Source organism: Amborella trichopoda, chromosome 9, assembly GCF_054954075.1.
Source record: "Amborella trichopoda isolate Santa Cruz 75 chromosome 9, AtrichopodaSantaCruz75HAP2 v2.0, whole genome shotgun sequence".
Classification (NCBI taxonomy): domain Eukaryota; kingdom Viridiplantae; phylum Streptophyta; class Magnoliopsida; order Amborellales; family Amborellaceae; genus Amborella; species Amborella trichopoda.
Genome location: NC_142344.1, coordinates 30,970,106 through 31,114,284, shown reverse-complemented (window position 1 = coordinate 31,114,284; position 144,179 = coordinate 30,970,106). Strand labels below are relative to the sequence as shown.

The window sequence follows — 144,179 nt, the reverse complement described above, 5'->3', positions numbered from 1 at the left end:
TAGGCCCCCATGTATTTTTTATAAATATTTTAAAATTGAACAAAACAAACTTTAAAACATTAGAAATTTGTAAATTAATAACTTCATTTCTATAAGTCCATAAATAATAAACAAAGTATCAAATGACTTATAAAAATTCCAACTGTAGACTACAGACTACACTTGCTTTATCAAACCGACCCAGTGTTTCCCATGACCCACAGTCTAAGCAGAGGCTCATTAGCGGGTCACCAAAGTCTGGCCAATGAGCCAAGAGGTCACAATCCCAGTCTGTGGATTACAGGTCCTCTCTTAAAGACAAGTCAAGGTCACCACAACCTAATGCGTCCACAGCTCTATGGCGTATAGGGGTATCTCTCTAGTACATGCATACGCTTCACCCAAAGGTAGATAACTGGTTTTTCCGAACGATCTATCAATTTGTATGTTGTGTGATGGAACATGGATGAGGATTTGGCCCCTGTCTCTATGGGCCTACCGTCACACACAAGGGTCACACAGTCCTTTGGCTCACTCATCCAAGCATAAACTCCGACCTCATCAAGGGCTAACCCAAAACCCTTCTCGATTTATTTTTTATGCCTAGGTACCTTGGGTTTTCATCCGACTGGCCTAAATCGTCAAGCACAGTCCGGTAGCAGCAAACATCATTTTCTCAGTATGATCCTCGAGGGACCACACTCCCACTAAGTTTATGTTCCACTATAATAGATGTTTTTATTACGCACTCATAAGGCCTTTAAGGGCCACATAAACCCAACATCTCCCACTTGGCCTTTGAAGATCTTACATTCTCTCTTCCTCACTTTTTCTCATCTCTATGTGTCTCACATGTCTTACAAAAATATTAGGGACAACTCCCTTAGTTAGAGGGTCTGCAATCATCAAATATGTAGATATGTAGCTGATCTCAATCTCTTTCAATCTCACCTCATTTATCAAGTGATAGAAATATCGCTTGATATGCTTGTAATTCTTGTGAAACCGAGGCTCCTTAGAGACACAAATAGCCGCCGTGTTGTAGTAGAAAATTCGCATTGCCTCACAATGTACAGGATGAAAATTAGGTTTATTAAGAAAATTTTTAATCCACACAGCCTCCTTGGCTGTTAGACAGCATGCCACATACTCGGATTCTATGGTGGACAATACCATAGTATATTGTTTATTTGACTTCTAAGAAACTGCACCCCCTCCAAGCATAAACACATACCCAGATGTAGACTTCATATCATCTGGATCCTTGAAATAGCTTGCATCTGAATATCCCTCTATTGTTATTTTAGTTTCCCCTTTATATGTGAGCACATAGTTCATGGTCTTTTTTAAATATCTGAGAATTCTTTTAACTACTTTCCAATGCTCATCTCCTGGATTGGTTTAGAAATGGCTCACCAGACTCATGACGAAGGACAAGTCAGGTCTTGTTTCCATCATGACGTACATAAGGGAACCAACTATGCTCATGTACGACACTCTCTCCATGGCTCTTATATCCATGTCTTCGGTAGGATACATTTTATTTTCATCTCTCCGTGGCTCTTATATCCATGTGGCTCCTGTACGGAACTCTCTCCATAGTTAATTAACTTGAACACAAAGCAACAAGAGAAGGTATCCAAGGATGGGGTGTGCCACACATGTATGGCATGTGGGGCCCTCCCCACCTAATACCCACATGGTGGGCCCATGTACACTATGAGCCCCCGCGTATTTTTTATAAATATTTTAAAATTAAACAAAACGAATTTTAAAATATTATAACTTTGTAAATTAATAACTTCATTTCTATAAGTCCAAAAATAATAAATAAAGTATCAAATGACTTGTAAAAATTTCAATAATAAATCTAAAATAATTTAATAATAAAATGAACACAATTAAGTTAATTCGATGGGAAGTGGATCTATATGGTTTAAAAATTTTATCAACGATCACGAGGTACTCGACCTTCAACTGTAGACTAAAGACCACACTTGCTTTATCAAACCGATCCAGTGTTTCCTATGATCCACAGTCCAAGCAGGGGCTCATTAGCGAGTCACCAAATTTTAGCCAATGAGCCAAGGGGTCGCAATTTCAGTCTATGGATTACACGTCCTCCCTTAGAGATAAGTAATAGTCACCATGACCTGATGCGCTCACAACTCTATGGCGTATAGGGGTATCTCTCTCGCACATGCATACGCTTCACCCAAAGATGGATAATTGGCTTTTCCAAACGATCTATCGATATGCAGGCCGTGTGATGAAATATGGATGAGGATTTGGCCCCGCCTCTGTAGGCCTACCATCACATACAAGGGTCATACAGTCTCTAGGCTCGCTCATCCAAGCATAAGCTTCGACCTCATCAAGGGCTACCCCAAAAACGTTCTCGGTTTATTCTTTATGCCTAAGTACCTTGGGTTTTCCAACCGACTGTCCTAGATCGTCAAGCACAGTCTGGTATCAGTAAACATCATTTACTTAGTATAGTCCCCGAGGGACTACATTCCCATTGAGTTTATGTTCCACTATAATAAATATTTTTTATTACACACTCATAACGTCTTTAAGGGCCACAAAACCCAACATCTCCCACTTGGCCTTTGAAGGCTATTCTCTCATCCCCATCTCTTACACATGTCTTACAAAAACATTAGAGACAACTCCCTTAGTCAAAGGATCTGCAATTATCAAATCTGTAGATATGTAGCTGATCTCGATCTCTTTTAATCTCACCTCATTTCTCATGTGATAGAAGTATCGCTTAATATTCTTGGAATTCTTGTGAAATTGAGGCTCCTTAGAGATACTAATATCCTCTTGCAATATGTTGCCTGGGAAAGTTGGATAGTTCTCTCTTTTCTATTTTTTATTATCTTGATGTCCAACACATAGAAGCTTCTCCAAGATCGTTCATATCGAAGTGTTATGCAAGGAATGTTTTCGTCTCTACTACTAGGGCAACCATGCTACTAATAATTAAAATATCATCCACATACAAGGAAATAACGACTACATCACTCCCATTGATTCTTTGATAGATACAATAATCCTCATCATTCATAGAGAACTCCACGAGGGCTAGGGTCTCTTGAAATTTTATGTACCATTGACGCGATGTTTGATTTAGACTATAGAGAAATTTGTTAAGCTTACACACTAGGTTTCCGTTTCCTTTCTCCTCAAATCCCTCGGGTTGATTCATATAGATTTCTTCTTCCAAATCTCCATTTAGGAAAGCTTTTTTTACATCCATTTGATGAACCTCAAAATCAAAATGGGCTTCTATGGGCAATTAGATTCTTATAGATGGAAATTTGGCCATTGGGAAAAATGACTCAACATAATGTATCGCTTGTTTTTGGGTGAATCCCTTGGCAACTAGCCTAGCTTTCTATTTTTTTATTTTCCCTGTCGAGTTTAACTTCTTCTTGAAGATCCACTTACATCCTATAGCCTTACGGTTCCGAGGTAGTGACACTAATTCCCAAACATGGTTTTGGTTTTTGAAAACATATTTGTCTTTCATGGCTTCTACCTGATAGTCCTTTTCGGGACAAGTCAAGGCTTCATGACAAGATTTAGCTTCAAAATTTGGATCATCACCAATCCTATCAAAGTGATCCCCCTGGTAGATAAAGTGTACAAAGTATTGAGGTGGTCTACTAGTTCGGTTGCTTCGTCTTCGTTCAGGTTCAGGTTCAAGTTCATTTCGATTGGAGGGTTCGGGTTCAAGCTCAAGTCTATTTGAAGTTTCGGGTTCGAGTTCTCGAAGAACATCCTTGTTTCTTGTCTCCTCAAAGATGTTGACTTGTTTGTAACTCAATCTTGCTTCAAAGAATTCTTCCACAAAGAAGTGAGCATCATTGCTTTTAATGACCGCCCTGGTTTCAAGGTTGTAGAATCGATACCCCTTACTATGGTCAGGGTAGCCAATGAAAATGGTTTTTACATATTTGGGTTGAAGTTTTGTCCTATTTTGGTATAGGCTTAGGAGATGGGTTAAGCAACCCCAAACTTTTAGATGATCAAGGAAGGGAACACGACAGGTAAATATTTTGTGAGGAGTAAGTGTGGCCACTTTTGTGGGAGTCCGATTAAGGATATAACATGTCGTCAATACGGCTTCTCTCCAAAATTCTAGGGAGAGAATAACGTGCCTTATCATACTCATTATTAATTCAACCAAGGTCCTATTTCGTCTCTCGGCTATACCGTTTTGTTCGGAAGTATAAGACATTGTGTATTGATGGATGATTTTGTCTTTGATACAAAGGATTTTGAAAAGTTTAGATTAATAGTCCCTCCCTCTATCGGTTCTAAGAATTTGACTTTGATATTCAAGTTAGTTTGGTTTTCTACCTCGGCTTTATATTCTTTAAACTTTTCTAAAGCTTCGGACTTTGTGTGTATTAGATACACAAGGCATATTGTGAAATGTCATTTATAAAGGTGATGAAATATCTTTTGCGGCTGTTGGTAGCCACATTCATAGGACATAAATGTCACTATGAATGATTTCTAAGACGTTAGAAGCTCTTTTTACCCCGGTGGTATTTTTTCTTGTTAATTTTCCTTACATATATGACTCACATATTTTTGATAAATCTTCCTCATAATTTTGAAGGATACTGTCCTTTTTCAATCTTTTCATTCTTTTGTAAATAATGTGTCCTAATCTCTTCATTCTTTTGTAAATAATGTGTCCTAGTCTCTTATGCCATAGGGGTAGCATTGAAACCACTAGGGGACAAGACATAAGCAACGTTCTCTTCCATTCCAATAGTAAATAAACCATCCATAAGATGCCCAGTTATAACAACATTATCGTCCTTCTTGACTGACACATTCTCTCCAATGAAAGCGGTCACAAAACCCGCTTGAGCCATTTTGGGAACCGAAACCAAGCACTGCCTCATATCAAGAGCATAAAGCGCTCTCTTTAGGATTCAGACGCTCTCACTCTTCAATTTAAGCTCAAAATCCCTAACTCCATGTACGTCGGTTTTTGGTTCCCTCCCATGTAGATGTGTTGCTCACCGGACCTCACAGGAGTAAAAGATCGGAAGCCATCTTTGGTGTTCGTAACATGAGTTGTAGCTCCCAAGTCAAGACACCAAGAAGCTCCCTTGAGATCGTCTAGCAACATCTCAAAGACCATAAAGCAAGTTCTTTGTTGGTTCCACCAAATTTATTTGACCGACAATACTTGGCTATGTGGCCCACCTTCTTGAAAATAAAGCAAGCCCTGGTCTCTCTCTTTCCTCCTTTATTTCAAAAATCTCTCTTCTTATCATCCTCTCTCTTTCTAAAATTGTTTTATCCCTTTCCTTTTTTTAGTTTAAAAGAGGGTTGAGATTTTACCATTTGTATGGCCTCCTTTCGAGTTGGTGTCGATGTCGATTCATTTTTTGTATTCCTCCTTTCTTCTTCGCCTTTGATGGTCATGATGAGGTCCTCCACCTTCGGGGCCTTTCGTCGAGCGGATAGAGAAGACACGACCGTTTCCCATTAGTTAGGAAGTAAATTCATGAGATGAATCACTTGCATTCAAAAGGTTTCATGTCGATGTCTTCCATCTCTCGGACTAGTGCACAAAAGGTATGCACATGATCCGAGAATTTTGTTCCCTCGGCCATCTTTAACTTATTGTATATCTTCATAGCCATGGCTTGTTTCATGAGAGAAGGATCCATATACTCCCTCTCAAGCCTATCATAGATTCAACTTGTGGTGAAAATTGACTCATACTCGAAAACATATGAGTCGGTCATAGCACACAAAAGGATGTGCTTACATCTGAAGTTTTTGCGTTTCCAAGTAACAGACTCATCTTTGATTGCTTGAGATGAGTCGACACTTGGACGATGGGGACGATGCTCATAGAGCATCTCATGCTAGTGTTACTCATAAAGGAGACAGCCCATATTTCTTTTCCAAGAGGCATAAAGGAGACAACCCATATTTCTATATTCCCAAGCTAGATCTGGACTCATATTAAGTGAAAAGACTCCTAATGGAAATAAGTAATTATAGCTTTGATACTAATGAAAGAAAGACTAATGTGAAATTGACAGGGGATATATATTTTTTATTTTTATTATTTTGTCACCATTTTTTTTTTCTTTTAGCAAAGATCATTTACAAGTAGTCTTATTATAATATACTCTTGCTTCAAAGAAATTAAAACTAGCAAACCTACGATCTTAAAAACCTTGATGCCACTAAACCAATTTTCTTCAAATAAAGAAAATAACAGCAATTCTTAGGCTTGGAAATATAAAGACAATATAATTAATTATGACCTGAAACAAAAAGAGATTACCTGAGATTACCTCTACCAGACTTGTTACACTGAGTCACCACCATTCGATGGCGTGGGATCAACGATCAACCTTCAATCTCAACCAGGAAAGCAAGTTTAAGTCAACCATCTAATGGAACTTTTGAACTCCTCTTGATCACAAATCTCAAATTTAGGTATAACCATGAAACCTAAGTTAAGAGAGATAACATCTACTTACTTCTACCCAACCCTTAGTATCAAGATAACATAATATGAGAGATAGATATGAATACCAACTAGGCTGGGCATGCCCCTTAGATCGACTTAAAGAGAGAGAGAGAGAGAGAGAGAGAGAGAGAGAGAGAGAGAGAAAGAGAGAGAGAGAGAGAGAGAGAAGGAGAGAGATGATCTAAGAGGTGGAATGTGCCCCTTATTAAATTCTAAAGAGAGAAAAAAAATATTTAGAGAGAGAAAAGAGATTTAGGTATAGAGATTTATAGGCATGGGGTCATCTATTTATAGTGCAAAGGATTAGGGTTTCTTAGGGTTCCATCTTCTTGAAAAATTGAATATGTATCATTGATCTTGGGTGACTTGTAAGATGAGAGATTTGAGTCATCCATTCCATATATCGGCCATCAAGATCCTATGGAAGATGCTATAACCTTTATCCCCCATTTTTTAAACTATTTTTCCATCAATAGAAATTAAATAAATTTTTGCCAATCATAATAAAGTGGTTACCAAAATTATGCACAAGCCTTTTCGTTCTTTCCAAAAATCTATTCAAAGCTTCCTCAAGGCAAGGGCTTTTTAAAACATCACAAAGCTTTTTCTTCAAGCCAAAGCTTGATCCAACAAATAAGGAAAGTCCTAAGAGTGGGGTGTGGCACCTAAGATGGCACTCATGGGCCCCGCCCACAATGCAATGATGGGCCCATATAACTTATTGGTCCTATATATATGATTTTTAGAAGTTCATTAAAATCCAATTTGACTAATTAAATCAATCTAAAATCAATATCTAATGTTTTATAAATTCAAATTTGATAAATAAAATATCCAAAGATCTAGAAAAATTCAAATAACAATTCTAAAAATCATATATCATTAAAAAACATAATTAAATTCATTAGACGGGAAAATGATCCATATGGTCTAAGAATTAAATAAATAAACATTGATTCACTCCACCTTCAATTGTGAACTACGGTCCACATTTTCTTTCTCAAACCGACTCAGTGTTGCCCAAGATCTATAGTCCATGCTGGGGCTCATTAGTAAGTCACCAAAGTCTAGTTAATGGGCAACAGGTCGTAATCCTAATTAATGGATTTCAAGTTTTCCCCTAGAGATGTATCAAGGTCGCCTAGACCTGATGCGACCACAACTCATATGACGCATAGGGGTTAATGTCGTATTTACATAAGGTTCATCCTGAAAGGTGGTTTACTCAATCGAAACGACTATCATATATGCATGCCGTGTAATGGAACGCAGATGAGGCTTTGGCTGTAATGACTCTAAATTTTTGTGACTGAAAAACCATAATAATAATAACAATAACAACAACAACAACAACAACAACAACCCTAAATTTTTAGGACTGAATAATAATAATGATAATAATAATAACAACAACAACAACAACAACAACAACAATAATAAAATAATAAAACAATAAATAAAAATATTATAAAACACCTAAACATTGATAATTCATTGTAATATGAATGCACCGTAGGACCACCCCAAAATTTACTTTTCACGTTCATTTTAATTAAATTAAGATTATTAAATACAAAGTGATGTGTCACTATGAGATGATAATGTATCATTATAAAGTGATGATGTGTCTTGATGTGTCATTATAAAGTGGTGATGTGTCATGAGGTGGCAAATATATAAATGAGGAAAAAGGACACATATTTGACATGTGTCAAATGAAGATTGACCCTCTCACTTATAAATACCCCTCATTGAGTCATAATTAATTCATCATAAGTGAGTCATCTATCTCATCTCAAACGTAGGTTACACTTCTCTCTCTCATAAACGATTATCTTACAAATTATTTTTCTCTCTCTTCCATGATTATTCTTATAATGATTGGTCTTCTCTCTCCTCTCAAATATAAGATTTTCATTCTATCTCTCTGTTTCTCTCTCATGATATCTTCATAATGATAGCCTCATTAGCCTTTCATTTTCTCTCATAATATTAGTAAAATGATATCTTTATATTGATAGCCTCATTAGCTGTTCATTATCACTCTCTTTCTCTCTCGTAATATTTGTAAAATGATACCTTCATAATGCCTCATTAGCTTTTCATGCTCTCTCTTTCCCTCTCATAATATTAGTAAAATGATATCTTCATAATGATAGCCTCATTTTTTCTTCTTCTCATAAGAATAATCCTCTTATAGAATTTAATGTTTTCTCTCTCTCTCTTCAACGAATTTCATTCTCTCTCTCTCCCCCTTTCATATTATTAGTATTATAATAGTGTTATTATTCTCTTAATTATAATAATTTCATAAAAAAGATATATTAAATTCACGGTGATGTGATAAACGAACTCTATGGTATCCATATGATATAATTTATTATATATATACTTGAGTGATGTATATTAATGCTACACCATATTCATATAAATTTGGATACCATATTCATATAATTAATGTCATATGGATATTATATCACTTATATAATGAGGACTGATTACTGTAACAAACCCCATCGATCTATATTATAGTATTCACATATCTCACCTATATCTTACATCATATATATATATATATATATATATATATATATATATATATATATATATATATATGTCACTTATTCATTATGGATAAAAATGTTATGTAATATCACATTGTTACACATTAATAATCCAAATTTGGATTATACCATACAATTTTAATTTTTCTTTAATGTTATCATACTATATATTTTTAATATGATTATTATATCTATAAGTATAATATTCTTATAAAAATAATTATATCTTTCCCCCTCATAACAGTTCATCTCTCTTATAGGCATATAATATTTCTCTCTCTGTCTCTCTTATAAGAACATATTTTTATGCTCATTCTCCCCATATAAACTCATTTGGTCTCTTTTTCCCATACATTTAGCTGAACGTCATTAATCTCAATCTTACTGTAACGACAGTAGCAATATATCCATCTCATGACATATAAAAGTAAGTGATCTCATTTTCTTGTAAAATAGTTATATAAATTGGTATCTTCTGCATTTAATTGTAATATTTCCATCTTTTATTATGAATTTTAGATACTATAAATTTTATGCATAAGAGACCTTATTTTCTTGTAAAACAGTTATTTGAAAATTTGTATTATTGTCTATGAATTTTAGACGATATGAGTTTTACGTGTTCTTGAAACATGATTATTTGAAATTTTGTATCTCTGCATTCAATATATTTGTAATGTTTCTGTCTATTATTAATAATTATAGATAGTTGAAAATTTAATATTTGATACTAGATTTCCATAAAGAGCTCTTCTGTTGTTAATAGACTGCCGATCATGTTAAATTTCAAGAATGTCTCTCAGAACTACTACCTTTTTGAAATTATTGCCAAAAATGTTTGACTGGTTATTTATAGGAATGTCTATGAAAGTGATTGCTTTAAAATGCTTCATGTGAATTCATGTTAATGATTTCAATAATATTTTGAACATACAATACTGTTGCTTGTTGATGTTTAAAGAGTTTCAAAGGTACTTTAAATATAAAAGTGGACTCATCCGGTACACCAGTAAGATATCAGTGGATCTATCCAATACACCGATAGGGATTAAGTAGATTCATCCGATATGCCGGTGAGTTATAAGTGGACCTATCAGGTATGTCTCATCCAGTACACTAGTGGGATATGAGTGGACATGCAGGGATTAAGTGGGCCCATTCAAGACACTGGTGGGGTATATAAGTAACCTACTTGGGATGCCAGTAGGGTACTTTGTGAAATCTTTTGAAATTTACAATTCCGTTAAAAGATTTAAATATTCACTTCCTTATATTATTTCAATATGCATGTGAAATCTTTTGGATTTTGTTAAAATTTGTAATTCTGAATTCGGAACAATTCTCCATGTATACTCTTCATCATATTGTTTCAATAATTCTTTTAGAAAATATTACATTTTCCAACTGTGATTTTAAGGTTTGTGATGATCACTTACTGAGTAGCCAAAGTCATCAAACTCTTATGAACTATTTTCAAAGTAATTACAGCCTTACTGTTTGAATGTACAGCAGGAGTAGCCATGAAGAAGTTTGAAGTCATGTTAAATTCGTCTTTGTAATTTTTGTTCTAGCAAAATTGTATAGATGTTCATGTTAATATAAGTTGTGAATAGGCCTTGTACAAATTTGAATATTTCTTAATGAAAAAATTAGTTTTTATACAATATATAATAGAAATTATGAATTTGTTCTATCTATAGTTTAAGAATAGACTGTCACACCTCAGGAATATTAGTGTTATGAAACTTGGGGTGTGACAATTTTGGTATCAGAGCAATAGGTTTTGATTTCCTAGGAAATTTAAATAAGTCATCCTTATTATATGAACAGACAATTACGATGTCAAGATCCCATATGACTGGAGCTAGCATGAAAGGAATTCATAGTCTTAGAGAATATGGTTACTCTTATGTAGCATCAGTTGGAGAATAATAATCCTCCTAGGCAGTCAACTACATGAAATAATAGGTGCATTATAGAACAGTTTAAGAAATTAAATCCACCTGCCTTTAAAGGTGCTTCAAATCCACTAGAAGCTGAGGTATGGATTATACAATTGGAGAAAATATTTTAAGTAATGGAAGGTCCTGACGATAAGACAGTTACCTTGGCAGTTTTTATGTTGGAAGGTGAAGCAGAACATTGATGGCAGATGGAAAAAAGATTGTTGGTCCTAGAAAACAAACCCTTGACTTGATAAGCATTTCGAGAAATATTCAATGAAAAGTACTTCCCAGATTTTATTCGAGATCAGAAAGAGATAGAATTTCTAGAATTAGTCCAAGAGAATAGGACAATAGCATAGTATGAGGCCAAGTTTATTGAATTGGTCAGGTTTGCCCCACATATGGTCACCGATACGGTAAGAAAGGTGAAAAAATTCGAAAGAGGCCGTAGACCAGCCCTCAGAGGAGGAGTATCCGCCATAAAATTATGAACTTATGTCGAAATAGTAGATCGAGCCCAAATTGTTGAAAGGGACTACAAAGATTACCAATAGAGAAAAAACCAGAGAAGTCAGGTTAGACCCACACCATATAATCAATAACAATCATAAATGGAAAACAAAAGGCGGCGTCATTTCAAAGTCCGTCGGAACTTTGTAAAAAATGTGGGAAAAATCATAAGTTAACACCCTGTTATTGGGAGACTGGAGCCTGTTTTAAATGTGAAAAATTGGGGCACAAAATCAAAGAGTGTCTTAGCATGCAGATGCAGCAACATTCAAAGCATGGTGAGGCAGCTAAGAAACCTCAAATGCAGGGAAGAGTATTTGCAATCATCCAACAAGATGCCCAAGCCTCAAAATCGGTGATCCAAGGTACTCTTAATATCTTTCAAAATATAGCTCATGTTTTGATTGATCCTGGATGTACTCATTCATTTGTATCACCACACTTTACATGCCACTTAAAAGTAAAACCAGAACAATTGTAATACATTTTAGAGGTAGCCGCACCTATGGGGAATTTAGTTGTTACCAATCTAGAATACAAATCTTGTGTAATAATAATAGAAGAAAAAAAACTTTTGGTAGATTTAATACTTTTAGAAATTCAAGATTTTGATGTAATATTAAGCATGGATTGGCTCTCTTTCTACCATGCAAGTGTTAATTGTTACAAGAAAATGATTACCTTTTGCATTTTGAATCAACCAGTATTTTACCCAGATGGTGTCAAGGAGGCCTCCCCACCATACTTAATCTCCTCCATTCAAGCTAATCGCCTGCTTCAAAAAGGGTGTTAAGGCTTTCATGCCTATGTTAAAGAAGATAGAAAAGAAAAGATAAACTTGGACGACATTCCAGTTGTTCGAGAATTTCTTGATGTGTTCTTTGAGGAATTGCCAAGATTACCACCTAACAGTGAAATTGAATTCTCCATTGAGTTGCTTACCGGGGACAGCCCCAATCTCTAAAGCCCCTTACCAAATGGCACATGTGGAACTTAAGGAACTTAAACAACAGCTGCAAAAATTATTCGATAAAGGTTTTATCAAACCCAGTATGTCACCTTGGGGTATTATTAGTTAAAAAGAAAGATGGGTCCATTAGGTTATATATTGATTATAGACAACTAAACCAGGTGAATGTGAAAAAAAAATATCCACTTCCTAGAATTGATGATCTATTTGATCAATTACAAGGATCACAAATATTTTCAAAAATTGATCTCAGATCTGGATATCATCAGCGTAAGATTAGAAATGATGATGTTTGTAAAGCAACTTTCAGAACAAGATATGGACATTATGAATTCTTAGTCATGCATTTTGGATTAACTAATGCACCAGTTGTATTTATGAATTTGATGAATCGAATCTTCAAGCCCTTTTTGGATAAGTTTATTGTAGTATTTGTTGATGATATTCTAATTTATTCCAAGGATCGGGAGGAGCATGAGCAACATATAAGAATGGTATTACAAATACTAAGAGAAAAGGAATTTATGCCAAATTGAGTAAATGTGATTTTTAACTAGAACAAGTGACATTTTTAGAACATGTGATATCAAAGGACAGTTTATCTGTTGATCCTTCAAAAGTTGAAACTGTGATTAATTGGAAGCAACCAAGTAATGTGACTGAAGTCCGAAGCTTTTGGGATTGATAGGATATCACAAAAGATTTGTAGAAGGAATCTCGCGAATTGCGACTCCATTAACGCGATTGACACAGAAAAATATCAAATTTGAATGGATAAAGGAATGTAAGGAGAGTTTTCAAGAATTAAAAGCGCAATTGATTTCAACACCTATTTTAACTATTCCTATGGGAAGTGGGGAATTTGTGATCTATAGTGATGCCTCACGTAAAGGCTTAGGCTGTATATTAGTACAAAATGGGAAGGTAGTGGCATATGCATCCAAACAGTTGAAAGAATATGAGAAGAAATACCCAATTCATGACTTGGAACTGGCTGCAATAGTATTTTCATTAAAGATTTGGAGGCATTATCTGTATGGTGAACAATTTGAGATATATACATATCATAAGAGCTTGAAACATCTCTTTTCCCAGAAAGATATACATATGCGGTAGGTAAGATGGATGGATTTCCTACAAGACTATGATTGTACAATTCATTACCAAATGGGTAAGGCTAATGTTGTACAGATGCTCTAAGTAGGAAATCTGCAGGAGTTCTAGCCCATCTGATGATTAAAGAGTGGCAACTATTGAAAAAAATCAAAGATTGGAACTTAGATTTTCATTTAAAGGATTCTGACACTATTGTTGCTAGTTTAAGTGTAAAACCAACTCTTATATAGAGAATTAAAAAGGCACAATTAAATGACACTCAGATGGTACTAATTATTGGAATAAGTAACCAAGAGATCAAGGCCATATTTTGGAATCCAGCAAGATTGTATATTAAGATTCTGAGGGAGACTTTGTACTCCAAATGATGAAGATTTAAAAAGGGAGATCTTGAATGAAGCTCAACGATCTCGATAAATTGTGCATCCCGGTAGTAATAAAATGTATCAGAACCTACGAAGCCATTATTGGTGTAACAATATGAAAAAATAGATTGCTGAATTTGTGTCTAGGTGCTTGGCGTGCCAAAAAATTAAGGCGGAACACCAAAAACCCATAGGTATGTTACAGCTCTTACCCATTCTTGAATGGAAATGGGAACACATAATTATCGATTTTGTTACAAGCTTACCCAAAATAAAGAATAATCACAATGCAATTTGGGTCGTTGTGGATAGACTAACCAAATCTGCTCTTTTTCTGCCCATCAAAGTAACATATTCATTAGATAAGCTGGCAAGAATATATGTTTGAGAAATTGTAATATTGCACGGGACCCAGTGACGATTGTGTCTGATAGAGATCCCCAATTTACCTCTCAATTTTGGAAGAGTTTACAGGAAACCATGGGTACCAAGGTAAATTTTAGTACAACATTTCATCCTCAAACAGATGGACAATAAAAAAGAACAGTCCAAACTTTAGAAGATATGCTTAGAGCTTGTGTGATGGATTTTAAAGGAAGTTGGGATGACCATTTGCCTCTAATCAAATTTGCCTACAATAATAGTTATCAATCCAATATTAAAATAGCAGCATATGAGGCATTGTATGGAAGGAAGAGTAGATTATCTATCTGTTGGGATGATGTAAGGGAAAGAAAATTACTAGGACCAGAGTTAGTCCAAGAAACTACCAATAAGATTAAGCTCATTCGGAATAGACTTCAAAGTGTTCAAAGTAGATAGAAAAGTTATGCAGATAAGCATATAAGGTACTTGGAATATCAGGTAGGAGAACATGTATTTTTTAAAGTATCTCCTTCCAAGGGTATAATGAGATTTGGAAAAAAATGTAAAGATAAGCCCAAGATTTATTGGACCTTTTGGATTCAAAGGATTGGAGAGATGGCATATAGAATTTCCTTGCCCCTGAAATTATCAAACTTTCATAATATTTCATGTGTCAATGTTACGAAGATATGAGCCTGACCCGTCACATATGATTAATAATGAACCTCTTCAAATTAGAGATGACTTAGCATACACTGAGCAGCCCATTCAAATTCTTGATCGGAAAGAGCAAGTGCTGAGATCCAAGGAGATACCATTGATAAAAATTTTGTGGCAACATCATTCCTTGGAAGAAGCCACTTGGGAGCGAGAAGATGAAATCAAGGAGAAATACCCTCATGTTTTTCAACAATTAGGTACGAAAATTTAGAGGACTAAATTTCCTTATGGGGAGAAGAATGTAATGACCCTAAATTTTTGGGATTGAACAACAATAATACCAACAACAATAACAACAACAACAACAACAACAACAACAACAACAACAACAACAACAATAATAACAATAAAACAATAAATAAAAATAATTTAAAACACCTAAATAGTGATAGTTCATTGTAATATGAATGCACTATGGGACCACCCTAAATTTTCCTTTTCACGTTTATTTTAATTAAATACAAAGTGATGTGTCATTATGAAGTGATAATGTGTCATTATAAAGTGATGATGTGTCATTATAAAGTGGTGATGTGTAATGAGGTGATGTAGATATAGATGAGGAAAAAAGACACATGTTTGATTTGTGTCAAATGAAGATTGACCCTCTCACTTATAAATACCCCTTATTGACCCATAATTAATCCATCATAAAATGGGTCTTCTCTCTTCTCGCAAATGTAAGCTTCTCTTCTCTCTCTCTTAGATGATTTTCTTACAAATTATTTTTCTCTCTCTTCCATGATTATTCTCATAATAATTGGTCTCCTCTCTCATCTCAAACATAAGTTTTGCATTCTATCTCTCTTTCTCTCTCATGATATCTTCATAATGATAGCCTCATTAGTTTTTCATTCTCTCTTTATTTCTCTCTCATAATATTAGTAAAATGATATCTTCATAATGCCTCATTAGCTTTTCATTCTCTCTCCCTGTCTCTCATAATATTAGTAAAATAATATCTTCATAATGATAGCTTCATTTTTTTCTTCTCCTAATAATAATACTCTTACAAAATTAATATTTTTCTCTCTCTCTCTCTCTCTCTCTCTCTCTCTCTCTCTCTCTCTCTCTCTCTCTCTCTCTCTCTCTCTATCTTCAATGAATTTCATTATCTCTCTCTTCCCCGACATAATACTAGTATTATAATAGTATCTTTATTTTTTTAATTATAATAATTTCATAAAAAAAAGTATATAAAATTCATGGTGATGTGATAAACGAACTATATGGTATCCATATAATATAATTTGTTATATATATAATTGAGTGATGTATATTAATGTCACACCATATTCATATAAATTTAGATACCATATTCATATAATTAATATCATATGGACATTATATCACTTATATAATGAGGAATGGTTACTATAACAGCCCCCATCGATCCATATTATAGTCTTCACATATCTCACCTCTATCTCAGATATTACATATATATGTCACTTATTCAGTATGGATAAAAATGATGTGTAATATCACACTGTTACACATTAATAATTCAAATTTGGACTATACCATACAATTTTAATTTGTCTTTTATGTTATCATACTATATTTTTTTGATATGATTATTATATTCATAACTATAATATTCCCATAAAAAATATTATTCCATAAAAACATTATTATTCTCTTAATAATGTTCTTATAAAAATAATTATATCTTCCTCCCCTCATAACAGTTCTTCTCTCTCTCATAGGCATATAATATTTATCTCTCTTATGTGAAAATATTTTTATGCTCATTCTCTCCATATAAACTCATTTGGTCTCTTTTTCCCATATATTTAGCTAAACGCCATTAATCCCAATATTGCTCTGGTGATAGTAGCGACATACCCATCTCGTGACATATAAAAGTAAGTGATCTCATTTTCTTGTAAAATAGTTATATAAACTGGTATCTTTTGCATGTAATTGTAATATTTCCATCTATCATAACGAATTTTAGATGCTGTAAATTTTATGTGTAAGTGACCTTATTATCCTGTAAAATGGTTATTTAAAAATTTGTAATCCAGTTTATGAATTTTAGACGCTATGAGTCTGAACATGATTATTGTAACATGTGTTCTTGTAACATGATTATTTGCAAATTTGTATCTCTGCATTCAATAAATTTGTAATGTTTCTGTCTATCATTAAGAATTATAGATAGTTGAAAATTTAATATTTGACACTAGATTTCCATAAAGAGCTCTTTTGTTGTTAATAGACTGTTAATCATGTTGAATTTCAAGAACGTTTCTCAGAACTACTACCTTTATGAAATTATTGCCAAAAATGTTGGACTGGTTATTTATAGAAATGTCGGTGAAAGCGATTACTATAAAATGCTTCATGGGAATTCATGTTAATGACTTCATGGATATTTTGAATATACTATATTGTTGTTTCCTGATATTTAAAGAGTTTCAGAGATAGTGGACTCATTCGGCACGCCGGTGTGATATAAGTGGACTTATTCGGTACGTCGGTAGGGATTAAGTAGACTCATCTGGTACACCGGTAAGGTATAAGTGGGTCGATCTGGTACACAGGTAGGGATTAAGTGGATTCATCTAGTACGCTGATGAGGTTTGAGTGGACCTGCAGGGATTAAGTGGACGTATCCAAGATGCTGGTGGGGTATATATGTAACCTACTTGGGACACCAGTAGGGTACTTTGTGAAATATTTTGGAATTTGTAATTCTGTTAAAAGATATAACTATGCATTTCCTCATATTATTTCAATATGCATGTGAAATCTTTTTTATTATGTTAAAATGTGTATTTCTGAATTCGGAACAGATCTACATGTATACTCTTCCTCATATTGTTTTAATAATTCTTTTAGAAAATAATATATTTTCCAACTGTAATTTTAAGGATTATGATGATCACTTACTGAGTAGCCAAACTCATCAAACTATTATGAACTATTTTCAGAGTAATTGTAGCCTTGAAGAAGTTTGAAGTAATGTTAAATTTGTCTTTGTAATTTTTATTCGAGCAAAATTGTATATATGTATAGACCTTCATGTTAATATAAGTTGTGAATAAACCTTATACAAATTTGAATATTTCTGAATGGAAAAATTAGTTTTGATACAATATATAGAAGAAATTTTGAATTTGTTCAATCTATAGCTTAAGAATAGACTATCACACCTCAAGAATATTAGTGTTATGAAATATTGGCCCCTGTCTCTGAAGGCCACCATCACACACAAGGGCCATACAGTCCCTCAGCTCACCCATCTGAGCATACTCCGACCTCATCGAGAGATGACCTATTAAAACCCTTATTTGATAGTTTTTTTATGCCTAAGTAATATTGGTTTTTCCCAACTGATTGGCCTAGTTCGTAATCTTAGTTCGGTATCAGAAAATATTTTTTGTTTAGTATGGTCCACGAAAGACCACACTCCCACTGAGTTCATGTTCCATTATATCAAAATGTTTATTACAAGTACTCATAAGGCCTTTAATGGCCACACTTACCCAACAGAGAGGTCATACAAATACCACAAATATGGTTTTTTAGAAGTGTGCTTTCATTGTATTGTGGGTGTGGTTTCTATCAGGTCAAAACCTTAAACAATCCAACTAAGGCGCTCCTCCAAATTTTATCATAACATGTATTTTTGGTGAAAAACATTCTTAGTATTACCTCAAAATCTATTTTCATATCTAATTATAAAATTTTAAACTAAAAAATAGTTAAAATCAAGTAGATTTATAAACGTTTGAAAATCTTGAAAATGTACGATCTAGATAATGTATTCCAAGATGCACTATTTCTAGAACTTACTTTTTTTTTCTTTTTTTTTCTATATTTATACATCTCGATGTCAAGAAGATCAATTAGAGGATTTCTCAACAATAAAACAACCTTTTCAGATGGATTTTTGAGGTCCATCTGTAATTCTACATTTTATGGTTGCAACATTATATAAACTTCTTGCTTGTATTATAATGGCATGTTGACACGATATCATTTCCCATATATAAATATGGGTGGCACCTTAAAATGTACAATTAAGGTGCACCTCAAAAGTCCTCGGGAAAATATTACCTTGAAGTTGGAAAAGCATCTAATTAATTATCTCACCATCGAGATGTATCAAAATGAAAAAAAAAAGAAAAAAAAATAAAGCGAGAAATTTCAGTCCCAAAAAGCAGTACATCTTGCAACACATTATTTGGACCTTCTAGTTTTAAGATTATTATACGTTAACAGATCGACTTGATTTGAAATAATTTTTAGTTTGAAATTTAATAATAAGATGAAAGCAGATTCTTAGTTCATTCTAAAAATTTTAGACACAAAATAGCATCTTAAAGTTTAGAGATGCGCCTTACTTTGTTAAGTGTTCCAATCTTATGCAAACCCGATCCTATCTATATATGTCGTGGGTGTTTCCACATCTGTGGCATTTTAAATTAAATATTGATGGGGCCTCACTTCGAAAATCTAGGGTGAGCAGGATACGGGGGTGTCATTAAAAGGGATGATGGCTCTTTTACTGCTGCCTTCTCCATTCCCTTGGGCATGGCTTCTAATAATTGGGCAGAATTATGTGGTTAAGAAGTAAGTGTCGATTTAGCTATTCAGTTGAATTGCTTCCCTCTCCAAATTGAAAGTGATTCCTCCTTGATGGTTCAGGTTATACAAAGTAGCTGTAAATCTGCATTGGTACTTCATACCAAGTCTGCTAATTGCAACTCCAGACTTGAGAATTATCCATGTCCATATCCCACGTTTTTTTGTGAGGCCAATATGGTGACCGATGCGCTGGCTAAACAGGCTACAATCTTCGTAGAGGCCACTATTTGGCATTTGAGGCCTCCAGACTTTTTGCACCTACCTTTCATGATGTGACGTAATTACCCTATCCTAGGGTTGTAATATAGTTCGATGTATTTTTTCTGATCTTATTAATGAAAAATGGGGAAGGGTCTTTTTCCCCTACTGACTTACCTAAAAAAAAAAAAATCCATGGGCATTATAGAGATTTGTGAAGCGTATCATATAAGCAAAATCTAGAAAATATCGTCGTTGAAAGGTTCAATGGAAATATCCTGTTGAAAATCTCAAGCATTAGTGGGCAATAAACAAAAAAAAAAAAAAAGTTGGTAAGGTCAAGGACCTGAGACAACAACTTTTATCTTTGGTTGTGAGGAAGCCCCAAGGTACGTTATGGTCACCCAAAGCAAAACCGACCTACCCAATTACCCTACAAAGTGATTTGGGGATATCAAGAAGGTACGCAAGATTCCAAAGTCATCATCCTCGTCCTCGTTGTCGTTGCTCCTAAGGTTGTCTCTTTTCCTGCTGCTAGAGCGTGCAGTCGAATTGGATGCGGCTGCTTACATAGTGGGCGATGAAGATGGTTGGACCACAAGTCGCAACTATTTGTTATGATCCGAGAAGCACAATTTCAGTGTTGGTGATACTCTTGGTACCCTCCCCCAATCCCTTCTTTATCATTCAATTCAATTCAATTTAGAACAGCGCATGGCGCCACTCATTTATCTATTTTCTTTCTTTCTTTTTCTTTGTGTCAACTTTCAAGTTTTCAGTTATGTCAAGGGGCAGCACAACACATGGGAAGTGACCCAAGACACCTATAGGTCATGCAATATGAGCATGGGTGTTTCAAAGAAGCACGACTCCAGCGCTGATCGGATTGTTCTATCAGAAGAAAAGTGCTATTAGTTTGTATGCAGCCTCAAAGGGCACTGCACTGGGGGAATGAAATTAGGACTTCAAGTGACAGCCAACAGAGCTGCCCCATCCCCATAGACTCCCCCTTCTGATGTTGGTGGTGAACAGGTGCCACCCTCAGAGACTGACGCTGTCACTCGCGCCATATCTATTGTGCTGGCTGCCAATTTTGTAGCTTGGTTCTTGTCGTCTGCGTCTGGCTAAACAAAGCAGTCACCAAACTTGAATGTAGGTATTACAAGTTTCAGCATTTACAAATTTAGTATCTAGAAGAAAAGAAGGTATTTTGCAAAGAAGGCCAACATGGTGATTGATATTCTTGCAAAGAAAACCCACATCTATTTTACAAGCCATTGTTTAAAGTTTGTGTCCGTCGGATTTTATTTCCTTTGTTTTACCTCATGATTTGTTACAGGTGCATGAGTTGTAATTGTCTTTATTTTAAAATATTAATAAAAAAACAGGTAGGGGTCTTCTAAGACTGACTTACCCAAAAATAAATAAATAAATAAATAAAAAGAGGGTATTCTATACTAGTATTTGGGGTTTCCATTAGTTTACTAGCACCTCCCAAGTCCCAACTATGGATGAGGTTTCTATAAGGCCTAGGCTTTATGAAAACAAAATCAAGCTTCGCCTCAAAATCTTTATTCGAAAAGTGCTTTTGGCGACGGATCTTTATGATGGCTCTAAAATCAATTTCCAACACCAACAATAAAATTTGAAACTTAAAAAATTGTATAGATCTTGCGGATCTATGAAAACTTATTTTTCAGGCAAAATGAACCATCTAGATAATTTGTTACAATATAAATTATTTTTAGAGTTTGAAATCCTAATTTATTTTCACAACCAATGTTCAAGTAAAGGTTTTCTAATTTGTTATGAGATATTGCTGACATGGCTTCATTGCTGACAGCCGATGGAAGCGCATCAAGAAATCCGAATGTTTTATGAGATATTGGATATAATACATTGTCATGAAAATGTACTGTAATTATTTGTTATCTGCATCACTCCAGCTGTTTTTATGTTTACAAACGATGATCTTGGTGTTTAGTTGCTAAGCTCAAAGTGGGACAAGGGGCTGCTACATGCAAGGGAAATTTATCGTTGTGAACCATTTCACATTTCACCTAATTTTAATTTAATTTCAAAAAAAATCTATCCAAATAGCCATGACCATGAGTTGGAATATTTGAAAATAGGTAAAATGTTAAGCAGTTGATAAATTAGTTAGTTGTATTTTGATTAATTTCCCATTGTAGCGTATGTTCTTTTGTAGCTTATGTTATGTTTACACACCAGTTTTCCCCTTGTCGATAAAAACATAGCTTTGGGATTGGATACGAGCCCCCTATTATTTGTCCCGCTTTGGTACTTACAAAATGCATCCACTAGAGAGATATATCTCTTGTGAGATAAGTTTCTTAGAATGTGGGCAATCCTATATAGATAAGTATTTGGATGTAAACAAAGATGCATTTTTACTGTTTTTCTCACCTTTAAGATATGGGAAATGACCTTGTGAGACCCTTCCATATCCCTATATTTAGGACCTCAAAGGATCACCATTAAATTTGGCACAGATCTCTAGAAAAGTTAAGTCTCGCACCCATGTGATAACTTTTCTAGAGATCTGTACCAAATATAATGGTGATCATTTGTTGTTCTACAAACATGGGTGTGAGAGTTTCTCATAGGATCATTACTCTTAAGATATACATCTCAGAGTTTAATTATATTTATAAGTTATATTATATCAGGTCTATTAATGCTCCTTAGGGTAATTTTTCTTGCTTTTTAAATTAATCAAGGTAGGATGGTTTTTTTTTTATATAGTTACTTAAATATATATTCTTTGATTACGACAATTATTTGATTTCATGAATAAATTATTCGACAATCTGTGATTGAGGGGAGGTTTTCCCTACTTGTTGATTAAATCATTACAGAGTAATTTGTTTCAAGGTTTTATGAGTTTATCTTATGAATATTACTTTTATTATATATTTTTAAAATTAAATGGCACATGAAAGTTACTTGTGTGGACTCTCTATTTCCCTCTCTCTCTCTGGATTTTTTATTTTCTTAATTTCAAAGATATCAAATTAGACATAACATAATTACTCGACTATGGGATGGCTATTACTCTTAGTTAAAGTCTAATATGCAAGATATCCATCAAAACATCAATCCCAATGTCACACTTAAGTGCCTAAACAAAAATCACATAAAAAACTCATCAGCGACACAATAAGAGCCTTGATACCATACACAACTAGAATACAACAACATGAAAACAAAGACATAGAAAGAATCAACAAATCCCACCAATCCACAATCCCAGAATTTAACTGAGAGATACAAAGGCATACAATGCCAACAATAAAGGAGCTCACTACCCATTTGTTATAATGGATGGTGATGAAAATACAACAATGTATGTCACCTTAACAGCAATTATGCATCCAAAATTACATAAACCAACAATGAAAACAATATCGAATGAAAGCAACAACATGAAATGAAAATACGGTACTAACTACATCATACAACATAAGGATTTAACGTGTTTCAGCCACAAATCATGACCTACATCCACATGACAACTGTACTTATTGATTTTCGTAAGATTATAATGTGAATACAAGGCCCAAAACTTCAAATTGCTACAGCTTTTTTTCACTCTAAACTGGGCCTAAAATAGGGCACCAAGAATACCCAAAAATGGGTACTCCTTAACACTTTTTCTCATTACAACAGACCTACAACAAGTATCCCATAAGACCCAACAAGGACCTCTCGTCTCTCATTTTCTCTCATTAGAAAGTAGGGCAAAAATAGTTGCCTGCAAAATCCCCAAACTTGATGAGCCTTTGTATTCTTTTTCTCTCCCTCTCTAAAATACTGAAACGAGTAGCTTTTAAAGAGCAAAGTTCCTACAACAACATAACCCTTGGATTAGTTTCAATATAAGAACTTAAAATAAGAGAGGAAAAGTCAATAAATAATAGAAACATCTGCCAATGTGGCACACATGTGATTTGGCTTCAACACATACAACAATCTTCCACTTGAAGACAAATATCAAGCCTCTAAAATAACTAGAAATGCACCATTCTCCAACCCCTTGAGGTTATGTCCCCTCCTACGCCGAAAGGCTTCTACACATCTAATTCTTCTTAGTTGAAACAATATTTGTCAATATATTAGCGAGGTTCTTCTTAGTGTGGATCTTGTCTACCTATAGATCTCTATGCTCCAGGACCAATTGAATGAAATGGTATCTGACCTTTATGTGTGTTTGTCTTGGAGTGATAAACTGCTTTTTTAGCTCGATGAATTGTACTTTGGTTATCATAATGCACAATATACTTATCTTGTTTCACCCCAATCTGGTCATGTAACCTCCCCAACCAAATTATTACCTTTGCTGCATCTGTCAATGCCACATACTCAGCTTCAGTTGATGACAAGGCAACAATATCCTACAACCTTACCATCCAGCTGATTGCACCACCACCAACTTCAAAAATATACCTAATGGTAGATCTTTTAGTGTCACAGCACCCTGCATAATCTGTATCTACATAACCAACAACCTCCAATAATGAGTTTTCAAATCACAAACATATGTTTCATGTTCCCTTCAAACAATGAAGGATCCAGTATACAACTTGCCAATGTTCCCAATTAGATTAGATATAAATTTGGAAACAACTCCCATGGCATGGGCAATATCATCTCTAATACAAACCATTGCATACATCAAACTACCCATTGTAGAAGAATAAACATTATTCATCTTAATTTTATCTACTTCATTCATTGGAGAGTCATTTTTTGGACAATTTAAAATATGCAGCTAATGGTGTAGAAACATGCTTACTGTCAATCATAATGAAAAGCTTAAGAACATAATAAATATATATTCAAATTGACTTAATTAATGCTTACCTTGTTTTCTATCTCTTTGGAAATGCTTGTCGAAAATCTTCTTGGCTGGTCCAAGAATTTTGATGGAAAAATGCTTGGACTTATCAAGCTTCAAACGTTAGTTTTCATTCAAATCATTACTAGCAACAAGAATTCCATCAATATAAAGTAATAAAACAATAAAAGCATCATATGTTGAACCTTTAGAGTATACGTAATGATCAAATTTGCATCTAGAAGTCTTCACGCTGGATAAAACTATCAACTTTCTTATATCATTGCCTATGCTTGCTTCAAAAGCTATAACCACTTTTTCAAGTTGCAAATCAAGATAGGATTGCTTTTGTCCACAAAACCTTTAGGTTGACACAAAGAAATTTTTTCTTCAAGATCACCATGCAAGAAGGCCTTTTTTATATCAAGTTATTATAGCTCTAAATTCAAATTAGCAACCAAAGATAAAGCAACTCTAAAGAAGCTATGCTTGACATTAAGAGCAAAAAATTCATTAAAATCAACACATGATTTTTTCACAAAGCCTTCATCACAAGTCTGGCCTTGTATCGCATAAAATCATTTTCCTCCCATTTAACTGCATATATCCACCTATTATTAAATGATTTCTTCCTATGTCGAAGTACCACCAACTCCATTGTATTATTTCTATGCAAAGCATCGATCTCCTCCTCCAAAGCCTTATGCCACTTTTTAGTATTAGGATAAAATTGGGTGTGTTTTTTGTCACATACGAGGCTAAATGTATTCTAATTGACGCTTGATAAAGATATCGACATGGAAAGTGTTGAACCGACACTTGATGGAGTTATAAATAAAAGCGTGAGTTTTATAACGAACGTTGGATAAGTCGTCTTAGCGGACGCTGGATGGAAAGGATATATAAGCTCAGTGAACTTGGCCTTTGAACATATATTTTGGATGATAAACATGTATCTTAGTCCTCATATAAGACTAAGTGTGTTCTAACAAATGCTTGACAGGTTGGATATGTCAAATATACAACGAAGTCGGTAAAGCACATTGGATAACTGTCTTAATAGATAGTCGATAAGATACAAGCACAGTTCTTGATAACACCTGCTCAGAAATGCCCCATGATATGCAAATATGATATGATAAGGATTTGTGATATGAAGGTCCCAATATGCCTTCAGAACCCTGACTTGTCAGTCAGCTACTATATGTTCTTACTCACGACCGATAACATATATGATAGCTCGTCAGTTAAGCCTGTAGTTGCTCCAAAATGTGGATGCATTAAAGAAATACGGAATGTTTAGACAAACATTAGACTTCAGATGGCAATCCAGATGACGTCACATTCGGGGCCAAATTCACCCATGCACTTTGTATTAGAAACCCAGGCTTTATTATTTATATTAGGTACTAAGCAACTTTAGTGGTTTAATCCTCTGTTACATTTACATCGACTTGAAGAACTAAAATAATCCAAACACCTTTGATTCTGACTTTGAACTTATACATTTGTTTCTAAAGAAGAAAATACAGACATGTTAAGGGGAAAAGATAACGTCGAGGGCATATCGATCCATATACCTATAAAAATAAGCATGGACTTGTTATCCTTAAAGTCTAGTCTTTGGAAGAGAATGGGTCTCAATGGTCGGGGCCTGGTTTTCTTGGTGAGAGAAAACCTTCCCTCAAACAACCGCGAAGGGTGTACACGCAGAACGTGTTTTAGACGTGCACGTGTACTCTTCTTTATGTGGATAGGAACCGACAATAAGATAGAATTTTTTACGAAGACGTGTTTTAGGCATTTACCTCGTCGTTTGTGGATTTGTGGATACACCTGGGCCTGCGGCCTCTTAGAACAATCACGAAGCCCTCCGTCTGTCTGTCAACGCGGTTTGGACACAAACTCTCCTCAAACTTTAATGAACTATTTCGTCTCTTTGTTTTACTTTGGGATTTGCAATGGACACTCGAACATAGCCCTCTATATTAGTTCACTCAAACAAGGATTGGCTGGCAAAGGAAGGATAAAGGGGGAAAGATGACTGAGGGCCCCCTATTTGTGTGAACACTATGGAAGTTGACAGTCAGAGTGGCTTAGAGAGTCCAAACTCTCTCAACTACCTATTCAAGATGACTCCACCCGAGTGAGCGAGGGTGAGAGCGTGTGTGTGTCTTGCGACGCAACTCCATTTTATAAAGCGGAAGTTAGAGTGGTGATTCGAGCGTTAAGACTCTCGAGACTTCTTTGTGAGATGTCAAATTGAGCGCGTGATAAATATTGGGATGTAAGAAGCAAGGAGCTGAGAGAGAGACGGGGTTGAAGGTGTTGTGGCTCTGAAGGTTATCATGCGAAGAGAGAGAGAGAGAGAGAGGCATAAAGAGAAAGACGAGACTGCAGGGCTGCTGTGGTTCTGAGTTACTGTAAAAGGCAAGAGAGAGAGAGAGAGATGCAAGCAGAGAGATGTGGTCGTAGGAGCTACGGCTCCAAACTTATCACATGAAGAGAGAGAGAGAGAGAGAGAGAGATAGAGCGAGAGAGACAGAGAGAAAGACGAGACCGTAAGGCTCCTCAGGTTTCGAGTTACTGTGCAAGGCAAGAGAGAGAGAGACACGAGCAGAGAGACGGGGTCGCTGGGGCTGCAGCTCTAAAACTTGTAATGCGAAGAAGAAGGGAGGCGTAAAGAGAAAGATGGGACCGCAGGTCTGCTGCGGTTTCGAGTTACTACATGAAGAGATAGAGAAAGAGGCGTGGAAAGAGAGATGGGGTCGCAGGTACTGTAGCTCCGAAACTTATCACACGAAGAGAGAGAGAAAGGGTGCAAAGAGAAAGACGAGAGTGTGGATCGGATGTGGGTCACAGGGGTTGACCACGGGGTAGGCTAGGGTGCCTAGGCTAAGGGTAGCTTATCTCTCTCTCCTCTCAACTGGATTCAAGAATCAAAAGCAAAGTCAAGCTAATGCCTCAATTTCATTACCGAACAATCCAGCCCGTTTTCAAATGACCTACGCTTGTTTATATAAAGGTCTCACCAAACAGGGGTAGATGCTCAAAACTAAACCTAGTTATAATTAAAAGAAATTACAATCAAATCCCGAATTTAGGAATAATGACCAAAATGCCCTTTAAACGTTTTGTGCTAATAACGAAACCATCCCTCTCTGTAGGGCCTCTTGCCATTGCCAGATTTTGGAAGTTTTTCGAGTACTTGTGGTAGTGATATAGATGATTCATCATCGTAGACTTGATGTTTGCTTGATTCTGAACATTTTGATGTCTTTTGATCATCTTGACATGAACGTTTCCTGAAGGGTACGCTCCATTGAGATAAAGGCACGTACCAAATTTCATTTTTATTAGAAATATTTTTTAATATTTGTTTTAGGTACGCTCCATTGAGATGATGGCACATACCAAATTTTATATTCATGTAATTAATATAAAAATATTAAAATTTACTCTGACACATGGGATCCTGTTCAAACGCTCAATGACTCACTTGATCTAAATTCGACAGCTAGGTGAGGGGTGAAGTATATAATAGAGAAAGTATAGAAAGCTTTCCTATTTGAAAATGTATTCAATATGAGCACTTAAATTTCCCTCCACTACTTTAACGTCATTGCATTCTTCAGTTGGCAAAAAGGGATATCTGGGGTGTGTAATTCTCTTGGTCAAACTCCCATCACTAAAAATTGAAAAAAGGAAGATCAACGGACTATATGTGTATGTGAGCGGAGGAGCAATGCAACCCAACAGTCAAATTGAGTATAGTATGTGCATTTGCATTTACCGACCCTCTTTAACTACCAAACTTTGATACTTGAAACTGATTTTTCCATTTCTCGTCGGACCCACCTATGGACTTGCCCGGTCGGCCCGACTTTGGTCAGGGTTCTGGTCTTGTTTTGGACCCCATCTGTGGGGTCTAGGTTGAGAAGTATGTACCCAATAGTCGGCTAGGGTTGGGTCTGGATGCAGCCAGGACCTAATTGATTTGGGTAAAGTCATGTCAAGTTATGTCAAGGTTGGGTTATTTTCTATATATTGTGAAATCTATGTAAAATATATTTGTTTAAAAAAATATGTTTGATACATATTCGACTGTACCTGGGTCTAGATTTGATTGGACTTAGACCCAACAAGATTGACATAGACCCAACCAAGTGTTGGTTTGAGTCCAACTTTGGATTTGTTAGGTTGGGTCTAAGTCAAGGCACAACTTTACCCTAACTAACATTGAGTCTTGTTAAAGTCCAGAAAAGAAACAAAAATAAAAAAATATGTGAAACAATCTTAAAGGCAAAAAAAAAGAAAAACCAAAAAAAATACTAAATTTAAAAAATGTATATAAACACATGAAATAAGAAAATTCTTGACGTTATAGGCTTGTAAAAAATAGAAATTTGAAAATAAAAAAGAAAAATAGAATAAGTATTTATTTATAAAAAAAATAAATTTATATAAAAGACATTTTCTTTGGGTTCCCACCCGTAGTAAGAATCGACTCAAGACATCATGTTGTAGTGCTGATAGAGAGAAAATTTATACTTATTTTTAATTTCTATTTAATTTTAAACGATGTACACTTTGATTTTAGCTTTAGGGTTTTCAGGTTTTAGGAATTCGATGGTTTTTATAATTTTTTTATTTATTTTATGAGTACTATTCATTAGTACTATTCATGAATATTGTTCAAGGATGCTCTTCATATAGGCAAAACTATCATTATAAAATTTAAATTTAAACTAGAATGTATAAGTCATTTTAATCATCGTATGGACATGTAATGTCTTTGAACATTGAATTATAATATATAAGGTATGTGGGGCCTTGAGATGGTTAATTCCATATGATTTCTAGAAATTGAAAAAGAGAAAAGTTTAGGCTTTTGGAACCCTAGCTTGGGGTATGGAGAAGAAACATGTAGTTTCTTCGACTTGCGCTTATGTTTAGCTTAGTTTCTTGCCAATTTTATTGGTCCCTCAATTTCCCTGTATCAAGTGGTATCAGAGCCCACGATCTACATGAAAATCACTGTAACAGTGTATGGACTCACTGTAGCAAGGTAGGAAGTTATTGTAGCAATGAATGAAGTTACTGTAGTATCACTTTTTAGTACCTTAGGTCAACAACAAAGAGGGGAAGTTACAGTGGGGCTTAGGTTTTCCTGATTTAGGCTAAAGTTTTGTCAAAGCAACATAGATCTTACTGATTTTAGCAATTTTGTTGATTATTTGTCTAGGATTTGTGGTTTTGGCGAGAACCCACGACAACAAGAAATGCCATAAAATGAGGGTTTTCGTAGATCCACTTTGTTATCCCATAGATGACAAAATTAAGGAACTTGAAAGGCAAGTACACCAGCTGGCACAACAGTTTGCGAACCTCAATAATGGGCAAGACGGTGATCTTTCAGTCCAAGAAGATATCAAGTACAATTTTTTTTTTTTTTTCTCCGCATAGGGAGTAGAGTGATAAGGATGATGACAAAAGACTTAGATTTGGGGAACATCACTCTAGAGTTTTTATTTGAATAATGAGATTCTTGATTTTGATATAAATTGAATTGCAATTCAACATGTTGTAAATTGAGATTCACCATCAATCTTCAATATATATCCAGATGAACAATAAGATTTCTTAAGAGATCCAATCTATGATAAAGATCAAGATGATGACAAAGACATTTAGGAAGAGGGTGAAAAATATGGAGGAAGGCAACAAGATGACTAATCCAAAGTAAAGATCTCATCAATATTGAAGATGTGGAGCATTGAAATCAGAATAATGCAGTGAAAACATAGTCAATTCAGAATCTGAAAATTGTGGTCGTGATTCTTTAATATACACATTAGGATCAGTTTCTTAAGGAATTATTTTTACCAAAACTCCGTTGAGGATGACAGGCCAGAGCATAGATGAACCTCATAGAAGGTTGAAGGGATATGGATAGCCCTAAATCCTTAGGGATAGTGGGTCACAGTAGGATGTGACCCTTACTGGGATGTTGGTGCGGAACATACCCATTGGGGGTGAAGGGGGTAGGTACGACCCCTGCGTGCATCTAACTCTACTGGCGATGCTATTGAGATACCCTTTTAGCAAAGGAGTGGAATATCTCTCGGCTGGAGCTGTGTGCATGGGCCATTTTTGGCGCCATGCACTACAGTTTTTATGGTCTTGTAGGTCGGGTCGTGGCTATGCAATTTAAAATATGCAGTTAGGACTATGCAGTTTAAGGTCGTGCAACTAGACCTCTGCTATAGTTTAAGGTCATGTAGTTTGAAACTTGCAGTTTAAGTTCGTGCAACTAAACCTTCGCTACAATTTAGAGTCAGGAAACGAGGACTATGCAATTTAAGGTCATGCGACTAGACCACTACTACAGTTTAAGGTCATATAGTTTGGACCTTGCAGTTTATGGTCGTGCAACTAGACCACCGCTACAGTTTATAGTCATGAAACGAGAACTCTATAGTTTAAGGTCATGCAACTAGACCACCTCTAAAGTTTAAGGTCATATAGTTTGGACCTTGCAGTTTAAGGTCGTGCAACTAGACCTCGATTGTACAGTTTAAGGTCATGCGACATGGACTGTGGCGTGGTGAGGGAATGTGACTCTTTGGGGAGTAGAGCTATCACCGGAGGCTGGACACTCTGAGGAGTGAGGCTGTGGTGTAGGGGATGAACTTCCTGAGAGTACAGGACGATGGTCCAGCTAAGAGCACCACGACATGTGTGTGGCACTAAGTGTAGGACGGCACATGGGGAATTAGGCCCCTTGGTGAAGCGCACGACGGTAGCTCCTGACAATACATGCGGTAATGACCTCTTGACGAGGTATGCAATGATGACCCCTTGATGAGGATTGCGACAATAGCCTTTGACGAGGTGCACGGCGATAGTCCTCTGATGGAGCGTACCTCACTGACCTTTGAATGAAGCTTGTGGCGATGACCTTTTCGAGTCTTGGGCTTGACCCGACCCGAACTGGTCTTACTGCCCTCAGGAACTAGGGTCTGGAATGTCATTTCCTATTTGTAGAGGGCAGTTTGCAGCATCGCTGGGTATAAAAGGGGGAATACCCCATTCACTATTTTACCAAAGGATAAAACAGTTTTTAGAGAGAGAGAGTAAGAGCCTTTGGCAAGAGATTTTCTGGCAGAAACGTTCCGACAAAACTTGCAAAGATAGTCCCTTAGGAGTTTTTCTGGCAAGGTTCATAAAGTACGAAGCTTCGCAGGGTGATTGCAGACACTTTTCGACAAGCACTGGGACGTTTTGAGCACGGAAGAGGGCTTCTCAAGTCCTTAGCATGATTTATAGAGGTGCCCTGATGGGGTTCGAGTGCTCCTCCAGTCGTTCTACTACTGAGGATGTCATAGAGAGTTCAGAGGGCTCTGTCAGTCCTCTAGTTACAGGAGGAGAAACAGAAGGGGCTGCATTGGGCTCACCAAAAACTCAGTGGAATTCTGGTGAGCTTTGGTGAACTGCTGAAGTGGGAAACTAGGGGGAAGGGAAAACTCGCAGGGTTGCAGGGAAGTCTTCTAGGGACTTTTGGTGGTATACGCTAACTCCAATAACCAGTAGAAGGCGGGGAATTTTCGGTGGTCGGGAGTGGATTCCCAGCAATGTGGAGAAACACCAGTAGGAACCCGAAGGGTTGTGGGACCATAACATTGTGAAGAGGGAGCGTCATGGGATGATGAACGGTGGTCCTCCGCACGCGTGGTGACAAGCCACACCGCAAGTGTTAGGCGACATGCCAAGATTTCAAGGGACACATGTGCGATGCGTGCTGACAGCTAGAGTGAGGCATTAATATGCCTTGGTGGTAAAATGACAATAGCCCTCAGTTGATTGCGAGGCAGCGATACCATCCTGGTGGTAGACGATGATAGTCCTGCCCTTGTCTACGAGACAACGATAGCACCTTCGTGGGCAGACAATAATAGTCTTGCCCTGGTTAACACAGTTTCTTCGTGGCCGCATAGCCTCCTCTTCCTTTGTTCTAATGGCTGAGTCTTCAGGGGCCATTCCAGATGTGAAGAACCTCCCGCGGGAAGGGGAGCTTGGTGCTGATGCATTCACTGGTGAGAGCTTGGTGAGAGGTAAGCCAATATGGCTCACTGAAGCCTTGTGTGAACTAAGGTGGCCTCTGAGTGTCACCTTTCTGTGCGCCCCCGTCCAGTTGGTGACTAGGGAAGATACTAATGGAAATGTGAGTAGAGAGAAGGGGGTAGGCCTTCTATATTGCCTGCACTGCAACATTGCCTCTAATGCGAGCTTACCGACTCTGGGCAAGCAGATGGTGGAAACCCCGGGCATGAAATGGTCTTCTTCCAGTCTGCAGGTATAAGGGAAACATCAGCACCTAAAGGGGTACTCCTCATGGACCATGAAAGTGCTGCAGTGTTTCAGGGATACTTTGAGACAAGCTTCATTGTCGGCTGCCCTTCAGTGTTCAACGGGCTAATATGACCGATGCTCTAACACAGTCAAAGTGTTTTTGGAGACTTGGAGCCATGTTAGCAACACATGGCTAATTGGCCATGGGGAGACAGGGATTTTGTTGGTGGACTTGTACTTTGTAGGTGGGCTGTCGCTTCTGGGTGCCATGTATGACGAGTTTATTCCTCCAAACTTCGCCATTTTTTGAGGGGAGAAGATGAGTAAAGAAGTCCCCCCGACTGGTCTTCAAGAATTATTCGTGATCTACTAGCGACCCTATGTTGAGCCCAAAAGTGGGCGAGTCACTTTCACCAAATGGGTGAGGTTTTTCTGCGACTGTTGTGTAGATGAAGTTGGTCAGTCTTCAAGAAAAGGGGAGAAGGAGCCTGTTTTCTTGTTGCAGAAGGAGAACAAGCACATCTTTTTAGCGGCCTACTTAGTGCTATTCCTATGCAAATTTTCCCTTCCAAGAGGGGCAGATGTTATTCGTCCGGGCACATTCTATGTGGCCTGTGACATGGCACGGGGAAGGAGTACGCATTGGCACAACCTGTTCTGTGCAGTATTTATCATGGCCTGGGAGCCATTTCCAAGGGAAGACCGTATAAATGGGAGGAAGGAGGGAATGATAGAGAAGAGGGAGAGGCTTTCCCAGGAGATTTCAAGACTGCTTTCCCAGTCCATTATGTGTATGGCTGGCTTGGGGCTTATTTTCCAGATTCATATCTCAGAACCCGAGAGCTGGTGGACAGTATGTGCTCATTTTTGTCAAAGATTGCCGAGCAGAGGGAAGTTTTCCATGCCCCTGACCATGCACGCAACTTGTTCTTCAATGGCCCTGGTGGCGTTCCCAGTTGGAAGTCTCATAAATCGTACATATGTGGACAAGTTGGGCCACCACCTAGATGGTAACTTTACCAGCCCAAAAGAATTGATGTTTATGTTGAGTGTGAGAAGCAGAGTTCTTGCCTATCACACTGTCCACATAGATGGACGAGCATGGGCTAGATCAAGGGTGCCCGTTCTCCATACTCTTTAAGAAGCAGCATAGCAGGGCAGCCTGCTGGAAGAAGGATGAGTTGGGCACTCTCAGGGAGATTTGGCTCTCGAGGCATATTAAAACCACTTGAGCCACATGCTTGGAGGCCACCAAGGTCAACAAGTATGTGCTGCCCCATTTTGGTAGGAAGGTACGGGTCACCAAGGCCCATGAGCACTGGTGGAGGATCACGGACAAAGGGTATTTGGACTCGAAACACCATTGGAAATGGGAGGGCAGCCGCTGGAGCCAAGATTCCAGGCAGCGGAAGATGGCAAGGACCAGTCCCTTAGGCGAAATTTTTGCCTTGAGCTTCCCACATGATTGGTGCGTGGTCAGGCGGCCTCACCAAACTATCGTGGACGAGTCCTTGCCAAGGTTTCTCAACATGGATGGAAGGAAGGCTGTAAAGTCCCGGGGCATGAGGGGCATCCGGTCCAGGATCTAAATAAGCTGATAGGGAGTCGCACTCATAGCAAGTTATCCGCCAGTTCTTCCAAGTCTGGCACCTCGAAGGGTGCTGCGCCTGAGCAAGAGAAAGGGAAGAAGAGAAAGCGGGCAGCTGCACCCGAGCAAGTAAAAGGAAATAAAAAAAAGAAAGTTGCTGGGCCCGAGCCGGTGAAGAAGAAAAAGCAAGCTGCTGAGCCCGAGCTGGCAAAAGGAAAGGAGAAAAAGCGAACAGCAAAAGCGACTCTTCGTACCCCATCCCAGAAGGTGATCAAGGCCTCGGGGTGTAAAGGGCGTAAGGTTCCGATAATTCGTGAGCCAAGAGATGGCTCCTCACCCTCTGCTACTTCGGAAGGTTGTGCGTCTCCTACCATTTCCCTGTCATCCTCCACTCTCGAGGTTTCCCCTTCTCCTTTGCCTAAGTCTTCTCCTGGCCCTTCAGAGGTTCAAGCAGGTACCTCAGAGCCTACTGCCTCCATTTAAAATGCTTCAGATCAAGAAGAGGCGTTTGTGGCTGAAGGGGAGAGCTCAGTCTTGATGGAAGTGAACGGAGCTGGTGACGCTGGTCTAGATGAGGCTGGTCTTGTCGAGGTGGTGGAGGGAGCAAGGGCCTCTGGAATTTTGACGACCGTCGTGCCTAAAAGGGAAACCCCAAGAGAGGTCATGATAATAGAAGAGGATGGAGCCCCAAAAGCTGAAGAGGAGCCACCCGAGCAATAGGGGATGGCTGCCTCGAGTGATAGATCTGCAGGGGGTACAGAATCAAGATGCCCTGAGGGATCAGCCTTGCGGGGCCATGAGGCTGTGCCTGTGACTGTAGAGGAGGCAGGCACCATGGGAGAGCTTGTTGCTGAAATGATTGCCTTGGAAGATAAGGCCGGAGAAGGAGAGGGAGGGGGTGTTGAACCTCCCGAGGTGGGGATGGCTCTAGAAGAGTGATACAGGAAGAGGTCGCTACCCCGGGAGAGGAGAGTACAGAGGTGCAACCCGATACTGAGGTAGTGGCTCCAGGCGATGAGACCAGCCTTACCCTAGCTATGGTTGTGTTGCCTACAGAGGACGAGGCGACAGTGCCAGAGCATGAAAAGATCGAGCTTGACATGGTCATGACCAGGGGCCAGAGCGAGAAAGCCGTTGTCACGGTACTATAGCAACTTGAGGTTGCTCTTGAGGAACCTGAGACCTTGGCTGTAGCTGGGGGTCCTCCTGTTATGGTTTCTCCTATTGTATTGCCCAGGCCCTCTCTCAGCGGGTTGTCAGGAGTCATTTTTGTGATGCTTCAGACAAGCCTCCAACAACTGAAGGAGTTATCTTTTGAAGAGCTTAGAGCGACGATCCAACTGTTGAGGAAGATTGCCCTAGGGAATGCGCACGAAGTCCTTCCTTATTTTGACAGCATTGTCAATGAACAGGAGGGATGGAGGGTGAAGGCCCTGTGAGAAGAAGCTACTATGCAGCGCCTGAAAAGCTCGCGGTTGCCCCCTTTGGAGTCTTCTCTTCTACACTATCGTGAATTAGTAAACACTCGATCGTAGCAACTGGATGCCATGGAATCCCAGAGATCAAGCCTTGCTGAGGAGGCCATCGCCCTCCATCGCAATGTAACAGCTCTAAGAGCGAAGATATTAGAGTCGACGCACAAGCTTGATAAGCTGGAGAAAGAGACTACGGTTTGGGAAGCGAAGGATAAAGTGCTTTTTTATAAGTGACCACCTTGATGGAGCAGAACACGGGGCTGGTAGTAGATCAGAAGAATGAGATTGAATGGGTGGGAACATCGACTGCATTGTACAGGGGAAGGATCAATGAAGCAATTGATAAATTTTGATGATGCCTTCTTTCTATTTTTATTTTTTGTTTCTTTTCTTTGTAAAGGAAAGCATCTTGTAACATCCTCTTGATTTGAGAATGAAACAATTCTTTTGACTTTTTATTCTATTTCATTGCTTCCTCCCTTTCATAGTTTGATACGAGAGAGAATAGCCTACTCCTTGCATCATTTTGTGGCAGCCTGTTGTAGCTTTAATGACCTCGAATGAGGGAGTAGTGGCTTCCTCACACCTTAGTATTTGATTCGAGAGGGGCTTATAATTCATGGTTCTGATGATTCGATGAGCCTGCTTGGTGTAAATTCTCCAGTCTAGGGGAGCTTTGGCTTCGATTCGAGGTGCATTGGTCTTGAGCTCGTCATATGTCTTAGTCTCAGGGACAAACCCCTTTAAATGCTTTGAAGCGATGTGCATGATCCCCAATTGGCTCTGAAGATTACGAACCTCGCTTCTCAGCTCTGCCCTGGGGTCTTGTTCTTGAGAGCCAGAGGGATGACTCTTGTCTGCTCATACTTCTTCAACAACCCCCGAGAAGTGTAGGATCCTCTTTTGGCTGCTGATGCTCCCCTTGTTCAAGGAGGCTAGAACCTAGAGTACCTTCCTTGGTGGTTGGTATACTAGATCTGCTTCTAGAAGAGCGATGGTGACATGCAGGACCTTTCACTGGTTTGATGTATAGGTTACCCTTAGCATTGGAAGGTCTACCTCCTAAGCTTCCACAGGCTTGAGGGTTGCTTCTAGCTCGCCATTTTGTTCTGGCGGAGTAGAAGTCGAGGGGGAAGCTTTGTCTTCAAGAGAGGATACCATGACCTCGGAGAGGTGGCAAGGTATGCTTGGGTGGATAGAAGTCAAGGGGAGGATCTTGCCCTATCTTTCCTCTTCTTTGAACATTTTCGTGATCATTCACCCCAGATCCTCAACGTTATCATGAGACAAAGGTCCTGTCTCTCTCATAGGCTTCCAGCTGTGACTTTTATGATGCTAGAAGTTATGTGAAATAGTACTTGGCATCGACATAGTGAGTCTCAGCTACAGGGAATGGTCTTTTGCCAGTACAGACCGTGTGATGCCTTTCATCTCTACTGTACTTGAAGCATTGGTGGAGTGTGGAAGGAACCAACCCCTTATCGTAAAGCTAAGGACGACCAAGCATAACGTTGTAGGAGGTATCAATGTCGATTATGTGGAATTGGGCATAACCGTTGATATCACCGATCTTGATATGAAGGCGCACTGTGCCGACTGGCTTTTCTCTTACTGGTTAAATCCTTACACAGTGATGTGGGTAGGCGTGAGGTCGTTAGACCCTAATCCCAATGGGGTGAGGATCCTTCTTGGGACCAGCTTGACTACTGACCCTCCATCTAGCATGATCCGATTGAGAGGGTAGGCGCGAAGTTCACCCTTCATGAAGAGGGGGCGATTGTGGATTGCATCCCAACTAAAGGTCGTCTTCAGAAAAAGAGATTGCTAAGAACACACTCAGGATGACTGGGTCAACTTCAATAGGTTCCACTTCAATCTCGTACACCTCTAGGTTAGAAAGAGCTTCAACCAAAGCCATACGGTAGTCTCTAGACAGTAGGAAGGCATCATAGATACTCATAAGGGCTGAAAGCTTTCTCAGGTGCCCAATCACATCGTATTTCACTTTATCCTCATTAGTCTTCTATGTTTCTGATCATATCACCAGTGTGGGCTGTAGGGTAGGCTTAGAAACAAGTTTTGGTTGAATTTTGGTTTGTGGCACTAGCTAACTTTGTTGTTCAGCTAGTGCGGTCTGGGTTGATGAGGAAGCAATAAGAGCTTGTATTAGGGATGCAAAGGTTTGAGGTTGAGGTTTGGGGAAAGTGGAGGATCAGGAAACTTGAGGGCCTTGAGCTTTTGAGGTATGGGTTGTAGCTTCTTTCCCGATCTTAGACCTATTTGCCCTGTGCAAGCTGGTTCCACCAAGATTTGCACCCTGTGGGCAGCCTCTTTGAAACATGAGCCTAAAGATGACTCGGTCTGTGGTCGGGTGATAGGGTGTTGACGGCCATCTAGAATCCAGCCGCCTGGGCTATCATCTCTCTGAGGCGCTCTTGCTACAAAGTGGTGAGGCTGGTGTCTCCAAACTCTTTGTTTAGAGTATCAAAGTCTGGGCACCGTCGAGCTGCACCTGGGGAGAAAATAGAAGAGGAGGGAGGAGAAGAAGCGTTATAATGTTCCGGGCAGCTTTTTATGTCTTCGTTAGCATTGGATGTGCTCAGGGGATATTTTAGATCTTGCCTCGAGTTCACGGTCGTGGGGTCCTTTTAGCATCATCATGCATGTTTGGGGAATCTCAAGCTGTTGGTCACTCACGGACATCCGCCTGACTGGACGAAAGGACGAGGCGAGCTGCACCTCCGATAAAGTCTTGCAAGGTCGACAGTGGAGGAAGGTGCTTGAGGGATTCTTCCTTGACTGGTGGCTAAGGAGGATGATTCCTTTGGCGGGTGTCCTAGGTGCCTTCCGTCTTCTTTGGGAACCTTGAGGGGGTGTCTGGACTGCCCTATCAGACTGGCGAGTAGCCCTTACTTGGTAGATCGTCCCACATTTCAAGGATTTTAGCCTACTTTTCCCATGGGCGACTTTCTAGGGCTGAGAGGTCGAAGGCTCGGAAGGGTCCGGCATATACTCAGGAGGGGCCAGTAGTGTGGCTTCCTTTAGAACGGGAGCAATAGCCTGGACACGTTCTGGGCGAACTGCACAAATGACGTGGCTCTGCTGGACTTTCTCTGCGACCATAGCTTCGAACCCAGAGAACTCGTTGAGTTCGTGGCCCCATACATGGTGGTATGGGAACTAGAGCTTTTTATTGCCCTGGGCAAGACGCCTTGGCTGCCTGGCAGGCCTGGAAGTGACAAGGCCTTGTTGGAGCATTGCCTTGAAGAGGGCCTGCAGAGGGTCTAGCTCAATGCTTCCTTGGGTTGGCATCAGGGGGTCTTCTTGCTCATGCAGAAGAGGGACTCAAGGGTGTCCTTCTAGGTTAACTTGAACTTCCTGACACTACTGCATCTTTTCTGCCAAGAGCTTGTGGAAGCCAGTGCATTCACTCACGTCATGGCCTCGTATCTGGTGATACATGCACCAGAAGTTCTAGATTCCTGTAGACAAAAACTTTTGCTGCCTTGCCGGCTTGGGAGTGACAAGCCCTTCTTCTAGCATTAGGGAGAAAAATGCCTGAAGGATAGGGGTGCCCTGTCGTCCTCTTGGATCGTGACTATGTGAGAAACCTCAGTTGTCCCGAATGCTCCTTTCAACTCTTCAAGCTTTATCTGCCCTTGTTGATAAGGGATTCGATCGTGTCATTGAGCTTATAGCAGTCGTAAGTGGGGTGGCATACCCTCCTGTGATAGGTGCAGTACTTCTTGTTTCCCTCTTGCCCAACCGACTCCGCAGTATTAGCCTCCGACAACTATATCATATTGTATTCTAGCAGCAGTCGAAGTAGTGTGTCCACTCTATGTTGAAGGGGTGAACCTTATTCTTGTGCTAGGCCCAATAGTCATTTCACTTAGAATTTTTAAGAGGCGGGATGCTATTGTAGGACTGCTGCTTAGCCCTCGACCGGAGATGCCTGTGCCTTGGAAAGGTCCAAGGTTTGAGGAACCACGCCTTTGGTGTCAGCCATGGTGACAGCCATGCTGATTACTTCCTTTTGGCTGCCCTGAATTTTGGAGCTAGTGTTAGAGTTGGGAGGTTGCTCACGAGGGTTGTCCTGATGCTTGAATAGTCCCTCAATACGAACTGCCTTGGTGATGATATCTGACATAGAGGGTGGATTGGATGCCTCGACATGTAGAGCGATCTCGGGAAGCATGTTCTGTATGCAAGTCTGGACCGCTTCCTTCTCGGTCATGGGAGTGGCATGGAAGGTTGCCAACTCACTCTAACGGGTGATGAACTTGTCAACCGGTACACCAGGGTCTTGCATCAGGGTGAGGAGTTCGATTGTCTCCATGTTCCTTTGGACTTCATAGAATCATTGGTAGAACAACTGCTCCATCTTTCGCCTTGTGTGTACAGAGTTGGGAGGCAGCCGAGCATACCACTAGAAGGCTGGCCCTTCGAGAGTTTCGACGAACTGGCGAAGGAGGAGTCGTCCATCAGTTGCTCTCTCTCGACAGGCCACCTGAAAGTGAGCAGTATGCCGGTCCGAAGATGTAATACCGTTGAACAGAGAGAGCTTCCCCTTTTGATAGTTCGAAGGGAAGGGTACTTGGTCTATGTACAAAGGGTACGGCTTTTGATAGAGCAGCGTCTCCTGCATGCCTGGGACCTTGTTCTTGAGGCTATGGGCCACCATAGCATGTAAGTCAGTTTGGGAGACTCTGTGGGAGGTAGCACTATCTTGGGAGGCTGATGGGGGAGTTGCCTGGGAACTGTGTCCTCACCAGGAGGGGAATCGGTAGAAAAAGGGAACCTAGAGGCCTCTAGGCATTCCATCTTTCCAAGGATGGCTTGCATCATTTCCTCGAACTTGTTCATCCGCTCCTCCTAAGCGTCGTACGGGTCATTGATCACCATAACACTGACCGTCTCTTTTGAAGGGTCAAAACCTGGCGGGTTAACAGACTGCCGAGGTTAGCAAATGGTGTGTGGAAAGTCAGTGTGGAGGGATTCAACCTACCCCGACTAGACCCGAGCCTTGTATGTTGATCTTGTGAGGACCGATTCTTGATGGTCTTAGGACCCTGACTTCTAAGTAGTGACGACCCAGCAATACTCTTGGACTCGGTCAGGCTCTGAAGTTTGGAAAGGGAAGAAGGGGTTACGAGGCAGGAGGTCATCAAAGGTGGTGGCCTCGGCTGTGGACTTCACTTCAGAACTGAGCTTAAGACCTGGATTGCCCCTCCTTCTTTAAACACGCAAGGACCATGTCTATGAGCTGGAACAGGGAGTGGGATCCAAGGATGGAAGGCAGCCTGTGTTTTTGGGTTGGAGGCTAGAGGCCTCTGTCTGACATTAGGTCGTTGCCCCAAGTTCCTTTGTGGGGCACTTGTGCATGGCTGACCCGAGGGTGGCTCAAGATGGTACTCTTAGGGAAGACCTTCGAGTACCACGGCTTGAGTTTTTTGCCTGATGTCAGGAGAGCAACAAAGAAAGGAGCTGGTTCATGGCTCTATCTGAGTTGAGGTCGAAAAGGAACCTGGCAAGACGGTGCATGTGTACCTTTAGAGTTAGCTGTCCGGGTGACCTGGGGGTGGACCCGGGCTTGATAAATGAGTCCGACCTGAGTAGGTCGAGACCCACGAGCTTGTGTCTTTGTGGGGTGAGGCAGAAGCCCACCTCTCACAGGGTGAAGTTATGTGTGCTGAGAGGGAGGACAGAGTGGTCGACCCCCATGTGCTCGAGGTGGTGTAGAGCTAGCGCTGCCCCGAGTTGTGGAAAGAAAATGCATGATGCACGCAGGGTTGGGCCCGAGAATGTCTAGCCCTGGATGTGAGCTCAAGGCAACGTGAGGGCCCCGAGGTGCGGCTCAAGTGGATGAACCATGAGCCCTTGGGTGTGTGTGAGGGCTGGAGATCTCAGGACCTTCACCTCTATGTGCTGACTCCCCAAGTGTGGAGATTCACGGTGATGAAGGAGCATAAGGGGTTGCCTTTCGGCGAACCTTAGGAGCGACGTCAACTTGCTTTCCTTACAAGAGAGTGATGGGGGAAGCCTTCTGGCATGCCTTAGCAATATGACTGGCAGTATACTTGCCAATAGCAAGGTGCGTGGCAGCAGGTGTGCTACCCATGCAAGGGACCCTGGTGGAGAGCCCGCCAGGGTGACAAATAGAGGAGGCATGGACCTTTAAGTCCCCTCTCACATCGATCCAAGTGAGAACCTGAGAGCCTGACCATGAGTCTCGACTCAAGAGGAGGGTGGGGTAGGAGGATTGAGTAGCTCGCTTCCTCGGAACTGCCACAAGTGCGGGGATAAGGAAATCCTCAACCCGGATAAACAGGTTGAACAACCCAGATGCCATAGAAATAAGGGCAGAAAGTAAAAGAGGATACTAGTCAAATAAGAGCGAACCGACAGAGGGGTAATAAGTCCCCAGTGCAGTCCCCAAGCTGGTTAGGTGCCTCGATCTAGCCTTCCGGATCTAGATGATCTGGTGGCACATACCTCGAGTTTGTGGTTAACCCAAGGTTGGAGATTGCTCGCTCAAAACCTGACTTGAGAGTAAGGGCAGGTATACCAACCGATGAGAGAGGAATTTTAGGTGGGTTCGGGGCTTACTCAGGCTGACTCATGTGGGTGCCCTCTTAGATCACGAAGAAAGCCCCCCAGTTGCTTTAGCAAGTTTGGAATCACCTCCCTTAACCTGTAATCCTCTTGTTTTCTGCACAACACTTCTATGGTTAATTTGTAAGACAAGTGGGTCAAGGAGACCCACCCTTGTCTTAGGGCAACGTACGTTCATGTGAGAGCATGATGAAATGTAAAATTTTAAATAAAGATAGAAAGAGAAGAAAAACTTGACAGAGAGGCAAAGCTAGTATAACACCCCAACAATTATCGACTCAGAGAGGTAACAAGACGGGCATGGTCCTTATGGTATGTGTGAGAGGTGGAGGCCACAGAGCCTCTACCTCTATGTGTCGAGCCTCTAGGAATAGGGACTCGTGGTGGTATAGGAATGTGGGGGGCATCTTGCGGTGACCCACAGAAGCAATGGAAAATTACTTGTCTTGTGCAGAGAGGGACTGGGCAGCCTTCCGACGTATCTCGGTACTATGACCGACAAGTGCCTTGCTGGTGGCTGGGTGCATGCTGTGTGTGGCAATAGAAGTGCTGCCAATGCAGGGTGCCTTGGCAGAGGTTCCTCCACAGCGAGGACATGGGTAGTGAGGGACATTCAAGTCCCTCCTCACAAAGATCCAGGTTAAGACTTGGGAGCTAGACAAGGGGTCTTTGCTCAAAAGTATGGTTTGGAACAAAGTTAAAGGAACTTATTCCCTAGGAACACTCGCGAATGCGGGGATAAGAAAATCCCCTATTCAGATGAATGGGTTACAGAACTCAACAACCATAAGTGATGTGTCAATATAGAATTTAAAAAGGAGAAACTAGCCAAACAAGTATGATCCTACTAAGGGGTAGTAAGTCCTCAATGGAGTTGTCAAGCTGGTTAGATGTCTTGATCTCTCCCTCCAGATCTGGATGATCAAGCGGCACGCATCTCGGGTTTCAGAGGAGATCTAGGATGTTTTGATATCGCTCTCTCGGGAACCTCGTTCGAGAACAAGGGCAGGTATTACCAACCGATGAGAGAGGAATTTAAGGTGGGTTCAGGACTTACACGGGCTAGCTTGTGTGGTCGTCCTCTTAGATCACGAAGAAAGCCTCCTAATCGTAAAACTGGTTTGGAATCGCCTCCCTTGGCTTATATTCTCATTTTTTTTGCAATCACACATACATGGCAAATGTTATAAGACAGGTGGGTCAACAGACCTTACCTTGGCTCTTTAGTGAACGTACACAAGTGTGCACATTCATAACATGAAGAGAAGAATAATAAAAGAAAGGTGGGGGAGAAGAGAACTTGACTAGGTGGGGAGATCAGCACAGTGACTAAGCTGGTAGGTAATTGGTCTGACATGGCAGTAAATGGGCTCAGTAACTCAGACCGGCTCAACAAAGTTACTATTAGATGTCAATACCAATATTGACTAGCTAGACGCGATGGTAGTCTGTCGTGGCAATAAAGCGGGCACAGTAATTCTGACACAACAACATTACGTCTAAACGACAAGGCTACCATAAGAGACTAATCTCAACCACTCTTAGTCAAAAGAAAGGATAACAAAAGGCATGGAAATCATAAAGAGAGAATAAGAAGTAAGACAATAAGAGGAGAATAGAAAGAAAGAGAGGAAGGGAAAGAAAGAAGGAGAAGAGTGTAAGGGAAGAGAGAAGGAAGGAGAGAGGAGGGAGAAGGAAGAAGAGAGGAAGGAGAAGGACACAATCGGCACCAGGCATCACCAGCTGTGTTGGAAGAAGAAGAGAAAGAATACACAATCGGTGTTAGGCATCGCCAGCTATGTTAGAAGAAGAAGAGAGAGAAGACATAATTGCTGCTAGGTATCGTCGGTTGTGTTAGAGAGAAAGGGGGCAAGAAGGACACAGTTAGCACTAGGCATCATCAGCTGCGTTTTTTTAAGAAGAGGGGAGAGAGAAAGACAGTCGGTGGTAGGCATTGCTAACTGTGTTTTAAGAAGAGCAGAGAGAGAAAGACACAGTCTGTGTTAGGCATTGCTGGCTGTGTTTTAAGAAGAGCGAAGAGAGAGACATAATGGGCACTAGGCATTGTCGGTTGTGTTATAAGAAGAGAGAGAACATGCAGTCGGTGTGAAACTTCACCGACTGGGCTAGACATAGGAGAGAGAAGGGACACAGTTGGCGTTAGGCTTCATTGATTGTGTCTAGACCGAGGATAGAGGATGGGAAGAAGAGAGAGAAAGAGATAAAGATATGAAGAAGAGAGAGAAAAAGAGATAAAGATGAGAAGACGAGAGAGAAAGAGAGATAGAGAGAAGAAGAGAGAGAAAGAGAGATAGAGAGAAAGAGAGATAGAGAAAGAGAGAGAGAGATACAGATGAGAAGAAGAGAGAGAGAGAGAGAGAAGGAGGGAAGAAGAGAGAAAGTTACCTTACCAAAAGAAACCAACCCTTTTCTTATCTCTCAACTCTCTCTCTCCAAGACGCACCCACGAGCTTACGCAAAAATGAAGTCTTTATAAAATCTTTAAGAATGAACCCAAGGGGATTTTACAATTTGACTTTACATGCTTATATAGAATTGGGCTCAAACATGGGTGGATGCCCAAAAACTACCTAGAATTGAAGATAATTACATTTTCATTGAATTAAAATAAATTCTAAAAGTGGGTGCAAAAAGACTGTTTTGCCCTTGCCTAACAACGTGTGGAATTTAAAAACAATCCCTACTGCTGCCCAATAATTTGTGTGATCTTCCATGACTGATCTGAGGTTGTTTTGATGCCCGTTTGATTGAAAGATGATTATTTTCTGGTGGGGCTCGGCATGGCGATCTATTTGATACTAACTTCAAGCCATGAATCATGTTTTTAAGCCATGATCATGAAACTTGAAATTTGCTTGAATCTTGAATACATTGGATTGATTATTTTCTTGATGTTTTTCTTATGTTTCTTCACTGAATCACACTAAGCATGCCCTCATGATCACGTTGCAACAAGTGTGGCTCGATTTCATGTCCGGATGAAGATTTTGTCGTCTTGATTTTTTTGCCAAAATCTTAAAATCGACGGTCAGAATTTACATAAGTTTTGACGCCTCCATGTGTGAAATCCAATAGTTCATCGTATGCGAAGTTCGGATCAGAGATAGCCACAGACCTCACGCACATAATGCAATTGGTTTCATGCCGTTTGGGTATGTGAGAGTCGTGATTTGACCGTCGGAGTGCGGCGTGCTGCTGCTGTATTTTTCATAATTTTCTTCACGGATCAGCAACTTCTCTCTAGTTTTTCTCCCTACTCGAGCATCATCACGGGGCGTACCATATTTTGAAACGCTCGTCTTGACGAGATGAACACGCCCACCAAATTTGAGCACGAACCGACTCGGATCGAGTGAGATATATGCCCCGAAAGTCACTACCCATGATTATAAAAACAGCCACCTTTAATGGTGTTTTGGTGCAGGGTGACCACACAGGAATAGTGTGCGACCTACCCCTTTTTGGTATTTTACTCATAACTTTGTCCTAAAGTGCCCGATTAAGCCCAAATATGACCCATAAAGGTTGCGACCTTGCCAAATCCAATGGCGATTGTCCCACAGCTATTTTACATACCAAATATATAGTTCTAGTTACGGGGTCCATTTAAGGGTGCTAGAGGTCGATTTTACCGAAATTGTTTCTTTGTGTTCATTGCCTTAGACATGTCTGATCGGGATAAAACTTAGCAGGTGGCCTTTTGGAGTACTGATGAAGATCTTGACCAATTTTGGATCCATTATGAGACTATCAAAATTTCCACTGCTTTGTAGGCTTTATGGACTTGCTTCCTCTTTATTCCACATCGGGGATCAAAGTGGTGAAAAATGTCAAACACTACCTCTTGATTCCAAAATCACAAGAATTTTGGCATCCCTACGCCTTCGAGCACGTTTACCACTCTGAGTCAACGCACGAGTGCTGGTAGTGGAAGAATGCTTCCTTTTCCTCCCTTTTGGTAAAGGAGGAGCCACCGCTTTAGAACTCCCTCATTGAGAAGTACCTGCAGCCTATTTTCTATGAGGACCACTCCCGATCAGTGCGTTCAAATCCTGAATGGGACACTTCTCATAACCTGGGACCTTTCAGCACTCACGCCACTCGAAGACAGAACTGAGTTTGTCAAAGATGCTCCTCGTTTTCTTCTTCATGGCTAAGAATTCTGGCAAAGTATCATCAGTTGCTATCTCTCGAGAAATTCCAAGAGCCTCCCAGTTCAAAGGATATCCCAGGACAAAAACCTCAGCATGAGCAGGAGTATCCACCGTCCTTCTTTGTCTGTTCTCCTAGCACCAGTTACCGTGCTCCCCTTTCCAAGGGTGATCTTCATCGCAGTATCCCTTGCTGGTGATCCTCCACTAGTTTGCATATGCCTCAGTCAACACCCTTCTGCCGAAATGAGGTATCACATATTTGCTTATTTCTATCATATCTAGACATGTAGACCATGCGGTCCGTATATGTCATACAAACTAGCACTCTCGTAAAGTCCCAAGCTCTTCCATCTTCCTTTGAAAGCCTTTCCACAGGAGATGGCCCCCAAGCCATGGTAAATATTGCACAAGACTGGTTGGGCAAGAGCATACGCACGATCTCTTACCACGTCGCAGGCTACATAGAAAGTGCCTGGACGAATGTCATCAGGCCCTCCAAGGAGCACAAATTTGCATAAAAATAAGGCCAAATATGCAGCCAAGAAGACACAACCATCGGTGGTCTCAGGTTGATACATGGGAGGTAGTCCTTTGCAAACAGCCTTCCTTTTCCTTCATGGAGTACCCTGACTACCTTCAAGATAGTCTCCATAAAAGAATTTCACCCATTCGGTGAAAATTACCCAACCATTGCTAGATTGAGCATGAAGTAATTGATAAACCTCGAAAATATTTTGAAGACTAGTAGGTGGCTCCTCTCCCCGAAGCTAGCACCATCAAAGATGACTGAATTTTGGGGCACGAATTCATCATACATGGCCCCGATCAACGGGAGACCCCCGATGAAATAAAGATCTAGCAAGGACATTCTTGCTTACCCATACCCAAAAACACAAGTGTTGCTAACATGGCTCCATGTCTCGAGCAGTACCTTGACAGTATTAGAGCATCGATCATAGTAGCTGGCCGAGCACTAAAATGCTGCCAGCAGAGAGATGCGATTCTAGGATGCTTCTGTACGACATCAACACCCTGGTGGTCCAAGAGGAGTACCCTTTCAAATATTGGTGTTCCCCTTGTACTCGAAGGCCCTTGCCCGACCATATTAGCCCCTTGTATGCACCATTTGCTTTCCGAGGGTGGGCAAGTTTTCCCCAGAATCTACGTTCCTGTGCATGCAATGGAGAAGTCCCACCCCTTCTTCGAAACTCATGTTGCCATCATTATCACTCTAGACTTCAAAATGAACTGGTTCGGTGATGAAAGTGACGCTAAGGGGCCTCTTCAGTTTGCATACAGGCACAGTTAGCCAAATGGGATTTCCCCTTACTAGAGCCTCGTCGGTAAAACCATTAGTGTCAACTTCTCCTTCCCTAAGAAGGTTCTTTATGTCGAGAATTTGGTAAGAAGCCTCAGTCATTGAAAAAGATTCAAGAGTTCACTGTTGAAGGAAAATTGTTGAGGGACTGGTTACCAGCTGGGTTTTCAGAAGCCTAGCGCCGGCTGGGTTTTCAAAAGCCCAGCGCTAGTTGGGTTCTCAGAAGCTTAGCACCGACTGCGTTTATGGAAGCTTAGCGTTGACTGTGTCTCTAAAGGCCCAGCGCTGGGGGAACCTTCAGAGGTCCAGCGCTGATTGAACACACAAAAATTAGCACCGACGGTGTTGCCTAACGCTTAGCGTCGGGTGTGTTTGCTAACATCCAACCCCGGCTGAGTTTCTAAAAGATAGTTGCCTCTCAAAATAAAATCTCTCACATGTGCTATAGATCTTGCACGTGTCACCTCGAGCTTTGTAACACTGCCTGATAGTTGTTGCCACGTCCTAGACTGACACATGTCCTCACAAGTGTGGATTCAGCGTTGTTCACCTTCTTGCAACCATTCTCAGTGACGGTGATGGTCTGTATCCCTACGCCCTTCGGTTTCTCGCCGGAATCTCTTTCCACTACTAAAAACCTCTTCAATTTTCTTCCAAACCAGAAGGAAACTCACTTGCACGTGCTGGAAAACTGCCAAAAAATAGCGAAAGTTCACTCAGTGGCCCCTCACTGCAACTTTCACCCTTTTTCCCTTCTCTATCTTGCCAAAATCACGGTCGAAATCCTGACAAACTTCTCAAAATCACGGCTAGAAGTTCCCTCTTGTCCCTGAAAACTCACTATTTCCATGGCTTAACTTCCAGATGGCTTTACAACACTCACTGCAAACTCCTACAACTTCACAAAGCCTGGCGAAATTTTTGCTTCATGTCGGAATCCTTCCTTGTTTACATGCAAGCAGCTAATTTGGTTCAAATCCCAGGTGTGCTCACTCAAGCTTTAACCCGAAACCTTCTTTTCACCATTAAAAGGTTTTTAAGTTTTTTTACTCTTCGGTGAAAAACAATGAAAATAGGATTTATATAACCGACGCTTTCCTCAAAAGCCCCTTACAAACTGGAAATTTCAGCCATGTCTAAGAATGTCAAACGTCAATGGATTGGATAGGGTCGGGCTCTGCCCCGAGGCTCGAGTAAAGTTTTACCACCGCCCATTAAAGGCCACGCAACATAGACCAGGACCGGGTCGGGCTAGGGTCATGACCCGAACATTGACCCATGTCCAGCATCGGCTGCGCTCGAAACCTAGCGCCGGCTATATTTTTTAGCAACTAAGCACCGGCCGCGTTTAAGAAATAGCATGGGATGCCTCAGCATCGGCTACGTTTTTAATAACATTAGCGACCACTGGGGCATTAATGAAAATGTTCGTTGACTTCAGCGCCGGATGCATCTGCAAAGACTCAGCGCCGCCTGAGTGTTCAAGAAGTGATCAGTGGTACGCACCCACGTGCTAAAATCGTGTGTGTTCTATTACTATTATCTCTAGTAGAATTACACCTTAACTATGACTTATTATCCCCAATGGAGTTCTACTCAGGCCACGACTTCGTATCCCTAGTAGGAGTCATACCCATTCTGCAGCTCATTGTTCCCAATGGATTTAAGGGTCATTTTTTACCTCTTCAATCCCCAGTTGGTCTGCTTCCTGCCTGGTTAACCAATTCATAAAGAGTCGAGTTGTTTTCAATAACTCTACCCTCTGAGGAGTCATACTTGCCCTTTAAACCCCAATGAAGTCAGCCTCTCAATCTGAACCTCTTGTTGGTCTTGACCGTTCTTATCCCCAGGGAGTCGAATTGCTATCTACAGACTTGTCCCCCATGCAGCTTCACCCGCATGGTGACCCATAATCTAGGTTCGTGCTGCATGACCTTAAACTGCACAGCCTTGGTTTAGGTGCACGACCCTAAACTGCATGGTCAAAACTATATGACCTTAAACTGTAGCGGAGGTTTACTTGCATGACTTTAAACTGCATGGTCCAAGCTCCAGGACTTTAAATAAAAAAACCACCGTCCAAGTTGCAGGACTTTAAACCGTATTGTCCGAGCTATATGACTTTAAACCATAGTGCACGTCCAGGCCGCATGACGTTAAACTGCTTTGCACAGGTCCAAGAGGAATAACCTTAAACTTGGCCCCATATATGCACACACACCCTTTACGTGCACTTTCACGCGTGTCTTCCCTAACCGACTAGTTCATGTGCACACACCACCTCCATCACTTCCCCATGGAGTCCATCTTTCCTTCACTATCATAATCAATCATCCCCTAATGAGTTTCACCCATGCTCACTAAACGGCGAGCCATCTTGCCGCTCGTACTCATAGTCAGTTAGTGGGTCACCACTTTCGACCTACCGTCCATACATTATTCACCCCATACAGGTAGCCTTGTGCCTTCTTCCCCAAGTGAGACAAAATCACCACCATACTCAATCCATGGCCTCCATAAGACTGCCATCCATTGCCACCATGGTCCAGCTGTATGACCTTAACGCATGACGTTAAACTGTTTCGCATAGGTCTTGGAGGCATGACCCTAAACACACCTTCACAAAAAAAAAACATTAAATAATAAGAACGGGCATGGTGTTTACCTGGACAAGGGAACGCCATGAGTAAAAATGATGGACAGACATGGTCACGAAACAATGAGTAAGAGAGTTCCGTGAAAATAAAAACCCGGGCACGGTGAAAACCCAAAAGGGCTTCGTCAGTAAAAATGGAAGAAAAGGGTGGACATGGCCGAAAGGTCATGGGTAAAAGAGCCCCAAATACAAGGAAGTTGGTGAAAACCGTCTCTACGACACCACTTCCCAAGTTTAAGTGAAAATCCTCAAATGACGCTTGGACTAATAAACAGGTTGATGCAGCACTCGCCCCTGCAAGCGGCTTCAGCCTGCATTCAAAAGAAAAATCTCTGGTGTCACAATGCCAGGACCCAAAAATACGAGCCTCAAGGAAAGATTCTGAGAGCCTGAGTTCATTTACAAGAAGGACTCGTTGACCAAAAGATTCACCAAGAATGCAAGACAAGTTTAATAAAGAAGAGCATCATTCTCACAAGGTCATGAACACCTCCAAAATGTTGCTGACGCCCCAAGAAAGCTAAGTCAACCATGACTTTGGAGCAAGAATCAGGATTGAAGCCTCTCTCAAAAGGAAGAGAGGGATCATGATTGTTATTGCTTCACAGTAGTGGGTAGGGGTTATACCCAAAGCTGGTCACCTCGATAAACTGAGGTACCCTACTCGCCAAAGAACAACTGGTGCACAAAGCAGATGAAGCCGATAGAAGGCCCTTCAGCACACCATTCACGAATTCCTCGAAACTTGGATCAACACCAGAGTTTACAAACAAACCTAGACCAAATGGGAACAATGCCCATTAGCATGGCACTCAATTACTAGAAGGGCTTGATTCTAAGCAACGAGGTCCATACAAAATCCTCAGCTGTTAGAATCACAATTAGTCCCTTTAGGGTTAGGACTTCGACAGAATCCCTCAAAAAAGTCTCTTCTCCCCCTAAAGTCTCAACACACGGACCAGCGAACAATGCATCCCTACGTCTAAGCATCCTAGTTACAGCATTATGTAAATCTCCTCGGTGTTCACATGGTACTGTGGCAAGGAAGAAAAAAGTAATAAAGCAAAAGGAAATTTTCTGAATGTTATCCTTTTTGCTTCCCCGAGAAGCACAACATTCGGTGGGACAAGCTGTTTGAACACATTTTTAGCACCTTGGTCCCTTATGAAGAATAAAGAGGAAGCCAGTCAATAAAGCCTAACAAAACACTGGAAACATTGACAGTTTCATAATTGCCCCAGAATTAGTCAATATCTTCACAAGCACTCCAAAAGGTCACCTGCCAAGTTTCGTCGCTTTCTAACATGTCTAAGGAAGTCAACATAGAGGAACGGTTTCAAAAAATTGGCCTAACACCCTGAAATGGATCTTTATAACTAGAACTACATTTTTGATGCGTCAAATCACTGTCGGAGCACCACCATTGAATCCGACACGGTTACAAACCCTTACGAGTTAAGTTTCAGCTTAATCGGACATTCCAGGACAAAGTTATGAGCAAAACATTGAAACAGGAGGAGCCACGCACTATTCTTGTGTGGTCACCCTGCACCAAGACACCATTAAAGGCGGTTGTTTTCACAGTCATGAGTAGTGACTTTCAGTGCCCATATTTCACTTTTCTCTTGTTGAATCACGCTCAAATTTTGTGAGCATGTTCGTCTTGTCGAGACGAGTGTTTTGATATGTGGTACACCCCGTGATGATGTCTGAGCAGGGAGAAAAGCTAGAGAGAATTTGTCGATTCGTGAAGAAGTGACTTTAATTCCGGCCACCTGATTTTCAGATTCCGACCAAAACCCAAAAGTTACAAAATCATCGTTCGAGCCCTATATCGCGTCCTGTTGGTTGTCACATGATCATGACGGCATGCACAGTGCACTATGATGAAAAAATAAAGGAAAAACCTCAAGGAATGACAGCACCATCAATCCAAAGTTTTCAAAGTTCATGCAAATTTCAAGTCTCATGATCGTGGCTTACAAACACAATCCATGGCTTGAAATTGGTATCAAATCGATCGTCATGCCGAGCCCTACAAGAAAACGATCATCTTTCGATCAAACGGGCATCAGAGCAACCCTCGATAAGGTAATTTTCTCTCTCCTCCTCTTTTCTCTCATCGCTTTCTCTCTTCTCCTCTTTTTTCTCTTTCTCTCTCCTCCTCTTTTTTCTCATCTTTATCTTTCTTTCTCTCTCCTCCTCTTTTCTCTCTTCCTCTCCTCCTATTTTCTCTCTCATCTCTATCTCTCTTTCTCTCTCTTCTTCTTTGACTATCTCTCTCTTGCTTTTCTCTTCTTTCTCCCTCGTCTTAATCTCTTTCTCTCTCTTCCTTCTCTGGTCTATCACGTCTCTGTTCTTCTTTCTTTCCTCCATTCATTCATGGCATACCTCTTGCCTGGTGTTATGTCTTCTTGTTTCTGAGACATAGGCAGTGGGTTAGGTCTTAGCCTGAATGGTGGGCCGAGTCTTTGTTAAAATCCCTTCTCTCTCCTATCCTATATGGCAGAAGTCCATCACCATCTGTGCACTCAATATCCTCTCTCTTCTGACTCAGACGACGAAACCTTAACGCTGCCTGAGTTTTCTCCTTTCTTCTGTCCCATACAATGAAACCTTAGTGTCGCCTGAGTTTTCTCATTTCTTCTATCTCAAACCGCGAAGCCTTAGTGCCGCCTGAGTTTTCTCCTCTGTTCTGAATCAGATGGCGAATCCTTAGCGCCGCCTGAGCTTTCTCCAGCCCTCTATCCCAAATGGCGAAACCTTGAAGTCGCTTGAGTTTTCTCATTTCTTCTGTCTCAGACGACGAAGCCTTAACGCCGCATGAGTTTTCTCCTTTCTTCTGTCCCAGAAGATGAAACCTTAGCACCGCCTGAGATTTATCCTTTCTTCTATCCCAGATGGTGAAACCTTAGTGTCGCTTGAGTTTTCTCATTTCTTCTGTCTTAGGTGGCGAAGTCTTAGCGTCGCTTAAGTTTTCTCCTTTCTTCTGTCCCAGACGGAGAAACCTTAGTGCCACCTATGTTTTCTCCCCTCTCTTTCTCCTAGCCCCGCCAACGAAGCCTTAGTGCCGCCTGTGTCTTTTCTTCCTTCTTCTTTAGTTCAAGCAAATAGAGGTCCATTGCCAATCGAGTTTCTCCCTTCACCTTATCTCATTGCCGTATTTGTCTCTCTTCCTCTTCCTTCTCTCTCTTACTCCTCTCTGTTTCTCTCTCCTTTCTTCCTCCTTTTTTTTCTTTCTTCTCCCTTATCCTTTCTCATGCTCTTCTTTCTTCTTTTTCTTTCTTCTTCTTTCTATTCATATCTTCTTCTTCTCTTATCGTCTTCTATCTCACCTCTCTCTCTGTTCCCTTTTCTTTTCTCTACTCTTCTCCTTCTTTAATTCCCCTTATTTCCTTTCTTCTCTATCTTCATTCCTCTCTCTCTCTGATCCCTTTTCTTTCTTTCACTCTCTCGCTTGATCAAGAAGAGTTGAGACCAGCCTTCTATGGTAGTCCTATCATTTAGTTGTATTGTTGTTGTGCCGATCATAGTTACTGTGCCCGCTTTATCTCCACAATAGACAACTCATAGTGTCTTACTATTTAGTATTTGTACAGTCATCTAGTAGTAACTCTGTTGAGTCAGTCTAAGCTACCAAGCCCGTCTTACTACCACGACAAGTCAATTAACTACTAGTTAGGTCATTGTGTCAGTCTCACCGCTCGATAAATTCTTCTCACCCCATTCTTCACCCTCTCATTCTTCTCCTCTTTTGAATGTGCACGCCTGTGTACATTCACCTGAAGGCAAGGTGTGGTCCCTTGACCCACCTATCTTGTAACATTTTCCATATGTGTGTGATTACAGAAATAGGAGAATACAAGCCAAGAGAGGCATTTCCGAACCAGTTTTATGATTGGGGGGTTTCTTCGTGATCTAAGAGGATGCCAACACGAGCCAACTTGAGTAAGTTCCAACCCACCTTAAATTCCTCTCTCATCGATTGGTAATATCTGAACTTGTTCTTGAGCAAAATCATGAGCCATATAATAAACTAACCTTGACTAGAGGTAACCCTCAAGCCTCTTGGTGCCTCTCACACATACCGCCCTCATGACACTTGGGGTTTGTGACTTTTTATCCCAATGCGCCAAGATCCTAGAGTCACATAACTCTAGGCCACTGCCACTATGCTCACGAGCTATAATATGTCGAGTTCAAGGCTTTGAAAGGGCCTTTAATGCAATTCAACCTCTTATATGAAGTGACCTCAGTATTTGCATCAACTAGAGTGCTTATGATGGTTTGATTCAAATGCTCTATGGGGTGGTTTGTGTGTTTGTTTGCTGGTCCTTCTAATGTGCTCAGTTGTTGCCCATCTTAGCTCTTCAGTCTTCTTTCATACATGATGATTTCATATGTCCCATTTTGTGTTGAGCCCCTACTTTGGCTTGTATGCTAGTTACCCTCGATGAATGGCACAAAGTCTTCGCCTGGATTACAAGGAACAATGCCTTTAACAAATGTCTCCATCTGATGTCGGCTTATGAAGAATGGTTCACTATCATTCTTGTGTTCATCTCTTTCCTTTGGACATGGACTTTCTGGAGTAGAAAACATTTCCATTTTCACCTCATTAAATGTTACATGTATAGAAACAAAAAAAAAAAATTTGTTCATGGATAAACATTTATAACCATTTTGAGCATCTGGGTATCCCACAAAAATATATGTTTCTGCCTTAGGAATAAGTTCATCTCTTTTCTTTGGAAATGGACTTTCATGGAGTAGAAAACATTTTCACCTCATTAAATGTTGCATGTCTAGAAACAAAAAATATATATTTGTTCATGGATAGTCACATTTATAGCCATTATGATCATCTGGGTATCCCACAAAAATATATGTTTCTTCCTTAGGATCAAGTTTATTCCTAAGGCTACTACTATCAATATGGATATTACATAGAAACAAACAAAAAAAAAAAAATGTGTTCGTGGATAGTAACATTTATAGCCATTATGATCATATGAGTATCCCACAAAAATATATGTTTCTACCTTATGATCAGTTTATTCCTAAGGCTACTGTCAATATGGATATAACACTAACTTCTACAACTCCTCAAGACAAAATAATCAGGAGTCCTTCAAAGTAGTGTAAGATATGAAGACTTTCCATCCAATACATCGGGTTGAAGTCCATTTAATCGATAAAAACTTTGGAACTCCACTACAAAACATAAGAGATAATCAAACTTCATTTATATATCTATGTTTCCTTTCTGCAACCCCATTTTGTTGTGGAGTATAAGGACAAGCCACTATCCCTTAGGAAACATTTAAAATTTTAAGATGATTACTCTCCCCCTTCATCACTATGAAAGTCAAAAATTTGCTTAAGGAAATGCTTTTCAACAAATATCACTTTGAAACTTCTAAACACCTCAATCACATGAGATATTTATTAAGAAAGAAAATCCATGTAAATCTAGAGAAGTGATCAACATATATCTCATAGTAAAGGGAACTAGAAGGCGATGCAATTGGTGTCGGACCCTATACAACAGAATGCACTACCTCAAACGAAGAAGAAGCTCTTTTATTATTAGAAACAAATGGCAACTTGACATGTTTTCCCAGTTGACAAACATGACAAATAAACTCACTAGGACGATCAATATTAGAGGAAATAAGTCCTTATTTACACAACTTTTTTAAAGACTCCATACTACAATGACCCATTTTATAATGCTACACTCTAGAATCCTTAACATAGATACCGAAAGCAACTCCTAAACCGAATCGATGTAGAAATCGAAAGCGCAGAATCACCACCGGCTTGAAGATTTCTATTTCTAGGAATCAAAGATTCGACCAAAATATGATTGAGATCCTTGCAAAAATGGAAGAGAGATTCCTAGATTTTTATAATCGAGTTTCCAACCTAGTTGGAATCGACCAATATGGAATCGAGATTACGACATCATTGGAATCACGAGGAAACAGAGAGGAAAACAATACATGTCTCAATGCCATTCATTAACGGACACACCATACATGCGTGTTTACATTATTTTTATTACATTATATATAATATCTTGGAGGTGCAATCTCTCCACTGGATCAATATAATGCATACTAAAATGATTAAGTAGAGAACATGGACCACCACTTCGGTTTCTATTGGTCACTTCATGCCTAAAAAATCCAGATGACTACACCTTGTAGCTTGAGATCAAATGAAAGAAAAAATAACCAATTCTAACCGAAACCAGCCGTAAGAATGGAACCGGGACCCTCCCGGTTCTAGTTAACCCCAATTTTGAGGTGCTAGTTGTACGTTTTACTTGCCCCTAAAATGTCCGAACCAAAACCAATCGATTAGTACACGAGTCGGCCAGATTTCTAACTAACCGGCCAGTTTTCTGCTAACCGAACCGGTTTGTGTAATTTTGGGCAGTATCATGAAATACGGGTATTTTTACACTGGTTGCCGTTATTTCCCATAGTAGCCAGTTATTTGATACAGAAAACCGTGACCTCGAATTTGATTCATTTTTTCCACCTTTTTCAAGCTTATTAAGCCTTTTATAGTCAACTATTGGCTGAAATAGGTATATAAATTGATGGATTTGCATCCGGAAATATACCCGAAATCAAATTTTTGACTTTTTTTTTGCTGTTCTTCACTATTGTGAAAAACTTCAGCCCAACTTGAGATTTTCGACACGTTCTTTTGTTGTTTCCAAATAAAAATCTAGGCATTATGTAGATCATAGAGTTACTTAGAAGATTGAAGTCCTAATTTCATTGAATTGCCAAAATTTGGTGCTCAATTTTTACATAGTAGGGCATCGACTCAATTTTTCATTTCTGAGACGAAAAAAATCTGCCAATCGATCAATTTTTTGGCTTGTTTTTTATCATTTCTCAATCAAATTTTGGTGATCTTGTAGATCACAGAGTTACTCAAAGATCGCAGTCGTGATTTGGTTGGAGGGCCGAAATTGGTTCTTGATTTTTACAGTTTAGGGCTGCAACTCAGTTTTTCATTTTTGAGTTGAAAAAATTCTGCCAACCGATCAATTTTGGACCCTGTTTGATACTTTCTCAGTCAAATTTTTGGGCTTTTGTAGATCACAGAGTTATTCAGAAGATTGCAGTCCTAATTTGATCGAAAAGCCAAAATTTGGTGCTCGTTTTTTGTATTTCAGGGCTGCAACTCAGGTTTTCATTTTTGAGTTGAAAACATTCCACCAACCGATCTACTTTGGGACCTTGTCTATCATTTATCTGTCAAATTTTAAGGCTTTTGGAGATCACGGAGTTATGCAAAAGATTGCAGTCCTAATTTGGTCGAAAAGTCGAAATTTGGTGCTTGATTTTTACAGTCGAGATCATAGATATGAATTTCATGTACCTTTTCATTTCGCTTTTTTTTTTTAATATGAACTTTTAGTTGCTTGAGTGATTTTTTAAAAATAATTTTTCTAAAACATTTAATTATAAAAAAAGTATTTTTTAAATTTGAAATAATTATCTTCAATTTTATCTTATTAATTTGCAATTTTTATGAGAAGGAACTCAGATATTTAACTTTATGTCCACTTTTTTTTTAATACTATAAAATCTAAACTTGCGACGTATTTTTTTTGTCTTTAATGACTTAATCTAATATTATGGTGGTATTTTTTATTTTCTTTTTTGTTAATTGAAATGTTTTTGTTAAAAAGTATATTTGTTCATTTACATAGATGCATTAATGTGCAATATACCGATATGTTCTTGTAGCCATTGTAAAAAAATTATGTTGTATGTATTGTTATTGACATAATCATAATGTTCTGAATCTGAATGAAGAGATTTTCATTAATTTTTATTTATTTATTTTAGCTCTCTCATGACCATGGTCTATTGACTATTCATCTCTAAGTATTAGTTTCTATCATGCAGCTCATGATTATTATACATAGACTTTAGAAGATATTTTGTGACCTAGAGCAAGTAATGCAATTCCACTTAATAACTACAATGACATGGGTACATTAGTTGAGTCAAATTCAAATAAAATTTAGTTTGCTATTCCAATTTAGCTGCAAATCCAATTTCGTTTGGTTGGGAAGTGAAGCCATTGGGTGCTTCAGTAGATTCGAGGTAGTGTCTAGGCTTTAAAAGTAAAATTCTGACATTTAACACATATTTGCCAAAAAATTGATTAAAAAGTACTTAAAAAAAATAGATTTTCAAAAATGTTAAACAAGTAGGATTTGCCATAAATGACAAAATATCTTGAATGTCTCGTTCTTGCTGGATGGGTTTATTCCCGGTACCCGGTTGTTAACCACCCATGATGTCTTAGTGATGAACACCACGATCCACAAGAACCGATGCTCAGATACTACCTCACGTATATGAAAAATACGTTGAGACCTCCTACAGCATACTCGTAACAAGAAACACAAAAAGAAAAGAAAAAAAAAAAATCACAAAGGCTCTCTCTCTCTCTAAATTGTTGATGTTTGTTTTTTCCTATCATCAAAACATAACCATCTATTATAATGGGTCATTTTCATTTTATTCACTTCCAAAGCCTCCTAAAATATTTGCCTACTAAATAATAACTAAACAAACAATATATTGCCTTTAGATGCGTTTATCTACATCCCCAACTAAATAATAAACCCCATCCAATTAAAAACCTTCCTAAAGGTTGACCTAAACAAAAAAGACTCTCTTTCTCATTATCTTTAAAAAAAACTTGCTACAAATTAAACTTTATCAAACTAACCAAAAAAGAAAAACATATTAATCCTATTTCAAACAATTATCTCTAACAAATTAAGTCTCCTAAAAATTTAAAATAAAAACATTACGTCCATCCATCTGCATCAATTCTTTTGCTTATTTTCTTCAACATGGTGCTTATTGGTTGGGTTTCTTGATCGGGATGCCTACACCTGGTGTAAGTCTTTTCATGATTCGGACCCCCTTGGAAGAGAGGGGTCAAAAGCATGGTTTTAATCTCAATGTAGTGACCCTCCTCGAATGATGGCCTCACCAAGTTGACAGCCCGAGCCTTGCCCTTGTCTTTAGGCCTTGACTTGATGTTCATTACTTCAATCTAGAGGAGGAATGTTGATTACTTCATTCTTCAAACTAAAGGAGAAGGTATCATTTCGACGGACATGCCTTTTACTGTGTTTGTAAAATCAAATCGGAACGGTAAACTGAGAAAGGAGCCGGAAGTGGTTTAATCAGTCTAATCAGTAAATCGATCGATTCAACCATTCTAATTGAACAAGATCCATGCAGCCAAAAAATTGTTGAAAAAAATGAAAAATATGCAAAAAAAAATCTACTAAAATAGGAAAAGCATATAAAGATGATTAAAACAAAACACATTCAAATGAAGTTGAAAATTAATGAAGACATGGATATTAAAAGTGAGTATTAATGAACAAAGCAATTTTATATATTTAACATAATGTAAAAAATATTAAAAAATCTATTACAAATCAAATTCCTTATTTTTTATATTTTATAGATATTTTTTTGAATTTTTATTTTTCAAATACCGGCCGATCACCAAAACTGCTCAAAACCGGAACCGGCAAGGGGCCGGGTTTTTTCTGTTTTTTAGTTTCCATATTGTATTAAAATAAATCTACTACTAAGTTTAAGAAAAATACAATCATTACATAAAGGGTAGAGCCGAGGATCTATACAATCAAAGTAAACTGCACATTCAAATAGTGTCGAGAAATGTGGTTTCAATACTAAAAATCTTTGTGATAGTCTTAAAATATATTTTTGTCTTTGATTATAAAATTTAAAGCTTTAAAAATAACATAGAACGTGCAGATTTATGAAAACTTGAAAATCTTGAAAATTTATGGACCAAAATTATGTTAAAAATGAAAATATAAAATTTAAAGCTTTAAAAATAGTATAGATCGAGCAAATCTATGAAAACTTGAAAATCTTGAGAATTGATAGTCCACAATTACGTTAGATTCAATCTTCACCGTGCTTGATGCGAGTGCTACAACTTCCAATTTGCAAATAAGGAATCGCCATGAAGAGAGAAAAAATAAGATCCGCATTGAAATAATAGAGAAAGCAAGAAGTAAGAAACATGAATGTTTATGTTAAGACAAGAACAGCTGGATGTTGTTCAACAGATAAATTTATTAAGACAAGAACGGCTTGGATGTTGTTCGTCGGATAAATTTGTTATCTATATGCCACTCTAGTTATGACAAAACACCCATGAACTTTGCTAATAACACCTTTGTCTCAACTCTGTGGCATTTTGTGTGAGAGGATTGTCCTATATATTTATGTTTTTAATGTATAAATAGTCACACGTGAGAAGAGGTCCTATGCTCATGCCCACACTAAGAATAGAACTCAAGGCATCACATCCTCACCACAATGCCTTTAGTATCATAAAGAGCAAAAGCATGGGCGAGAATTTAATCCGATAAGATTTCTTCAACAAAATGATAAAAATCTGCATGCAATGAAATGGTTTCAAGGTTTGCATATCGAATACCATTAGCAATAAGCTACCATTAAACAATTCAAACCCCACAATAGGATGATGCAGTTTAAACAAATTAAGTTCATAATTCAGACAAAGTGAGTGATTTAAAACTGCTTGATATGGTTAATTTCAGAAAAGACAAAAAATCTTAGACTAAAAATATTCAAAACATTGTATATGAAACAACCGTATCAAATATGGATGCTGGAGAAGTTGGCGGCGCCGATTGGTGGCGGAAGCTCCCGCAAGTGGACATGCTGCAATTTCGGTACAGGGGAAGGCCAGCCATTGGGATTGCGGGTGAGCTCCAGAAGTGAATCCCTCACATGCTCTGCCTGTATAGCTTCGTTATCCCTCATCTGGCAACAACACAAACACCAATTTGCATTCTCAGAACCGAGAGGGTGGCGGCTCTGTCCCAGAGAATGGCAACACAAACACACTAATTTGCATTCTCAGAACCGAGAGGGAGGCGGCTCTGTCCCAGAGAAAGGATTGCTGAGACATACCTCGACCTTGAAGACATTAAGAATGAGGCTCATGTAAGTAGTGTCCTTTCTAAGACATACCTCGACTTTGAAGACATTAAGAACGAGGCTCATGTAAGTAGTGATATTAACATGGATTACTTCGAGGCCCAAGGCATCCATGGCCTGCATTAGCCTCGCAAAACCACCACTGCTTTTCTCGCAAAATATCTTCAGGTTGAACTCATGGGCGCCTACTTGGCTCACCTCAACCTGAACCTGAAAACAAACAGAAAACAAATCACCATTCCTTATTTCACTATTAGGTGGTTTTTGGAGATCAAGTAATGCAAAGAGATGAAGAAGAGAACGAGCGAGCCGTGATATCTGTTCTGAGATCGGACATACCTCCATTTGCTGCTGCTGAGCCTTGTCATCGGAACAGTCATTGTTGATGTTGGGGATATGCAGCAGGTGATTAGAGGATGAGGATTCCTCAACCCGCTCCTCCATGACGCTAAAGCCGCCATGGTTGTTGCAATCAGAGGAAGGGGTCGTAGCCGGAGGAGCACCACCATCGCCTCCGTTCCCTTGCTGTTGCTGCTGCTGCCGCTCTTCCTCAGTTGTCTCCTCCAGCTCCTCCTGCAGTGCCTTCACTAGCATTTGCAGCTCCTTTACATACTCTATGGCATCACCCAAGATGGATGCCCTGTCCATCTACAAACAATCTCATACCCACGAAATTACATATGTTTACTTCGAAAAAGAATGAGCATAGTTGAAAAATGAATAAAGGAAGATGGAAAAAAGACTGAAACAGATTATAAAAATGAGAGTTTACAGTTTGAAAAAAAAAAAAAACGAGAGAAGGGGTTGGGTTGTCATGTTGGCCTGCCTTGGTGATCTTGGGCACGAGGGAGCGGAGGGCATAGAGCCTTTCACTGAGCTTCTTCCTTCTCTTCCTCTCAGCCACCAGGTTCTTAGACTGATGTTTCCTTCCAGACCTTGCCTTTTGTTCGTCGTCATCCTCGCTGCAGTCAGAGATGGAGTCACCCCTCTGCTCACCCTCCTGCTCACCCTCCTGCTTCACCTGTGATGAGGATGATGTCGATTTAAGATTGGGGAAGGAGATTGGAGGCTTCATCATGTCATCTGAGAGCAAGGAGTCGGCAGAGCCATCAAAGAGAACGTTGTTGTTCCTCAGCTGCTGTTGGCCATACGACCCCCAATCCGAAGGAGAAGGGACACCAGTCCATGGGGGGTGGTGATGGAAGTCCTTTTGCCTGTTGTCGAGCATTTGGTGGTGGTGGTAGTAGTATCTTCTTTCGTAATCTTCCTGTAGGTCTGTGGGGGATTGGGGCTCGAAACTTTGGTAGTTTCCGACTAAGTTTTCCGATGAGAAATGGAAAGGTATTTCCTTTATGGCGGAAGATGAAGAAGAAGATATCATCATCGCTTCCTGCCTCTGCTGCTGCCAAGATTCCTGATGGAGAGGGTGTTCAGGGGGGCAATTTGCAGGCCACTGCTCCTCCATAACAAACTCAATCACCTCACGATCCTCTGATACCTGTTGTTATCATATTATCAAATCAAACACTTTTGAGAACTCCTTTTTCAATGTCTTTTTCTTTTCCCTAATTGCTTAAACTTGTCAGAATATCTGTTTTATATAATATAATATAATTATTTCATGCATTTTCAAAAACCTAATAAAATAAACAAGGATGAAATGGAGAGGGCGTCGCCTTCTGAATTCCATTTAGATGGAGTACAAAACAAAGAGTAAGACAGAGAAAGAGCAGGTGCTTCACATTATCAAAAGCAAACAGCTCCACAAGGCCTCCTCCAGGAACCGGAATGAATGCCCTTGTATTATTATTATTTGTATTAGCCCCCACTTCCTGCACGATTAAACAAACAAAGAAACTGAATGCCATCTCTTCCAAAAACTAAGAAAGAATGAATAAGAGTATTATTAGTACACTGCAATCCTAAACAAACAAAGAAACTGAATGCCATCTCTTCCAAAAACTAAGAAAGAATGAAGAAGAGTTGTATCAGTACACTGCAATCCGTTAGGTGGGTGGGTTGCGTATTAGTATTAATCCATCTGGCCTGCCCGGACAAAAGCACCTGTGCATAAACCCTGATTTTTTTTGACAGAATAAGAATTAAGGTGGCCGGAAACTTAAAAAACCCGAATCAATCGATCAATGACATTGGTTGGTTAGGTTACCCAGCAGCAGCAGAGTCCAAAGGGATGGAGGTAGGCGACGCCAAGAGAAGGTGGCAGGACTGGGTGGGTGGGTGGGGTAAAACTGTATCCCTGCAATAAAATTTAGATGCAAAAGACCCCACCAAACCATTCTCACTATCTCCATTTTCAGTAGCTCCCCCGCAGCAACACCCCACCCATTCAATATTCCTAAACATAAATTTTCAGATCAATCTTAGTTTATTTGTAAAAAATAAGTTTTCCCCAATTACAACAAAAACAGAGAAACCTCTCTCTCTTAGAAGCAACAATGGCAAGAGCTCACCTCTGGTCGTTGCTGGGTTTCCAATACACACAGTAGTTCCAGCGCTTAGTAGCTAAAAGGGTTCTCAAACGCTCTTGGAAGTACCCACTGTTCATCTTTTTCCACCTCTCAAACTCTTCATGAAAACAAAATTGCAGATTGAAGAATTAAACGTGCAAAGGAGCAGCTAAAAATGCAGTTTCTCTCTCAAAAATGAAATTGTGGTTAGTAATAAGAATTATGGTGGAGGGAATCTGGGTGATCAGAGGGGGTTTCAGAGTGCAGTTTCTCTCTCTAGAATCTGGGTGATCAGAGGCGGGGCAGAGGAAAAAATGCTCATACCTGCCACATGAACCTGTACAAACTTACCTTCCTTCCTCTTTCCTTTTCCTTTCTATATTATTTGTAGGGGAAATAGATATATCATAGTTTAAAAGATCAAAACTGTCTTGCCGTTTCACAACAAGAGTGGGTTCTAGTGAATTGAAGAAACTCGAGGTGGGTAGTTAGTTAGTTTTAAGGGTGAGGAAAATAACAAATAAATAAATAGCCATGAGAGAGTAGGTGAAGAGTGGTGAAAGCGTGATCAAGAGGGAATTGAGGGGATTCCCTTCTTTTTGACCCCACTCAGTACCCGAGTGGTAGATTCGATTTGGGTCTCAGTATGGGCCTTTTAAACCCGGTGGGTTGGGTCTCGGTCCAAATCTTGGACATGAATACTATTGAGGTATGTGTCTAGGTCTGGTAATATTTTTTGGGTCATGCTATATGAAATATATTTAAATAATACACAGATATTTTAATTTTGGATGCAGTTTGCATACGGATGCATTTGTAGGTGTAGAGGTAAGGTGCACCTTCAAATTTTATCATGGTATATAATTGTGATGCAAAATGTTCTTAGGATTATCTCAAAATCTATTTTTATATCTAATTATAAAATTTTAAATTTAAAAAATGGTTAAAATCAAGTAGATCTATAAACATATGAAAATCTTGAAAATGGATAGTGTAGATAATATATTGTAAAATACATTATTTTTGAGACTTAAAATCTTTTTATTTTTCATAGTCATACATCTCGATAGCGAGGTGATTAATCAAAGGGTTTTTCCACATTAAAACTACCTTTTCCGATGGATTTTGAGGGGCATCCGTAGTTCTACATTATAAGGTAGCATCCTTATATAAACTTTTTCCTTTAATTTTTGGGTCGCATCTCCATGTTCGAGTCTAGGTCCAGGTCCGACCAGACCGGACCTGACCCGATGCCACCCATATTTCTCCCGCTCCACTCTAGCAAAACCAAATCCGATATATTCCTCATACGAGATAGAGAAATAATATTCAGAATTGGCAAAAGATTTCCTACTTTTTTGGGAGTATAATGTCTATTTACTCCACCTCTTAACCCACTATTGGAATAAGTTTAGAATCCCAAACTTTAGAGAAGTGATATTTTCAATAAATAGGCTAAACTCAATAAGAAGAATTTCTAAATTGCATTCTCTATGCCCTTCAAAAAAAAAAAAATGTCAAGATTGAATAGAGATCATCTAACTTTGGGAAGGTGAGATCTAAGTGATAGAAAACAATAAATTAATGATTATTAGGTGGTTCCAAAATTTCAGATCTAAAAATCCTCCCCAGTAAATCTTCTAACCAAGGGAGTATTTGAACAATGTACTCCCGTAGGAGAATAATATAAACTTAAAACTTTTCACATTTCTAGTCATTTTAGGCCAAGGCCTTAGAATTTGGAGGTTTTCTGCATTCACATTTCATCCCCAATTTTGGAAAATATAAATTTGTGACATTTTCAAACCTCACTTTGAGGTCTGAAGGAACAAACGCAATATGAGAAAACCAAGCGACTGAAAGGGATGAGAGATCCTTAGCATGTATCAGAGAAGTGAACCATAAAGGTACTCAAAAGAAAACCACCAGATCTGCTGATTTTCCACTGTAAAATGCCTTCACCCAAAAGAAAAAGAAAAAGAAAACATAGTATGACAGAAAAATGCCTTAATCCGGACAAGGCTCTCATACCATGTAGAGAAAAAGACTTCTGTCTTGATCTTGTTGGAGAAGTCCCATAATCTATAAAGTAGTTGATGCATTACATGACCTCTCTAATAAACAAAGAAGGAAAGAAAATATCCTAAAATATGTGTAAGACATGCATACTTTCCATTCAAGCACAAAAAGTCAGTTCAAAACTTCTACCTTCGAACGACTTCCAATACCCAAAAAAGCAAAGTGCGGTGGGAAGTCTGATCTTCTAACTTCGAACTCACACATTACACTTGGACTTAGCTTCGTTTGGAGTTTCTAGTGAGCGTTCTAGTGAGCATCCAAAGAAGGAAAAGCTACTCAATAAAACATGCCCCCTCATAAAAAAGCAACTCAATAAATCAGTAAATGAGACGATGCAGATACCTATAGTATTCTGGGAGTGGATTTCCAGAAACCCATAGTAAAAAGCATTGATTATCAATTGAAGAGGCCATAATAAAGAGAGAATCCACCTTTTAGAAGTCATAACTTGGACTTGATTTTTTTAAATAAAATAAAAATTACAGAGAATTGTTGAAGCCCATGACGCATTAGGAACTTGTTCCTTTAAGTCACTAAAAACAACCTCTTCTAGTGCAAAAAGAAATTGAAGTAGAAATTCAAAGATGCTCTTTCTTTTGGTAAATGAATTCTAGAAGGAGCTTATCGTCCTTTCTAAACAAAACAAAGCAAACCAAATGAAAATTTATCAAATTCACAAATAATAAAACGACTTCGTGAAAATTTTTGAAATTAACAAATATAAACCATGGGTGAAAGATAGAGAGGATCAGAGCATCAAACAGCAATCAGATTCAATGGCTTTACCCCATCAAATTTATAAATAAATATAAACCAATGGTCCCTCTACAACAGTCAAACAATTTTGAGTTCAAAAAACACAAACTCTATAGAAATCGAATAATTTTTTAGTTCAAAGACTACAATAATTCATAGTGCAACAACATATTCCATGAAACAACATCTCAATTCCACAGAAAAACATAATATATAACACTTACACCAGAAAATAGCAGAAAAAAGAAGAAAACCGGCGTTTGGGAGGCCGAAATTTGAGTTCAAATAATGCAAAAAATCACAGGTAAACAACATACTCCATGAAACAGATTCTCATACCAATAGCAAATAAAATCCAAAATATCTCTGACAAAAGAGAATATAAGAAATCCTGCACAAAAAAAAGGCAAATTCATACCCAATAAAAGCAAAATAAAAAACAATTCACAAATCCGTCATCCAAAAAAGTAAAAGAAAAAAACAGCAATTTTACCCCACTTAGAACCCAAAATCAGAAAAATACAAATGTCAAGTTACTAGTTATCAGAAAAACCCCAGTTGTGATAAGGGTTCATTGAAACTCTTCAATTTGAGGTTATTCATGATAAGGGTTCGATTTAAATTGTGATAATCTGAAATCACATAATTTATTTTTAACCAAACCAAAAATTTCCTCTCCCATTTGTAGTTTTCTCTTTCAATTTCTGTGATTATGATTTCCTCTCGTATTTTTGGTTATTCATTAGGAAAAAATGTAGGGTTTCATTGAAACTATTCAATTTAGGGTTTTTTTAAAAAAAAATGAGTTTCACTTTTTTAAAAAAGGGTTTTATTCTTGATTTGGGGTTGGATTCGTTCGAGCAAAGAAAAACACCCAAACGGGGATACAATCTAGAGGTCACTCACCCGTTTGTTTGCTGCAGAAGAAATATGCCTAGTCCAGAAGCTTTACAGAGGGCAAAGAGAGGGCGAGCGAGAGAGCAGGAGAGAGAGACGTTCGCAGAGCTTTGCCTGGTCCAGAGCTCACGAGTTTTGCAGATGGGAAGAGAGGGAGAGCAAGAGAGAGGCGACCCTTTGCAGAGGCACAGCAGAGGAGCAGGAGAACGAGATGTTCGCAGAGCTTCACGTGGGAGGGATGGTGGTGATTGAAAATATGGTTAGGTTAGATGTTTGCAGAGCTTCACGCGGGAGGGATGGTGGTGATCAAAAATATGGTTTGGTTTGAAGCTTTTTGAGGCCATTATTGCCTTTAGTTTTATATATATATATATATATATATATATAGGGAATGATTTTATGCAGCAGTCGTGTATAGTAGTAAAATACAATCATCTTCAAAAATTATGTTAAAGATATTTGTTCGATACAAATTTTTAAATGTACACTCTTTTCATTATGAAGAACAATTACAAAAAAGAAAATTTTGAAAAAATATTTTAGAAAGTTTTCATTTTAGCCCAATTAATATAAGCCATCCATTTTATTTAAATGGTTAGATATAGGCTTCAAAAGCAATTTTTTATTCCCATAATGTTTAAATAGTGTTATCATCATTAGATTAGTAATGCTAAAATAGAAAACAATGATTTTGAATTTGTTAAGGCCTAGATCTTGAAATTCACCAAATGGATGGTCGAGATTCATTGTTGGATAGGTACTAATTTTGACCATATCTAGCGTGCAAATTGAATTCTTTTTTCATAGGATTGATTATGAGGATAAAGAGAATGTGTGTGTAGAATTTGGAATCATACAAATGCCAAAAATATGGTTTTCTAGATGTGTGGTTGCATTATACTACTATACAACCGTTGCATTGGATCATTTCCATATATATATATATATATATATATATATATATATATATATATATATATATATATATATATATATATATATATATATAGCAATGAATTCATGTACAATGCAACCACATTAAAAAACCATGCTAGAGATATTTGTTTGATACAATTTTTTAGATGTATACTCATTTCATTCTAAAGAATAATCACAAAAAAGAAAATTTAGAAAAAAAAACTCCCTACAAAGTATTTTTCTTGCCCAAATACTATAAGGTGTCCATTTTAGTGAGAAGGTTAGATATAGGACTCAAAAGGATTTTTTTATTCCCAAAACATTTATAGTGTTATCATCATTAGATTAACAATGCTAAAAAAAAAAAAAAGTGATTTTTAATTTGTCAAGGCCTAGATCTTGAAATTCATTGAATGGACGGTCGAGATTCATTAGGAGAGTAGTAATTATATATATATATATATATATATATATATATATATATATATATATATATATATATATATATATATATATGGAAAACGATTTCCTAAGCTACTAGCTATAATGAATAGTATAAGCTACTAGCTCCCAATTATCAAATCTTCATCGGATGGTTCAAATTTCATATCACTATTTTAATTTTAATATTTTTTTTATAAATTAGTTTCAAATGGAATATTTGGTGTATATACCTAATACTATTGTGCACCATATAAAAATATAAAACAATTACTTTCAATAATTTAAAACAACCAAATTACCCCGATCATATTTTTAGGGGTATTTTAGTCATTTCAAATTTTAGGAAATATTTTTATAATTTTTTTTTATTGTTTGCCTTATTTTTTAGTACACATGTACAAAATTTCATTTTGATCTGATTTTAAGAAAAAAAGATTAAAATTCAGATAGTGATATGAATTTTGAAGCGCCTGATGAAGATCTGACGGCTGAGAGCTAGTAGCTTACATTATTCATTATAGCTAGTAGCTTAAGAAATTTTGAGTTTTAAAAGTTAAATTGTTATATTTTGTTAAAAATGGATGACTCTATTACTTATTTTGATATCATTATAAAATATAAATTCTAAAAGAAAGGTATTGAAAGAGACCATTTACCTTTAGTACAAAGATGTCACAATCATTATTGTCCCTTAATTTCAAAATAGGTGATTGTAAGAGTGTCATTGAATAAACTCAAAGTTTAGGAAAAAACAAAAAAAATCTTGAACTTCATGACATACGCCAAGTCATCCAATTTGACATCTAATGAATAAGAATAATTGTGACCTCCTTGTTACAAAGGTAAATGACATCTTTGTATAAAATCCCAATTCTAAAAGCCTATTTTACTCCGCATATTTAATTCACAAACTAAATTTAACACTAGTGGGCTCCTTTGCCTCAAAAGTAGCAGCAATAATGGCAACACGAGAGACAAGGAGAGGAAATGAGAGTGTGATCAGCAACCTCTCATCATGAAGAAGGTCAGTGCATCATCTGGATGCGCTTAAATTATGTCCATTGGCTAGTAGAGTACGTTCTCTTTGCTTCCTTCTTCATCGTTTCTTTTTTTTTTTTTTTCTTATTTTTTTGTCTTTTTCTTCTTCTTTTTTCATTTGAACATTCATGGCCTGGTAGAGTATTGGTCATATATCCCGACCAATGCCAGAAAATCCTTCTTTTTTTAAACACATATGCACACAGGATTCGAACTCGGAAATCCACAAGCTGCTCCTAGCTAAGCCATTCAAGAATGATGATGTAGATTTTACACATAACATATGATGTTATATGTTTACTTTCCAATATTTTTCTAGATCAGCGATCTGGCAACCAATATGGGATCGAAGGTGGGATGATCCGCTACACTGATCCATTTTTTAAAAAATTGTTTTTTTTCGATTGGTGAAACTCATTTAACTATTTGCAACTCATTGCAATCAAGTCGACTAGCAAGCTATCATATTATATTAAAAAAGGAAAATACCGAAAATGCCACATATTTTTTGGAACACATAAATAGTCTCCCATATTTTATATTATACACACAAGTCTCATTTTTGTCTCTAAGTTTTTTTTTTATTTAAATTAACTTTGGTGAAGTTCTGAACCTGTCCCTAGCTGGTAGCTTCAAGTTTCCATATTGGTCATTTTTGTTAGGTTTATGTGGACTTTAAAGGCCTTATGGATGCTTGTAAAATGAAATAATATAGTGGAACATGAACTCAGTGGCAGTGTGGTCCGTCGTAGACCATACTAAGCAAACGATGTTTGCGGATACCGAACTATGCTTAACGATATAGGCCAGTCAGTTGAAAAACCCAAGGTACCTGAGCATAGAAAACAAACCATGAAAAGTTTTGGGTTATCCCTTGATGAGGTCAGAGCTTATACCTGGATGAATGAGCTGAAGGACTGTGTGGCCTTTGTGTGTGATGGTGGACCTATAGAGACGGGAGCCAAACCCTCATCCATGATCCATCACACGATATGCATATCGATATATCATTCGGGAAAGCCAGATATCCACCTTTTAGGTTGAAGTGTATGCATGTATAAGAGATACCCCTATGCGACATAGAGCTGCGGTCGCATAAGGGCTTGGTGACCTTGACTCGTCTCTAAAGAAGGACCTGAAATCCACAGACTGAGATTGCGACTCCTTAGTTCATCAGCCAGACTTTGGTGATCCGCTAAAGAGCCCCTACTTAAACTGTGGGTCATGGGAAACATTAGATCGGTCTGATAAAACAAGTGTGGTCTGTAGTCCATAGTTGAAGGTGGAGTGCCCTGTGATTGTTAATTCATATCCTAAACCATATGGATACATTTCTCATCATATTAATTTAATTATGTTTGTTTTATGATAGAAATTGTTTTAGAATTAATATTTGAATTTTTGTGAGTCTTTTGATATTTTATTATAATTTTTGAACTTATAAAAGTACAGTTATTGATTTTACAAAAATATAAAATTCAAATAATATTTTAAATTTTAATTTGTTAAATATTATTGGGGCTCATAGTGCACATGGGCACACCATGCACTATGTGGGTGGGGCCCACTTGTGCCACACATGGGTGGCACGCCCCACCTCTTGGTTGTTTGCTTTGTTGTCCAATTATTCAAATTCAGAAAAGGTATCTGGTGGCATGTGATTTAATATTAGATATGAAAAAGATTGACCATATTTTATCTTAAATATTGAAAGCATATCTTGACTTGACATATCTTTGAATAGTACGGGAAAGAATATGTTATTTTATGGAATAAATAATATTTAAATAACATTCAATTTATTTAAATATATTGATGGGAAAATGGTTTAAAGAAAGGGGGATAATGGTCCAAGCACCTTCCATAATGTTGATAGCCCATATATGGACTGAATGACTCAGATCTCTCACCCCACAAGTCTCATTGATCAATGGTTCATATTCAATCTCAAGAAAGAGGTAAACTATGAGAAACCGTAAACCTAATTTTTCTCTATAAATAGGGGTGCACCCTTTCCATATTCTCTATGCTTTTCTCTCTCCCACAACTCTCTCTCTCTCCTCTCTCTCCCATAGAGACACGGCCCACTCTCTCTCCTCTGGGTCTCTCTTTCCAACTTTCTCTCTTTAACCCTCTCTCTCCTAAGCCTCTAAAGAGGCACATCCCAACCCTAGGTCTCCCACTTTATCTCTCATGCTTTAAAAATACTAAGGGTTGGGAAATTAGGGGTAAGGCAACAAAATTTTAGGGGTTAGAGTTTTTAGAGATTTAAGGGTGAATACTCAGTTTGGCCGAAATTTGCTTTCTCGGTTCGAGATTGAAGCTAAACTATTGATCCCGCGCCATCAAATGTTGGTGACTCGGTATGGGGTGTAATAAACCCAGTTGAAGTAATCTCCAGCACTCTTTTTTTTTATTTTGTTTCTTGCTAAATTTAATTATATTGATTTTATATTCCTAAGCATAACAATTGTGGATATTTTATTTGTTTAAAGAAAATTTGTTTTATGGCATCAAGGTTTTAAGATCTTGGATTTGTTACTTTTATTTTCTTTGAAGCAAGAATTATTGTAATAAGACTACTTGTAAGTGATAGTTTCCAAAAGAAAAGAAAAAGGGTGAAAAGAATAAAAATAAAAAATATATATTCCCCGGTAAAACCCCATTAGTCTTTCTTTCATTTTTATCCATATTCATATAAAAGATCTGAAGCTTACAAACTCGAATGAATGTGCCCTCCTTAACAGTCGATGCCTTGAGAGAGAGACATGAGTTGTGACATTACATTGCATTCATATCGATTCTGCCATTTTGAAGAGAGACAAAATTGTCTCTCACCCTTCACTATGTGAAAGTTAGTCCTTTTGTCTGATTCATAAGGTTCTTTTGCATTGCTTGTGTCCCACAGGGGAAAAGGTACAAAAGGAAGAAGATGCTACAATAAAAGAGGTGCAAGCTTTTTCTTAATAGGGCCAGCTTTCTATGCTTCCCCTACAGCATAAAACTTATATATTTCTCCTTATCCAATCGTCCATTCTAAATAGAGGGCTAAAATTGCCCCAATGACAATATCGCCTGTCTACACTATTTTATTTTTAATTTTTTCTATAAAGTATTTTGCCACCAAATTTTGGACGTATATTCCTCAATTAAACTTGCACTAGCGAAAAATATAAAAACAATATTTTCAATAAAATAAAATAACCAAAATACCCCTGAAAGATTCAAGGGGTATTTTAGTCATTATATTTTCTCAAAATTTTATTTTTAATATTTTTTATAGGTGCGTCCCAATGAGAATATAGCATGTACCAAATTTCATATTCATATAATTTGTATTAAAAAACTAAAAATAAAATACTTTGAGATGTTGGATCTAAGATCAAACAGCGAGTGACTCTCTTGATCAAAATTGGATGGCTGGATGGTAGGGGAAGGATAGAACTTCTATGTTATAGGGGAAGTACATAAACATTTCCCTTCTTAATAATTCAAGATCTGAAACTTTTTGAAACTTGGAGTTTTCATTCTTTTGAGAAAAAAGACAAATACCCTCTATTCCCAAATACATCCTACCCTCCATTCCCACTGTTAACATATCAAAAAAAATGAAAATAAAAAGATTAGTGATCATGTTCGAAACTAGAAGTTATTCTTTACTTTTTAGGAAAATACAAATTTGCAAGTTGTCGTTCTTTCACTAAAAAAATAACCAGTATAAAAAATAAAGTTCTAAATGGGAGGTAATTAAAAAAACAAAACCAAAAAAATGAAACTTGAGCATATAAAATGCTAGTAGATTTACGGGTGTTAGATATAGATATAAAATGAGAGATATAGAATATCAAAATATTTAAAGACCAAAATTACAATATATTTTAAATTCCACAATGTTATGCGAAACAATGAATTTAAGCAATGGTTACAAAAAAAGAAAGTATATTATGAGATTATTTGTCTTTTATTAAGGAGGTCATGCTTGAGGGTGTGCTATTAATTTTGCAGAATGCAAAATAAAGTTTTTTTCAAAGTTTGTGCATTTGTTTTTAATATCCAAATTTCAAATCTAATGGTTGGAGATGATTTTGACCTCCTTGTACCAAAAATAGAAGGTCTCATAGAAATGAATAATAGATGGTTTTAAAACCAACATGAATTAGTAATATATTTTGGATCTACTTATATATCATTGAATTTAAAATATCCATTATTATTCCTATTTCCCAGAAATTTTATGTCTGTTACTTGTAGATATAAAATGATGCATATAAGAATAGAAAAATATTAACAAACCAAACTAATCAATAGTAGATTTTAAATTCCACAACATTAGGCTAAATAGTTTATTAGGCAAAACTTTAAAAAAAAAAAAAAAAGGAAAGGAAAAGATGGTTTCTATACCAACAAGAATTAATAATATATTTTGGATCTACTTTTATGTTAAATTGAATTTAAAATATCCATTATTGTTCCTATTTCCTAGAAAAATAGGGCAACGGATCAAACTTTAAAATTATTGGAAAAGGAATGTTGTATTTTGGATCTACTTGTATGTTAAGTTGAATTTAAAATATCCATTATTATTCCTATTTTATAGAAAATTAGGGCAAAGTATCAAACTTTAAAATTATTGGAAAAAGAATGCATAATTATTATTAAAAGAATGATAATAAAAATTAGTCAGAAACTATTTTTAAAGTGTAGAACTTTAGGTCTTTTATCTTTTAATAAAAGGATTTACTGTAGACATAGATATTCAATGTGAGATAGATGAATATCTAAACATTCACGGACCGAAAGGAGCAGTTAGATAGAAGTTGGTGCCATTTAATAAGAGCACTTGTGAAAGAATAAGAAAGTTTCAAATATAATAAGATGGGAGCGGGAATTTATAAATTAAAACTATGTCCTTGAAAATTTGAGAATTATATGAAATTTGAAAAGTCGTCATAAATGTTCTTAAAGCATAAAAATTTCCTGGCAAAACCGACTTCCAAATTATCATTTTAATATTTTCTAAATTACAATATAGTATATGACTTATAGTATAATATCTTATAGTGGATTTACATGAGTTGCACGTAGAAATGTACGAAGAGATTAAAGAATAAAGAAATTTTCAAAGAGAAATATAAATCACTAATGTAGTTTGAATATACTTACATAATGTTAAGTTGTATTAGTTTCGCAAGAAACCCCCTTTGATTCACGTTTTCAATTTGAACAATCAAATTTATAGAAGAGATAGGTGGGATTCATCAAATTACAATTTAAAGATATATCTGATCTCGAAAGATCTGCCCTCTCTAAGAACCACCAGCAATGCCAGCTTCAAATCATGCAAAACCCGGTGAAGAAACCAAGAAAAAAAAAAAAAAAAAAAGAATAGAAAGCAAACAAAGAATTAGACCTACCTAAGAATTAAACTAAAGAAAAGGAAAATAAACTTGAGAAAGCAAGGAGTTGGAAACCATATTAGGATCAAAAGTTGAAAGAAACTTAAGAAGACCTGCAGTTGGAAACCGTGTTAGGACCAAAAGTTGATTTATATTGTGATGCCTTGACATTGTGATGCCTTTTCATTTTGCCTTGAAGAATTGGTTTTAAAGGAACTTTAAATAGGATCTTCTTAGGATTTTGTGGAAAATTTTATAGGGATTTTTGGCAAAGAAATTTAGAAGACTTTGGCTTTAGGTTTTAGCTTAGGGCTTTCCTAGATCCAAGGTTTTATTACTTAAAGTAATATGTTTTGATATTTTTTTGGTGTTTTTGAATGTAGGGATTTTCAAGGGAGTTTGATTATTTACCTAAAATATTCTTTTTGTATCACAATTTCTAGGGATTTTCTAATGTTTTTTATTGTGATTTTTTGTTGATTTATTATGGAGGGTTGGGAGGCTTATATAGGGATGGATCCTAGGCACCTTCTAAGCTTTGAATGGACAAAATGCGTCCAAGAACTGATCCAGAATACCTCAAGCTTTAGTAGTGTCATTGAACCACGAACATGTATCCAAATAAAATTTCCATAAACAGAAGTTGTTCGGCCTATAACTTCCAAATCATATCTTGGGTTTGAGTGATTCTTGCACTGTTGGACCACATATAGTCTTCTCTACAAGTTTAGGACTTTAGGGTATTGGTTTTCAGGTTTATGGGTGTCAGATTAGTATTCGGGTTAGACTTATATATTTATTATGCCCACGGGTATCTAGGATAACTAGTTTAGGGTATTGAGTAGGTAGGTTTGGTATTTTAGGTCTGAGAAGGGGATTGGGCCAATTTTTGAGCAATTCCCTTGGACAAAATTTTTGGTCGAGAAATTGCAAAAGGCAAATACCATGCACATAAATATTTTAAATATTTAAAAACAATTAAAAAAGAAATTAGTCATAAATATTTATGACCTATAAACTGACTTTGCAAGCATCTAAAAATCTATTATAACTTGATGCTTTAATATTAGGATTTGAAATTTGTTTTTTCTTCTTCATATCTATGTAACTCGAGATTGAGAAGATCAAATGGAAGGTTATCCAACTTTTGAACACTCTTTTATATTGGATGTTTGTGATACACCTTATTTCTACATTATAAGGTTGCAACCTTATATAAACTTTGTCCTTTGAATGATAATTCCCAAAATGATCTCAAACCTTCGTAATATCTCATGTTATCGTATGTCTCTAAAAATCTCTTCTCAAACTCTCTCTTGCAAACTGACATACTAGGGCGTTCTGTAAAATATCTCCTCTCAAACTCCTTAGATAAAAAGGTAACCAAAAAAAAGAATGCTCCACATCATGCCCTTACCAGATAATTGAAAAAAACTTTATAAGTTCCTATCCAATGATGATGAATTTGAAGATTCACTAGTCTTTTCTTATGAAGAGTCTCAACATTAAAAAATCAAACAGAGTTTTCAAAGCGATTACAAATTAGACTTTAGGAAATTATTTGAAGGACTTTAGGAAATTATTTGAAGGACTTTAGGAAATTATTTGAAGGACTTTAAGAAAGAAAGATATCTCAAAACAAAATGTTTATCAAATTCGAAAGATGCATGCTCAACAAAAATTGTAGTAGATGGAGGAGAAAATTGGACGAAGATTAATATAAATTTTTGCACCAAATAATTATTGAAAAACTGGGTAAAATACTCATAAGGACAAGAAGTTGATATCATGAATGATAGAACAAAATTAACAAAATTTTCCATCAATGAACCTGTTAAATTGGAGAAAAATCGATTTTGGCAAATTTTGTTGATTTTGATGATGGAGGATATCAAGCAGGAATAGGCTCTGTGACTTTAGATGAAATAAGCCCTTACCTAGTGTCAAGAGACTTATAATTTTTACTATAGAAGAAGAAAAAGAAATTGTACTTCGAATTCAACCAACTTTCAATACGAAGACAAACAAAATTCAAAATAATCCTTCTATAATAAAAATTATGAAAGATGTTCAAAAGTTGGAAAATGTACATGAAAATTATGAAATTATCAGACAAATTAAAGGCATGAGCTTAGAAGCCAGTTCAAAATTGCTTAATAAAAAAAATTACATAAATCCTCAAATAATGTTGTGTTGAACTCCCTTAGAGAATTGGGATAAGGATTCACCCAAAACCCACATACCAACTCTCTACAACATTCTAGTTCAAAGAAAACCTATAAGGTACAACAAAGAGGATGAAGAAGGGCTGAAACTAGGATGAAAGAATTGGAAGAAAATAGATTAATTAGGCTAACTCAATTAAATTATTCCTACGTAGCCTTTATTGTGGGAAATCATTCAAAAGGAGAAAGAGGAAATGCCAAAATGGCAACTAATTATATTTCTCTTAACCAAATAATAGTAGATATTAAATGATCATTACCCAATAAAAAATAAAAGGATCGTTTCAAAATTTGACTGTAAATCAAGATACCACCAAGGAAAATTGAAGACGAAGAAATTCATAAAAACAAAAAAAATCCACTTTAAACCATTCTTAATTTTATTGCTAACTATATAGATGATTTTGTTGTATTTTCTATAGCATGCACGACATTTGGAGCATCTCGGGATATTTGCAGAAATTGTGCAAAAGCATGGAATAGACCTCCCTTCTTCAAAGGAAAAAGTGTATATAGAGTCGAAGCTCTAAACAATCAAATTTGAGCCCACCTTAAAAATTTCACTAGAAGAGGTTGTTTTGAAGCCCAAATATCCTTAAATTGATCATCTATGCATGGCTATGAGAAAAGAAAATGGATTTTAAGTTTTGGAAATAGTACATCATGTAACACATTTTGGACCGTCAATTTTCAAGATTTTCAAGTTTTCATAAACCTGCTCGATCTACATTATTTTTCAAGATTTAAATTTTATAATTAAAGATAAAAATATATTTTATGACTATCGCAAATATTTTCAGCATTGAAACCATATTTCCCAACATTATTTGAAGATGCACTTTACTTTGATTGTTTAGAACCTCGGCTCTATACAAACTGCACCCTTCTTCAAAAGACAAGTTTCAAATTGCTAAAGATTCAATTGATTTTCTTGGTGTACATATCTCCAAAGGACAAATACAGATGCAACCCCATATTATCCAAAATATTGAAAATTTTCAGATAAACTGCAAGATAAATTACAATGCTACAAGTTTTTGGTTCTCAACTATGTTCTAGGCTTTATTTCCAAGCTTTTTGAGAAAACCAAGAAAACTTAGAAACGCTATGAAAGAAGAACCATTTAGATGGACCAAAGAAGCTGCTCAAGAAATAAGACAACTCAAAGCAAAAGTACAAACTCTGGCCCCTCTGGCACCTGTACATGGGGGCTCATTTATCCTTTCTACTAATGCCTCATCTAATACATGGGTGGCTATACTATTAAAAAAGGAAAACATAGAAGAGAACATATGTGCTTACACTAACGGCCAATTAAAAATGCATGACCGAACTATTGGCTCATAGAAAATGAAACTTTGGCTACAGTACGAGGAGTTGTCAAGTTTCACACTAGTTTAATAGGAGAAACATTTATCTTTGGATCTGACTTTTCAAACTTGGTCAGTGTAATGAAAAAGAAAATTAGTAGCATTCCAAAATTACAGAGGTATGTATGGTGGCAGTTCATCCTTTCCGAATATAATTTTTTAGTTGAGAAAGTCCTAAGAACAAAACATCACCTTCCAGATACCCTTACAAGAGAAATGAAGATGATAAGAATACTTCAAAACGATGAGTGGCTAGCATGGCCTTTAGAAACCCCAGAAGAAAGATATAAATTCTATAAAGAAATAAAGAATTATTTTCCTCCTGAACCTAAGAATATTGATTCAGCAGCAGAGTCTAACACAAACATAGATTGTTTTAACACTTTCGCATGAAGAATCAATATAGTTATAAATAATTTCATATGGTCATCCTTAGAACCTAAACTAATTGCATGGATTATTAATAAAGAAGTCTCGGATGATTTGATAATTTTTGGAAAACAGTTATATATTAATAACATTGCCAAAGATTTTATGAAAAAATTATAAAGATATACAAATTGGGAAAATGATTTATGTAAATATTTCCAAAAGATTAATTTCACTATGAGAGGAATTATTCATAGATATAATGATGAATTACTTTATAGCCATGAAGCATCTAGCATAAGGCCACCTACAACAATACAACCATTGGATCGCTTCTAAAAAAGTGTTAAAAAATGCTATAGTTGCCAATTCAGAGAACATTTTTGTGTATAACTTCATGGAGAATATTGTAGCATAATCAATTCTGAAGATGAACTGTAACAATCCTAAAGAAAAAAAACTCATGGTTTTCTTAGCGATATTAGTTTAAGAAAGTGGTACTTTTTACAAATAGTTTTGCTTTTTAAATAATGGATGTACTAATTGCTTTTTGAGTAGATAGAATTTGCTTTTTAAGTGGATGTAAGAATAAGTGACAAGTAGATGTATTACAGTGTGGTTTTTCTTTATTTAAAGGTGGTATTACTTTTTGCCCATGATTTAAGCTCGTTGTTTTGTAAACCACTGCGTGGTATTCTAGGCTAGTTTTTGTTTTTCCTTTGCTATAAATGTGTATCGCTTTTGCATGAAATGAGATAGCAGTGAAGTTGTGTTTATTTGTACAAAACAAATTGGATAACCAAGCCTGGTAGAGTCTTCGTGCTCTAATATTCTTTGGTGAACTTGTCAAACCCCGTTCCGAGATGAAACTCAGGATATTGAAGCTCTTTTTGAATGTGAGTGTAATATCAGTTATGAACATTGTCATGTATTGTTGACTGTTCAAGTAGCTGATCTGACTGAGAGGGCCAGCAAGCTGCAACCTTTAAAAAGATATATCGACGAGCTATTGGCAGTTGAGCACATTACTCAACCCCCTTCATCTATCTTCCCATGTGATTTATTTCTACCTCACTTGTTGAACGCAAATCAGCAGGTAACCCCCTCAGACAAAAAAAAAGTAGAAAGATCAGTTTTTCTCCTCTCTCTTCAAAGTTCATCTCTCTCTTCCTCTATTGATTCATCCGAGAAGTCGCAAAATGGTTTTGACTCTCTTTTCCAAGTTCTTCTAATTGTGATTAAGGAATATTGATTAAGTATTAATCTTTAATCCTTAATCAAGTGATTATCCAACGTCGTCTATCTCTCTCGTGTTTCTCTCTCTTTTACTATATGTTTCTCTGCTTTCTTTTTTCTTTTTTGAAAACTCTGTTTACCTTATCTCTTAGGATTGTAAGTCTCTATCTCTTATACTGAAGAAGAATGCTCAATATGTTAGCCCTTTGCTTTAAAAAAACAGGCTCTCTTATTACTATGTCTCTTTTCTTTCTCTATCTTTTATTACTATATATCTCTTTGAAAACTCTCTAGTGACAAAGGGAAACAAAAAAAAGAATGCTTAACATATGCTTTCTCTAAAAATTTGGAATGGGAAAAAGCCCTAGTATGTCAATTTATAAGATGTTTAAACAAATATAATATTTACAAATTTTTCTTTAAGTCTTAATGATGAGTTTATTACTAAAGCGTTCATGGTGTGTATAGAAGTCAAAGGAATTGATTTATTACCAGGGTCTGTATATGCTACCATAACATCTAGATGTATTTTCAATTTAACCAGCTTAGCAATTACTTGTTCAAAATTAGATTATGGTGTCAAATTTCAAAAAATCTAAAATTTTGTGTCTAATGTTAGTCTTTGTAAATATTCTGAAAGTTTTATAACCATTTCCTAGCTATTTCTGAATATCTAGAGTCTTATAAGTTTCAAAAGAAGAAAGCCAGATTTTAAATTGTTTCCCAAAAGTCCATATAAAACACATGTAAACTACTCTACAATTACCCTCAAATCTATGAATAAATATCTCCCTCAGACTAGCCAAAAAAATGATTTGCCTCTTATTTCCCATCAATACAGGTTGATCCACTAGCTAGAGAAGTTTCAGATCCTTTTCCCATTTAACCAAGTGAATTATCCGTTCGTCACCCTTATTGCCTCATAAAAAAATACCTCATCATTCCTTCTAAAGTTTCACCACTTGATTTGGCATCCGAAATAAAGAAAGGTATTACATTGGGAGGTTGGACAACGTCGATTTGAACAAAGCAATCCTCCCTACCAATAATAAATATTTCATTTTTCTCTCTGATTCTCGCTCTATCTCTCCTTATGTGGGTGATCAGCAAATTCGTTAACAGAAGGGGATGATAACAAAAAAACTGTATTCTATTGTAGGATTCTTCTCCCAAGTTGCAAATTCCGGTACGGATGGACCATGGCTCGGATCATAGACTGCAATTGTTAGGTTGGATCTGTCGTTGCAAAAGTTTTGTTAGCTAGAGAATGGGGACTTCATGTTGTTATGTTGCCAGGGACTAGAGAAGAATACGGGAAAGTAACGGGGTTAGTTCTCAGAAGAGCGCCAGTGGAATTGGTTTTGAGTCACCACTGAAAGAGTTCCATGTAGGCATTATCCTTGGTAGAAGAGCCACTTGAAAAGTCCATGAAATAAGGTGTTTTTTGACACCGTTTGAAAGAAGGTTTCAAGTGTTAATATTCCTAGAAATTATAGCATCAAGTGCAACTCCTCATTTGATGCTTTCTTTTTCTTTTCTTTCATTTGATGCTTTCTTTTTCTTTTCTTTTTTCCCAATATTTTGCTAGCCAGTTTAACAACGCAACATCTAGAGTTCAATGTTTCTATCAATACTTTCTTTTTTGGGAAAATTATAGATCCCCCCTTCCCCCTTTAAGCCATGTTTATAATGTGCTGATATCGTACAAAAATTTGTTAGACCGAGTTGTACCGAACCGACAAACCTTATGAAAAAAGTGCCAACCCAAAACAAAATGTGTCGAACTGGCTTGTGATATTAAAATTCTGCCGATCCAATACAACATGTGCCAAACCAACTTATATTGAAATTGCACAAATTGTGCCAAACTAGCTTGTATATTCAAGTTCTACCAATCTAGCACATTTTGTACCAAACCGGCATAGAGAGAACATGAAAAACATGGATTAAAATAAGGGCATTTAAGCTTAAAAAATCATATTTTTTGCTTAAGGGTGGGTGCAAAAAAGAAAGTGTTTTGAGTTAACAATTTGGCATCAAAAGTATTGTTTAAAAAGTCCAATTTCAGAGGTATCTATAATTTACACTTCCTATTTCAATAACTGATGGTCACGGTGGGGGATCCAACATTTTACCCAAAAAAACACGTAAGGGACTTGACTGGGAATCCGTCACTATCTTAAACTTCCTATTCATATTTAAAATGTATTCTTGATGAGCTGCCTAATTGTTACGCATCACTGGCAAAATAATGCATGCTAGCTTTCATATTCTTTCGCAATTTGTTCACAATGTCACCTTAAAACTTGTATTTATGCACAAGTCTGGAAAATTAAATAACAAATCCTGTTTGAATTGCACACTGAAAATCACGTTTGCATTGCGCTCTAAAAATATTGCTGAATATTTTTTTGGAGTTCTACGATCTCCACTAGATTGAAGGTAATGAATCCCTCTTACCAACAAAGAAAGAAAGAAAACTTCAAATGTCCATCAGGATGCATTTGGCATAGACAGTCAAGGGGGATATTTCAAGAGCCAAAACCAAAACAGAGACCGAAGGTGTGACTAAGTTTAATGCTTCATGCGAACACTTCCATATGCAAGTACATGAGAGCAAACTATGGATTGACTGGGTTTACCACCTCTAGTCCAAATGAGGAACTCACAAATATTCTGCATATGCGCAACTATGGGCACAAGCAAGCAGATATATGTTTTGAACTGAAAACTTTCCAAGCATGATGAAATGTAAGTCAGCTTCCTTGGTTTTTCTAGAAATTTCCATATTTCAAACCTTTGACGTTCCCCATCCAAACCAGGATGTATACTACTAAGCCGAGGCTGATGAAACATGTGACAGGTCCTACCCACCAGTTGCACGTGTTTCAGCTCATTCTCCTTTTCTATATGGACCGTAATTAACAAAATGAAAGCTAAGCCACAAAATGACAAAAAAAAAGAAAAAGAAGTCTTGAATAGAGCTACAACACCAATAATCAACAGAAAAATGCCCACAAGGCAGCTGAAATTCAACGAGCAGGGTCTCTCATCCAAACAGGCCTCGTGGAGAAATGTGAACCCAAGGAACAGGACCTGGCTATAGAATTTCTAGACTTCCCAAAGAGGCAGGCTAGGGATATAAATCAGCATGCACATCCTCACCATCATTAGTAAAATGGTCAGCCATCTGCCATATCTGACTAATGTTATCTGCCGCTACGCTTGCAATGACCCAATCATGATGGGGATTCCATGAAAAGTCAGATATCTTGTCTGTGTGACCTCCATGAACAAATAGCAAGTCAGGTGGTCCATCTTCAGCAGCCTGCTCCTCTCCAATCCTGAAAATGATAACCGGCAGTTTATCAAAGTGCAGAGCTATCAATAATCATAAAATCAATATTATACTACAAATGATGTGAAAAAACTATACGAGATATGGTCCTGTTGGAAGATAATGAAACAAAATAGAGTATTCTAGGTACCAGTGGAAGTTTGCTCTAATTTCAGATGGCAATGGTCCAAATCAAGGAATACAATCCCAGTGATCACATACAAACAACTTGATCCTGTTGGAAAGATTGGCCCTTAATTTAGAAATAAGTTGAATTCAGTCAAGGAATTAGATGAGACGGCTGCAACAGTAAAGTAAGGGACAGTCTCGGTGGGGCATATCAGTCATTGCTCCAACCAGACACCTAAAAGAATGGGTGTGCAAAGAGTCACACTTTATATACAATCCAAAAAGTCCCTAGAAATATGGTGGATAAACACTCTACAACCAGGGGTTAATGAATGCCAGGTTAACTGTAAAATTCAAAGATTGATTGACTATGGGAGATGGATTTTCTTGTTTACCAGGTACCATCTAGCTCAGTACCCTCACCATGCCAGAACAAAGTTTAATGCACATGCGAACTAGCTAATGTCTTTTTTTGAATAATACATGGCCTTAGGGAAAATTGTAGTATCAACATAGAATACCATGGGTTCTAAGACAACCAACTGTAGAGCCTTTAGCAAGCCCGACCACAAACTATATCCAATTAGAGTAATAAGGTAGGACCAGTGAGGAGATGAAGGATAAACTAATTGAAGCCATCCGGAACAACATTCCATGTAATCATATTTGTATCTTAGTAAAGTTAAATGTTGCCAGAACCTAACCACGAGCTCCAAATCTTAAAACATCCCAAGTATTAAAGGGAATATTTATTTCATGAGAATTAATAGGAATTTTTGCTGCAAGAAATGTCTCACCGTACAAATTCATCAGAATACTGATTTTTCAATCACAGGGAACAACTAGCAAGAAATCCACCCTGTTGTGGCTTTACATTCGTATTAGTCGAGAAGGACCAATCCTGACCCATAGAAAGGTCAATTAATTCATGGCACATCGTGAGCTAAAAAATGCGTGAAACAAGGAGGAACTTCAGAGCCTCACTTCTTGACAATTTGATTACATTAAAGTCACACATAAAAATCCAAAGATCAATCAAACACTTAAGCAAAATTAAAAAAACGCTCATCATAACAGTAATAACAGCCGTACAAAGGAACCCTCCTGCAAATCATATAAAGGTAATGGGCAGGGATGTTAAACACGGTTTGTACTAAAAATAATGATCGTCATTCCTTTACAACAGCCATTATATAATGGCATAAAGCCCATCTCAATGGGTTTTTAATAGTAATGAGACATGAAAGCAACAGCCCTAAGAGAAAAATAACAGCCTTCATAAAGCAAAAAACCCTTTTTGTACATAAAATGAAAAAGAGATGTTTTTTAGAACAGATATTTCATGCATTTTTTTAAGACATTGAACAACCCAGCTTTCAAATTTTGACGTGCAGCATCCCCACCCCAATGTGACTGTTTTAGAGGGGCAACAGATCAAATTGTCCTCTCTAGTAGGTCCAATTTCTTCTATTCCTGTTTCCCTGTAGCATTTGGTGATCTTGACCCCTAACATATGCGTTGTAAAGAGGGCATTCCCACTAGAGGGATTCTCGAGCCTTTCATGATCCCAACCATTATGGTCTCTCTCTCTCTCTCCCTTAGTGTACTGAGACTCAGATTCAGATTCGGCTGAGTCTAGAGCGAGTTCGAGGACCTCCGAGCAACCTGTACACCCATGGCGAGTGCTCCATGTACTCGCCCGAGATTCAACAACTCGGCCAAGTATTATTGAACTAGGTACAAGGCTGAGGCAAGTTGCACCTCATCGCTCTCTCTCTCTCTCCTCTTTTCTCTCTCTAAAATGAGGCCAAACCCCCCTTTCATCTCGCCAGAAGCCAGGTACTTCTTCTTTTTCGTTGTTCAGAGCTGAACTTGAGGAATGAGAAGACTCATTGATGTGATCATTGGAAACCCAGCTGACACTTTAGAAGGAGACCCCTGTTATCAACTTCGCACAAAATCCTTTAACGAATCAATTGCCCAGGGAGTTCATCATGCTTAGGTAGAGGGAAAGAGTTAGTGCCCAGGATTCTCTTTCATGCTTGGATAGAGGTAGACACTAGGGAGAAGAGAGGGGATAAAAGGGGCATATTTGAGGTTTTATATCTCTCCATTCTAGAGAGAGAAAATGCCGAGGAGATTACCACTCTCCACTCCACAGAGAGTAAACGTGAAGCCCTAATTTCACATAATTTTGCACTTAATCCTCCCACTCAAACCCTCAATCCAAGCCATGAGTTATGTGACTGGTGCTCAAAGCACTGGAGCTGGTTTGGTGTGCAAGGCTGGCACCAGGACTTGCCAGGTTTGGAGGCCTGGTTATGGATAGAGAAATGGATACTTAAAAAGGTGTGGTCACTAATGAAATTCATGATCCAGGTCCTGAAGACCCTCTTAGCAAAGTCACATTTAGGCATCCAATGTCTGTACAAGCTTCAAAAGGAGCTCCTTGTTGCACCAGAGGGCATGTACAAGCATCAGTTTGTTTATTAATGAAAAAAAAGTGAAGGTAATGGCAGCAACTATACTTCCATTGAGAGTGATATTAGAGGGCATGGTGGTATGTAATGTGGAGCAAAATGTTAGAGATTGAGGGGTGGGGGCTTCAGGAAATATACACGATCATTATCAGTCATAACCTTGGTAATGGGGATACAAGGATCAAGCATCACTCCAGCACAATGAAGGTGGTTTCAAGTGGGTGCAAGGCCATTATAAAGCAAGTAGCAGGAGAGAGGACAGAAATACCATTTTAAAGGCAAACAAAGCATAGTAGCATACCACAGAGTGACGAGGAGTCATCGACTGAAGGCTAGAGGTGTGGCCGTGAACCCAGTTGAACACTGTGGTAGCCATCAACACATAGGTCATGCGAGCACAATGAAAAGAGATGCAAATGCACCTTCGGGTCAGAAGGTTGGGCTCATTGCTGTTAGGAGGACTGCATGGATTTGAAGGCTGGCTGCTGGTTTGAAGTTGCAGAGAGAGAGAGAGAGAGTGAGTTTTAATTTCTTCTGTAAATTCATGACTTGCAGTAAGAAAAATTATGTGGTTTGAGAGAGGGGGGGAGGGGGAAAGAGACAGAGAGAAGAGTTTTAAATCTTTATGTGACCTAAGAGCATTTTTTGGTTCTTATTTATCCTGCAAATTCAGGAACTAGTGACAATGATTCTAGAGATATAGAAAGGGCATAGAGTCTAAAAAAAAAAAAAAAAAAGGAAAGCCGTCGAAAAGAATGACATTGGGGTGAGGATACCCTAAGTCAAAATGTAATAGCTAGGATATCCAATGTCTCAAGAAAAAAAAATATTAAATATCTTTTCTTTTAAAAAAGCCCAAAAAATTAAGTAAATATATCAAGTAGATATTACCTCATTTTCTTCTCCATTTTTTTGAAATTTCTGTTTTCTAATTTCTCCTTTTTTCTGTTTTTATCCATTTTGCTACTTTTTTCCTGTTTCTTTGGAGAAACACTCTTTTTCCTTTATAACGGTTGTTATCATCATAAAACAGAACTGAACCAGCCAAGTTCTTCTACTTGAATTTGCCCTAAAGTGTATTTAAACATAAATTGGGCGCCATACATAATACATTGCTAAGAGGAACCACTAAGCAAAGCCAGACAAACAGTCTTAAAACTTAAGGGAAACAGAGAACCTCCAGGTAAAAGCATCCTAACTTCACATCAAACGATTGCCTAAAATAACAAGAAGCATTCAAACAATCCCATGTTTACTTCGAAATCCATTGCTTAGGGTGGAGTCCTAAATGAGAATTGTCCCAATTTCAGGTGTCCCAGCCAGCAATATCAATATTCTACAAAAACGTTTAGGTTCCATTTCTCTTATTGCCGTTAGCCCTTGAAATTCAATGAGTAATCATCATTTTAACTAGAAGCCGTGAGCATACCAGGAGACCTAAAGACCAATGCTATTCACCAAGCACTCATGGGAATCTCTCATAAATAAGCAAGAAACCATACTCTAAATCACCCTTGATCCTCTGCCTCTCCCTAATCCCCGACCACTTCACTGTCCTCTACCTCGGTCCCTTTCACTTTCGAAACTAAGTATAAACTATAGAAACACAATTAAGAAGCAATCCTTTTCCCAGTCCTTAAGCAGAATAATCAGCTCAAGCACCTGCACCTGTTTGCCCTGAGAGCAAGCTGATCACCATGATTCAAAATATTATCTTCTTTCGAAGCGGGCCTGGACTCCAAGGAGAGGGGATCCATGATCCCCTCCCAAGAACCAATGGATTCTGCAGCAAACTCCATCAAAAAGCACCTAAGAGATGAACTATATAACAGCCCACCCAATTTTTTAATTTAATTTCAGAAACCCTATATTTAATTTCATATAGAAAGGACAATATCAATTTTGTCCCCCTCCTAAAATTAAGTGCTTCTTAAGAAACCATTCGTGTGGGCTGAAATGTATATTTGCTCCTTTGCAATACCTTCGCTCGGATCCTAACTTTTGGGACATGACTGACTCTACCTAGCAACCGTCATCAACAAAAAAAAAACAAAACATTCAGCACATACTTTGGAACTTTGTGACAAAAAATCAAGCCATAGAATTGCACGCAGACCATTTAAATTCAGAGTTTTAGGGACTCAAAAACTGTCTTCTTTTTTTGGGAAATTAATAAAAAAAAGCACTCACGATGAGGAGAAACTTCCTCATAATCACCACAACCCTAGTGTGTGATTTTTTTATCAAATATCAAAGTGTGCGTCAAAGTTCTTTTTTTTCCCAAAGTGATCGCTAGGTTGAGTAGGTCATGTCCCCAAAATTGTTGGGGTGCGTGGCCTTGCCACTTAGTTTTTTATTTCAGCTCATGCATAGTCATGTATGTTTAGGTAGTCATTTTTTTGGGATCCCATGAGTGTGGCTGTACTTGGACGGGTGAGACAAATCATTAGAGCGACGAGTATGCTTCCAAGGATGAAAGAGGCCATTTGAGAAATTTCCATGGATGAAACGAGCCATGAGAGTGCTTTTACTCATGCTTTTATGTTTTTGAACATTTTCAGTTTGAGTGGGAGTGTTGCTTTCACATAGATGAAACAGAACATTTAAGTTTACACTATCATGCAGGGAAAGATGGATGCAGGGACGATGGAAAGAAATAAATCATCATCATCATCATCATCATCAAAGCCTTTTCCCAACTAGTTGGGGGCAGCTACACGAATCCTGGCCCACCATTCTGCTCTATTACAGGTCATGCCGCCAGTGAAGCCATAAGTCCCCTTATCTTTTCTCAGTACTTCCAACCATATTCTTCTAGGCCTACCCCTTGCCATTTTTGATATGGAAATAAATAAATAAAATAAAAATATTAATTAAGGGATGAGAGAATATACCCTCTTACAAGGTTTGTAACGAAGTCCACTCCAAAAATCTCTTCACAAGATCAAAACAACAATTTCTTTACTAAAAAATAACCAAGCTCTCAAAAAGGGACAGCCTTCCCCTTTAAAAACAACTGAAAGAAATAATTAAAAAAATTTGATAAAGAAAAAAAACCAACAAAAACCTCATTTCCCACAATTTTTTTTTATCTCCTCTCTTTGATTCTGATGGATTTCTCTTAAAACTTTATACAAATCTCTCTCTCTCTCTCTCTCTCTCTCTCTCAATCCAATGCGACGCCCCATAAAAATCTCTCAACATCTTCCTCTCTTAATCTTCACCTAAATCTTTCCCTTATCGCATATTTAAAACCAAGTCTAACATATCCTAACCAACCCAACCATGCTAATCCCTATTTATATCCTCCAACCCTTCATCTTTTAAAAGAAAATGAATTTTCCAATTCTACCCCTAAAATCGATACAATCAATAACAAGAAAAAATAACCCTAAACCTACAAAATCTTTAAAAAAAAAAAAAAACTGGTTGCATCATTCTATTGGGGTTGGTCGAAGTTCGACCTCAAGATTGTTGAATTCATATCGTTTAGAGGCCTCCTAAAAAAATGGTGATGAAATTCCACCATTCATCTAGGTACTTTTTATTCTTCAAATAAACAATTGATCAAACACTCAGGTATCCGGCTTTAGTAAGCATCTGGAACACCGAACTTAATCTTGATTTCTCTTTCGATATCAGAGGGTTATTTCTTGTACTACAACTAGCGTATCTTCTCCTTCGTAACTTTCAACATGTTGTGCATTGAGATTTCCTTTTCATGTTCGTCTTCCTCTTGTTAGAATCTACTAAATAGATCTTGTAGACCTTGTTGCATTATTTTGTCTATACGTTTTATTAGGCCTTCTTTGAGTCTCTCGAATTTTTGATCCAATCTCTTAAATATTTGATCCAATCGATCCAAACGCTCCATAATTGGATCAGTAGATATTTGCGTATGGATCTTAAGGCACAGATCTAAAGCTCTGATACCAATTGATGCAAAGAAAGATGGATGCAGGGAAGATAGAAAGAAATAAATAGAATAAAAGTATTAATAAAAGGATGCGAGAAAATACTCAATCTCAAGGTATGTAAGGGAGTCTACTTAAAGACCTCTTCACAAGATCAAAAAAATAATTACTTTACTAAAAAATAACCAAGTTCTTAAAAAAGGACAGCCTTCCCCTTTAAATACAACTAAAAAGGGTCCCATTGCTTCTCCCAACCCAATCATATCAGTAGGTTGTTTATTAGGTACTTTAAGAATCTCTTTTCTAAACCTACCTATTAGCACCCTACACTAGGAAACTTAACCTTCCTTAGCTTGTTCCCAGAAGAGGCAAATAGCCTCTAGAGGCCTTTCTCCTTGGTAGAAATACAAAGAGCAGTATTTGATCTTCACAAAGACAAGGCACTAGGTCCTGATGGATTCCCGATTGCTATTTTCCATAATTTTTGGGAAGCAACTTCCCCTGACGTCAGTGTTTCAAAAAGCGCTAGGCGGCTCCTAGGCAGTCGAGGGGGTTCAGGCTGCCCATTGCCTAGGAGGGCGCCCAAAACCTAGGCGGCCTAGTAGAATATTTTTTTTTTTTTGGGTTTTATCTCTCTAAAATAGCCTCTAATGGGTTTTAAGTTTCAAATTAACCTAAACCCACAATTTTTCTTCTTTAGTATTAAAAAAATGACTCAAAAATGCCCTCAAGGAGCCACAGTTCCGCCCATGGGTGGGGCGCAAGCCCTGGGCAGCCGCCTAGGTGGGTTCTGGCGAGCACCCAGAAATCCACCTAGGCGTCCGCCCAAGCGCTGGGGGTCCGCTTTTTAAAACAATGCCTGACGTTTTGGCTCTCTTCAAAGAATTTTTTCAAAGAGGTTGTCTCCATGCCGCATTAAACTATACCTTCATATCGTTAGTGCCCAAACTAGAAGGAGCTAATAGGTTGAGAGATTTTCGTCCCATATGCTGCTTAACTCCTCTTGCAAAATCCTTTCAAAGGTCCTATCTACTCTTCTTCAGGCAGTACTTAGCTCCATCATCTCTCCTACCCAATCTGCATTTGTGGCCAATAGGCAAATTTTGGATGGGGCTCTTACAGTGCATGAGGCCATCCACTCTCGGTCCCTTTTAGGCCAAAAAGGGCTCATCATAAAACTAGATTGGGAGAAAGAGTACGATAGGGTAGATTGGGACCTTCAGGACCTAATCCAAGCTACGATGGGTTTTGGGCCTCTTTGACGGAAATGGATCCTAACTTGCATATCAAATCCTTCCTACCTCGGTGACTCTACAGTGGTGACCTCTGGCAGCTGGATCATGTTCTGTTCTAACAGCAGTTGGAGCAGTGCAAGGGTCCACTCCGTGTCAAAGGGGTAAAATTTATTCTGGTGCTGGGTCCAGTAGTCGTTTCGCTTACTGTTTTTAGGAGGCAGGACCTCATTGTAGGACTGCTGCTTGCCTCTGATCTGGGGTGTCTGTGCTTTAGAGAGGTTGAGAGTTTGGGGAGCCACACCTTTGGTGTCATTCACGGTGACAGCTGCACTGATCACTGCCTTTTGATTTCCCCGACTGTTGGAGCGAAAGTTTGAGCTGGAGGATTGCTGACGAGGGTTGTCGTGGTGCTTGAACAATCCCTCGATATGAACTGCCTTAGAGATGAGCTCTGACATGGAGGGTAGATAGAATGCCTCAACATGTAGGGCAATCTCGGGAAGCATGTTTCGTATGCAAGTCTCGACTACTTCCTTCTTGGTCATGGGGGTGGCGTGAAAGGTCGCCAACTCTCTCCATAGGGTGATGAACTTGTCAACTGGCTCACCAAGGTCTTGCATCAAGGTGAGGAGCTCGATGGTTTCTACGTTCCTTTGGACTTCTTGGAAGCGTTGGTAGAACAACTACTCCATTTCTTGCCAAGTTTGTATCGAGTTTGGTGGCAACTGAGCATACCACTGGAAGGCTGGTCCTTTGAGAGTCTCAACGAACTAGCAAAGGAGGAGACGTCCGCCAGTTGCCGTCTCCCGGCAAGCCGCTTGGAAGTGGGTCGTATGGTGAGTAGACATGGTACCATTGAACAAGAGAAGTTTCCCCTTTTGGTAGTTCGGGGGAAATGACACCTAGTCAATATACGAAGGATACGGCTTTTGGAAGAGTGGCATCTACTACATGCTCGAGACCTTGTTCTTGAGGCTATGGGCCACCATAGCATCTATGTCAGTTTGGGAGACCCTGTGAGAAGAGGAGTTGTCTTGCGGGACTGGAGGGGGAGTCTGCCTAGGAGCTGTGTCCTCACCGGTCGGGGAATCAGACCACGAAGGGACCTGGAGGCCTCTAGGTACTCCATCTTCCCAAGGATGGCTTGCATCATTTCCTCGAACTTGTTCATCCGCTCCTCTTGAGCGTCGTTCGGGTCATTGATCACCATGACACTGACCGTTTCTTATGAGAGGCCAGAGTCAGGTGATGTAGCGGACTATCGAGGCTGGCAAGCAGTGCATGACAAGTCAGTCTAGAGGGGCTCAGCTTGTCCCGACTAGACTCGGGCTTTGTATGCCAATCTTGTGAGGACTGGTTCTTGACGGTCTTGAGACTGTGACTTCTGGGTGGTGATCACTGAACAGTATTCTTAGACTTGCTCGGGTAGAAGGGATTACAAGGTAGAAGGTTGTCAGGGGTGGTGACCTCGATTGCATTGGAGGTTTTCCTGATCAGGATCTGCAGGCCACTTTTCTGCTTGATCCTTAGGCAGCTGTGGACCTCATTCCAGAACCGAGCCTGAGACCTGGACTGCCCCATTTTCTTCGAACAGGCGAGGGACATGTTTATGAGCTGGAGCAGGGAGTGGGGCCCAAGGATGGAGGGCAACTTAGGTTCTTGTCTTGGAGGCTGGAGGCCTCTGTCTGATATCAAGCCGTTACTTCAAATTCCTTTGTGAGGTCCGAGTGTTCGGTTGACCTGGGGCTGGCTCAAGATGGTACTCTTAAGGAAGACCTTTGAATATCAAGGCTCGAGGTGCTTGCCTGACGTCAGGAAAGTGGCAAAGGAAGAAGCTAGTTCGTGACTCCGCCTGAGTCTGAATCCGAGAGGGACATGCAAAGATGGTGCGTGTGCACCTTTAGGGTTAGCCGTCCGGATGACTTGGGTGTCACCCCTGGCTCGGACAATGGGTTTGACATGAGAAGGCCGAGACCCATGAGCCTGTGTTTGTGAGGGACAAGGCGAGATCTTGTCTCTCATGAGGTGAAGCTGTGTGTGTCGGGAGGGAAGATGGAACGTTTGACCCTCCTGTGCTCGAGGTGGCATAGAGCTAGCGTTGCCACGAGCTGTGGAAAGCAAACGCATGATGCATGTAGGGTTAGGCCCAAGAAGGCCTGGCCCTAGATGCGAGCTTAAGGCACCATGAGGATTGCCTCGAGGTGTGGTTCGAGTGGAAAGACCACGAGCCTTTGAGTGTGTGCGAGGGGTGAAGACCTCAAGACCTCCACCTTTGTGTACCGACCCTCCAAGTGCGAAGGCTCGGAGTAGTGAAGGAGCACAGGGGGTTCCCTTACGGCGAACCTCAGGAGCGACGACAAGTTGCTTGCCTTTCACAGGGATGGACGGGGCAGCCTTCCAGCGTACCGCAGCAGTACGACTGGTAGAAGATTTTCCAATAGTAGGGCATGCGGAAGCAGGAGTGCATTCCATGCAAGGGGCCTTGGTGGAGAGTCCACCAGGGCGAGAAAGCGAGGAGGCAGGGACCTTTAAGCTATCCAGGTGAGAACCTGGGAGTCGAATCATGAGTCCTGACTCAGAAGGAGAGTAGGGAAGGAGGCTTGAGCGACTCGCTTCTCTGGAACAGCCACAAGTGCGGGGATAAAGAAGTCCCCGACCCTGATGAAAGCGTTGAATAACCCAAGTGCCATAGAAATAGGTGCAAAAAGTAAGAAAAGACATTGGTCAAAGGGGTAGTAAGTCCCTAGTAGAGTCGTCAAGCTTGTTAGGTGCCTCGATCTCGCCCTCCGAATCTAGGTGATCTGACGGCACGTGTGTCAGGTTTCTAGAGAACCTGAGATTTGAGATCGCTCTCTCATAACCTTGCACGAGGGCAAGGGCAAGTATACCAACCAATGAGAAAGGAGTTTTAGGTGGGTCCGGGAATTACTCGGGCTGGCTCACGTGGGCACCCTCTTAAATCATGAAGAAAGCCCCCCAACTGCTTGAGCTAGTTCAAAATCGCCTCCCTTGACCTATAATCCTCTTGTTTTTTCTGCACAACACCTCTATGGTTAATTTGTAAGACAAGTGGGTCAAAGCACCCACCCTGGTCTTAGGGTAATGCACGTTCACATGAGAAGGCGATGAAGTGCAAGGTTCAGAGTGGTAGCTAGGTGGGCATGGTTCTCAAGACCAGCACAACGACAATACTACCTGAAACCGAGATCGACACGTCGATGATGGGCTAGGTGTACCCTTAATCAAGTGAGAGGAGAAAGAGGTGAAGAGGAGAGAAAGAGACGACAAAAAGAAGGAGAAGTCTGGGCATCAATAGGCATCGTGGTCGACAATGCATGGAGACGGCATATCCCTTGTGGACGGCGCTCTCTCTTGATGAGGCACACGGCGATAGCTTCTCCTAGGTTGCACGACGATAGGCGCGGGACGCAGGGGGAACATTGACAAGCACCGAGCACGTGGAGGAGGTTTTTGGACAGCATTAGGTGTTGCCAAAGCCTCTAGCGGGCGGTGATACGTATCGTCGTCTTCGCTAGATGCGCAGTAGATGAAGACCCCTGCAGGCGGCGACAAGCTTGGCCATCTGGGTTCTTCACTGAGATGTCACAGCTACGTCTATGGGCGGCGATAGGTAGCCTCGTCTACATATTTCACTGGAAGAAATAGGCAGACAAATAGAAGGGGAGGGGGACTCGTGCATCGCCATATACAACATGTGGGAATAAGGGAGAGGCATGCATGGCACTGCCACTGCTGTGCATGACCTCTGTAAGGAACTCAGATGAAGAAGAGGAAGAAGAGAGTGGAGAAGAGAGAGAAGAAAAGAAAAAGAAGAGAGAGAAGATTTACCTCAACCCTAGGGTACTAGTCAAAATGTTTCTCTCACCTCACTCTCTCTCTGAAACGTGACATCACAATGGTAAGAAAGAGAAACTTGTATTAAATGAAAACTCTCTCTTATGTGTGTATGCCTTTGCCTCTTCTTTTTTTACGTATAATGATGGTACGTATATATAGAAGTATGCCTCAAACATGGGTGGATTATCAAAAGTAACCCTAATTGCTAAAAATTAAGATTAAATTGAATTAAAAGAAATTTAGAAAATAGGTTGCAAAATGATACATTTGCCCCTTCTTAACAGGTCGTGGAATTCAGAACAGTCCCTGTGTTGTCCTAGGACTTGCGCGATCTTGCATGGCTGATCCGGGGTCATTCTGATACCTGGTTGATCGTAAGATGATTATTTTCTTGTAGGGCTCAGCATGGCGATCGATTTGATACCAACTTCGAGCCATGGATCGTGTTTTTGGTGCACGATCATGTGACTTGAAATTTGAGTAGATCTTAAAACTTTGGATCGATAGTGTGTTCGTTCTATGATGTTTTTTTATGCTTTCTTTGTTGAATCACACTGAGCATGCCACTACGATCATGAGGCACTAAACGTAGCTCGATTCCATGGCCGAATGAAGATTTTTGAGTTTGGAATTTTGGTCGGAATTAAGGATTCCCACGACGAAATTTGCAGTATGTTCGTCGGCTTCGTGTGCAAAATCCGACCGTTAATCATGTACGGGTTTTGAGTCAGAGATGGCCTGAGACCTTATGCTCGCAATGGAATTGGTCTCACGTTGATTAAGCTCGTGAGCGGCATGATTTGGCCCCTCGAGCGAGGCACGATGCTGCTGAATTTCCTGCACTTTTCTTCACAAATCAGCAAGTTCTCTCTAGCTTATCTTCGCGCTCGGGTATCGTCACATGGCGTGCCACATATCGAATCACTCGTCTTGACTTGACGAACATGCTCACCAAATTTGAGCATGATCCGACTTAGGACAAGTGAGATATGAGCGTCGAAAGTCACTAGTCGTGACTGTCCCTTTAATGGTGTAGTGTGGCAGGGTGGCCGCACGGGAATAACGTGCGACTTCTCATGTTTCACTCTTTCGCTTATAACTTCTTTATGGAATGTTCGTTTGAGCTGAAACTTGACCCTTAGGGGTTTTCAACCGTTTCAGATCTAATGGTGGTGGTTCCATCGCAATTTGAGATACTGAAAATGTAGCTCTAGTTACGTTCCTTCAAACAAGTACGCAAGAAGTGCCACCAAATTTCCCTCCATACAAAGTTTAGTGCACATGTGCACTGCACGCGGAAACTCCACGCCTGCAATTCGCATGAAAATCATGCCGGTTTTTGCGTACAATTTTGACGGTTTGTGAACAATTGTTCGCCAAAACGTTTGCCCCAAGTTCCCCCAAACACATGCGCAAGAAGTGCCAGCAAATTGCCCTCCGTATGAAGTTTAGTGCACATGAATACCGCGCGCTCAACTCAACTCGTGCGATTCGGGTGAAAACCATGATGTTTTTTTATGAGCAATTACGGCGAGTTGTACACATTTGCGCTCCCTACTACTTTCTTCATGTTCCCCCAAACACATGGGAATGAAGTGCCACCAAATTGCCCTCTGTACAAAGTTTAGTGCAAAATTTTGCACACTCAACTAAACGCATGCGATGAGTGGGAAAGCCGTGTCATTTTTTTGCACGCAATTGTGGAGGCTTGTGCATAATTTTGCACACTATTACTTGCCCTACGTTCTCCCAAACACGTGCTCAAGAAGTGCCACCAATTTCCCTGTAAATGAAATTTAGTGCACATGCGCACCGCATGCGCTCAACTCAACTCGTGCGATTTGTGCGAAAATCGTGACATTTATTTTCGTACAATTTTGACGGCTTTTGCACAATTGTGAACTCTACTATTTGCCCCATATTCCCACAAACACGTGTGCAAGAAGTGCCACCAAACTGCCCTCCTTACGAAGTTTAGTGCACATGCGCACTGTGCACGCTCAACTCAACGCGTGGAATTCGCGGGAAAACCATGCTGTTATTTTTCACGCAATAGCAGCGGCTTGTGCACAATTGTGCACCCTACTCTTTGCCCCATGTTCCCCCCAACACGTGCGTAAGAAGTGCCACCCAATTGCCCTCCGTACGACGTTTAGTGCCCATGCGCACCATGCATGCTCAACTCAACACGTGCGATTCGCGTAAAAACCATGCCTTTTTTTTAGTGCAATTGTGGTGGCTCGTGCACAATTGTGCCCCTACTATTTTCCCCACATTCCCTCAAACCCGTGCGCAAGAAGTGCCACCAAATTTCCCTCCGTACGAAGTTCAGTGTATGCGCAATGGACGCGGCCAACACGACGCATCCGATTCACACTAAAACCATGCCATTTTTTTACGTGCAATTGTGGCGGCTTGTGCACAATTGTGCACCCTCCTATTTGCCCCTCATTCAACCAAAAATGTGCGCAAGAAGTGCCACCAAATTTCCCTCCATATGAAGTTTAGTGCACATGCGATTGTGTGTGCTCAACTCAACGCGTGCGAATCAAGCGTAAACTATGCTGTTTTTTTGCGCTCAATTGTGGCAGCTTATGCACAATTGTGCACCATGCTACTTGCCCCACGTTCCCCTAAACACGTGCGAAAGAAGTGCCACCAAATTTTCCTCTGTAGGAAGTTTAGTGCACATGCGCACCGCGCATGCTCAGCTCAACGTGCGCGATTCACGCGAAAACCGTGACGTTTTTCTGTGCGCAATAGTGGGTGCTTGTGCACTATTGCGCACAAAACTATTTGGCTCACGTGCGCAAGAAGTGTCAGTAAATTGCCTTACGTCCAAAGTTTAGTGCACATGCGCACCGAGCGCGCTCAACTCAAAGCGTGAGATTCGTGTGAAAACCGTGTCGTTTTTTTGCGTGCAATTGTGGCTGCTGGTTTAGAATTGTGCACCATAATATATGCCCACATTCCCCCAAACATGTGCGAAAGAAGTGCCACCAAATTTCCTTTCGTACAAAGTTTGTTACACATGTGCACCGCATGCGTACAACTGAACGCGTGCTATTCACATAAAAGCCATGCTGTTTTTTCTCATGCAATTGTGGCACCTTGTGCACAATAGTGCTCCCTACTATTTTCCCCCATGTTCCCCCAAACACATTCTCAAGAAAGTGCCACCAAATTGCCCTCCGTATGAAGTTTAGTGCACATGCGCACCGCTCGCCCTCAACTCAACGCTTGAGATTCGCGTGAAAGTGGTGTCGTTTTTTTATGTGCAATTATGGCGGCTTGTGCAAAATTGTGCACCCTAATATTTTCCCTACGTTCCCTCAAACACGTGCGCAAGAAGTACCACCAAATTGCCCTCCGTACAAAGTTTAGTGCACATGCGTACCATGTGCGGAAACTCGACATGTGCAATTCTCATGAAAACCGTGTCGTTTTTTTGAGTGCAATTCTGACGGCTTTTGCACAATTGTTCTCCAAAATGTTTGCCCCACGTTCCCCCAAACACGTGCGCAAGTAGTGCCAGCAAATTGCCCTCCATATGAAGTTTAGTTCACATGAACACCGTGTACGAATCTTGCGAAAACCATGACATTTTCTTGCGAGAAATTGTGGCGAATTGTGCACCTGACTATTTTCCCCATGTTCCCCCAAACACGTGCGAAAGAAGTGCCACCAAATTGCCCTCCATACGAAGTTTAGTGCACATGCACACTGCGCGTGCTCAATTAAATGTGTGTGATTCGCATGAAAGACGTGTCGTTGTTTTGTGCGCAATTGTGGCGGCTTGTACACGATTGTGCATACTATTATTGGCCCTACGTTCCCCCAGTGCGCAAGAAGTGCCACCAATTGCCTTCTAAATGAAGCTTCGTGCACATGCGCACTGCGCGCGCCCAACTCGACTCGTGCGATTTACGTGAAAACAATGCAATTTTTTTGCGCACAATTTTGGCGACCTGTGCATAATTGTGCACCCTATTATTTGCCCTACGTTCCCTCAAACACATGCGCAATAAGCGCCACCAAATTTCCCTCTGTAAAAAGTTTAGTGCACATGCGCACCGCACGCAGAAACTCGATGCCTGCGATTCTCATGAATACCGTTTCATTTTTTTGCATGCAATTCTGACGACTTGTACACAATTGTTCGCCAGAACGTTTGCCCCACGTTCCCCCAAACACGTGAGCAATAAGTGCCAGCAAATTTCCCTCCGTATGAAATTTAGTGCAGATGAACACCGCATGCTCAACTCAAATTGCGATTCGCACGAAAACCATGCCGTTTTTTGGAGAGCAATTGCGGCAACTTGTGCACAATTGTGCACCCTACTATTTTCCCCATGTTCCCCCAAACACATGAGAAAGAAATGCCACCAAATTTCCCTCCGTACGAAGTTTAGTACACATGCGCACCACACGTGCTCAACGAAACGCGTGCGATTCATACGAAAGCCATGTCGTTTTTTTGCTCGCAATTGTGGCGGCTTGTGCACAATTGTGCATAATATTATTTGCCCTACGTTCCCCCAAATACGTGCCCAAGAAGTGCCACCAATTGCCCTACAAAAGAAGTTAAATGCACACGTGCACTGCGCTCGCTCAACTCAATTCGTGCGATTTGCAAGAAAACCGTGCCATTTTTTTGCGTGCAATTTTGGTGGCTTGTGCACAATTGTGCATCTTACTATTTGCCCCATATTCCCTCAAACATGTGTGCTAGAAGTGCCACCAAATTTCTTTCCTTACGAATATTAGTGCACATGCGCACAATGCATGCTCAACTCAATGTGTGTGATTCGTAAGAAAACCGTGTTGTTTTTTTGTACGCAATAGTGGCAGCTTGTTCATAATTGAGCACCCTACTCTTTGCCCCATGTTCCCCCCAACACGTGCACAAGAAGTGCTACCAAATTGCCCTCCGTACGAAATTTAGTGCACATGCGCACCGTGCTTGCTCAACTCAAAGCGTGCGATTCGCGCGAAAAGCATACCATTTTGTGTGCAATTGTGGCGGCATGTGCACAATTGTGCACCTTGCTATTTTCCCCACATTCCCGCAAACCCGTGCACAAGAAGTGCCACCAAATTTCCCTCGATACGAGATTTAGTTCACATGCTCACGGCGCGCGCTCAACTCAACGCATGCGAGCCACACGAAAACCGTGTCATTTTTTGGCGCGCAATTTTGGCTGCTTGTTGACAAATGTGCACCCTACAATTTTCCCCACATTCCCCCAAACACGTGCGAAAGAGGTGTCACTAAAGTTCCCTCCATAGAAAGTTCAATGCACATGCGCACCGCACGCGATCAACACGATGTATGTGATTCGCACGAAAACCATGCCCTTATTTTGCCCACAATTGTAGCGGCTTGTGCACAATTGTGCACCCTCCTATTTGCCCCTCATTCAACCAAACACGTGCACAAGAAGTGCCACCAAATTTCCCTCCGTATGAAGTTTAGTGCACATGCACGCACTGTACGTGCTCAACTCAACGCGTGCGATTCACGGGGAAACCGTGCCGTTTCTTTTTCGTTTGTTTGTTAAATGCTTTTGATTGTATTACTCATTATATGTCAGTTTTTCATTAAATTTGAGATAGTTTCTCTCTCTCTCTGTGGCTTTTTCTTTTACTTTCTTCGTTAACTGCTATTGATTGTATTACTCATTACTAACAATATGCATGTGTGTTATATGTGTTATTAAGTATTAATCATTGAAATATATTTTGATACTAAAAATAACATTTTTAAATATGCATATTCAGTTATCTAAAGAGTGATATTTAAAATAACATTATCATATAAGCATATTCGGTTATATAAAGAGAAACAAAGCCATCGTCAGCCGTGGGAATCATCTGCATATAGGGGGAGAGAGAGAGAGAGAGAGAGCAAGAAAGAGCAAGAGCGAGACACTTTAAGAAGGTGAAGAGATGAGAATTGAAGAATATAGACAGGAACGGAGGAGGGAGGAGAGAGGAGAGAGAGTGGGAGAGATGGGAGTTTTGAGAATTTTATTTCTCTCTCAGATATATATACATATATATATATATAGGAAAAGATGTCGTGTGCCCATACGCCCATACACAAATGGCCCAGATTGAATCAGGGTCATTTATTTCGCGATTTGACGCGCACAGTGCCTGATAGTGTTTGAATTTTAAGTTTTTTTCTATAAATCCAAATCACTTGAAATTTCAGGCGTGTGTTCTTCAAAAATAGGAGAATTAATGAAAACTATCAGAAAGAAATTTACATTAAATAAAATGATCAAAATACCCCAAAATATTTCGGGGGATGAATATATATACATATATAGTCACCCCCATATATATAAGCAGTCTTAACATATAAGACTGCTTAGTTAAGACAGTCTTAATATGTTAACATGTAATACGTTATATGTTAAGACTGCTTAATTAATGCATATAATATGATATTATATATATATATATATATATATATATATATATAAGACTGCTTAAGATATAATATATGCTTAATTAAGCATGTATTATATGTTATATGTTAAGACTGCTTAATTATGTATATATATATTATATGTTATATATATATATATATATAACATATAATATATAATATGTTAAGCAGTCTTAACATATAATATGCTTAATTAATATATAACATATATAATATGTTATATGTTTAATTAATTAATTAAGCATATAATTAATTAATTAAACAATAGTTTAATTATATATATGTTAATTATATGTTTAATTAATTCTATGTTTAATTAATTGATTAAATCATATAATTAATTATAATTATAAAACATAAGTATGTCTGGTAGTACTTGAATTTTATGTTTTTTTCTGCAAATTCAAATCACTTGAAATTTTAGATGTGTGTTTTTCTCATCAAGGCGCACCTAATAAAAATATAAAAAAATTATTTGGGAAAAATAAAATGATTAAAATACCCCTTGAATCTTTTCAAGGGTATTTTGATTAATTTATTTCATGTAAAATATTTTTTTGATATTTTTCCAAGATTCAACTATTTTTTATGAATACACGTCTAAAATATCAAGTGATTTGGAATTGTAAAAAAAAACAAAAAAATTCAAACACTACCGGACATCCGTGATCATCAGATCAACGTAGAATCATTCTGGGACATTGGGCTCATATGTTAATATGAGCTAGTGGGCTAATCCCATCTTTTCCCATATATATATATATATATATATATATATATATATATATATATATATATATATATATATATATATATATATATATATATATATATATATATATATAGCTCTGTGATCGTCAGATCGGCCTAGAATCAATCTAGATGTTGGGCTCATATGTTCATACGAGCTAATGGGCTAATCCCATATTTTCCCATATATATATATATATATATATATATATATATATATATATATATATATATATATATACCATAAAAGAAAACATAAAAAATTCAGAAAAAAAAAATTAAAACATTATTCAAAAGCGAAAGAAAAATTTTCCAAAAAATTCTTATAAGATAAACCATCTTTTAAATATAGGGGAAAAAGGAAAATCCCTATCTGTTATAATTGTGGCAAAGTTGGCCATTACAAAAATAAATGTAGGGTTCAAAGAAAAATTAACTCTTTAGAAATAGATGATATTATTAAAAAGCAATTATTTGAGATACTCCAAATTGAGGATGAAACCTCTGATTCCTCTGAATCGGTAGAGGAAATGCTGATTGAGGAAATAAATGATGAGGATATCATTATCAGTAGTTCTGATTCAAACTCTAATAATGAAAATAGTCCAGCGAAAGAAAAATAAAATTGCTAATGTGATTTTACAAGAAATAAAATTGCGAATGTGATTTTACAAGGCAATAATGGATATGAACGGGTTAAGCAACAATACCCTCACCAAAGAAGAAGACCTGATCGTAGAACTCATCGACAAAATATCTGACCCAGAGGCTAAAAAAGAAGCCTTAATCCAGTACATCAATATGTCCAAAGCCCCTTCTAGAAAAACCAAGTCTTCTCTTGTCCCAACAAAAGAAGATTATAATTTTCAGGATATTTTGAAAAGGGTACAAAAGAAAACATATACCGAAAAGGAACCTTTAATATCTGAGCTAAAATATGAAATTAATGAAGTCAGAAATGAATTGATAGCTCTGAAAGCTAGGGTTCAAATCTTAGAATTAACCCAAAATCCTATCAGCGAAGCAATTGAAGAACAAAATATAGAAGAGGAATTTGATAATCTGATCATTGAGTATAATATTCCACTTGAGGTTGAAGACACCTTTCCTAAACCAGAAACCTCCAAAGCTGGAATGCATGCAATAGAAAAGGTCCAAAAGTGTAAATATGTAAACCTTGTAGACAAAATTATAACCCAAAAATGGTTTACAAACATCAAAATCGTAGTTCAAAAGGAATACAACTTCCAAACTACCGCTCTTATAGATTTAGGAAGAGACCAAAATTGCATTAATGAAGGATTAGTACCAACTAAATACTTCAACAAGACTACCCAAATCCTTAAGACTTCAGTTGGCAGCAAAATGCTTATAAACTATAAGCTATCAGATACTGCAGTTTGAAATAATGGTGCTTATTTCATTTACCCATTCATAATGGTAAAAGGTTTAAGTCAACCTATTATTCTAGGGACTCCTTTTTTAAATATGCTCTATCCAATTAAGATTGATGACATAGGGATAGAAGTTAGTATTGAAGGGTATAAGGTTAAATTACCTTTATTGAAAAGCCCAAAGTCCATGAAATCAATAATATTAAAAATAAGATCTCTTCTAAAGAAAAATTTTTGTATTATTTGAAAGAAGATATAAAATACAAAAATATAGAATAAAAATTATCTCTTCCTGATATTCAAAATAAAATAAAATCTCTAAGATTAGATATGGAAAGAAAAATATGTGCCGATAACACCAAATGCTTTAATACGAAGGCAAATACAGATATTGATATATCTCCCCTCCAAACACCAATAAGCACTCAAACTCCTATTGCAAAATCCATATACTTAAAGACAACATATATTCCCTTGCTGATCATAGAAAATGAGCATTAGTCCAAACATCTAACTGAAATAGCTGCTTTATACCTCAGGCAGCATATGCATCCTAATATGGGCGAAAAATGCAGAGAATGGTATGAATGTATCCTGATAGAAATATGATCAGTTTTTATAGTTCATCATTCCAGAAATAATGATAATGAAATAGCATATTCAAAGTTCCAAATAAAAAAAATCATTACTTACAAAGAATGGGGACCAGATCCTTTAAAGCTAAGGATCATGAATACGAAAGGATTTAAAATTAAATCCTACCATTACTATGAATACATAAAGGCTTGGGAAGAAGTCTTTTCATACCAGAATATAAAAAATTCTCATAGCTGGTATATTCAATTCAAAATAATTGAGCCAAATAATTTTCCAAATTGGTTTAAAAATTGGTTCTCCATATGGGGATCCACAAACCAAATACTACCAAAAGAATTACAAATTTCACATGAAAAATTCTTTGAGTATAATAGAAAAAGACTACCACATATGTTTTATGGCCTTATATCAGGTCCCATGGATTTTAAAATGGGAGTATCAGGTCTCAGTAGATGATATGGATAGATGGGATTATATCCTCGAATTACAAAGACAAATACATATCAAATGGTGGGATAGTTACAAAAATAACACCTTAAATCTAGACAAAATCAAAATGAAATCTATACCTTCAATTTCACCCCAACAGATGGATATATCAGAATATGTTGCAATGTTACAGCAACAAAACCCCGAACTATCCAAAGAAGAGCTTCAAAGGAAGCTCTGGCATGCAATAAAAAATAATGAAGAAAAAATGTCAACCTCTACCCAAAGTGAAGACCAAGAAGATTATAGTCTAATGAAATGGTGAAGATTGCCCAGGAATCGAATTTTCTTCAAATTAAAGAAAATTTAGGGGGGACCAAAACGACTCCAAACTATCTAGGACACGTGTCCCAGCCATTGTAACCGCTACCGACAAAAGAGCCACCACTACCGACAAAGCCACCACTACCGAACCAAAGTCACTATCACTATAGCCACTGACAAAATCTTACTATAGCCACCAGCCGACAGCATCTTACTGTAGCCACCATCTGACGGTCCACTGTAGCCACTAGCCGACAGTCCACTATAGCCACCAACCGAAAGAGTCACACTGTCGTGTCGGTGCGGACTTCAAACATCTTCAAATCCGCTTAACTTCAGAGGCTATAAAAGAGGAAGGACTTCGGGCATCCAGAGTTATCCTGAGTTTTCCTAAGTGTGCTCTCTGCTCTATCCAGCCCTCTCTCTAGTTTTCTCTCTTCTCTCTCTGAAGCTCTCTCTGCTCTCTGCAGACCTCTCTGTACAGTCTTCTCTGCTCTCTCTCTGCAACTCTCTACAATACCCTCTCTCTGCAACTCTCTACACTGCTCTCTCTCTCAACTCTCTACAGTACTCTCTCTCTACAACTCTCTACAGTGCTCTCTCTCTACAACTCTCTACAGTGCTCTCTCTCTGCAACTCTCTACAGTGCTCTCTCTCTCTGCAACTCTCTACAGTACTCTCTCTTTGTAAATCTCTACAGTCCTCTCTTTGTATATCTGGTGGCGTATCAGGCCATCCGGTTCTTTTATTTAGTCTTTTCTCTATAAAAGTGTGAGATTGTTATGTGTGACTGTTTTTGGGAAGAAGTTCCTGACTACATCTCGAAGCATGTAAAGGTATTCACCAACTTTTGTATTTGTGAAATGTGAGTTTACTTTTTACATCTTGTATTATGTTGTAACTGTTTCATGTTAATGTTTTACTGTACTTTAATGTTTAATTCCGCTTTATGGCATCAGAGCCAAGTTTATATTACAGTGGTCTAACTGTATCACCAGTAGAAAACTGAACTATTAAATAGAGTTCTGAGAAAAATTTGTAGAAGTAAGTTCAAAGTCGTCATAACCCAAAGATCACTAAGGCCAAGAAGAGCCAGAAAAGTGTATGGACTGTTTCCGGTTGACTTGAACTACAAATGGTAAATTTTATCAGAACTTTATCTAATAGGTCCGCTACTACTAGTAATACACTACGTGTTAATAATAGAGAAGAAATAATAATAGATAACATAGAAAAACAAATCCAAATTTGGAATATACCTAAGGTACCTGTTACCGATGTTTATAATAAAGGAACGCTTGATTTTAAAAGTAGTTTTTCTATTAAAACTATTGAGCAAAATATTTCTGTTATGGAAACTCAGGATAAATTCCAATTATTTTCCCCTAGAGTGATTGAAGATCATAAAAGGAAAGAATACAAATACTTACATATTGGTTTGGTACAAATAGCATTTAAACCATTGACAATAACATAATTAAATAATTCTGTTCTACTCTATCTAAGAGGCAGCAGGCATAAAAGATTCACTAATTCCTTGTTAGGAATAGTAGAATCCAGTTTCTGTGACGGCCCCATTTATTTCAACTGTTTCCAAATTTCTCGGTGGCTTTAATAGATCCTGATCTATTAAAGGTCCTGACCCTAAACCTTTAAACTCAAGGTTTTGATATGGACCAAGGTTCTCAAAATCTAACATTTGTTTACCGAATATGTTACAACGTAATGAATACTTTATGTCCAAATGCTAGGCAAATGGATTCAAAACGACAAACCATATTTTTCCAGACAAACATGGAAAAATCAAATCTTGTCGCATGGACTCAGGTAAAATTACCAGAGAGATGGTCCTTACAAACTGAATATCAAATTAAAAACCCTGAGAACAAAGACCCTAAACAAATAATAAAATATTCTGATGGAAAAATAGAAATTAGATTTCCATCCTCCAGACGAACTACATTAAGAATTGTTGAACCTAGCATTAGGGATCCTCTCAGAAGCTCTACCTCTTCGATCCCACAGTCAGAATATGAAAGATTATCCACTCTTAGGAGAACTATTATCGAAAGACTTAATAGAACTCCAAATCAAGTTCAACAACTAGTTTATAGAGTAGATACTCTAGGTTCTTCTGAAATAGAAGAACAAGAACCAACACCCTCTGATATGGACTTTGATGTGAATGTTATTCAAAAAGAAGAATTTAAGATTGACAAAGAATGGATCAGAAAAGATTTCTACTCTGAAGAAAATAGATTAATAAGAGAATGGTTCTTCAAAGAATTTAAAGAACCACTGAGAGATGCCTTTCATTAGAAATTTAATCGTTTCATGATAAAACATAAGGCAATTGGCAAGTTTTTTAAATGGTTAAAATACATAGCAAAAGACTATGGAATAAAAATTCCAAAATTTGAGGTAAATATGGTCAAAGAATCCTTTCAAACCACCAAAGGGGAAACAATTGAGTCCATTCATCCCCCTGAGACTAGCTTACAGCTTAAAGGAGAAACATTAAGGGAGAAAATTGAAATTAGAGCCTCACCTCTCAAGATAGGACCCAAAGAAAGCGACCATAATATGGCTAAGCTTGATGGAATGCCTCATATTATTGAACAAAGTAATTATACAAATATTTTCCTCCAAACAATAGGAAAGCAGACTACAAGAATAGAAAATGCAGTAAAAAATTAAAACCAACTCCTGAACCCAGAAGTTCTGAAAAACAAAAAGAAGTCTCCTAATTCTTTTCTGCCCGTTATCCTCTGAAATAGAAAGAGGGGCTCCAAGATTATATATATATATATATATATATAGCCAAAAATATCCTTTTTAGATACTAAGTTCTCTATTCTATCGGCTTGTTCTCTTAGGGTTTTAAGATAGATATTAGTGTTATTATTTTATTCTATAATAGATTTAAATTGCAACCTGTGAGCTCAGAATTTTTGGATGAAGTTATTTCTAGACTAGGAAATCTAAAAATAGATGAAAAGGGAAAACCCCTTGAAAAAATTCATGAGACTTCTAATAATATGATTGAAGATATTACTAATGATTGTTTTGAGCAAGACATTGAAATTTTAGAACAGGTTTTTAAGCAAGCTATGAATAAGCCTGTTGAGATCAATAAAGTTGGTTCTGGAATTAAAACGAGGCCAAGAGCCCCTACAAAAATGTATTATCCAAGGCCGTCTCATGTTGACATTCAACATGAAGAAGACAGTTGCAGGTTTTGAGATCCAAATACTGCAACTAGCATAAAAGGTTTTTGGGATCCCTAAAATATATTGCAAACTATTACTATTGACTTCATACTTCAATTCATCCATGGTAGTATCTCGGGAAGTTCCTCCTGATTTTTCCTTTTGTTTTAACAAGCTTATGATATTTTTAAAATCATAAGTAGGTTTAGTATAAAAATCTTTTTGTTCAAGCCTTTCCTCATTGGGTTATAATTTAGACATATAAGTGAGTAAAGCTTCTCTTTTAACAATAGGATCTTCTATCTTGTCAATAATATCAAGAATCATATTTTCTTCTTGGGTTAAAGTGTTTATTTCTAACCTGTTCATAAGACAGATTGATTTATAATAATCACATTGGCAATCATTGTTATTCTCCAATTCTTCCTCACTATAGGAGCTAGAGTCGTCTATGATATTTATAGATTCTCCATATTATGTGTCTGACTCCTCATCGTAGGTTAAAACGACCTGACAGAGCTGCCTTTTAAGGCCTTCATCAATGTTTAGGTTATTTATTTTCCTTTTAGTTCTGCATTATTAGCCAAATGGCCAAATCTGCCACACTTTCTACAAATAATAGGTTTCCTTTTAAACCTAGGGGATTTATCCCTTCCTTCCTCCGCTACAGGCTTTTTCTTTTTTAGAAAATTTCTTTTAAATTTTATAGATTTATTTTTATTCGCTTTAAAAGATCTTTTATCAGTATGGGTCTTCCCGAGTTTAATTTTATTGATTCAAAACCAAATTGTTTGCAAAAGTTTTTTTCACCTAGTCAGATTTTGTTTTTTCAATTGTTTTCGAAGCTTAAGAGCAGTATAAATTTCTAAACCTGTAGCTCAAACTTCAACAGATAATTTTCCAAGAGTATAAAGGTCATAATTTAATTTTCCATTATTTTTAGCTTTTAATTTATTTTTTACCCTTTTCCGCAAATAATCTTGGAAGGCCAACGATAAATTGACCTTTCCAATAACCAGCTCTACAGTCTTCAATTGTAAGAAGTCTAGAAGTAAATGTATCCTTATACCATTTGTAATGAGAAAGGGTAGAACATCTAAGATTTTGCAAAAGGTCTGACTGTCTTTGAGTCAGAATGCTGGTATTTCCTATAAAATGTTGAGCAATAGTATAAGTAAGAGTATTTACACATTCATCTTCAGTAACTTGAACATTTTGTATTTGATCTGATTGAATTGCTCTAGTAGTGTTATACTGCTTTTCAGCAGTCAAAATGTAATTTTTTTTTGTTTCGGTAAGATAAGTGTCCCACCACTCTCTCAACATGTAATTCCTACTATAATTGTTATAGCCACTTCTGGATCTTGATTTCAATTATTTATGCTAGCAGTAGCATACATCATCATGTGTCTAAGCAAGGTAAGCATTTGATATTTACTCAAGGTATTCAGATTCTATTCTACTATGGCCTTACCATCATACATAACTGATCCCATTCATGTTGAATGTCAACAGGAGACAGCCTTGGATAATACATCTTTGTAGCGGCTGTTGGCTTAGTTTTAATTCTATAACCAACTTTATTGATCTCAACAAACTTATTCATAGCTTGCTTAAAATCTTGTTCTAAACTTTCAATGTCTTGCTCAGAACAGTCGTTGGTAATATCTTCAATCATATTATTAGAAGTCTCGGGAATTTTTTCAAGGGGTTTTCCCTTTTCATCTATTTTTAGATTTCCTAGTCTAGAAATAACTTCATCCATAAATTATGAGCTCACAGGTTGCAATTTAAATCTATTTTTAGGTAATTCGAGTGAGGGTTAAACACTAAATGAGAGGTAGTTTTAACCTGGGCTGGTATAGGTTTGGATGATGAAGGTTTATCTCAAAAATTATCCTTTTTAGATACTAAGTTCTCTATTCTGTCGATTTGTTCTCCTAGGGTTTTAAGATAGAGAGTAGTGTAATTATTTTGTTCTATAATAAATTTAAACCCTTCCATATTAGGGTTATTAGAAGTTTTTTTATAAGGGGCAGCAATAGTCCCTTTGGCATCCAGAATAATGTCTTCTGAAGGATGTCTTGATTTTATCTCTCTTTTGATGGTTTGTAAGTGTTGTACAAAGAATTTAGTGTGTTAACCTCAAGAGAATTTTTAACATACTTCTTGTTTATATATTCAAATGAAAAGGTTAACTTATGTCTTTTGACAAACCTTTCTCCAAACCACCTGAAGAAGAACATGTTTCCTTGAACTTTTTCCATGGCTTCTATATATTTTTCTTTAATGTATTGTGGTGACCTCTCAGTTCCTTTGTTTAGGAACCATTCTCTAATTTCTTTATTATGATCTGAGTTAAAATCAACTTCAATTTTGTCATAATTTACTTGAAATGTTTTAACCTCAATGACATTAACGTTTTGGGGATCATATTCGACATCAGAAAATGTTAGTCCTGGTGATTCAGGTCTGGAGTTAATGTCATTGAGGTTAACTCCAACATTTTCTGGTGTCGAATATGATCCCCAAAAAGTTAATGTCATTGAGGTTAAAACATTTCTAATAAATTATGAAAAAATTAAAGCTGATTTTAACTCAGATCATAATACAAAAATTAGAGAATGGTTCCTAAACAAAGGAACTGAGAGGTCACGACAATACATTAAAAATAAATATATAGAAGCCATAGAAAAAGTTCAAGGAAACATGTTCTTCTTCAGGTGGTTTGGAGAAAGGTTTGTCAAAAGACATAAATTAACCTTTCCATTTGATTATATAAACAAGAAATATATTAAAAAATCTCCTGAGGTGTTAACACACTGAATTCTTTGTACAACACTTACAAAACATCAAAAGGAGAGATAAAATCAAAACATCCTCCAGAAAACATTATTCTGGATGTCAAAGGGTCTATTGTTGCCCCTCATAAAAAAATTTCTAATAACTCTAATATGGAAGGGTTTAAATCTATTATAGAACAAAAATTATTACACTAATCTCTATCTTAAAACCCTAGGAGAACAAGCTGATAGAATAGAGAACTTAGTATATAAAAAGGATAATTTTGGAGATAAACCCTCATCATCCAAACGTATAACAGCCCAGGTTAAAACTACTTCTCCTTTGGTGTTTAAACCCTCACTCGAATTACCTAAAAATAGATTTAAATTGCAACCTGTGAGCTCATAATTTTTGGATGAAGTTATTTCTAGACTAGGAAATCTAAAATAGATGAAAAGGGAAAACCCCTTGAAAAAATTCCTGAGACTTCTAATAATATGATTGAAGATATTGCCGACAACTGTTCTGAGCAAGACATTGAAAGTTTAGAACAAGATTTTAAGCAAGCTATGAATAAGTTTGTTGAGATCAATAAAGTTGGTTATAGAATTAAAACTAAGCCAACAGCTGCACAAAGATGTATTATCCAAGGCTGTCTCCTGTTGACATTCAACATGAAGAAGACATCTGAATGGGATCAGTTATGTATGATGGTAAGGCAATAGTAGAATAGAATCTGGATACCCTGAGTAAATATCAAATGCTTACCCTGCTTAGACACATGATGATGAATGCTACTGCTAGCATAAATAATTGAAATCAAGATCCAGAAGTGGCTATAACAATTATAGTAGGATTTACAGGATAGTTGAGAAGCTGGTGGGACAATTATCTTACTGAAACAGAAAAAAATTACATTTTGACTGCTAAAAGCAGTATAACACTACTAGAACAATACAACCAGATCAACTACAAATTGTTCAGGTTATTGAAGATAAATGTGTAAATACTCTTATTTATACTATTGCTCTACATTTCATACGAAATATCAGCATTCTGACTCAAAGACAGTCAAACCTTTAGCAAAATCTTAGATGTCCTACCCTTTCTCATTGCAAATGGTATAATTATATATTTACTTCTAGACTTCTTACAGTTGAAGACTATAGAGCTTGTTATTGGAATGGTCAAGTTATCACTGTCCTTCTAAGATTATTTACTGGAAAGGTAAAAAATAAATTAAAAGCTAAAAATAATGAAGAATTAAATTATGTCCTTTATACTCTTGGAGAATTATCTGCTGAAGTTTGTGCTAGAGGTTTAGAAATTAGTACTGATCTTAACCTTCGAAAACAATTGGAAAAACAAAATCAATTAAAGAAAAAAGAAAAGTTCCTATTCTCCTTGAAAGAAGAAATAAATTATAAAACAATCTAGAAAAGATTAAAATCCCAGAATATTCAAAATGAAATAAAAATATTTTAAGAAAAGCTAGAAAAAGAAGTTTGTGCTGAAATTCCTAATGCCTTCTGGAACAGAAATCAACACATGGTAGAATTGCCTTACGAACCAGAATTTAATGAGAGACTAATTCCAACAAAGTCTAGACTTATTCAGATGAATAGCAGATTATTGGAAATTTGCAAAAAAGAGATACAAGATTTATTAAATAAGAATCGCATAAGAAAATCATACTCCCCATGGAGTTGTCCAGCCTTCTATGTAGAGAAAGCGGTTGAAATAGAAAGAGGAGTTCCTAGATTAGTAATAAATTATACACCATTAAATAAAGCTTTAAGGTGGATATGATATCCGATCCCTAACAAAATAGATTTACTCAACAGATTGTTTAAAGCAACTGTATTCGTAAAATTTGATATGAAATCAGGTTATTGGCAGATACAAATAGCAAAAAAGGGTAAATACAAAACTGCATTTACTGTACTATTTGGGTATTATGAATGGAATGTCATATCATTTGGACTCAAGAATGCGCCATCTGAATTTCAGAATATTATGAATGAAATATTTAATCCATATACGATTATTACAATTGTTTATATTGATGATGTCCTTATATTCTCTGAATCTATAGAACAACATTGGAAACATTTACATATTTTTCATAAAATAATTACGCAAGCAGGATTAGTAGTTTTAGCTAGAAAGATCAAACTTTTTCATACTAATATTAGATTTTTTTAGACACAATATCTCCCAAGGCAAACAACTACCTTATTTAGTAATTGCCGATCCGAAAGCTTTAAAAATTATTGAAACAGATGCTTCAGAACTCGGTTATGGCGAAATCCTCAAACAAAGGTTTCAACCTACTGAAAACGAAAAATTGGCAAGGTACACTTCAAGGATTTGGAACCCTGCACAACAAAATTATTCAACTATAAAAAAGGAAATGCTTTCAATAATAAAATATGTTACAAAATTTGAAAGTGATACTTTGAATCAAGAATTCTTGATAAGGGTAAATTGTAAAGCTACCAAAGACATTTTGGAAAAATATTTTAAAAATATAGCATCTAAGCAGATCTTTGCCTGATGGCAAGCCATTCTTTCTCGCTTTGATTTTACCATAGAATATATAAAAGGGGAGTCAAACTCCTTGCCTGACTTTTTGACTTGTGAGTTTTTATAGGGATACTCAAAGAAAGATAGAAGCCAATGCCTCTAGTAATAGCAGCTTTAATAGACCTTCTCTTAAAAATACGGAGGTAAATGAAAAAACTGAAAGTTCGAAAAATAAAACACCCTATAATGAAAAAGCATTATTTCCAATAATCGTTATTGAAAAAGAACATGCACCCTGAAACAGGGCACAAAACTCGAGAGTATTATGAAAAATATAGACTGAAACAGAGTCAATAAGAATTTTGCATTACAATTAGAATAGTCAAATTATTGGATATTCAAGTTTTTAGATCTTAAAGATCATTACATTCGAACAATGGGGTCTTGATTCCCTAGGGCATAAATACTTATCAGGAGCCTTAAAAGTCAAGGCTTATAATTACTAGGACTACATAAAAGCATGGGATGTTGTCCTATTATTCCAAAATTCTATGAGGACACATAGTTAGTTTTTATAATTTAGATTAAACACTAAAATAAGTGTATTTTTCCAATGGTTTAAAAGGTGGATATTGATGTGGGATCCTACTCCAGATATCTACCCAAAAAACTTAATAGAATCATATGAGCTCTACCAAGCCTCTGATAGAGGAATAAATGAGGTGGACTTATGCATGCATTTTACAGCAATCTATGAGATCCCCTGGATCCTAACATGGGAATATTTCATAACCCCTAATAATAATGAATTGAACTATCTTCCTTATTTGGAAAGGAGAATTATGATAAAATGGTGGGATTCTTTCAATGATAATTATCTCCAACCACAAAATATAACAATAGAAAAGCTTAAACAAGCTAATAGGGAAATCCCACATCCTAAGAAGATTGAAGACTACCTTAAGCTCTTAAAAGAGTATAATCTAGAATTATCCAATAAGGAAATCAAAAGACAAATATTATTAGCTCTAAACGATGAAGAGCTTGACGATATGTCCATATCCTCCTCAAAAGACAAGGAGGAACACCATGCTGAAGACCATGCTGAAGACCATGCTGAAGACAATGGAGATGACTTATATGGAATACTCACTTCCATCATAAATCCTTAATGGGCTGACCCGACTCCAAAAAATCCAGGAAACGAAGGTCCAATAAAATGACATACGCATGACGATACTCTCCACCGACAAGGGCAAAACTGTAGCAATTTATGTAGAAGACATGACAAGACCACTGTAGCAAGTACAATAATGAAAAGCACTATAGTGTTGGCAAGGTTACTATAGCAAGGACAATAATTGAAGGTCACTGTAGTGTCGACAAGGTTACTATAAAAAGGACAATAATTGAAGATTGTTGAGTCACATCATCCTCGGGACTCCAAAATAAAATTTTGAAGTCCAATCTATTGTCTATAAATAGGGAGGAAAGCTTTATTCTCAGGCATTGAAAAGTTTACGAAGTTTTCTTTCTGCAAGTTTGGTATTAGTCTCTAGTTCTAAGTTTCTGATTCCAGTATCTCATCTAGTAACTTTTGAGAGTCTTGTATCTGAGAAAACCCTGTAATTAAAGTATTGTACATGTGTGATTGCTTCTTGAAGTAAGTTCCAGACTACAATCCTGAACAACTGAAGCTATTTACTAGCTTTTGCAACTGTGAAATGTGTGTTTGGTTATGTAAGTAAAGTTTGTAGTTTGTATCAAAACTATAAGAGTCTCTTATGTAATAATTTTTCACTTGTCTATTTCATTACTATTTTGTTGCATGCTTGTTGTCATATTATTGTTCTTAGGAGTAATTTTATTGAGATATTAAACTCTAGAAATAAATTAAAACTCTGAAATTAATGGTATCAAAGCCAAATTACACTATCTAGTTTTATTCCTAAAATTTTGGCCTTTCCAAAGTAAGTAAACTATTAAAGTCGTAAGTGACAGTACGCCTTATCCTGTGGAACCCTAAGTCGTGGTTGAGCACGAACGCACAAAGAGTAAGTCGCCAATGCTATTTTCCCATTGACAGGGAAATCGGAAATAAGTAACTGCCACTCGAGTTTTGTACTCTGTTTCAGGATGCATGTTATCTATAAGATAAGCTTCTGCCACTTGATTTGGCTCTTTTAGAGCATATTCTTTTTCAATAACGATTATTGGTAATAATGCTTTTTCAATATAGGGTGTTCCATTTTTAGAACTTTCAGTTTTTTCATTTACCTCTTTATTTTTAGGAGAAGGTCTATTAAAGTTGTTACTACTAGAGACATTGGCTTCCATCTTTCTTCGAGTATCCCTGTAAAATCTCACGAGCCAAAAAGTCAGGCAAAGAGGTTAACTCCCTTTTTATATATTCTATAGTAAAATCAAAGTGAGAAAGAATGGCTTTCCATCTGGCAAAGATCTGCTTAGATGCTATATTTTTAACATCTTTTTCCAAAATGTCTTTGGCAGCCTTACCGTCTACCCTTATCAAGAATTCTTGATTCAAAATATCGCTTTCAAATTTTGTAACACATTTTACTATTGAAAGGATTTCCTTTTTCATAGTTGAATAATTTTGTTGTGCAGGGTTTCAAATCCCTGAAGTGTGCATTACCAATTTTTCTTTTTCAGTACGTTGAAACCTTTGTTTGAGGATTCCGCGATAACCGAGTTCTGAAGCATACGTTTCAATAATTTTAAAAGCTTTTGGATGGGCAATTACTAAACACGGTAGTTGTTTGGCTTTGGCTTTAATATATATATATATATATATATATATATATATATATATATATATATATATATATATATATATATATATATACATGATCTTAAGAGGAATAGTTACAAGTGGCTACAATGTTATATACTTAATCTCTTATGGGCATTTTCATAAATTTCCCAAATAATAAAGTTTGTACCTGCCCATCGTATCACCCTGTTTCCTCATCTGCAACAAAGGAAGTCCCAAATCAACAATCATGAACGTAAACCTATATCAAGAAACTGGCTACAATGTTATATACTGAATCTCTTGTGGGCATTTTCATAAATTTCCCAAATAATAAAGTTTGTACCTGCCCATCATATCACCCTGTTTCCTCATCTGCAATAAAGGAAGTCCCAAATCAACAATCATGAACGTAAACCTATATCAAGAAACTGGCTACAATGCTATATACTTAATCTCTTATGGGCATTTTCATAAATTTCCCAAATAATAAAGTTTGTACCTACCCATCGTATCACCCTGTTTCCTCATCTGCAACAAAAGAAGTCCCAAATCAACAATCATGAAGGTAAACCTATATCAAGAAACTGATAAAAAGGAGGAATCACATTCTACAGTACAGAGAGAAAACCAAGAGGAGAAAGTTTACATATTAGTAGAAACAATACACTTCAAAGAAAAATGGAAAGAAAGGGGAGAGGATAGAGTGAATATGAAGTTCAAATTGGATTCCATCGAGAAATAGAATTTGGAAAGTCCACAATTCCACATGATGCAAACAATGGGAGAGTTCCTTTGCCATCACAAAAAACCCAACATGCTAGAAACCATGAAATAATAGTTAAGTTTGATAAACAAAAAAAAAATCTACACACTAGAGAGAAACAATCCCAAGAGAGAGAAGCATCATACATCACCAGAAGAAGCTCACATCATGGGAATAATGTGTGTCTGTCAGAGAGGGAGAAAAAGAGAGAGATTACACTCCATTGTGGCACTAAGCATTCAAACCCAGATTATTGTGGTAAAGCATTGCCCCGAAGCGAGCCATAGGCCACCCGAGGAGTACTACAAACCCCAAGCCAACTGCTTCCAGCCTTAGCCCGTAGTGCCCAATATCGTCAGCCGCCCACGAGAAAAGTGTAGAGCTGGCCAAAGCCTTGTACTCCCTCACTGGTTGCTGCTCTAAAGGAACAGGACAATCCCAATTCTCACTCTTCTTTTGATTTTGGTTTTGGCCTCCATTAGAGCTGAGGTATTGGTCTCCATTGGAGGCCTTTGGGCTTGTTACTGAGCGGCGGAGTGGTGGTAGTGTTGTGGATGAGAAGAGCGGTAGGTGAATACGAACGGTGGGAAAAGGAGGAGAGAAGCCATTTTCCACGTCCTCTGTTTAACTTGAAGCACACAATTCGTGCATGTATAAAAGGACTAGTTTTAAATCTTTTGAAATCCATATTTTCCTCATGGCCATGCATATTGATGTCGAGATGATGAGGATATTTGAGCATCAAAACATTCGAAATTTTTTAGGTGGGTTCTGATGGTTTAGAGCCTCAACTCTAAAAACTTTTTATATAGGCGGTTTGTATAGTGCCTAGACTCTAAACAATCAAATTAGAGCCTACCTTCAAATAGCATCAAGAAATGCAGTTTCAATACTGAAAATTATTGTGATAGCCTTAAAATATATTTTCATCTGTATTTGTAAGGTTTAAAGCTTCAAAAATAGTGTAGATCGATAGTTCTATGAAGCCTTGGAAATCTTGAAAATTGACAGTCCAAAAATACGTTACAAAATACACTATTTAACTTGAAATCCATTTTTTTCTCATGTCCATGCATCTTGATGTTGAGATGATCAATATGAGTATATTTCGACATCAAAACGACCTCTTCTAGTGAAATTTTTGAGGTAGGCTCTAATTTGATTGTTTAGAGCCTCGGCTCTGTGTAGTTTGTACAAGGCTGAGGTCCTAAGCAATCAAAGTAAGGCACTCATTCGAATAATGTCTAGAGATATTATTTCAGTACTGAAAATCTTTGTGTTGGCCAGAAAATATGTTTTCGTCTCGAACTATAAAATTTAAAGCTTCAAAAACAGTGTGGATCGAGCAAATCTATGAATACTTGAAAATCTTGAAAAGCAACGGTTCAAAAAATGCATTATAAGATGCATTATTTCCAAGACTTGAAATTCATTTTTTCTCATGTCCATGCATCGTGAGATTAAGATGATCTATTTGAGGATTTTTGGCATCAAAACAACCTCTTATAGTGAATTTTTGAGGTGCATCTTTGATTGTTTAGGACATCACCCTTGTACAAACCTTTTCCTTTATACATTGAATTTCTACAAAAATGATTAACAATCAACCACAATCAATTCTTGATCATCTAACGGTCCTCCCTCCTACATGCGGGTGGGCGTAAAGAGGGAGTTTTACGTATCTATCTCGAGTAGCATTCAACATATTTCTATTATCAAATGAGAGAAATAAAAATTTAATGGAATTTGACAATCAACTGCTCTTAAAGGTCTAGATGTTTTACCAACATGCACCTCATAACCTATTTTAAATTTGTTGGGATTGTATAAATAAGACCATTTACCTCTGATACGAGGTCAAAATAAATAAATAAACATCTGATGTGAAATTTGATAGCTTGGGTGTCACAAAGTTTGAAAAAAATTATTTTGAAGTTTGGGCTTGGTCAATGGAATAAATGCATCCATCTATTTTCACATCCAATGGTCATGATTAATTGTGACCACCTTATACCAAAGATAAATGGCCTCATTATATACTGTTCCAATTTTTTGTCACTTGGCGAACTTAAATTTGAAAAGTTATAACTAGATTAGAGCCTTTCTAAAATATTGATTTAAAACCCTATTTGTAGTTCTGGTTATTTAATTCGTATGGTAGAGGTAAAACTCTCGACAGAAATATAATTAACTTCACCCAAACTTGATCCTTCAGCAAACAAGTCTTATCTTTCTTAATAAGAAAAGGGATTGTCTACAAAGAGACCATTTACCTTTTGATCAAGATAAATGCTCGTATTTAAATACAGTCCTTTCCCAAATATCTATCTTAGAGATGGATTTAGGATCTAAAATAAATACTAAGCCAGTCTAGAGGCATTTCTGCTTAGAACTATGAATTCTAAAAAAAATAGTGCACATTTGGTAATATGAGAAGATTTAAAATGAATGGTCCAAAAACAAAATTAAGCCTTGTAATACAATTTATACTATTCATGATCTTGGTGGTTGAATCTTGTAAAATCTAAGTCTGAAATCTATATCTAAGATGGATTATTGAAGAAGACCTCAAATGTACGTGAACCCTATCTTTGAATTGATATTTACTTGAACTAGCATGATGGGGTGCAATCTTCACTATTATTCTTGGAGACAACATCAAGAGTTTTCCAAGAAGCAGGGGTTGAAATTCGCCATCTCTTAGTCAAAGATGAGCTTGAACTTGGTGTTTTCAGAACCCCAAATTTTGCATATGCAATCTGTCATCCCAGTTAGGGGTGGCAATGGACCCGGACCCAACCTGAGACCCACCGGGTACAACCCGAAAATTTTCGGGTATGGGTCTGGGTACTAGTGGACCCACCCCATTTGGATTTGGAACCCGAAGTCGTTACATTAAATATAGTACCCAAAGTTATTAAGTATAATACCCCAAGTCATAATGCATGTCTCATACCTAAAGTTATTATACAAAGTTATCATCTTAAGTATTATTATGTTAAAAATAAGGAAATTATCGCTAATATATCCATATTTTAAGAAAATTTTAAAAAAACAAACCCAACTTTCCAAAACCTCGCCCACACTATTTTTCACGAATTTTAACTTTTTTTATACGAAATCTTCCTTTACGATAGTCTTTGTACCGTAAAAAGCATTACGGTATTAAGAGTACCGTAATGAGCATTACAGTATTGTTAGTACCGTAATGCTCTTTAAATGCTTTACGGTCATAAGAAAACTGAAGTGGAGTTTAATATCATTACGGTACTAAGAGTACCGTAATGCTCTTGTGGAGATGTCCATGACATCGCTGCTTGAAAGAAGTGCCCATGCGAGGGGTGTCTTCATGGAGGCATCGTAAAGAGAGAGTACGGATGGGTCCTTTTATACCAACAATTATACATTTTTTCTACTAAACAACTGCCGCTTCGTTGCCCCAATGTGCTGATTTCATTACTGGTCCGCAGCTAAATGTGATGGGGAGTCCAGGGAATCCCTAGAGATCGATGCTTGCAGAAGCAATGGATAAGTTGGTGAAAATGGCCCAAGCTTTTGAACGTTTGTGGATTCCAAGCTTTGAAGGTGGGAGCGAGACCCTCAGTTATGAGGAGTATTTGCAAGTCTTCCCCAGGTGCATTGGGCTTAGAGGTCTTGGTTATGTGTCTAAGGTAACAAGGGAGATGGGCAATGTCATCATCAATAGCCTCGCTCTCGTTGAAACTCTCATAGATGCGGTGAGCCAGTTGAATTTGATTTTTACCCTCTTGAACTGTCCTATAATGCTTCATCTAAAAACTTATTTTGTTGGTTGATGTTTCTACATTGGTTTACAACTGATTCTCTATATTAGTGCCCGAGTGGGCAATGATTCCGAGAATCTGAAGAGAAAAAGTAGAATTGTGCAGTGTTAGTAGAGAAAATGTAGAATTGTTGGTGCAAAAGAACTCATCCCTACTCTCTCTCTACGATGCCTTCATGAAAACACCCCTCGCATGAGCACTTCTTTCAAGCAGTTTTGTCATGAAACATCTCCATACCAAAAAAAGCATTACAATACTCTTAGTACCGTAATGATATTCAACTCCATTACAGTTTTTTTATGACCGTAAAACATTTAAAGTGCATTATGGTACTAACAATTCGTAATGCTCATTACGGTACTCTTAATATCGTAATGCTCATTACAGTACTCTGAATACCGCAATGTTTTTTACGGTATAAAGACTGTAAAAGGTAGTTTCATCCAAAAAAAACCAAAATTCGTGAAAAATAGTATGGACGAAGTTTTGAAAAGTTAAGATTTTTTTTTCAATTTTCTTAAAATATGGGTATATTAACGATAATTTCCCTTAAACATATAAGGCACTTTATGTTTTTTTTACCCAAACACTACTTCCTAAAATCCCCAAATCGCCATTACGGCTCCTCTCATCCTCAGCTGATCTGCAACAGCATCCTCTCTCATTCTTTGAGCTCTCTCCCTTTCTCTATTCGAAGCTTTGACTATGCGCTCTCTCCCTCTCTCTGTTTAAAGTCCAGCCACTGCCAGGCAGCCGCAGCTCTCTGAGGACTCTGAGTAGGCATTGAGAGAGAAAGGAGACAGGGAAGTATCTCTGATTTCTAGGGTTTGTGCTATAGTTCCCTGCACCTACGGTTCTTGGAAACCCCAATTTGTAAAATTCCTCATCCTAAACACGTAAATTATTGTCTGATCCATCTTCCCCTCGTTATCTCCTCTTTAATAGTGCCAATTTTAAGCCAATCTGTGCATGTTTTCTTGCTGTTAGAATTTTGATTTTGGTTTTTTCTCCAATATTATGGCTTATTTGTTTTTTTTTTTTCTAATATTTTTTATATGTGAATGCTTAGTGTATGGAAGAATTCACCTTTTTTTTTACCTGAAATGTTTCAAGCTCCACCAGAAGTTGACCGAATGTTGCTCAGAATTGGATGCTTGTTTGGGTAAAATTTTGTAGGGGTTTTGTTGAGCAGAACTACTGTTTAACTCTTCTAAAATACAACAAAATTTACTTAATCAAATACTAATGCAATCAATTATTTCACTATAAAAAAAAAAAAAATCAAACCTCCACGATCGGGTATGGATCCAGGTCCCAGGTCCAAAATCTTCTCTCAGGTCCGGGTACCCTCATTTTGGACCTATCAGGTCCGGGTCGGGGTACACATGTACTATTTAGGGTCTGGGTCCAGCATGACCCAACCCATACCCGACCAGTGCCAGCCCTAATCCCAGCAAACAACCTAAAAATATTGCCTTAAAAAGACTTGCACAACGGAACACAAGCCATTTTTTCGATGGATATTTTTATTTCAACGCTAATCCCTAGGTGATTCTTAAAAATTTTGGATCCTCCCAAGTGGGTGTTCTACCCGAAAAAGCAAGATTACACTTTCCCATGATTCATAGCCCTTTCAAGTTTAATGACATTAATATGGGTTTCTAAGTCATTTTAATCATATTTTATGGTGTTGTTCATATGAATAAAGTCCTGCATCAGGTACCCATGGATGAAATGAATTTTCATCAATCCATCAATGTACAAATTCTTTGGCAATTTTGCAGGTAATGTAAAATTTCTTAGGAGATCAGCAAAAGAATGACAAGTCGACATGAAGCCCTAAGATTTTTGGGGTGAGAGCACCCTTTAAAACATTATTCCTTGTTCAAGACTTTGGGAACTTTGATAAATGGCTCGCTGTAGCTTGAAACTGCTGCTATCATTGCCTCTCTGTACCATGTTAAAATTTGCATCAGTTTATCAAGTAGAGCTTTCAGCAAAAAGATCAATTCTAGTTAACCACCGTCTTTTTTCACAGCAAGGAAGGAGTGAAAAGCTTACCTGTTTCCAAAAATTTCAGGTTCATCTGCTCGTGTATTGTCACTTCCTCCGGTATCTGTGAAAAAATAGATATCGAGTTTAGCATCCCTCTCTGTCCCTCCCTCCTTGTGTCAAATTTATTTCTAGAAAGAAAATAGGGTTAAAGATTACCCATGCACATAACCCTCAGGTTTCCAGAACTGCAATATTATATATTAGCCAGTGCTATTTGATTTCACTTGGGCAAATAGGATTCTGAATCATTTAGTCACACACTTGATGCCAACCAACCGAAAGACTGAACCATATAACAGAATGAGCCTACAACCCCACATGACCAATCATTCACTAGGCCTTTAACTGGTATTAAGAAACTACTGAATTAGCAAACTATGCAACTCTCACGTTGTTGAAAACAGAACTAGATGTTACACAAGCTTAAACTAACATGATAATCTCAAAAGCAGGGAGCCTCATAGCGCAAAATCTATCTCAACATTTGGAAATGGCAGGACGCATACTCTCAAAAGCAGGGAGCCTCATAGCGCAAAATCTATCTCAACATTTGGAAATGGCAGGACGCATACTCTCAAAAGCAGGGAGCCTCATAGAGCAAAATTCGTCTCAACATTTGGAAATGGCAGGAGGCATACTACAAGATACAAGAGAAGCCCAAAGACACAATCAGGCCTACATCAGCATTGCTACAACTATAACAAACTACGATCACCAATTTAGGTAAGGCAGATAACAATCAGATAAGGCCTTCTCAAAGCATACATTTAATAAGTTTAAGATCTGTGCAACATGAGATGCCAGGTTAGGTCGCACACAAGTGCATCAAGGTTTCAACAAGTTATCCATAATGAGGAAAATGAAAGTAACTGCACCTCATATGCAAAATAGTGTTCATTTAAGTCAAACCAAATATCCACTTCTATGTGCACCTATCTGTGGCAATAATATATTAATATCTACGAATACTTCAACCAAAACAGATCATATAGTCTTGGATAACATGCAGCATCTACGACAATGCATGGGACAAAGCGATAGTGGACCATGTGCTGAAATCATTATGGCAATCTAAGTTTCGAACAACTAGGAGTTATCAGGCTCCATATGTGAGATGGAGACAAAGCTCCATATGTGGGATAGAGACAAAATATACTGTCTCAACAGATGTTCCAATTGAGTCCAGAAAACAAATTTCACTCATACAAAGGCATAAAACCCAATCTTATTCAGGCATCAAAGAGATTGTTGATGTCCAAAATGCATCAGGAGTTTGATCATGCCCAAGAATCACCACTCCACTCAAACATCTAAAAACTTCGTGTACTTTTAATTAAGTGTCTTAACACTTCCAAGGACATGTCAGTTGCAGATTTCAACACGAAATGCGCATCTTACACCTACCAAACCAAAGTCATGGCTTTCTTCTTACCATACTTATTACTTGCGATGCCGGGAGACGTGTACATGTTTAATATGCAGGTTTCGTATCATGTTATCATCAATACTGATACAGGATTCTGCTAGGACACTAGCAAATACAAAATGAGATACTTCTAAAAAAAGATTATGACCAAATGCAAAAGTATGCACTAATATATGGTATGTGTATTGATGTGCTGGATGCATATCTTTATGTAATACGCAAGATTATATTTATAGACGTACATGACAGGACACTAGTATCAGTGTCCCTGATTTTGAGAAATACAAACTCATATCCCCATGCATCATATCCAGAACCATATCTGGTATCTTCAATTATCACTGCTGCTTCCAGTATGAAAAGATTAGATTCCGTACTTGTCTGCATGCAAAAACAAGGGAATTTTATAGGAACAGCTGAACTCCATGCTCTGAATTTGATCGACATGATTTTCTTTTAAATGCATCAGTATCAAATTCATTCAAAAGTTAGGAAAGAACCAGCTCGAAGTGCAGGTTCAATGCTTTCAAGATTAACAGCTTGAAGTTGTCCAAACCTGCTCAACCATAACACAAGATAAAGGAGTTTATAAGACAACTAGAAAAGAGGCCAAACATCATTTATATGCAAAACTTGATGAAAGCAAAAGCAAAGAATGCAAGGGGAACAGATTCCATTCCATAAATTAACAAATGTGTCCATTTCATTGGTGTCCAAAAAAATTTCAAACAAGAACATGCCCAAATTCTAGAAAGAACTTAAGCAGTAAATCCATTAAAAAATATACATAAGTTAAAAAAAAATGGATTGTGGGTGGTGTAAGAATGATAAAAAAGAAAGTACCCAAAGGGTCATGAATGCAAGACAATTGTTTGATATGACTTGGTTAAATAAAAAGCTAGGTTCGTGTTGGGTTTTTCTGGACAAACTTCAAGGGTTCTATCCTAGATCTCCCTTCACCCAAATCAATATTACTACCAATTAGCCGAAGCTTAAGTGACTAGATATTACATAATGAACAACTTTAAACACATTATAATAAGTAAATAATACATGTCCTCCATCAAATAATCAAACCATAATAGCGCCACAAGCCGCAGTTTAGAACTCAGTGAGCCAGCTTAGGACTCACCTCAAGATCCCACCTCAACTTGTTGTATAGCCATGAAACTAGCACAAGAATATTGTTGTATTTTATATTCTGCAAAACTCCTACCAACTTGACATAGATCAAGAGACTACCAAGGCCCAACATGAGTCCATATTTGAAAACTATGCGACATACTATCACCAAACTGCAGTTCCCCAATACTACATCAGAACTCAAGAAATGAATTTTAGTTGGGGTGTTAAAAGGGTTGGTTCAACCCACAGACCCAATGGATCAACCTGTTTAGTCCGGGTATGGACCCAGATAGTGGGCCCTATGGGTTCGATCTGGGTCCACTCGATCTCGACTTGACCCCGATCAGGTCAGGGTCTGGGTCCAGCCTGGACCCTATCAAGTATGGTCAACTAAAATATTAAAAATATACTTAGAAATATGTCTTAACTGTATTACTATAATATATAAAATAAACTTCCATATTTTTTATTTATTGGATCTGAACCCTACCTGTTTTTACATCCCTGAATTATGGAGGATTTGTGGGGGTGGGGGGGAGAGGGGTTAGAGAAAATTGTTAGTCAAACCTTCATGATTTGGAAAAATGGTAGCTACAAATTGTATAACTTTGTTTTATCTATCCAAGAGAGTATTTCATGGATCAAAATCCAATCAAATGAGTAGTTTGCCTTTTTTTTCTTTATGGTTGGTCAGCATGGGATTCAGACATGGGATGTAGTGTTGCCTGCCCCAACACCATAAACAATCATGCCTGTGCCCCAATCCTATAAAATGAATATTACCCACCAATTTAACACAAGTAGTGACTACAGGTTTCACAAAGAATGAATTAGCTACAAGAACCTTCAGACATGACAAACATGAGAACAATTCCATTTTTCATGGCAAGTGGCAGTGTAAATCAAGTTGGAAACAAATGGAGGGAGACTTTGAGAGTTATCATTTTTGTACTCAGAATATCAATCAGGTTTAATAAATTAAAGAAATCTTCAAGTTGAGATCATTTAAGGAAGTGCATCTTTGAGTGCACAATGCGCATAAATTCGATTTTACGAATCTAGAAATGATACCAAGTTTCTTTTCTAACCACCTAGCCATCGAGGGCAACAATTTCTTAAATCTTATGTATCAATATTGCACCAATAGCATCTTTTAGTCAAGCATAAATGGCCATTATCCGGAGCCCAACTAATCAAAAGCAGTGATAAACCAAATACATAAAAAGGTCATCCATTTGATCATAGTTGTTGGAAACGCCAAGGAACCCAAATCGTTTTGGGAACCGGAATCACGGCCAGCTAAAAGATTCTTGTCCTAGGAAACGTTGCCCATACAATAGGAATAACTGGGAACGAGCTTCCTAGTTTTTGAGAATCGTGTTTCGACCGAAAAAGATCCAAGTTCCATCCACCTACAAAATCGAGATTCCATCCTCCTTGGAATCGAGATTCCCATCCCCTTGGAATCGACACTCCAGGAGTCAAGATTCTTTAATATGCAGAATCGAGTTTGCGACATCTATGGAATCGAGTTTCTGACATATGTGGAACATAGATATGTTGTTGTTTCGAATCGAGATTCTAACATATTTGGAATCAAGTTTTTAAAGTATATAAATCAGAGATCCATGCCAGATTGCAGTAATATGGACTATGGAATGCGTTTGACGACCCTTACTAGGAATCAAGATTTTATTTTTATGGAGAAGGAAGCCACAAGCACATCTTGAGCCTCATCAACTTTAGAACCTATATTGGATGTCTCTTATTAGAAGGTTTGTTGAATTTTAAAGTGATTGTGTTGACTATTGAACTTATGGTCATTATATAGAAAAGACAAGTATTCCTAAATTGTGATTTTGACTTCATTATTATAAAGACAAAATAGGATTATGTCTACACCATGGTTTTACTTTTAATTGTATATGTTGTATATACCAATTATATTTTAAATTTAAAGTAAAGGCCATCCAGAGTGGCACAAGTAAAATAATGAAACCCTGCAACCACTAGAAGCATTTGAAGGAAGATTTCTACTCCAATTGACATGGAATCAAGATTTAATCCTCGCTAGTATCTAGATTCAATATACTTGGGAATGTCTACCCACAGTTAATGGGTTCAAGTTTTCAAAGATGTGTTGGATCGAGATTCCGAAATTAAGGAATCAAGTTTCTTTGGTTCTAATAAATGGTTTCTAAAGATGTGTTGAATCGAGATTCCGAAATTAAGGAATTGAGTTTCCTTCGTTCCGAAAAAAGTTTTCTAAAGATGTGTCTAATCGAGATTTCGAAATTAAGGAATCGAGTTTCCTTGGTTCCGAAAAACGGTTTCCGTGATGATTCCTTAATGGAAACGTGGAATCGGGATTCGAAATCGGAAACGTGAGGTCCGTGGATAGATTCCGGTAACTATGCATTTGATCCTCATACTGATCCTGCTGTGATCCATCACTCCATGGAGATGCTTAACAATTTAAGCAGTCCCCTCACGAATGGTCTCCAACTCCGTTGTTCAACTTATTGGTTTTACAAATGCTGATCAACCAAACTTTTGATGCAGATTGGTTTTTATAAGCATAAATTTTCACTTGGAGGTTTGTTTGAGGTGATTCAAATCTCAAATAAAAAATCTCTATGAGATCTATGACTACCATCTCTAAAGCTTTTTCTCACTTCGGATGTTTCTGTCTCAAATCTTGGTCGAAACTCAGATGAAATTTTTTATTACAAATTTTATATTTAAATAGGAACTTCTGGAACATTGACTTTGTCAGAGTAAATTGAAGTTAGTTTCCTTTTTCCCTTTGTTACAATTATTCTAAAACATGTTAAAATGGTTAGTTTTCTAAAACTATAGAGGATCAAATATATAATTACTTGGAGCAGGAGCAGGAGCAGGAGCAGGGGTGGGCGCATGAAGGGGAATCATGGATCAACACAGTAGGAAGCTCCCTAGGTCGGAAGCACATTTCGTACTATTTCTAAATTAATAAATATTTGCTTAAATCAAAAATTTTAAAATTAATAATTCCACAAAATACAATAAAAATGGGCACACAAAATAAAAAAGTTATTATTTATTAATTAATCTTTATTTAATTAACAAAATTATCATATTCATTTGAGGGGTAGGTTATGTTACAATTATCTCATAAAATACAATAAAACATTATGACAATGCACGACGGGATAACCAATAACATTACAGCAATCTTATTTTATTGATAAAAATATGTTTTATTTACAATTTAACACTTGTACAAAATCCAAAAGCAACAAGTTGCTTCATTTGCAGTTTTACACTTTACAACATCCAAAAGCATGTATGTGTGTGAGAGAGAGCAACTACAACCCAAATGAATCATCTTTTTGGCCTCCTGTTGCCCCTTTGAATAGCTAGGAGTGATCCCTAAAAAGTGGGATCAAGATCCCTATCTAGAGGCGCTAGAACAAAATCTAGAAGTGGGACGAACATCTAAGTTGGGAAATTCTAGTAACTAGGATCTAGTTCCCTAATATTAGAAGAGATAGATCTAGGAAAGATTTAGGGTTGCCTTAGCATCAAGTTAAGGAAGACAAGATGTTCCGAACTACATAAATAAAGGTGTAGGCTCAAGGCCAGTCATAGCAGAGATTGAATTTGAAATAGAATATTTCCCTTCCAAACCACCCTTCTTGAACCATAATAAGCTAACCAATGCCTCCTAAAACCCATCACACACCCCCCTACAACCTCAAAACATAGGTTTGCCTTAATTCAACTGCAGAAACCTTCTTATTACCATCATTCCTTGCTGAACTGTGAAATTCCAGCAAACTTCGATCCCTTTAGATAGCATAAAACCTGTAGTAAACCTTGCCCTAACCCAACCAAACTCTTCCCATAACGCTGACTTATTTCTACTTCATTTAGACCCCGTATTATCTAATTCGACCAGAATTAGGAAACCTTCATAAGGCACAAACCCTGAAGTCCCAATCTCAGAAGGGACCTAAAACCCTTTATAAATCCTAAATTCTAACCTATTTAGAACTCCCAATCATTACCCAAACCCTTTCTTTCTATGCCAACCTCACGTGTCACACTCATGTAGCAGCCAAGCCCCTTTGGTCCTACACAGGTATTGTTTTCTAGATTTTGAATTTAGGGATTGTGTTACTAAATGTATATCTAGCCATAGTTAAGCAGAGCGACTTTTCTAGGGGGTTTGGTGTTACCAAGGCTGAAACTCCTTGGGAGCTTGCCCTTGGACAATATGGGACCTTGATCCCATTTAGCATGGGATCTCAATCCCGTTTCAGATGGGATCGTGATCGATAATCCTTAGATATATGATGGGATTTTTTTTTTGAATAATTGATATATAAGATTAATTTCGATTATAAAGAGTGGCCATAGTCACTAACTCAATATACTATAGTAGAGTGTGTGTGCGTGCATGTGTGTCTACTTGATTAGACGCCTTATATTAATAGCAATTAGAAGATTGATCTCAACATTTCATGGACATCATTGAAAGACAATGGTGGTTGAAGGATAAATTTTAGTTCCCATTCACGTCAGTCGCATGCGCTCACACACACACACAGAGGAATATATATAAGGCAAACACATGCACGCATGCACACACACTTATGTGGGAAACACTTAAAAAACACTCATGAGTCACATCCATAACACGATTGTCTGACAGTGTTTGAATTTTATTGAAAGTAATTGTTTTATATTTTTATATGGTGTACAATAGTGTTAGGTATATACACCCCAAATTTTATCTTAATCTAATTTATAGAAAAAGGATTAAAATTAAAATACTGATATGAATTTTGAACCACTCAATGAAGATCTGACGCCTGGGAGCTAGTAGATGATGCAGATAAAAATTTGAAAAAATTCCAAATTCAATTTTATTATTTTTTTTAAATTTATATTTTTAGGAATGGGTAGTGTGAGTTTTTAAAAAAGGTAAATCTTGGTGTGAGTTAGTTTTTTTTAAGCTTATCTAAGATGTAATGAGAGATTTAAGGGAAATTTAAGTATAAAAAAGATATGGGAAGGAAATGGGGAGTAAGTGAAGATGGGGAAGTTTCCTTGATTCAAGGGACTCCACATGATGGGTATAGAGACACTTGAGGAATGAGAGAAAATAGGGAGATGAAGTGAGAGAAAATAGGAAGGGAGAGGAAAAACGTGGAAGAGAGAGAGAGAGAGTTAATTTTTGTGGTTCTTTTATTTATTTTCTTCAAAGTCTATTTAAAGGGAGATGTCATTTCATTGTAAACAAATCAGAGAATGAGAATTGAGATAAGTTGATCTTGTGAAAAGATCTGAATTGAGTAAAGTTGATCTCGTGAAAAGATCGATTTGGAGTGCATTCTCTTGCAGACCTTGAGAGAGAGTAAATTCTCTCACCTTTGTTATTGTTTTTACTTTAATTATTTATCCCTGTATCAATTGGTATTAGAGCCCTAAGATATGTGTTGATATGGAGAGCCTTGAGTTCTTAGAAGATGTTCGAAACAAAGTTCGTGGCATGAATCAATGGTTGCAGCGATTGGATCAAAGATTTGAGAGACTCAAAGAAGACCTCACAAAGCGCATTAGCAAAGTAGTAGAACAAGTTCTACGAGATTTCTTTCATAGATTACAATCGAAACAAGAGGAAGAAGAATATGAAGAAGTATGTCTCGATACAAAAGGCGACGCCAATGTGCAAGTAATTTTAAATATCAAATGTAAAGAAAAAGAAGAAATTTTGAAAATAAATTATGAAGAAGATACGTGTGATGCAGTATTTGAAATCCAAACAAGTGAGTCTGACGGAGAAATCAAGATTGAATCTAAATTCACTGTGTTCTACTTCGAGATAAGCATGAAGCATTTGTTGAATCGGCTTAATAAAAAATTTGAAGAAAAGGTGTTGAAGCGCATGGTGGGATTACATCACCAATTATTAGAGCATGATTGGCTTCAAGCTCGAGGTTAAGCTTCTCCCAACCCGGAGAGAATGATGCAGATAGAAATTAGGAAAAGCTTTAGAACTGAATTTTATGTTTTTTTTAAATTTATCTTTTTAGGAATGGGTAGTGTGAGCTTTTAAGAAAGGTTAATATTGGTGTGAGTTAGTTTTTTTTAAGCTTATCTTAAATCTAGTGAGAGATTTAAGGGCGATTTAAGTATGAGAAAGATAGGGATTTAGATATGGGAAGGATATGGGGAGTATATGAAGATGGGGGAATTTCCTTGATTCAGGGGACTCCACGTGATGGGTATAGAGACAGTGAGGAAAGAGAGAAAATAAGGTGATAGAGAGACAAAAGAGGGAGGGAGAGGAAAAACGTGGAAGAGAGAGAGTTCATTTTTGTGGTCTTTTTATTTATTTAATTATTTATTTTCTTCAAAGTCTATTTAAAGGGAGATGTCCCTTCATTGTAAACAGATAAGAGAATGATCAAAGAATGAGAATTGAGAAAAGTTGATCTTGTGAAAAGATCTAAATTCAGTAAGTTGATCTTGTGAAAATATCGTTATGGGGTGGATTCCCTTGCAGACCTTGAGAAAGTGTAAATTCTCTCACATTTGTTATTGTTTTTAGTTTAATTATTTTCTCCCTGCATCAGTAACTTATACTATTCATTATAGCTAGTAGCTAAGGAAATCTTTTTCCATATATACTAGCTATAATGAAATCTTTTTTCACATATATATATATATTGGGAAAAGGCTAAAATGATGATGATAGGGAGTTTAATTTCAAGTTATACTTAAGTCAAGATCTTTTGGTTAAAAATTTAATTTTATGGACAAATATTGTCCAAAATATTAAATAGGCAATATTTAAGTGGGGTGTGGATGGCTGGAGGGAGATCACACTTTTTTTTAAAGAAAAACCGACTTCTATTGAAGAAAGAAAAGAAGGCCAGCACGGGAAAAACTCTAGGGTTTCCTCAAAATTATATGCTTTGGATGAGATTTCTTGCTGATTTTTATTGTTTTCTCAAGTTCTCTACATCAGTTATTCTATGAAAGAATTGGAAAATGTTAATCTCGAATACATTCTCTGTCATCTTTACATGAAAATAAGAAAAATGCATGCCAAAGATGATGCATGAACAAGTGCACACAAATATAGAATTCTCCATCCCATGGGACAGTACTTGCTTTCTTTTAATACATATAGCTGTCCATAGCTTCAAATACATGGGGGACAAATTCCATTGCAAAGGCACATTATCTTATTGGTCAAGTTGTCACAGAGGTACTAATTTCAAATGAGTTTCTCAAAATTTTTGATGTTTCAGTAGCCAACATAGTGGTATGTAAATCATCATGCACATGTGCACATATAGATATTGGAGGGGCATTACATAGGATGCACACATAAAATAATTAGGGGAAAAATATACATTCATAACTAGAAAAATACAGATGTAGTTTCCAACACATACCAATGTGCACGTGTGGGTCTATATGTAGATGCATGAGTATATACACTCATACAATATCATATGTATAGGTCATGTTGGACTGTACTGGTCATGTTGTACTTTAATAATGACTTAAATACTGAATCAGAACATCATAAGATCATAACAATTATAACATGATCCTCTGAATTCTAATGGAGAGAAGTTGGCTTCATTATTCTTAAATTAAGATTTTTAAATAAAATTGAGAAGCTACTCATTTATTTTCAGCTCAACAAACTAATTGAGTGGAATAGCAACAAATTTTGGATAATACATATGAATGACAAATTAAAGGCAACTCCAAAGTACTTTTCCTATAGAATGATGTATGATGAATTTATGGCTGACGAGAAGGAGAAAATTTTATCATTTATGATTAAAGACAGTTGTACATACCAGTCTATGACTTGTTTGATTTTGGGACCAAACTCTTCAATCTGAAATGCAAAAACATTTATAAGAAAATGTACTAAAAATCACAAATTTCAACTATAAAGATTGATTTTTTTTTATTTCGACGGTCAAGTAGATTTTCCATTGCCATTTCTGAGATATTATCGTGAGTCAAAAATGATTTACAAAATTTGAGATCCATAAGGGAAAGTGATGTTCTCTCTCCCTTCAGCAAAATAGAAACATTGAAATAGGAGCCACAAAATATCCAATAGAAAGTGAATTGTCCGAAAGATAACAAGAAAATAAAGTACGAAGTTATGTCACAATCATGTAAGCAATGTCAATATAGGTCTTTAATATCATAATTAGCATGAGCCAAGAGCATGTCAAGTATAGCTATTCTCATTCAGCCAAGATCGAATGGAGGTATATCCTCTTTACTACCAAAAGAAAATAATGGAGTTAGAATCTAGATTAAATAAGCCTTAAAACCTGAGAAAATGCCAGCCTGCCAATTAGCAGAAGAAAAACATGGAAACATAAATTGAAGTGATTGCTGCCACTAATTTGAAATATTAATTATATAACAAAAAACAGTAATGTTCAAATTTCTTCTACAGTTTAGTTGCAAAAGAGGACCAAGCACCCTTATCAAGAAACAAGGGCTGGGGTAGAAAGCAAAGCGATTACATTCATGCCAAACTCATGCATCACATGGAGCTTTCCGAATTAGCACTCGTTTCATCACATTTATGACCATTACAATCATTGTTCAAAATACCAGTTCATAGTCAAGGAGTGTTCTCTCCCATTTGCTTTAAAGCAAATACCCATCCACAGAACCCAACAACCAGACGTATCATAGAATGATCAAATCATCATTATCATATGGAGAGGAAAACAATTCAGGATTCCTGTAAATGAACCCATACATCAACAAACAATGAAAAACAGAGACAATGTTTCTCCAAAACAATGAGGCCAGTTTACCAATTTGTGACATCAAGTGAGGCAGCCAGTGAACTTCTTCCGTTAATAAAAGACGCAAAAAGATGCATTTAACAACCTTCGAAACACAATTAAATATGTACTTACATTGAGACATATACATATGACAAACCCAACTAAGAAGAGCTTAAAAAGGATATTGATTTCAGACACTATATACTTTAAGTTTGGTTTTCTTCATAAAATCCCAGTGAAGAGTAAAACCAAAAGCGAATACCAGGGAGGAGGGATTTACCTCATTTGCGGTAAGTGAAATTCGAGCACTCTCTGCTAACTGAGCCACATCAGGAGGTCGGACGAAAGGAGAGCAGCGAGAAGAGAGAAAACGCCTTTTTAGGGTAGTGCGAGAAAGATAGGCTGGAATTCGAGAGAAAGAGAAGAAGGATGATGATGCCATGGCTGCAACTGCTGGGAAGATGGGTTTCACACCACTGGAGGTGACACCGATAGCTTCTTTGTGTAATTTTGATTTATTTGGTGCCCTCTGCAGGTCAAAGAGAAAACATTAAGGGCCTGTTTGATAACTGAAAGCAAGTTCATGAACTGTAAATTGGAAGTTTCTGAAGAACTATGCATTAGTAGTTCCTAAAGAAGTTCCTAGTTTCTGTGTTTGATAACATCCCTGGGAAGTTAAGAAGTTCCTGGTTTCTGTGTTTGATATCCTCTTGGGAACTTAAGAAGTTCCTGGTTTCTGTGCTTGATAACCTCTTGGAAAGTTAAATAAGAATTGGGTATCTGTATTGGATTAGCTTTAAGTAATAGGCAAGATGTAAATGTTAAAATTGAGACCTAGATATTATTTATTTTTTTATTAATTTGTAGAATATTATTTTTTGGAATACAATAAATATCAATTGAAAGTAAAGTAGAATATTAGTTTTCTGTAATAACTTGAGCACTACTTACATTCGCCACTGATACATCCATATCCCAACCTAAAAAATATACGTCATTCACAACTCAAAAAATACGTCATTCACAAGTCATGCACATAACATTTGTGTGCTCTCTCTCTCTCTCTCTCTCTCTCTCTCTCTCTCTCTCTCTCTCTCTCTCTCTCTCTCTCTCTCATATTATAATGGCACACAACATTTATATGTTATCTATTAAGGCATTTGTGATGCATGTCAAGCAACACTCACAATTCATGCATCCATATATAACCATGTATAAAACCAGCCCATTCAACAATAACCTGTACTAGTTTAAACATACATAATTGAAAATGCAAGTAGTAAGAAATCAGTCCCTTCAACAATAACCTGTAATAACTTCACCACTACTTACATTCACCAGTGAAAATCTGCTATCCTATTTAAATATGCAATTTGAATAAGTACTTGTGAATTGCCTCAACACCTTGGCAAGTGTCCTGTAATATCACAAGACTCAATTGAGTCAAGCCTCTTTTTATTGGTTAATCAATAGATTCAACCAAATCGATCCTGTATGACTCAGCTCAAGAACCTACCAAGCCAAGCTGAGTCACTACTTGTTGATAAATACAAGTAAAAAGGAAATGTGATGTAACTGATCCATCAAAATCAAGAATAGGTCATGGAATAATTGTACTAATAACATGTCAATAATATTGTGAGACAAGTGAGAGAAAAACGGATTTCTGTGTGCCGATAATTTGTTATAAGGAAAGGACTTACAAGTTTATATACTCAAAAATAATAATAATAATAATTACAAGGTTAGAAAATAAAACAAAGTGAAAGGTATCTAACAACCAAATTCAAAGTGGTCCAAGTTCTTACATTCCATTTTCATCCTGAATAATTTTCCAATCAATAAGCTCTTTTATCAATTCGTTTGCTGTCACTGCATCTTGACTGGAGAATGTCGGTTTTGCAGAACCTGTGAGCATGATGCTTCATTTAGATTTAAAATACTACAACAAAGTATCATACAAAGAGAGTGGTAAATCACAATGCACATGAAAGAGCATCTAGAAATCGATAAATATAAGTAGGAACTGTGCAATTATCAAAAGCCTGGTGCATAATCAAAAGTCTTGCGCATATTGAAAGAGCGAAAGACAAAATGTCTCAAGGATCAATAAAAACTTGCCTCAAAGAGTTCCAACAAAACAAAATCCATAACCTTAGGAGAGAAAATTGTGGACGAAGATTTTCAGTACACTTTAGAAAATAAAGAATAGAAAAAGGGCAACTGATATGCTTCAATTGTTTATTTTACCATCAATTTCAAATCACCCAATTAAGTCATAGACACTTTTTAGGGGTACCATTTCATTCATAAAAAAAAATATAAGGACCTTGTACGTTAATGCTAAACATGAACTCGTCCAAGTTTAACTACATGTCAACAACACATGCCAGATGTAAGACCTTCTAGTACTAATTTCAACACGAAAATAAAAGACAACCTAAGACCATGAACCAAATTACTGCTAGAATGCAAGCAATCCATCTTATTTAGCATCAAGGGTTTGCCACAAAACAAAATAGAGGCCCTCAAAAAAGACGATAGTATAGAAGATAATATTCCAAATTATTACCTCACCTAACCTACACCTTGAGCAACTATGAGAAACAATGTGAATATGCTGCTGTATAATAACAATCAAAGAACAAAGATAAATGGACTTTTTTCATGTAGATAGATAGAGAGGTGGATTTCATATGGAAAAAACTCTTATATATTTGATCATTTAATGACATGACAAACCTTAAAAGTAATACAAAAGAAAATAACATCAAATTGATTAGAGGAATGATAACCCCAAAAAAGCAGTCCAAGCACTACTTAGTTACCATCTTTTTTCAATTCTTTTTTTCCCTTTAGTCATACAAGACATTATTCTAGATTATGAGGGACATGGCTTAATACATGGGCATATGATTGCCAAATCATTGGTTTTTGTGAATAGCAAGATCAACCGTAGAACACAATACACTTTGTTCTTCAAGTCAAGAAGCCCTTAACTCCTACTTGATATGGCCATGTATCACTAGGATTGATGCAAAAAATTATTTAGCGGGATACTGAAGAGATCATGTTTCTTACAATGAACAAAAACAGGAAAAAAAGAATCCCCAAGACCTCAAATGAATAGTTAATAGGATTCCCCTTCCCTAAAGTGCGCTAAAGATCAATTTTGATGGAAGCTCCAAGGAGCCCTAGACCAGCAAGATTTGGGGGCATCATTTCTGATGCTAAGCCAAAATCATCAAGCCAAGTTTTATTGGTTTGAGTCACACTTTTATACGAAATACTTCGAGTCTCAGACTATCAAAAGTGATATTTTAAAATCCATTCAGTGGCACAACAGTCAGTGCTATGGAGAGTCCATTAGCTTATCAAAATAGGTTAGAGGTCAATGCCGCGTAAAATGCTACCCATTAAAAATTATATAACCATTATATAATTACTCCCATATAATTACTATTTTGTTTTACTATTAATCATAATTATATAAAATTACATTTTATGCCACAGAGTTCAAAAGATGAATGCTATTTCACATTCTAAAATCAGCATTTACACCCTTTAACAAGAGATTTATGAATTGGGTAGCTATAATCACAGAAACATAGTTATGTAATACATGCGAAGTTTTATCGTTTAGTTGCAAATATCAGCATTTTAGGTCAAATTGAAGTGTTAAAACCAAGCAAATCCAAATCCCTCTGTTGCAATAACTATATTGAGATCATGCAACCCCACTCTTCACTCCACAAGAATAGAGCGATAAATTACTGAGCACACAGATTAATCCAACACAACACTGTGTTCTTCAATGAGGAAGACATCACAGATATCACAAATCATCAGTAAAGAAATCTCCAAGAAGAATGTCATAAAGATACTTATAAAGCTATAATAACAAAAAATCCCAAAAAAATATTAACTAAAATGCCACAAATCTCATGACATCTCCAAAGCCAGCCCAAAATCACATAAATTGGCAAAAATACATCCATTAATAAACATATCTTGAAAATCAGGGGAAAGAATACAGAGATTCAAGAACCAACAATACCCTAGCAAGAGAAATAGGTTTACAGAAAAAATATAAAAAATAAAAAAAGAACCATACCTGGAGCTCTGATGTCAATGACGGATGGGAGGTTGGTGATAGAGAGAGAAAGAGATTTAGGGCTACACAGCTAGATGGAGAGAGAATAAAGTAGTTCTGCAGAGAGAGATGAGAAAGAAAGCCATTTTCTAGAAATGGAAAGAGAGGGAAAGAGAGAGAAAGAGAGGAGAGAGGTACATGGTGAAGCAGGTGAGGAGGCTCTGTGAAGAGGGATGCTGGAAGGTTGACGAGGACGGAAGAAGAGGAGGCTGAGTGCAGCGGACAACAGAGGAGAGGGATGGCTCAGCTACAAGGCTCTGGTTGATGGCGGCCTGCTGCGAAGAGAGGCTCAGGGCAAACTTTCGTGGGTGAAGTTTTATATAAACTTCCCACTTCAAGTTCCGACCAAAAGGTCGGAACTTTTTTTAACACAAAGTCAACAGTAAAGGGAACTTGAACAGTAAAGTAAAGTGAAGTTCTTCATTCAACTTTCATTTTTTATCAAACGCCAAACATGAAAAAGTAAATAGAAGTTTCCAAGTTCATAGAAGACATTTCCTGTTATCAAACTCGCTCTAGGGGTATGTTTGATAAAATTTAATTTAATAACTAAATTTTAAAAAATTTATATAAAGTTTTTTTTTTTTTTTTTTGATAAAGTTACATAGGTCAAAAAAAAAAATTAGGTTTGACTTTTTGACAAGGTTACATAGGTCAAAGAGAAAACATTACGGGTATGTTTTACAAAACTGAATTTAATAATCAAATTTTCAAAAATTTGTATAGAGTTTTTTTTTTTTTTTTTGACAAGGTTACATAGGAATGCAACTTTGAGGCATTAGCAATGTTTAAAAAAACGGACCGCCCGGCACCTAAGTGCCCAAAAACATTTTTTCGCACGCCCGAACCTGGGTGCCCCAACACAGGCGGTTGTACCTGGGCGGGCGCCCAGCACAGTTTACGATTTTTTTTTTTTAACTTCGCCCAAAAGGTCAAAGGGGGTCATTTTGAATCCCAAGTTTGCATAAAATAAGTTTAGGGGTTTATTTTTCAGCCCCAAACTGAAAAAAAAAATGAGAAACCCTCAATCGTAAACTTATTTATGAGAATCTAAAGCAATTGCTGAGAATCAAAAGTACTTCTTGTGGATTGAAAAAGTTTGTTTTGCTGATTGAAATTATTTTTAGGGTGTTATTGACTTTTAAGTTGATTTGTAGCTCGATTGAAATAGTCAATATCGAATATCAACGATTGGGTAGAAAAGGTCAGTCTGTAATCTTTATTTGAGATTCATTTTTTCAATTTGAGATGTCTTCTGCGGGGTCTACTAAGGGTGGAGATCCGGGATGGAAATATTGTGTTAATACTGTAAGAATTACAAAAATAAAATTATGTGCAATTTATGTGGACATGTTTTTAAGAAACATCTTGCCGGTATTAGAAGTGATGTCGCCCCATGGAAGAAAGTCTCAAATCTTGTAAAGAAATAAATTTTGGAGTACATTGAAGCTAAAAAGAGTAAAAAAGTTGCAAAAAAAAAGGATATAATAAAATTAAAGTCAAGGATTCATATTTTTTATGATATTATTGAAACTGCAAAAGATGATGATGAAGAGGGGGAAGAAGAGGTTGCCATGGTTGGTACTCAGAGCTCTAAGACCAGAGGGCTTTTGGGTCTAAGAAGGGTCGTACGAGAGGGCCTATCGATAGTTTCCTTACACCTAGCCCTGAGACAGTAATTGAGAAAGGCAAGGGAAAGGGGAAAAAACATGTGACAATTGAAAATAGGTTTAAAAAGGAAGATAGAGCCAGGGTGATTCAGTATATCGCTCAGTGGTTTTACCATGCGAGCATTTCTTTTAATACTGTTAGTTTGAATAGCTTCCATACAATTTTGGAAGCAATTGGGCAATTTGGACTAGGTTTAAAAGCTCCAACTCCTTATGAGATTGGAGAGCCACTACTGAAAAAAGAAGTCGAGTACACTAATGAATATCTCAATACTCATAAGGAGGGATGGACTAAATTTGGGGTTTCTTTGATGACAAATATGTGGAGTGATAAGAGGAGGAGTAACATGAATTTATTAGTAAATTGTCCCAGTGGTATAGTTTTTTTACGCTCAATCCATGCTTTCAATGATGTTCATAATGTGCATTATATATTTTCTTTCACTCATAAGGGTATTGAGGAGGTTGGGGAGGAACATGTAATTCAATCAGTCATAGATAATGCTGCTCCCAATCTAGTTGCAGGTCATTTGCTTCGACAAAAGAGGCCTCGCATATTTTGGACTCCTTGCACTGCACATTGCGTAGATCTTATGCTTGAGGCAATTGGTAAATTGCCTCCTATTAAAGAAATTATTTTTAAGGTTAAGGAGGGTACAATATTCATATATAGTCACATTCTTACCCTTAGCATGATGCGCAAGTTTACAAAAAAGAAAGAGTCAGTGAGGTCTAGGGTCACTAGATTTGCCACTGCCTACCTTAGTCTACAGAACATGTATAAGAGAAGGATCGCATTAAAGTCTATATTTACTTCAGAGGAGTGGAGTAGGTGTAAGTGGTCTAGAGATGCCAAGGGAAAGAAGACATGAGATATTATTCTTTCGAAATATTTTTTGCGTGGGGTGAAGCATGCGATATTAGTATTTCTTCCCTTGGTGAAGGTCTTGAGCTTGGTTGATGCTGATATGCCCTCCATGGGCTTTATATATAATACAATGGAAAGGACTAAGAATGAGATTGCAGAGAATTTGGGAGATGATGCAACGAAGTATGCCCCAATTTGGGAGATTATAGATGATAAATGGGATAGGCAGCTTCATAGACTATTGCATACAGCGGGGTACTACTTGAACCCCAAATTCTTTTATGCAGATGTAGATATTGAGTCAAAAGGGGTAATTATTGATGGTTTTAATGAGTACCTTGAGAAATTAGTTCATGATTCAAATATCCAAGATAAGATATCACTTAAAGAGCTAATTTTGTAAAAATGTTATTTGTTGTCATTTATGAAAGATATGACATTAAGGCAGAGAAACAAAAACGAACCAGGTAATATTCTTTTAACTTATGTACTTTTTTTTTATAAAATATAAATTTATAATTTTCTTTCAAGTTCTGATAATGTTAAAAACCTAAATTAATTATAAAGGTTGCCCACATATTGTAACCCAATGGTGGAGACAACATGGGAGTAGCGCGCCAAACCTCCAAAAGATGGCTATGCGGATCTTGAGTTTGACAACTACATCTTCTAGTTCTGAGCGCAATTGGAGTTCGTTTGAAATGATTTTTTACTATTTTACTATTTTAAAGGAATCAAATTTTATATACTTTTTTTGTTTATAAGTTCATATTCATTTTGTAATATAGATTCATAAAAGATAAGAAGATCATAAACCTATAGTAGTTACTTATGCATTATTTTTCCTTTTAGGTGCATACAAAGAGAAGAAATAGGCTTGAGCAAATGAAGCTCAATGACTTAGTTTTTGTTAGAGAGAATCAAAGGCTCAAGGAGAAGAAAAACCAACCAAAGAAAGACCCTATCTCTTCGAAAAACATGGAGAATGCTTCAGATTAGCTAGTTAGTGACCCTGGTACTAAAGAGGTCTTCATTGGGGAGGGTTTGATATGGGAAATGGTTGAGGAGGCTTCAGGGCAAGCTTCTGATCCTTAGAGGGCCACTCGAGCAACTTCTTCTGCTGATACTTCACGAAGGGAGATAGAGGAAGAGGATGCAGATTCAAAAGAATATCTGGAAGAAAAGGAATATATTGAAGAGGGTGATGATTCTGATGATGACGACCTCGATTCTGATGATGACAACCTCAATTCTGATGCTGATGAAAGCAATGAAGATGATGAATCTGATTCTTATTGATGTCTTAATTGTCTTCTCTCTTCTTTTGAAGTAACTTTAATACTTTATTGGACCATCTTGGTTTGGGCTTTAGACATTTGGAGTTTGAACGATTTTTATTTAGTTATGTGGTTTGTAATTTTTTTGCCTTTTTGGACTATTTCGTTGTGTGGTTTACTGGTTTTGGAAGTCAGTTTGTTGATCACTTGGAGAGTTGGAGACTTGGAATCTTAGATGTTATTATGGTTTATTTTATGGATATGGAATATGCCAATATGGAGAATTTCTGAATTTGAGAGTTGGAGACCTTACAGTAGCCTATTAGACTTTTAAATGTTTTGTATGGTTCAAATTTTGGAATAAATTACAAAATTTTGACACAAATATATGCATATATGTGCATTTGGATAACAAATACATGTAAAAAAAAAACTAAAAATTTGCACCGCAGGGCACGCGAGGTTCTGGGCGCCCGCTTAGGTGCCTGCCTAGGTGCTGGGCTCCAAGCAAACCGCCTAGGGGCCGCCCAACGTTTTTCGAAACCTTGGGCATTCGGCTATGAAAACCTAGCCTCTACAGTCTTGACCCAAGCACGTTTCCTAAAAGTTCAAATAAAGTTGTTGCACACATTTTATTATATGGACTATATGTCTAACAGAATAAGAATCGGAAAAAGTTTAAATAGAGCCGAGGCTCTAAACAATCAAATTAGAGCCCATCACAAAAAATTCACTAGAAGAGGTGGTTTTGATGCCCAAATATCCTCAAATTGATCATATCGACATCAAGATGCATGGATATGAGAAAAAAATGGATTTCAAGTTTTGGAAATAATGCATCTTGTAATGCAGTT

At 37.6% G+C, this 144,179-nt stretch overlaps 3 protein-coding genes and 1 pseudogene across 41 annotated transcripts; 1 reads left to right on the top strand and 3 right to left on the bottom strand.

Annotated features, from left to right (window-relative positions):
* Positions 1-61,405: 61,405 nt before the first annotated feature.
* Positions 61,406-64,544, bottom strand: LOC18428476 (transcription factor ABORTED MICROSPORES). The gene is made up of 8 exons (XM_006837792.4): positions 64,431-64,544; positions 64,127-64,315; positions 63,955-64,036; positions 63,702-63,791; positions 62,786-63,457; positions 62,299-62,607; positions 61,993-62,169; positions 61,406-61,782 (listed from the first exon to the last, which is right to left on the bottom strand). Exons 1-8 carry the CDS (start codon positions 64,523-64,525, stop codon positions 61,615-61,617), a joined length of 1,782 nt encoding a protein of 593 aa, XP_006837855.1. The 5' UTR covers positions 64,526-64,544; the 3' UTR covers positions 61,406-61,614.
* Positions 64,545-83,510: 18,966 nt separating this feature from the next.
* On the bottom strand, positions 83,511-88,943 carry LOC148780484 (histone-binding protein MSI1-like). Of its 11 annotated transcripts, none has more exons than XR_016041721.1 (3): positions 88,764-88,903; positions 87,403-87,583; positions 83,721-84,499 (listed from the first exon to the last, which is right to left on the bottom strand). XR_016041721.1 is itself a non-coding variant. In XM_088848475.1 (2 exons), exons 1-2 carry the CDS (start codon positions 88,898-88,900, stop codon positions 84,289-84,291), a joined length of 342 nt encoding a protein of 113 aa, XP_088704601.1. In that variant the 5' UTR covers positions 88,901-88,943; the 3' UTR covers positions 83,721-84,288. The 11 variants fall into 11 exon arrangements, 2 of the variants coding, with proteins under 2 accessions (XP_088704601.1, XP_088704600.1); XR_016041716.1 differs by having other exon boundaries at positions 87,403-87,586; positions 87,993-88,901; XR_016041714.1 differs by having other exon boundaries at positions 87,993-88,901.
* Positions 86,855-87,854, top strand: LOC110006755 (large ribosomal subunit protein uL2 pseudogene; annotated as a pseudogene). Its single transcript, XR_016040097.1, has one exon. The product of XR_016040097.1 is annotated as a large ribosomal subunit protein uL2 pseudogene (transcript).
* A 34,631-nt stretch (positions 88,944-123,574) lies between the features above and the next one.
* Positions 123,575-139,846, bottom strand: LOC18428480 (glutamyl-tRNA(Gln) amidotransferase subunit C, chloroplastic/mitochondrial). Of its 28 annotated transcripts, none has more exons than XR_016040761.1 (10): positions 137,166-137,229; positions 135,638-135,886; positions 134,395-134,435; positions 125,902-125,957; positions 125,644-125,782; positions 125,408-125,495; positions 124,482-124,612; positions 124,132-124,320; positions 123,982-124,036; positions 123,575-123,870 (listed from the first exon to the last, which is right to left on the bottom strand). XR_016040761.1 is itself a non-coding variant. In XM_088846733.1 (6 exons), exons 4-6 carry the CDS (start codon positions 125,846-125,848, stop codon positions 123,795-123,797), a joined length of 336 nt encoding a protein of 111 aa, XP_088702859.1. In that variant the 5' UTR covers positions 125,849-125,957; positions 134,395-134,435; positions 135,638-135,886; positions 137,166-137,229; the 3' UTR covers positions 123,575-123,794. The 28 variants fall into 27 exon arrangements, 4 of the variants coding, with proteins under 4 accessions (XP_088702859.1, XP_020519449.1, XP_088702862.1 ...); XR_016040760.1 differs by having other exon boundaries at positions 124,132-124,281; XR_016040753.1 differs by having other exon boundaries at positions 125,644-125,957.
* Positions 139,847-144,179: the final 4,333 nt, after the last annotated feature.

Coding starts and splice junctions, on each gene's coding strand:
- LOC18428476 (XM_006837792.4), bottom strand. CDS start 64,525: ATGAACAGTGGGTACTTCCAAGAGCGTTTGAGAACCCTTTTAGCTACT. Junction 63,792..63,954: donor CCCACCTAACGGATTGCAGT/GTACTGATACAA, acceptor TTAATCGTGCAG/GAAGTGGGGGCTAATACAAA. Junction 61,783..61,992: donor TTAATGTCTTCAAAGTCGAG/GTATGTCTTAGA, acceptor TGTTGTTGCCAG/ATGAGGGATAACGAAGCTAT.
- LOC148780484 (XM_088848474.1), bottom strand. CDS start 88,900: ATGGAGTTTGCTGCAGAATCCATTGGTTCTTGGGAGGGGATCATGGAT. Junction 84,500..88,763: donor CTCAGGGCAAACAGGTGCAG/GTGCTTGAGCTG, acceptor TATCATTTTCAG/GATTGGAGAGGAGCAGGCTG.
- LOC18428480 (XM_020663790.2), bottom strand. CDS start 135,799: ATGGCATCATCATCCTTCTTCTCTTTCTCTCGAATTCCAGCCTATCTT. Junction 134,436..135,637: donor TTTCACTTACCGCAAATGAG/GTAAATCCCTCC, acceptor TTTGCATTTCAG/ATTGAAGAGTTTGGTCCCAA. Junction 123,871..123,981: donor CCTGAAATTTTTGGAAACAG/GTAAGCTTTTCA, acceptor AACATGGTACAG/AGAGGCAATGATAGCAGCAG.